This window comes from Rhamphochromis longiceps, linkage group LG6, assembly GCF_057381845.1.
Source record: "Rhamphochromis longiceps isolate RC_006_pf linkage group LG6, R_longiceps_female_GT1.1, whole genome shotgun sequence".
NCBI classification, from domain to species: domain Eukaryota; kingdom Metazoa; phylum Chordata; class Actinopteri; order Cichliformes; family Cichlidae; genus Rhamphochromis; species Rhamphochromis longiceps.
Window position 1 is genome coordinate 15287975 of NC_140562.1, and position 144179 is coordinate 15432153.

At 41.5% G+C, this 144179-nt stretch overlaps 1 protein-coding gene across 1 annotated transcript; it reads right to left on the reverse strand.

Moving 5' to 3' along the window:
- Positions 1–7779: 7779 nt before the first annotated feature.
- Positions 7780–76354, reverse strand: mad1l1 (mitotic arrest deficient 1 like 1). The gene is made up of 18 exons (XM_085409384.1): positions 76228–76354; positions 75599–75743; positions 75357–75497; positions 75103–75282; positions 74882–75006; positions 74684–74765; positions 73537–73667; positions 71601–71715; positions 70784–70845; positions 62327–62413; positions 61427–61571; positions 56994–57134; positions 55959–56015; positions 53794–53885; positions 53507–53597; positions 42356–42581; positions 37250–37443; positions 7780–8314 (listed from the first exon to the last, which is right to left on the reverse strand). Exons 2-18 carry the CDS (start codon positions 75740–75742, stop codon positions 8165–8167), a joined length of 2163 nt encoding a protein of 720 aa, XP_085265510.1. The 5' UTR covers position 75743; positions 76228–76354; the 3' UTR covers positions 7780–8164.
- Positions 76355–144179: the final 67825 nt, after the last annotated feature.

Consider the following 144179-nt stretch of genomic DNA (forward strand, 5'->3'; position numbering starts at 1 on the left):
AAGAACATCAATTACGTTTGACCAGCTTGTGATTCAATTTTCAGACTTCTGATTAGAATAAATTATACTCTCTCCTCTACATCACCTTACTTTTGTCTCATCAAAGGAGACAGAAGAAAAGAATCACAAGTCATTTCCACATTAAGGGCTGTAATTGTGGCGAAGCTTCACAAAGCAGATATTCCTTCACTAAAGTGTTCCTTGCCCTGAAAGTTTGGGAAAACCAGTGAAAACCAGTGCGTAAGGTGATGTTTGAAAGATCATTTCTGTTAAATGAAAATTCAGCTAAATCAGTTTTAGTCATGACCATGTAATTTTGAACATGATACAGTCTCTTCAGTTGTATGTCTATCTGTCAAAAGGCTGAATTGTCAGCTGCTGAGATCTAATGTTAAGGCAATGTTGATATGTTAACAGCCAGATAATCAGGAAAACTGCTTTACATGCAGCAAATACACTCACCAGAAATTTTATCAGAGTACACCTGTTTAATCGCCCAATTATATGGCAGTAGCCCAGCACATTTAGGCTGAAGACATGGTCAAGGTGAGCTCAGAGATGGGGAAGACACCTGACTCAAGTGACTTCCAGCGTGGAGTGAAAATATTTGTGAAAGACAAGAGTAACTTAAATAACCACTCGGATCAACCAAGATATGGAGAAGAGCATCTCTGCGCATAAAACACACTGAACTTTGAAGCAGGTGACCAACAGCAGAGGATCACACTCAGTGCCACTTCTGCCAGCTAAAAACAGGAAACTCAGGCTAAACATTGCTACATTTAGCCTGCCCATCCCTGAGCCTGGTTCTGCTGGAGGTTTCTTCCTGTTGAAAGGGAGTTTTTCCTTCCCACTGTTGCCAAATGCTTCCTCATAGGTTGCCATCTGATTGTTTTAAAAGGTTTTCTGTATTAACGTAAGGTCTCTAGCTTACAATATAAAGCTCCATGAGGCGAGTGATGTTGTGAACTGATGCCATGTTTAGGATACTGGTGGTGTAATGATGTAATGGTGTGGGGGATATTTTCCTGGCACACCTTGGACCCCTTAGCACCAACGGGAGCTTTACATCCTGGACAAATCTGCGGCTACTGTGTGATACTATCATGTCAATATGGAGTAAAATCCCTGAGGAATGTTTCTTTGTTGCATCACCAATCTGTATGCAGCACCAGCTGCAGTATTTCGATCAATAAACCCCCTGCCAGAGCTCTGCGATGATAATATAATAGCATCTTTAAAAACAGGGCTTAGAAAGTGCTTTGGCAACAGTGCAAAAGCGAAGTCCAGTGGAGTCCTGGCATTCATGTGGATTTTTCCTCAACACTTTCCACCCAATTAATCAGTGTTGCAGATGAGCTGAAACATCCCCAACACCCTGCAAATTCCACAAGTCTCCTGAAGGCTCAAAGAACGTGAGAGAGAACCCAAGAGAGATTCCAAATCATCCCAACTCCCCATATCTCAACTGGATTAAGCATCCAGAATACATCTGATTCATAGGGACCCCACAAGACAACCCACAGGACCCAGTGGATCTACTGCTAACATTTCAAAGCTGACAGGACACCAACAGAGATCCTGCATTCACGCCACAATGGGTAAGAAGAGCATAATAAACAATATAAGACAGGTGGTATTAATGTTGTGCTGTAGCTGTATAGTGCAGCTTGTGGAAAATCCCTTTATTTACACCAGCATCAAAGCATGTAACACAGCCCGTGTGTATTTTCTATCTTGGTGGGTCAATAATCTTGTTCAGGAGGTGAAGGATGAGAAATTCTTCATTGTCAAAGCAAAGCTTGGTGTTGATGAGCTACCTTTCAGTGTCACTGAGTTCTAGAGTTGTAATGTTAAGACAGCAACATGTTGTTTTGTGTAGATAATAGCTCACATCTCCACTCCTTTTCATTACTTACACCTTCCTAGTAGCAGGTTGGACCCCCTTTGTCAGGATGGATCCATGCTTTCGCGTTGTTTACACCAAATGCTGATGCTGCCATCAGAATGTCACAGCATAGATCGAGACGCATCAGGCCAGGCAACTTTTTTCAAACCGTCTGTTATCCAGTTTTGGTGAGTCCGTGCAAATTGAAGCCTCAGTTTGTTCTTGGCTCACTGGAGTGACACCCGGTGTGATCTTCTGCTGCTCTAACACATCTTACTGTACTTCAAAGTTTGACGTGTTGCGCATTCAGAGACACTCTTCTGCATACCTTGGTTGAAATGAGTGGTTATTTTAGTTTCAGCTGCCTTATTACCTCGAAGGTCTAACATCAACAAAATACTATCACCCGGCAACCAGGGAACTGTTTCAAATTGGAGATTTTCTTCTTTCAGATCAGTCTTTGTAAACCCTTGGGATGGCTGTGTGAGAGAATCCCAGCAGATCAGCCCAACAAACCACGCCATGTTCACAGTCACTTAAATCACCTCTCTTCCTCATTCATATGCTCAGTTTGAACTTTAGCAAGTTGACTTGATCATGTTTACAAGCTGCTGCCATGTCTTAAAGAGCTAAGACCTATTTCAAGGGTGAGCTTAAATCATGCAACAGTACCCAATAAAGCCTTGTTTTGTCTTCCAGGTAGGCATTCCCATTACAATAATCTCAGCATTTATAATTTCAAAAGAAAATCTGGCACGCGCCTACTGCTGGCAGTAGGTCAGAGTTGAATTCTCTTTTACTTTCTCTGCTGAGGTTTTCTTTCGATTTTAAACCTTAAGCCTGTACGATAAACCTCACGCCTCCTGCTGTGTTGAACGTTCACGTTTGCGGGATCTCTAAATCCAAGTCGGTACCAAGAATTTCATTTCAGCTGGAAAAGGCACCGCATTACAATAACTGTAAAAGTTCAGCATCTGTTACGACCAGTTAAATATTGGACTGGGTTCCTTCACATAAAACAGTTACATAGCAAAGAGCTTTTTACTGCTGTTCTGGGGCACAATACTGTAAGAATACATGAATGCCCTCGCACAAACACACACACACACACACATACACACATACACACACACACACACACACACCTTATTCAGTGAATACAGTATCCTGCTGTTTCTACTCTAGGGGGGAACCCGAGGAGAAGAAGCTCAGATCTGAACTAAAGCATGACAGCTGCACTGTCTCTCTCTCTCTCTCTGCTGGGACTACAGTGAAGGAGAGAGCTGGAGACTGGAGGAAGCACTGGGAGAAAGACTCACTTCAGAGAAAATGATGCAGAGCTTCCTGTGCGAGTGGAAGCCGGCAGATGGAGAGTTTAGTGAGGAAGGTATAGACAGAGAGACAGAGAGAGGGAATAGGGATGAGATGAAAGAACAAAGTGGCAGCTTCTTTCTCTCTCTCCTCTTTTACTGTCCCACAAGCCTCCCTCTAGTTTCCAGCTGAGACTCCCCTCTGTAGCGGGCATGTCTCTCCTCAGCGGGTCTCATCAATATTTCTCTGTGGTTTACAAAAAATAAAGCTGAAAAGATGAAGTTGAAGTACCACTCCTTTACTTTAAAAAAAAAAAAATTAAAGATAAATTAATCATGCACAAGAATTGCTTTTAAAGATTTAATGCTGCCTTGAGATGATTTCCGCTGCGTATTTTCTTTTAAAAATACACCTTTCAAACGGATTGTTTACTGTCTGATGAGGTTTGGCACGCCAGTGCAATCTGATGCACGGCGCACAGCTCAGCTATGGAACTTTTAACCTCACTCCACCATCTCATTTATAGTTAATGAGATATCAAGGGTTGTGCTAATTGTTTTTCGACTCTGAGATGATGGGCTGATGAAATAAAGATAAAGGAATGAATAAAAGAGCGTAGGGGAGCAGGAAGATGAAAGAGTGTGAGGGGGTTGTAGTTTAGCAGGTAGCGAAGGATTATAATAATAATGGAAATAATGTGGTCGATTGAGATGTTCACTGCTTTTGCTGTTTTTCTTTTATTCTGATGTACACTTAAGGTTGTAGCGATGCACTAAGGATTAGGAAGCAATCATTCTTTTATTAGCTGTGTTTCAGGTAATTCTCTGTGGTAAACTAGAGCTAACCATGGTTCCAGCTGATTACAAGCAAACAAAACCTAAAAAAAAGGACAGTCTTAAACATATCTTCTCTTTTTTGCCTGGAGCAAAAAGCCATTGTTTAAGCACAACAACACTCTGAAGGCTACTAATGACATCGTGACTGAAAAAACAACAGAAATTAAAATTCAAAGACAGAAACGAAACTGTTCTTTGCCCACAGTGGCTGTGTCGGAGAAAAAAATATCCCTCCTATTTGATTCATTCAAACGTACATGCAGAGTCAACAGGTGTGTGCCGGTGGCGTGCCCAGGAAAGCTGAAAAAGAGAGACCCATGTAAGGAAAACGGTGATTAGGGGAGTCTGAACACTTAGATTTGGACTAAAATTATCTGAAACTTTGGACAGGTTTCATATAAGTGTCCCCCAATGCAACAGTGGACCTACTGGGACAAACACAAGTTTTTGAAAAATGACAAGTTTGGTAGTTTTACTTCTGTGCACTACCGCAGTGCATTCCAAATCAATTGTATAGGATTGAAGTGCAGGCTTTCAGCTTTAATTCAAGGCATTTAATAAGTAACATTACTTTTTTGCATAGTCCCCCATTTCTATAGGCTCAAAGGGAATTGGACTTATAATTGAAAAACAGGCGAGGTGAAGCCTGCTCCCCATTATTTCAGACAAAAGATCTGTGAAGTCAATCAACTGAAAATGAGTTTTGTGCTTTTGCTTGATTTTATTGTGTAAATCTGTCCCACGAGGTTGAAATCTGGTGAATTAACACAGCTTATCTATGCCAAAGTATTTAAATAAGACTAAATGCATGTGGAGTCAACTTGATTTTTCTAATTGATTTTCTACACAAATCTATATTTTATTGTAACAAAATTCAAAGGTATTGTGTACTAAGTACAAAAATACAATGATAAAAGATCTGTCGGTGATTCCAAGTGCTGAACTTGTATTTGGTATCAAGATGAGACCCAAGGAGATGCCATCATTAGGCTGAAAAAGAACACACTGCAGGAGGCATGTTGCTGTCTACAACCAAGAGATGGCTTCAGGAACTGAAATCTGGAGTGTGCACAGTTCAGTCTTAGAAACACAAATACAAAATCGGAGGCAGAGACTCATCATCATCATCAGATCAAAAACAACTAGCGAAATTAAAAATACAATAAAATAATTAATAATACAATAAAATTAATAAGAAAGGTGTCCGTTTCCTACAGAGTTTAAAGCCAGGGAATAAAAATAGGTTTTCAATCTGGACTTAAAGACCTGCACTGATGACGCTTGTCTAATATGGAGGGGAAGGTCTACAGGACTCAAACAAGCAGCTACTGAAGCTGCAGTAAAGGCCTGACAGAGCATCTCAAGACAGGAAACAGCATTTGGTGATGAAGGTAATAGCAAAAAAGAAAAAGTCACTGTTCAAAAATGAACTAGAAATGAGCTAGAAATGGCAAGAGAACCATAACGTGCCAGACATTTTTCCTCTATTGCAAAATGGAAACGTACAGCGTATAGGTTAACTCTCATTTAATAACCCCGTAGACTGTTCTACAGTAGCACTAGCAGGCTCTCTTTTTTCCTCACCTGTTTTATTTGTCAGCTAAGCCCAGAAATCCTTGTACTTTGGTTTGACAGATTCCTTCGGCATCCAGCACCATGTTATTGGGTTGTCGGACAGGAGCGCTGGCAGCAACTTTGACTCAGAGCAACTCCAGCCCTGGTGGGAGTTTGACTCCAGAAAGAGAGCCGTGCTTAGACGTAGTCTTAACTATATCCACTTGGTAATGCTCGGCCCTCTAAGCACACAACCTGCTGCTATAGTAATAAGGAGTTTGAACACCCCAAAATATAAATAAATAAAATAAATATTAAGTTAATACAGTGTCGTGCAAGAAGCAATACACCCGAGCTGTCCACTAGTACATATTCAGTGGCTACTACTCGTTACCTCTTTGGTTGAGCTTGCACATTTATAGACACTGTTCAGTAGAGACTAATTTACATGTAATCAGCATTCAGAAAGAAAAAAAACACACACAAAACAAAAACGTTTCTTCAATTATCCATGACAAAAAATGTGATCCAGGAAGTGCAGTTTGGGTAACAGTTCCATTAGTGTGAAGGCTTATTAAACACCAAAACACTTAGAGTGCTTTATAATAACACAAGGATGGATCCCCCCCCTTCCTAACTCTGGAAAGGGGCAGAGCGGCTGTTGCTGCTCCACTGACATGCTGCTCACACTACACCTTCTGTGTAGCCAATCTGTCAATCTGGACATAGTCTGAGGCAAATTAGACCCATGGGTGCGAGCCCGGACACCAGTCATTCGGGTGCTAGCTCCAAATCCAAGTGTCTCCTAATGCCTGCGGTCTGGGTATTTATTAACGCAGTGACTCATTAAATCTCACTCGATCGACAGTCCAATGTGTTTTATTAACATTTTCATTTCAAATTTAAGACAAAAACAACAAAGGTACAGCAGATCGCAGCGTGTGCTGCACAGCTTACGCAAAACCCTCAAACACATGACCTCATCGGGGCGGTGGGTGTTCAGATGTGCTGCGCTGTGAAAAAGAATGTGTGTAAAAAAACAGAAACAAAACAAGGACAGTATGTGGCATGTACTGTGCAGAATATGTTGCCTCATGAGGCATATGGCTGGGCCAGCTGGAGTCCTTATATCGTTGCTGTGATGAGTGGCTTCATCCTCAGTTTGCTTCCTTTTGTTTCTCGGTTTTATTGGACGGCTTCCTCATTTCCCCTCTTCAGCGTGTTTATTTCTGCCATTTTCACGTTATTGTTACCAAGAAATTCCACTTGTGTTGTGTTCACACACACAAAGATGCAATCGCTAACTGAAGCCATAAAGGGGATAAATCGCAATTCATCAAACTCAAGGACAATGACTGTGTTACAGGCACTAAACATTACAGCTTCCCTGCACATGGCACACCACACACTGTAATTCTTCTGTAAAGCTGGTGCACAGGAACAAGTAAGAGAGAGCAAATACATAATTTCTCAATTGAAATTCAGAGTCCTGAACTAATATTATACTGTATGACACTGTTCCTTTCATTCGCGCCTGCTCCGTTTCTCCTGGGTGACAGGCTGATAGGTGACACAAATTTTTAAATTACCCATATCCATGATTTTTCCATCTATTACATCTAAAATGACTGCACACGGTTACTCCTTCAGTGTTTCAGTGTCAGTCAAGCTTAGTGATCCTGCTGACAGTGGAAACGCACAAATACTCCCCGTGTGATTACCCTGCACCGCCTCCTGACTTCCAACCTTTAAAAATCTTGTGAGGGGAAAAACAAATCTGAATTACAAACTGAACTAAGCAGGATTCAGTGATTGCTTTGACACCGGCTCAGATTGGCTCGGACAGAGTGGAACTACAACTGCTTCTTTTCTCTTGTATAAGGCCCCTAGAGCAGCGGTCCACAACCGTTTTTGTGCCATGGACCGGTTTTAAGGTGTCGTGGATAAATACAACAAAATAAAACTAGTACCAGTACCGAAAAAAAAGAAGATTTATTCATAACACACGTGAAAAGACCCAGGAAAACAGAGTTAACGATAAAAATGATAACAAAATAACGCTAAAACCATACATTTCACACCCGAGCCTCAGCTCTCACGGACCGGTACCGGTCTGAGGCCCGTGGGTTGGGGACCGCTGCCCTAGAGAAAGGAACAAACTTAGAGGAAGTGTGTTTCCAACATCCAGTATTTTTATTTTTTTAAAGAAGGCTCTAAATACAAATATAAGTGATTTTTATGGATCATTTTCATGATGACTAGGAAAAAAAAATGGTTTCCTCGAGACTTTATTGATGAAATATTCATTGTACAAATAGGCGCACCAAGCTGCTTTTCAATGAAAGAAATTCTATCAAAGCAGGATTCTGATCCGCCACAAAAACAGCACTCGCTGATCTATTCATACAACAGAGCTGCTGAAACATACCGGCACAATCAAAACAATTTATGAATATTGTATGAGGCGAGGGGAAAAGTGAAGTATATAGAGGGCGATGGGGGGGGGGAAAGTCAAAATAAAAGTTAAGCTCATCTCGAATTTTTACACGAGTGTGTGAGATGGTGTGCAGTTCTGTCAGACTGTGGTCTGTCGGCTGAAGAGGTCGAGGGTCACGGCGGAGAGGAACGCTGGGATGCTCTTCTGGTGATGCAGATGAAGAGCCACCATCTCTCCCAGAGTTTTGGAGAACTCTGTTTCCATAAGCTGCATGCTTCCGTTGGAGCCCTGAACCAAAACACAACACACAATAACAAGCAATCAGACCCACTGCATTTGTTTCCACACAAAAAAAAAAAACTTTCAAAGTGAAGCAAGCTCACTTAAAAGTTGTTATTCTCTACTAGGAATTAGTGTGTGTGCGTGTGTGTGCATTCACAGCAGGGTGAAGGTGTCTAAATCTGTGTGGATTAATTAAAAGGAATGAGGAGCAGCTCGGGGCGATGAAGTGAAGGAGAAAGGGATGAGTGAAACAAGGGATAAAGTAATTAAAGCATCGCAGGGAGGGGGAAAGCAGTGAGCAGCAGAGTCCCATGACATACAGAGAAGATATTGAGACATCTTAGAAATGCCCCGTGTCAATGTGTGTCAGACACACAAATCTCTGATTTGACAAGTGTCACGAGAAGGCTCATAAAACGAAGGGCAAAGGGAAAATACTGAAGAATGGCATTTAATCAGAAACAGAAGTCCAGAAGTCGAGAAAAGAATAAATCAAAGGGTATTAACAGACACGGTTTTTTTAGTGCACTCTCTGAACACCTTGATTGCACACTCATTCTTGGCGGTGACCTCAACCTTGGACTAAATGAAGAAATGGATAGGCTCAACACAACAGGAACTCAGCGTAATTGGCAGTCCACAAATATAATCAAACAGTATATGAACGACTTTGGTCTTTGCGATGCATGGCGCTCTCTTCACCCCACCAGTAAGGAATATACTTTTTTCTCGCATGTTCATCACTCTTACTCTCGTCTGGATTATTTTTTGGTCAGCAGCTCACTGCTGTGTGATATTTCAGACACTGAGATTCATCCTATAGCTGTCAGCGATCATGCTCCTGTATCTTTAACACTAATGCACAAGAATAATACTACGCCAAGTAAAAACTGGAGAGTTAATATATCACTACTTAAAGATGAAGACTTTATTAAATACTTTAAAAAGGAATGGACTTCATATTTAGACTTTAATGACACTCCCGGAATATCTGCTTCTGTTCTATGGGAAGCAGGGAAAGCTGTGATGAGAGGTAAAATAATTTCTTTCTCATAACACAAAAAGAAAGAAGAAAACAAAAATATTCAGGAATTAGAAAAAACCATCAAATCACTAGAAGAAGCCTACGCGTCCCACCAAGATCAGGAAACATTGAACAAAATATGCAAAACAAAACTAGAATTAAATGAAACTATTAATAAAAAAACACAATTCCTTATACAAAGACTTCGCTTGCAGAATTTTGAACACAGTAACAAATCAGGTCGATTTCTAGCTAACCAGCTAAAAATAAATAAAGAAAAAATAACTATATGTGCTGCTAAAGATTTATCGGGGAACACAATATATGACCCTGGAAGAATAAACAACATTTTTAGGGATTTCTATGAAACTTTATACTCACCACAAATAAACCCATCTAAAAATGAAATTGATCTGTTTCTTGACAACGTAACTCTTCCAAAATTACTAGACAGTCAAGCAATGGAACTGGATTCGCCACTGACGCCAAGTGAACTCCAGGAAGCCCTGATAAGTATGCCCAATAATAAGGCTCCAGGTCCAGACGGCTTCCCTGCAGAATTCTACAAAGAATTCTGGACAATTTTGGCACCAGTATTCCACAGCATGTTGCAGGAAATCGAGGAAAAGGGCAGACTACCACCAAATATGAATTCTGCCAACATTAGTCTCCTGCTAAAACCAGGCAAAGACCCTTTATTTCCCTCAAGCTATCGTCCAATTTCTCTTTTAAATGTAGACCTTAAAATAATCTGCAAAGCTCTCTCAAAGAGATTAGAGAAAATGACCCCCCTCTTAATTCATCCTGACCAAACTGGTTTCATAAAAGGTCGGCACTCCTCAGCAAACACTCGTAGAATACTTAATTTAATAGACTACTCATACGATAAAAACATCGAAACCATAATATTATCTCTAGATGCAGAAAAAGCATTTGACAGAGTTAATTGGAAATTTTTATTCGCAACTTTACACAAATTTGGTTTTGGAAACTCTTTCATAAACTGGATAAGAATATTATACAATTCCCCAACAGCTCGTATCAGAACAAATGACCAGACATCCTCCAGCTTCTGTCTCCTGAGGGGCACCAGACAGGGATGCCCACTCTCCCCTTCACTTTTTGCAATTTTTATCGAACCTCTAGCAGCAGCATTTAGACAGGCTACAACAATTAAGGGCATAAAATGTAAGAACATAGAACATAAAATCAGTCTCTATGCGGATGATGTGTTGCTTTTTCTGCAAAACACACAAACCAACCTCTCTGAGGTAATTACTTTAATAAACTGGTTTTCAAGATTATTCAATTAACTGGCCAAAATCTACAGTTCTCCCCATTAACTGCTCCTTCCATAATTCTTCCTCTGCCCCACTGCAATCCGGAAATATTAAATATTTAGGTATTAATGTCTCTCCTAAGCTTTCAGACTTAACTAAACTAAACCACATCCCACTTCTAAAGAAAGTAGAAGGCGATCTGACTAGATGGAAATCTTTACCCATATCACTCATGGGAAGGGTCGCCACTATAAAAATGATGATCTTGCCAAAAATAAATTACTTATTTTTGATGATCCCTAACAAACCATCACAAGATTGGTTCAGATCTCTGGATTCATATATTTCCAAATTCCTTTGGAAAGATAAACCCCCGCGTATTAGCTTAAAAACGCTACAAAGAACCAAGGATAGAGGAGGATTAGATCTGCCTAATTTTCACCAATACTTCTTAGCCAACAGGCTTCAGTTCATCTCAGAATGGTTAAAACATACCTTCTTAGTTGAGCCCTGGCTAGATGTTGAACAGGCACTATGCAAGGATCTAGAGATTTCAGACCTACCATTTATTAGCTCAAACATCAAAAGACATGAATGCTTTAAAAGTATCAACATCAGCTTTTCTCTAACAGCATGGTGGGAGTTTCTAAAAATAACGGAGTCTTCATTAATCCCATGCAAACGTACACCTATCTGGAATAACCCTGACATATTACAAAACAATAATATGATTAATTTTCCAGAATGGAGTTGTAAAGGAATTAAATACTTAGAACATATATTAGAGGGAACAGAATTTATTCCATTTGACAGACTAGTTGAACAATATGGGATCAACAAGACAAGGTTTTTAGAATATCAACAAATTAAATCCATAGTAAAAAAGAAATTTAACCTCAGTCAAGTTGAATTACAAACACCACTAAGTGCGGCACATTTTCTTACTCTTAAATCCCCCAAATTATTATCTAAAATATACAGAACACTTTCTAAATTAGATGAATCAATATCCCTTCCTACTGCAAAGTGGGAAGCAGATTTATCAGTCAACCTAGACCAAAACTTCTGGTCTCAGATTTGCTTAAAAACTTTTAAATTAATTAAAAATCCCAGTCTGCAATTAATACAATACAAAATACTACATAGAGTGCACTATACAGGTCATCGGATGTTCAAGATGGGCTTTACATCTTCCAACAACTGCTCACACTGTCAAGGCAATACACCAGACAATTACATCCACGCTCTTTGGTTCTGTCCACCAGTGCAAAAGTTTTGGCGCGAGATATGTGAAGATTTATCAAAGTGTCTGAAATGTAACATTCCAACTTCCCCCTTAGTGTGTCTACTGGGCAGCTTAGATAATGTCACTTCAGAAAAGAATATAGCCCATATGATCTTCACTGCCCTATGCATAGCCAAGAAAACAGTCCTCATGAACTGGAAAAATAAAAATAATCTTAATTCTAACCAATATAGAAATTATCTATTAGATTACATTAGTCTTGACACAGCCTCTGCCACCACATTAGATCAATTGCTCTGGGCCCCTTTTATCAGCTCCATCACCTAGTGGGGGTGGGGGGTCATAGTTTGGTCCCGCCTTCACTGTTGTGATTGGTGAGGGGGTAGGGACAGGCTTAGGGCGTCGGGGGGTTCCCCGGAGGCATCTTCCTTGGGGGGCTCAACCCGGGGTAGCGGTCACGTCCGGTTGGGGGCTCTGTTGGCTCTCAGGTGACTGTTTCCTCGCGGCTGCGTGCAGCGGGGCTAGGGGAGGGTCTGTGCTGACGGATGTGGGTTACTGACCTGGCAACCTGGCTGCCCCTGGGTGGGTCCGGGATGGGCGTGAGGTTCTGGGGGCGCTCCGTCTCTGGGCTGGGGCCCGGGCCGGGCCTCGGGGGCTTGGGTCCTGGTTGGTGTGTTGCCGGGGTTGTGGGTGGGTGGGTGCATGGGGGCCCGGCCCTGGAGCAGGGTGCCGCTGGTGCGTCGAGCCGCCTGGGGGGCTCTTCAACTGGTGGGGGGGATGGTCACATCTTGCGGGAGATACAGGAGAGGTGGAGGAAGATCTCAGCCTGGGCGTTTACCGTCTTATGTAGTCTGGAAGATGTGTGGATGGTGGGGTGGGTGCAGTTTTCTCTGTGGTGGGGTTGGGTGGACTGTCCAGGGCTCTGTGGAGCCGGGGGGCGCTACTGCACTGGGCCCCGGTCTGATGGGCCTGGGCCCCCCTTCCCTGGCGGGTCGCGGAGGGTGGGAGTGCCTACTGGGGTCAGCGGGGGAGCTGGCCCCAGGGAGGGGTTACCTGCCCCTCCCTTCCTTCCCTCCCCATCTCCAGCTGCCTCCCTCTTCCCGCTCCTCCACAACCACCCACACATGCAGGGCCTTGGAGTGGGGGTATGTCACCAGGGTGCAGAGGAGGCTACCCCCCCTGTCCCCTTCTGGCTGCCTCTGCCTCAATTTTATCCCACAACTTAGACATTCACATTATTCACACTCTCATTACACATACATATAGGATCTTGGGGGTGGGCACAATCACGGAGTCCAAATTACCATCAGGGTGTATACCTCACCCCTGACGTCGTTGCCCACCTCTCAATTTTAAATACACTTAGTCATTGAGGGCTAGCAGGAGGGACTATGCGCTTACCTGCTGCTCCTTGGCAGGTAGCTCCATGCCCTCCTGGGTTTTAATTGCACCTTAGAACACATATGCATCAACACTACAATGAGCGGGTGGAGGGAGGTTTGGAGTCTTCTCCCACCCCCATTCTCTGCGGCCTGCTGGAGCGGGAGGGCTAGTAGGAGGAGTTGGCCATCCGACTGCGGTCTGGGGTGTGGGGCCTCCCTGCTGCTGCGGAGTCGGGGTGGTCTGCCTCTCCCCACCGCAGGGAAAAGGGTAACACCACCTGGGTCTGGGTGCAATTCCCCCCTCCAGGGGCAAGGGTACCTAGACCCGGTTTGTAGAGTACGCTTGGGGAGTGTGATTGTGTGTACAGCGTCTCTTTATGTCTGCCTCCACGTTGGTTGAGTGTGGAGTGAGTGCATATGAGAGCATGAGGGTGGGAATGGATGTTTGTATCTGTGTGTGCCTGTATGTCTGTGTCTATATGTCAGGTTGGGTATCAGACGCCACCTCTCTGGGGACACCTCAGGCCCTCCAAGGTTTGGAGGCCTATCTCCACCCACCACCACTTCCCCTGCCGGTGGCGGACTCCCTCAGGTGTCGGTGTGTTGGTGGTTCTTTGTGTCTGGGGGTGGGCGTCCGGGTACACACCGGCTCACTCCTTGGCGGCCGCTTGTCGGGGCCTGGGGCCTGGGGCTCGCTCGGGCCCCTTTGGAGGTGGGGTGCCCCCGGCCTCTCGGCCTGGGGCTCGGTCACTCAGGCACAGCTGGGGGCCGGCGGAGCTCACGGGCGCGTCACTGCAACTCCCCCTGACTTCTGCTCCGCGGCTGCTGGGCGAGCCCTCATCTGGGACTCTCCTCAGCTCTTACTGGAACAGTGGCGCGGCTGCCCCTCTGTTGGTCTTCCATGGTCTCTTGTGTTCTGAGAGCCTCTGGATGTCTGGAGTTTTGATCTCCTCCATACCCGCTTCACACCCTGGAGGACGGGGCTGTGGCCCCCCCACACTCCCTAGCAGATCATTACATGGAGAAACCTTTGGAATGCAAGCATGCTGATCCACACAGGTATGCACACATGGGTATTCACAGACGCGGACTAAAGCTTTCTTGGCTGCTGCCTCAAAGCACACTGCGCGCTGTCTATCTTGCGTGCTGCACAATATCGTTTATTATTTAGTAAATATTGATATCTATGACTAGCTAGTTTATTGTGATGGTGCTTTGTTTTCTCTATTATTATGTTGCTCTTTGTTGTTTGCTGTCGCCTCTGTTTGTTTTTTTTGTTTGTTTTTTTTTTTTTTCTCCATACAGGTGACCCAGGAGTTCTTTTTTTTTTTTTTTTTTTTCTCTCTCTTCCCCCCCCTTCTCACCGTCTCTTCTCCCCTTTGGTTTTCTTTCTTTCTCTCCCCCTCTTTCTCTCATTCATTCCCCCTGTCCTATTTATTAAAAAAAAAAAAAAAAAAAAAAAAAAAATGACAAAGGATGAACTGAAGCTCTGCCATCACGTAATGTCGCATACTGTTGTTTCTGATGTCATTAAAAAAAAAAAAAAAAAAAAAACAGACAAAGATTTAATCCCGCGCTAAATCATTTCCAACAGAGCACTTTTATTGAAGGAGCAACTCTGTAAATGTCCTCTCACTGTGTGAGACCTGGAGTTAAAAACACATTAGGAAAAAAAATGATAATTAATGATTTGACAAACTGATCCTGTTTGAGCATCATTATTTCTAAGACTGAACAAAACAGCTGGAAATTGCAAGGTAGTGCATGACTGTGTTGTAAAAAGTATTATTTGATAAACTAATTAGTGCGCTTCCTCTCACACAACAACCTGAAGTGAACTGTTCATTTCTGTGTGAAGAGTCACAAATCTCTAATGGCTGAGAGGAGTGGATACCTGAACTAATGGCATTTGCTAGCTGACTGCACAATGCCTAAGTGAGGCTTAATGCAGTATGGAGCGCGCTCAGGAAACGCAGATATACTGACCTGCTGTTTCAATGTCATTCTTTGGAAATATGAATGAAAAGTTTATAGTCAGAGCCGCAAAGTCTGTTAGGCTACGTTCACACCGCAGGTCTTGATGCTCAATTCAGATTTTTTGATCAAATCCGATTTTTTTTGTCTGCGTGTTCACACTACAAATAAAATGTGACAGCAAGACGTCACACACAACGCGCTCTGTTTAGGCCCAGAGCAAACAGTATTGCTTGACTGATGGCTCTTAATATAAAGACTTCGGACTTTACGTTTCCCAATTTTTGCTTTAAGTTATTTTGTTATTTACATAATAATGTAGATAACCTAATAATAATGTATGTGTAATAATGTGTATGTGTTAGTCCCCATAGGGAAATAGTTCCTCTGCATTTAACCCATTCACCCAGTGAAGCAGTGGGCAGCCACCAATGCAGCACCCGGGGAGCAGTGTGTAGGGATGGTACCTTGCTCAGGGGTACCTCAGGGTAGCTGTTCAGTGGAGTCGAACCCCTGACCTTCTGATCATGGGGCCACCACTCTACCTACTGAGCTATCCCTGCCTAATGATCCTTATTGCTGTTTTAGAGAGGAGCGGTGCTTCAAAGGATAGCTGCAGATTTCTGTCAGAATCTGCAGATTATACAGTACAAATAAAATGTTCACGTTTCTCCAACGTTGTCTTCCCAACAGTTTCACTGACATCTACACTGGATGGCCAGGAAGCATTCGCGATGTCTTCTCCGGCGCTGATAATTGGCGTCTGTCTTGTGTCGGTGACGTAAAAGACGGATTTAATGCGACATGACCGTTCAAACAGCAGTCGCTTTCTAAAACATTGGATATGTATCTGATTCAGTACCACATACGAAAGTGACCCAGACCGGATTTGAAAATATCGGATTTGTGCCGTTCACACTGTCATAGCATGATCAGATATGGGTCGCATAGGGTCAAAAAAAATCGGATTTGATGCGCTTTCGCCTGCAGTGTGAACGTAGCCTTAGAGACGTTCTGCTTCAAAAGACAAGCTAAACTAAATCAAGTCATAGGTGTGCTTCTGTTTTTTCAAAGACACTTGTAACATGTATGTAATAAGTCCAATTCTAATGTAAGAGTAATTTTACTCCCACCGTGTCATTAGGATTGGGTGGTGGTGTATTTTTTATTTTGTTTAATTTTTATGGTGATTTAGTCTCTGTACAGCGCCAGAGTGGATATTAAATCAAACAATCACGAAGTGCAGATTGTATTAATTGTTTAGAAATTACATCAAATTTTATACACACACAGTATGTGTGTGTGTGTGGGGGGGGGAGGGGGGGGGGGCACTGGCAGGTCGTTTGAAACTAAGATGAGTATTGCACATTTGATGTGTCACATGACCCTCTTCCTATTGAAAAAACAAAAGTTGTATCCAAGATGGCCGACTTCTAAATGGCTACCATGGTCACCACCCATCTTGAGGAGTTTGCCCCCTCACATATACTAATGTGCCACAAACAGGACTTTAAGATCACCAACCATTCCAATGTAATTACGGTGTATCCATATAAATGGCCCACCCTGTACAATGCTGTTAAAAGCGCAATCTTGATATGTAGAATCAAGCAGGATGAACAGCTAAATTTTAACCTTTGTTTAAACTGTCCCAAAATACTCTTGGCGTTCATAAAAAGGTGAAATACCTCGGGCACGTTATTACTGAGCAAATGAACGATGATGATGACATATACAGATAACGATGTAAGCTCTATGTGCAGGCAAATACTATTGCATGAAAATTCAGCTTTTGTTCACTTCCAGTTACAGTGGCTTTATTTAAAGTGTATCGCACAGTGCTATATACTGCACCCTTGTGGTCATCTTACAAATAATGTAGCACGCAGAAGCTGCATGTTGCATATAATGATGCAATGAGAATCCTTCATAGGATATCTATGCCCAGTCAGATGTTTGTAGCTGTGGGTGTTTAAACTTTTAAAGCACTTTTAAGAAAGTACTCACTGATCCGACAGTGAGTGTTCCCGTTACTCATCCAGTCTGAGGAAGCATTGGCTGAAGTGTTTGTGTATTCATTGATTTCTTCTAAGTAATTTTGTATTTTATGTATATTATGGTTTTATATTTTTACAAATATTTAACATTTTTTATTGGAGGTTTATATGTTGTGTTTTGTCTTGTTTCTTTTTTGTTCATTGAATACAATATGGCCAGGCCAAGATATTTTGATACTATGCTGCGTTGATCCTCTCTTCCCACTCAATTAAATAGCGATGCCAGCAGGATATACTACTTTACAAGTAGTGAACAAGTTTAACTCTGAAAACCAGCTTAGCTGATCCTGATCATAGTTGTGTGTAATTAGGACACCTGAAAGAAATGTGGCTTTGGTCACTTCTTCAAAAAAAATGTAGTCTTGATTTCCCTCTAAAATAATCTGTGCATCACCGCAACACAGCAGTTCAAAGGCTTTTCTAATCGCACCATCTTTTCTCTGACTACTTCCCATCACTTCATCCAACTGCCTGACAATCCCTGGTGAGATTTTTTTTCCCTCTGCGCTGCAGTCTCAAAGCTACACCATATCCTCAAGCTGCGACTCAAATCACAGACACGCGCATACAAACACGTGTGCACGCACGCGTTTTTAAAAAACGCCGTGGCTTGGAGAACATGAAACGCATAGATCAAAGAGAAAACACTGGGACTAGTTACCATGGAGATCTGTGTGTTTGTCTTTGGCAGTCTGTGTGTGAGAGACACGTAAGAGTGGACAAGCTGATGGAGGCCTCTGGGGTCCGAAGACTGCGAGGACGCTCACGGTCGTCTAGAAAGGAAAACTGAGATACCAGCCTCAACGTGAGGCGAAACAGTACAGCACTGAACAAAACAATTGTTTTAAGTGGCCAAACGTGGAATCAGACACACACACACACACACCTGAACTAAGGTTACAGAGATTTACAAAGATTACTAAAGGTTATAGATACAAAAAGCAGCAGTGCTCTGGGACTGAGGCAGAGCAACATGGAGACACGGTAAGAGGGCACAATGAATAAGGCGGTGAAGAGCCAGACTCCAGCAATGTTTGCACACAAACTGCCTTGCTTCAGCACCGCTCCCATTATGTAATTTATAACTTTACAGTCTGAAAACTTTCAACTCTACAGTTCCTTTTTGAGGCTATATTAAGCTCACCATTTTCGATTTCAGTTCGGCCATTTGCAGCACCCATGCTACAAGCTCTGTGAGGCTGCACAGTGGTGGTGCCTGGAGCCGACTGCTGACATCACCCTGCTAACATGCTCACACTGACAATGTCACGACACTACCTCTGTAACACTAACATTTGCTAATTAGGGCTAAACACACAGTACAGCTCGGGCTGATGTGAGGGTCATTAGTTAAGCAAATATTTGACCATAAACCAAATTACCGGACGACCTGCACTTGCGTCCAGATGATTGAGCCAGCAGACGTGTAACTATTTCAGCAAGGTCGTCAGGGGTCATCTTTTAAGACCCCGAATTTCTGTCCACATATTTGTTAAAGTCTAGATAAGTGCAATGGACTCACTGGCTGACAGATATGGCAGCATCACATCACTGGCTAAATTTTGACCAGGAATCTTAGGGCTCGCCGAAGATATTCACATCAATCCTCTGGGCATGTTGGACACTGGAAAGTTCTGAGCGATCTACATGGGATTTTGCTCTGCAATAGTGGTGGTTTTAATCTTCAAGTTGGTAACTTTCAATTCGTTTTTTTTTTTGTTTTTTTTTTAAATAGTCCTGCGTTTTTTCTTGTGTTACTTAACAAGATGTACATCTTCTCTGTATTCAGTTATTACCTTTTCACACTGATGTTGACCATCAACTTTTCCAGGTATGTTTCCCTCCACCTCTCAAGTGCCAATACGTCTAACAGTAAATGGGGCTGTCATAACCTTGTTGCGTTTATGTTTCTAGTAGAAAGAAAAATATCACCTGAAGTAAAAAGACTGAATGCTGCCATTTGTCAGGTTTACAGTCCCTCCAGTGCTCCGTATGAGGATCATTGACATAACATGAACTCTTGTTTTCAGGGGAAACTAATCTTAACACACTAATAGACATCGTTTAGTTGATATGATTGTGAATCAGATCAAGGGTTTATTCATGATGTTTGTTATGATGCTGTCATTTTCTTTGTGTATTTACTCTCCAGCTGCTACACCCAGCTAGTTATGCATTAGTGGCCGTCAAGCAAGGGATGTTGGAGCAAGCTGAAAGAATATTTCTCCTGCCAAAACAGCGAGTACTGACCCTCAGCCAATTATTCATAAAAAGAAATGCAGTGACACAGAAATGGGCCATCAAAAACAGCTTTTCCCCTCAATCACAGCTAAATGTGCTGCGTCTGTGTAACAGTGTGTTATAATGCATTAGCTTTGACGTTTTTGAGGCAAACTGAAGGTTTAAGAAAAAGGGGGAAAAAAGCTGAAGTGAAAGTGAACTGTGGCTCAACCTCTGCACATAGTCTGATAACATAAAACTCTGATAAAGGCTGAAAAAGACCAAAGCACTGTTGAACAAACTGTTACTATATGAAGAACTGTTTAAATTAATAAATGAATGAATGAAAGACGCTTTTTGGTTCTTTTAATGTCCAAGAAGGTCACATATCTGCCTGAGTAAATCAACAGGTCTCCAAATGGACTTGTACTGAGTAGGTTGCAAACTGATATCGGATGCACTCATAAACAATTCTGTTTAAGTACAGATGAAGGGGACGAGTCATTTTTGCTTGTTAACACAGGCTAACCTGTGATTACAGATTTTAATTACACATCAAAGCTGTGCTATAAAATTAGAGCTGGGCGATAGAACGATAACGATATGTATCGCGATATAACTTTTACTCGATAGAGAAATTAAGCTATCGCGATAGACCTCGCCGCTCTTGTCCTCTTAAAATAAAAAAAATAAAAAATAAAAAAAAGGTCAGCCAATCCAAACTAAGTAGCGCAGAGCCGAACCAATCACAGCCGCAGCGTCACGTCGCGTGACTTGTTACGTACAGCACAAGTGCCAAGCCGCACGTGTGTTTGTTTGGGAAGCAGCCAGCGGGTAATGGAGGAAATGAGTGTGCCGACTAGAAAAATCAACCGAGCGTGACCGAAGAGAAAACAGATGATGGTTCCAATGCCGGAGAGATTGTCGAACGGAAGAGCCATAGAAGTTCCGTAGTGTGAAGGTATTTCGGCTATTTCAAGTCTGACAAAAACAGAGTAGCGTGCACTGTAAATTGTGCCGAAAGCAAGTCTGGAAATACAATGAACTGGTGCATGCGTCACACTGTGCGCCACGTTATTGTTTCGGTGAAATGAATTTCTACAATACTGTTAATTCTACTCTCTGCAGTGTTTAAATGCTTACATATACACACAGTTACTGTCCGTCCACACATACGACTCGGTTCTGCTTCTATGCCCCAGCTTTGTTTACTTTTTCCCACCGAGGCTTCTAGACTTCTGATTGGCCAACATTTCTGCACGGTTAGGAATCTAGCGCCACCTGCTGCTTTGGCATGTTCATAGCAGCGTTTTCCTTCATTTCTGCCTTTATGTGTGGACGGGATTATTTTTTAAAACGAAAACGGAAAATCTCCGTTTTCAAAAATACCCGTGTACGTAGCCTCAGTCTCTGACTGGAAGCGCTAATTCGTCATTCGGCTTTTGTCAGACTAAAGTAACTGTTAAAACTGTTTGAAAAGCTCAGCTATACAACAAGGAGAGATTGAGAATTTCCTTTTAGTTCTCAGTTTATTTGATATTGACAAAAGTTAGTCAGTTTTGTCTGTTCTTCTGTAAAACAAACTAAGATTTATTTTTAGAATTAATATTTTGTTTCTAAGTGGAATTGACAATTTAGTCTGTTTCGTTTGTTCTGTTTTGAAACTTAAACGCTTTAGCGGCTGCCTTTTGTGTAGTTTGCAATATTTGCCTTTATTTATCTGAAAAAGTCTCATGTTCCTTAAGTACATCTACCCTGTTGAACTTATTATGGGAAATAAATATTTAAATCAAAACAAGCTGCTGATTATTTCACATTTTACTTGTGAGCAACGGCACATTTAAATCTTACAAATATAGTTATTTGGCTTATATCGTGATAGATATCGTTATCGCCTGAAATGAAAAAAACATATCGTGATATGAAAAAATCTCATATCGCCCAGCTCTATATAAAATTATTTTTTTTAATGGTTAAAAGAGACTCATATTTTAAATGAACATGACCCAACGGGCCATAGGCTTAGTGCCACTTGTTACATTTATTTTCACATTTCTCTTTCCACGTGCACAGAAAATTCAAACCAAGTTAATCAAAGGTCAGGGGAGATTTTTTTCCTTTAAATCAGCTTTATTCAAATACTGACCATATCAATCCCTATTTGCATATTCACGCGTCGCTAAGAAGTGTTTTTAACTATATCTGACCTTTATGAAAACAACAAGGTTCTGTTTACGTTTGAAAACGTGTAGGAAACAACCAAGGTGACATCAACGTGCCGTAAACACAAATATCACAGGTTCCTCCAACAAGGTGACTTCGACCTCACCCAGCATGAAAGCAGGCAGAAATGAAGGAAAACTTCTGTTTGTTTCCTCAAGATCAGGGCTAAGAATCTAAAAAGACAAACTTGTGCACAAAAACTAAGGACAACTCAACAATGGAGAGGAGAAGTGCTATCCCATTCATCTTTTCATTTGTCTATCCAATTAAAGGAAATCGATGCTTCCTGGCTTGAGATGCAGGGTGGGGCTTTATAGTGACCTCATCCAAGCAAGGAGCTGCATACTTCCTGAATGACAATAATGCTCCTCTCTGAATGCAGAATGGGCCAGAGTAAAAGGTTTACACCTACGCCATCAGACACATGAAAGACAACAAGGCAAAAACAAAACCCTGGGCCCTCTGTTGTCATGCCAATAAAAAGATCAGCAGCACAATAATCAATGCTATTATTTTTCTGACCTTGAAAAGGTTTCTCTCGATAGAGATTTTGGGATTTTTCAAACATTTCCAACCCCAACTTCAAAAAACTTGGGAAAGTGTAAAATGTAAAGAAAACAGAAAGCAATAATTTGAAAATCTCAAATTCATATTTAATTCAAAATGACTTTGGTGTCAGAAAAATGCCTCAAAAATTGGGATGGGATAACAAAAAGCTGGAAAATTAAGTGGAGGAACATTTAACAGCCAGCTAGGTTAGCAACATGACTGGATAGAAAAAGTTCATTCATAAATTGTTGGAAATTTTCACAATAATGTTTTTCAATGTCAAAATGCAAAGACTTCAAATATCTCCTGATCTAGTAAACATATAATGAAAGGGTCCTGATAATTTGGAATTTGTACAATCAAGAAGGCTGAAAATCAGTATTGGCTGCTTGTGATCGAGCTTTTTTCTTTTCATGCCACATCTTTGTGAAACAACCTCCTGCAAGATATTAGGCAGGCCTGCTCTGTGGGGGCTTTCAAAGCCAAGTTAAAGACCCACTTGTTCATCCTGTCTTGCGTGTCTTAGCTCTGTGCCTAGAGTTTTTACTCATTCTTATTGCTGTTCCCTTTAATTTATCTGTTTTTTAAAATTTGTTTTTATTCCTTTATCCTTTTTTTTTTAAAAAGTGATTTATATAATAAGTTATTATCACCATCATCTTTGAACCAGAAATGGCCGTCTACTCTTGACCCAAGCTTCAAAAGCTGCACAATAGTAAACATGGCTCTTGTAATGCCCTCTTCGCCAATTTAAGGTTTTCTTTTCTGTTGTATTGTGACATGACGTGAGGGTGAATTTGGGTGAAAATGGTTCTTTTAATGATTTTAAAAAGTATTGAGAAAATAAGCTCTCTCTCTTTACAACGAAAAGAAAACAAAAAACAAAACTCAATTGTAGAGGTTTATTTTTTTTAGTCATATTGGAAACTTTCTGAATGAAGCCCATTAAATGACTTTATTAAAGTATTCACGGGGTAATATTAATGTTGCATGTAATTGTTACCATTTCCAAGCTCTCATTTAGTGCAGCTATCACCAATACCATTAGGTGGCTTATTGTGCTACAAAAATAAAAAACACGGCAACTCCACGTGCTTAAATTCACCTTTAAAAAGGGCAACACTTGGGATTTTGGAATCACCGTTTCACGCCACAATACAACAAATGTTATTTCTTTAGCAGAAGTGAAGCTCTCTGGCTTCTCATTTCCATTTGATGAGCTGTTTGTGTTATTACAACTGATTGGCACAGCTGTTTGGAAGTTTAGATTGTGGAGGGGAAAGATGATGATTAATCAGTGCTCTTCAGCAAATCATTTTCCACTTCCCTAAATCTGTAACGCCTGAAATACTTACAGAAAATTTCACTGTTCTTGGACAAGGCATGCCGCTTTGCACTGGTCTTTTTCAACTGCACATTAAACTCAGAGTCCTGATCTGGCTGCACATGTGTGGATGTGATAGATGGCTCTATATTGAGGTGGTGACATGCAGTTCACAAATCAGCTGACCTCTGCCTCTACTCTCCACCGCTAATGAGTAGACTTTTCTTCTCTATCCTTCTCTGTGTAGTTCTTTCCTCCCTCTGTTTCACTGCATCTTTGTCACCGCGATTAGATCATTCGAATAGAAATCAGTGCATTTGAAAACATTTCATTATCATTTATACCTTTGCCTCTTTACACACACACGAGAAATTCCAAAGGATGTCATAGCTGTTGATGGGTGCGGGTGAAAAACAGAAGGCAAATTAATTGAATATGCAGATTAATAGCTTGCAATTTAAATGCAGATTTTGGCATTTTTCCAGAGTCGGGAAGAGGATGAAAAGGAGAGAGGGAAAGAAACACTGTGTGGAGTTCCCACCAAAACTGAATCAGCAACAATTCAATACATATTTATATTCTAATCAGCTTTTTGTTTACACATTTAAAAAAAACGCTACTAATGTGACTGAGCGCTGAACAACTAATGGCAACATACATCTGACGAAATGATTTAGTGAGTGCTATGAGAAAGACCTCAGCTTAATAAATGTGATTAACCTGAATCTCAGGAGCACAAATACATAAAACATGGAGTAAGTTACAGCTGTTAGTAGAAGACACCTAAGATGAACATTCATAATGACAGGCGTGTTCGTCTGTATTAGATTTCTCTCATCGTTGCCTTTGCTCCCATCAATCTGTAATCAGAGATACAAAACACCGCTCTGCCTCAGTCACCAGCTTTAATGTGTGATTAGCTGGCCACTAATCACCAACTTAGAGTTCTCATGATTCATGACTTAAATATATAAACTGAAAGAAAGTATGAACTGGCCAGTTGTTTTTTAGCATTAAAATACCAAGTAATGAATGCCAAGTGAGGAAGAGCAAGGGTATTTATATGCAGTGACAATGAGCTAATCCCAATGCAAAACATTATATGTAGCAAGCATTCCCGATAAGACGCAAAGAAAACAAACTGGGTAAACAAGATTTTGCTGTTGGAATTCTGAGCAGTTCCGAGCTTTTCTCTGCATTATAATATAGAAACTGGCAGTGATGCTGGGTTTGTCACGTGGATACACTTACGGCTGGGTGGACACTGTACTAATGCAGCTTGTTGGAATCGTTAAAGCGTCTCTCTTTGCCTCACGTGCACACACGGTTAATTCTGCCCAGACGTTATCTTCCCATTTACTTGTGAATTTTATGTAACACACGTAACACTGTATTTGTGTATACAGACATTGTATCAACTCAAAAATGTTTGGCTCAGTCCAGGTTCAGTAACACTGTCTTGATGTAAAATCAGTTAAGAGTGGAGTGATGTACGCTGTTTATAAAATGTAGTCATTTATTTTGAAAATGAAATTTGACAGTGCAATTTTTAAAATTGTGATAGAACAATAAAAACCAGGGCTCGCAAAATCGCTAGCGCAAAGTCCCGGGGCTAGCGATTTTTCCAGTCGGGCTACCAAAATCCATCTCAGCACTGCCCGTCGGGCTATCATAGGAAGGAAAGATATGTCAATGTTTTTGCATTCTTTCGCAAATGTAGCTGAGTAATTAAGTCATCGGCATCGATGAGCCACTGTCAATATGTGACACATTGAAATCGCGTTTGAATTTGCGCTTGTTTTTTGCTTTCACTTTCACTTTGCGATCGCGCGAACTGTGTATAGAGAGCGGCAGGGCTACCAGGGATTTTGAAATTTTGCGAGCCCTGAAAACATATTACATTATTAGAAAATGTCTTAATATGACTGTATTGGGAGCACTCATCATCTATTTGAGTTTTTAATCATTTTTAAACTCAGGCTTGCAGAGTGGGCGGAGACTATCCTAGCACTCATTATAAGCAAACAGTGGGGCACACCCTGGACAGGTCACCAGTTTGACTGGCCAATTCAGAGTCACCAGTTAATCTAACATGTCTTTGGAATGTGTGAGGAAGATGGAGTACCAGGAACGTGCAAACCCCACACAGAAAGACTCGAGCCAGCAGGTTTAAACCATGAACTTTCTTGAATGGCGCTCACCACTGCACCAGTTTGCTGACCATATTCAGACAAAATCTGTTTATAGTATACTATATGAGCTCACAAAATTAATGCCAATAAATGTCAGACACACACACAGACTCACTCTCAGACACATTGGCATAGTTTACGAATAATCATAGTCTAATTTACAAATGGAGACAGATTGCAAACACATTGCAATCAGTTGAAGTCAGTCTGTGACCAGTTGCAAACTCATAACACCACTACTGCTAACCAAACAAATTGGATTCAGAGTGTAAGATTTTACATGGCACTATTTCCACAAAATATTTAGTAAATATTAATACTGAGTGTTAAAAACAGACCTGATTATCAGAATTCCCTATGAAGGTGAGATTTACAGCCTATTTCAACTTAATTTGCTGTAATGCACCAAAGTTGCTGTGTGTTACAATTCAGTTAGAAAGCTAATATTATGAAATATTATGTGCACGGTTTGTTGGCTTTGCATCTGATTCTCAGTAGAAGGGTTTCACAGTTTACATGTAATTAAACTTTTCTCTAACTGAACCCTTGTTCTTAAATATGCAGAGATCTATTAGTCATTTCTTAACATTTATACATTTTCCGTAAATTCATTTAGCCCTGAAACACAGGTTCCCATAGGACTCCTCAGCCTCAGGGATTTGTGATGTGGAATCTCAAGATTGTTAGCATAATGAACATGCTTCTCCTGATTTAATTTGCAAATAAGGATAGGAAAAAATAAAAAAATTTGGAAATAAGAAAAGGATGGCTTATAAACTGACTTGGCAATAAAAACAATTCTAGATTGAGCGTCTAAATCACATTTACAAACATTACTTCGACAAAGCTATCTGTCTCTTAAGTGGATTTCTCTTCCGTGTAGGTGGCTAATTACAGGTTCTATAAAGCAAAAATAGTAAGAGTCACAGATACATAAGAGAAAGCAGAAAAGATAGGTAACCTTTTATTGCCAAACAGCAGCATGGAGAATATTTACAGCACAAACCTCAAAGCTTACATTAGCCTACATTTCTCACATTGCAACTTGACTGATGATAGCTCAGTTAGAAATTCTAGAGTGTTCTGCTAGCAGTGGCTAATTCAGCAGCTATACTATACGATGGGTGACCCACTTAGTCCTGTAAGCTACACCATAACTGCAAACGGACATCAATGGGGCCGATGTGTACGTAGCTTTCTCAATCCATGAGTTTGTGCGCACACGTAAACTACTTCTGAGACTCAGCAGCCCTATTGATCAGAAGTGGATAAATAATTGATGTTATTTTTCCCCAAAAAATGTTTTTTATTAATACAAATGTGATTAACTGATGACCACTTAGCACCGGCATTAATGGGTCATCTTTCCTCGAGTCCGTGGCAGAGACGAAGCAGCCTTCTCCGGCTCGGGAATATTCATGACCTCAGGTGGACTTATGTGTGGGTGTGATGTATCATGTTACCATGGAGACAGCAGACATATGTTCCGAACATCGACCAGAGGAGGCAGTGACGCCGACAAGAGCAGGCACGCGAAAGTGCACGCACAGACACACGCGTGCCCGCATATTCACATACACACCCCGAGGGCAAGCGGGACAGGAAACTGTCAGGAGGAATCAGAGTCAACATTCTCCTCTTTCTCTGGGAGTTTTCACTCCGAGACCGCTCTCTGAAGGCTTAAGTACATACAGTCCTATCCACTGAAGAAGTATTCTCTCTTGTATTCCCACCAGCCTTTGTGTTTACTGTTTATTAGTGCTTTGCTCATGTTTATCTTTATTGCTATCAGCGATACATCATTGAGTGTTTTGTTTCAGTCAGTGAGCAAAGTGAAATTCAGTCCCAGTAAGCCTTCTTCTCCCAAAATATTTCAAACACCCACTCATCTCTTTTTCACTTTCATATTCATTTTTATGGCTCTCAACTCCATCTTGTACACATGAGCAAGAGGTTATTGTGTGTACATGCGCTCTGAGATTTTAATGAAAAAAAAAAGGAGAGTGGAATAAAACACACAATGTGCTGTTATTCCACTGTACAAAGGGAGTTATCTGACTGCACAGTACACACAAACAGTGGCTCAACAATATCCTGAAAGACTGTTTTTAATAAACTACATTAGCGGTTTGAAAAAAAAAAAAAAAAAAAAGACCTTGTTTGATCAGATTCAGCTAAAAATAGATATGCTACAATGCTATAGCAGCTACAGATGAATGAGTACTGATGGCGAAGTGTTCACTGAACAAATCGGAAAACCTAAAGGTGGCAAATTAAATTTGCAATAAGTTGGACATAACTCCTGGAATTTAGGCAGGACATTTATTGAAATTGTACTGCAGTCCCATTCTTCCAACTTTTCAGTATTTTTCGTAAGGCTGAATGGGTTTAAGCTGAATATTAATTAATATTAATAACCCACAAAGTTCCACACACAGCTTCAAATTAAAGGTATCAGTCTTTTAGGGTTTTGATTTAATTATGCATTGAATTATAAAACATTAATGTACTTTAGATTACTCTAGCATCAATGTGGAAATGGCATTAACTGCTATGTACAGCGCACTGTATATTATATTATTCCTCCTTTGGAAAGTGAGAGGATTGAGACCTACAACCTGATTGTTTTACAAAAATCAATGCGTTAAGCATCATTGGTTTGCTAGATCGCAAACTGTACATTCTACTTAAAACTAAAATTGGAAGCCACTGAGAAAATAAATAAATGTTACCAAACAAACAGCATATTGTAACCTCCTGAGGGTCTGTCAGTACTACTACCTGTAGAACGATCCATAATCATAATGAACTAAAACAAACAAATTAAAACAAGTTTAAAAACACTCGAAAACTACTAAAGTGTACTGCCAACTTCACTGACAAATGCAAGAAAGTTACAAACCACAACTAAAGAAAAACTACATCCACGTGACTTTAAATCTCTGCTGAATGACTCACCTGGCCTGCTTCACCCACATGTCAACTCAATCACTCCAGACAAGTCATGTCAGCCAAGCTGTCCGTGTCTCCAAACATACTTTTTTTTGAGGCCTAATAAATACTTAATCCCTCATCGTCATGGAGGTATACATATTAACTTGATTTACAACAAAGAAAAAAAAAAGGTGTCAGGTCCATAATCAACATCACAGTGGACTTCAGATTAAACAATCAATATGTGATTAAAGTGCAAACCTTCAGTGTCAATTCAAAGAAGTTTGTAGTAGTAGGGCTGTCATGAAACTAAAATTTCAAACTTTATACTGATACCTGGGAAAAGGCTCAATGCCATTTTTAATACTGCAGAGGAAAAATAATAAAGTAAAAATAAATAAATAAGCCTACATTTCCCAAATAATAATAAAGATTCGAGCAAGGTAAATTATAAATGGACTGGTTCTTACTTTGGGGTTAGTAACTTGGCGACTGCAGACTGGAGCAGGGATCGAACCACCAACCTTCCAATTAGCAGATGACCTGCTCGGCCACGATGTTCTTTCTATGAAATGTTTTGTCAGATGTGATCAGACCCAAACCTTCTAAAAGCTTTACTTTTGATTCATCGGTCCACAGAATCATTTCCCAAATGTTTTGGCAATCATGAGATGAGCCTTTGTGTTATTCTAGGTCAGCAGTCGTTTCTCCTTGAACTCTCCCATGGATGCCATTATTTGTATCTTTCTTATGGTTTAATCATGAACTCTGACCTTATCTGAGGCCAGTGAGTCTGCAGTTCTTTAGAAGTTTCTGGATTCTTTCATGACCTGCTGTCTCTTGGTTGTAGACTTTGAGAATGACAAGCCTGGCTCTTCGAAAAGGTTCTCTGTTTGGTTAATTGTTGTAGAGGATTCTTAACCATGGAAATGATTTTGTGATCTTTAAATTCAGTTTCCTTCTGTGGATCTTCAGGCCTTTTTATATTGCTGCGTTCATTGTTGATTTTTAATCTCATATTTAGTTCTAGTGAGCAGCTAGTTGAACACCGCCTCCAGATCTTTTATCAACTTAATTTGTCATAAAGTAACAAAGAAGCAGGCTTCGCCTGGCCATTAATCTGCTTATCAGTCAATTGTCCAATTAATTTTGATCCTCTGAAAACAGAGGGATGCGTATAGAAATGCCTTTCATTCCTAAATTGTTAATGCTATAGTGTTAAATCACTTGAATTAAAAGCTGACAGTCAGCATTTCAATAAAAAACGTGATTTCATGTAAAATTCACTGTGGTGATGTACAGAGGTAAAATTACAAAAGACAATCACCGTCCAAAAACGTGGAACGGCAAAGAACTGATACAGGAAAAGGACTAATGTAAGCATACATTATAAATAAGACTGTTCTATAACTGTCCTCCTTTTTAACATCAGCTGTGTCGATATTTTAATAGATATATTCAATAGCACTGTAGTAGAGGATGAATACATAAAACCTCCTTTCCCTTTGGGAGGGAGGCGATGTTGACACCAGTAACCTTTCGAGCTCCTTACAGCTGTTGCAACCAGCTTCCCTGGCAGTCAAGCTCTGCTTTAAGTTATTTCAAAATTAAGCTATAACAGACAAATGAATAAACTGTTCAAGCTGTGATGGCTTACAATCCGTCTTACACACCCTCACAGGCAAACACACATTTGTGTGGCGTTAATCATTCCCCGGTGGCTGATAAAACAGAGACAGGTCATTAAGTCTCGACAGTGTTCATAAACTGTACTTTATTAACTGTCCTCTTCTTTCGCCCACTGACACACACACAGACACAAATTATTTTGCTTTTTCAAAAGGCACTTTTTCCATTGCTTCTACTCTGTCTGCGTATCACCTATCCTCAACCGTTCCCTCATACGTTTTTCTTCCGCTCCATCTCTCTTTTGTGAGAGGGCTGACAGTTAATTGGGAGTGTGTTTTAATGAGCTGGCCCTGAGATTTTATCTTCTCCTTTCATTAGGAAGGGAAGACAGGGGAGAGTGTGTCAAGGAAGTGAAGGAAGAGGGAGAGAGAGTAAAGGAGGCAAGGAATGAAACGAGAGGAAAAAATGTCAGTGAATAGAGAACATCGAGAAGTTTTTAGTAAGTGCTGTGGAGAGCTCTGTGCGTGTTTGTTTATTTCTTAATGAGCTAATCAATAGCAGAGGTGTGTAAGCCCAGCAGTGGGTCTGCTTTGGGAGATTACTTACAAAGACGCACAACTTGGAAGACTTGTTTATCTACAATGTTCTTCTCTTATTTTTAAACTGGCCTGACTAGACTAAAAGTTGCTCATCTCAGGTTTCTCAGGCACAAGTCAGGACAATATAAACCTCAATCTCAATGTGAATCACATTGTGTCAAATCTACCATTTTATTTAAGCAACTGCACAGTTTGATTGTATAAAACAAAAATAAATAACAGTTTAAAAATAAAATTCTATTTCTAATACCATAGAGGAAATGAATACAGAAAAATCTACAGCAAGATTTGCAGCAAGGTCAAAAGTGTTTATGCATAAATAAACAACCTTTTCCAGTCATTTTTCAATATTTGGTTTTTTTTTTTGGTTTTTTTTAACCTATGGGCTTATGTGAACTCTTAAATTCACAAACGTTAATATAACACTCATTCTGCATCTTCTCCTTGAAGCTTCATGAAGAAAAATGCTAAAATAAGTCAATCACTCACATTCCTAAGGTGTCTATCTCTCTGATTAGCAGAGCCTCATAAATATCTAATCACTGATGCTAATCAGATTGCTCACCTAGGAGTGAGCTAAAAATATAAAGCACATGCACAAGCTACACTAAGCCCCCCCCCCCAAAAAAACCCTACCCTTTTCCTAGGTAAATAATGGCTTTAACAAATCTAATGTAACATTAACCCATTATTGATCAACCAACAACAGTTCTGCATAAACTCTGGGCAATGAAGATGATGATCACTGTTTCTTGTTGGCGGCACTAAAAGAATCACACAGTTACGGTCGGTTCTGATGCCTGCAGCTTTGATCTCCTTCCACTTTAAGGCTGGCTGTTACACAGTCAGGCTTCAGACTATTTGGTAAAACTGATCAAAAACAGCAGCATTTTGGTGCCAACATAATGACATTCCCTTTGACTTTGAAGTATATCGTGCAAACATATCAAAACAATTGACATCAAATGCTGTACAGGTCTATAACTATTATGGATGATAATATAACAATTGTACCACAGCACATCAAACCTATCATTTTATTAATGCAGAACTTTACCATGAAAACCACACAAGTAATTTCCTAATCTCAAAGTAGACTCCAAGTCGATAAACCTTTTATTTTCCTTTTTTAGGTAAATTGCAAAGTTCAGCTGATTATGGCTGGATAATTAGATTTATTCGAACATAAGAGTGTCCATAAGTGCACGTGGCACCAGGACGCTCTAGGCCGTAGGTCGATGATCGATTTTGTAATCGTATCAGCAGACCTGCGACCATATGTTCTGGACACTCGGGTAAAGAGAGGGGCTGAGCTGTCAACTGATCACCACCTGGTGGTGAGTTGGATCAGGTGGCGGGGGAGGACGCTGGACAGACCTGGTGCACCTAAACGCGTAGTGAGGGTGTGCTGGGAACGTCTAGCAGAGGCCCCAGTCCGCGAGATCTTCAACGCACACCTCCGGCAGAGCTTCGACAGCATTCCGAGGGAGACTGGGGACATTGAGTCCGAATGGACCATGTTCAGAGTCTCCATTGCCGAAGCTGCTGCATTGAGCTGCGGCCGCAAGGTGGTGGGTGCCTGCCGTGGTGGTAATCCCCGAACCAAATGGTGGACACCAGAGGTGAAGGGAGCCACCAGGCTGAAGAAGGAGTCCTATCGGGCTTGGTTAGCCTGTGGGACTCCGGAGGCAGCCGACAGGTATCGACAGGCCAAGCGGAATGCGGCTCGGGCAGTGGCTGAAGCAAAAACTCGGGTGTGGGAGGAGTTCGGAGAAGCCATGGAAAAAGACTTTCGGACTGCCTCGAAGAGATTCTGGCAAACCGTCAGACGTCTCAGGAGGGGAAAGCGGTGCTCTACCTGCACTGTGTATAGTGCTGGCGGAGCGCTGCTGACGTCGACTGAGAAAATTGTCAGGCGGTGGAAGGAATACTTCGAGGACCTCCTTAATCCCACTGACACGTCTTCCGAGGAGGAAGCAGAGTCTGGGGATGAGAGGAATGACCCGCCAATTTCCGGGGGCGAGGTCACTGAGGCAGTTAAACAACTCCTTGGTGGCAGAGCCCCTGGTGTTGATGAGGTCCGCCCCGAGTTCCTGAAGGCTCTGGACGTTGTAGGGCTGTCCTGGTTGACACGCCTCTGCAATGTTGCGTGGAGATCAGGGGCAGTACCTGTGGACTGGCAGACCGGGGTGGTGGTCCCCATCTTTAAGAAAGGGGACCGGAGGGTGTGTTCCAACTACAGGGGGAATCACACTCCTCAGCCTCCCTGGGAAAGTCTATGCCAGGGTGCTGGAAAGGAGAGTTCGTCCGTTAGTCGAACCTCGGATATAGGAGGAACAATGCGGTTTTCGTCCTGGTCGCGGAACACTGGACCAGCTCTTTATCCTCTCCAGGATACTTGAGGGTGCATGGGAGTTTGCCCAACCAGTCTACATGTGTTTTGTGGACTTGGAGAAGGCATTCGACCGTGTCCCTCGGGGTGTCCTGTGGGAGGTGTTGCGGGAATATGGGGTGTCTGGCCCATTGCTACGGGCCATTCGATCCCTATACAACCGTTGCAAGAGCTTGGTTCGCATTGCCGGCAATAAGTCGGACTCGTTCCCGGTGGGTGATGGGCTCCACCAGGGCTGCCCTTTGTCACCGGTTCTGTTCATAATTTTTATGGACAGGATTTCTAGGCGCAGCCAAGTGGCGGAGGGCTTTCGCTTTGGTGGCCTCAGAATCTCATCTCTGATTTTTGCAGATGATGTGGTTCTGTTGGCTTCATCGGGTGGGGGCCTCCAGCTCGCACTGGAACGGTTCGCAGCCGAGTGTGAAGCAGCGGGAATGAGGATCAGCACCTCCAAATCTGAGGCCATGGTTCTCAACCGGAAAAGGGTGGAGTGCCCACTCCGGGTCGGGGATGAGTTCCTGCCACAAGTGGAGGAGTTCAAGTATCTCGGGGTCTTGTTCGCGAGTGATGGGAGAAGGGAGCCGGAGATCGACAGACGGATTGGGGCTGCAGCTGCAGTAATGCGGACGCTGCACCGGTCCGTCGTGGTGAAGAGGGAGCTGAGTGTAAAAGCGAAGCCCTCAATTTACCGGTCGATCTACGTCCCTACCCTTTGCTTAGGCTGCTGCCCCCGCGACCCGGCCCCGGACAAAGCGGATGAAGATGGATGGATGGATGGATGGATAATTAGATTTATAGTCAATTTTTACATTTTGGTTTAAATGAAGTTTGTAAATTATTAAAGCAGACCCTATAAAACGTTTTGAAGGCTCTGCTCTGTATTTACCTGTTGCCATGGTGAAATGTGGTGAAACTAAGATTGAACATGCTCAAAGTTGATTGAACTTTCTCTGATCAGGAAACTCAGAGTGGTTTTTTATGGTTTTAGTTCTTATGTTAATGCATTTCCATGTTCTAAGTAAAATGAGTCGAAAGAAGCTTGATCTGAACAACAGTATATATGTTGTCCCTGTATCATCGAATCATTTTTCTGCTCCACATGATAGCCATACATCAGACATCAACCACGAACTGGAGCAAATATCTGAACTGCTGTGTTTAAAAGATTCAACTGACAAAATTCTTTTAGGGAAATCCAGAAAAAATAAGTTCTGAATATCAAAAACATGTAAGCATATTCTAGTAGAACCAAAACATAAAACTGTGACCCTGTAAATGAGCAACATGTAGCCTCATTAACCATTTAAAACACCAAACTACAGTAAGGTTACAGGGCTGACAAACAATGAAAATACATTTTAATGAGTGTGACATACAGTAATGAATGCATGAGACAAGAGCGAGGGCAGGGGAACGTGACTACTGCAGGTTAAACAGCTTACGCTATAGGAGGGGGATTTGGGTGCCTCTTCTAGAGGGGGATATTAGCAGGATTATCTGGCAACCCTGTTGCTGAGGTGAATAACATTAGAATCCTATTTGTAAAGACTTCTATGCTTCCTGTCCCAAATCCCCCCATTTTATCTCCCTTCTCTCTTGCTTCATAGTACAATCCACTTTACATTCTCATACCCCAGATTAAAGTCACACGCATGCTTAAAAAGCAGAATATATACACATACTGTATTTATGTGTCCTAGTGTGTATCCTCTTTAAAACATGAATGTCACTGTGTGTTTATGTGTGTTTATGTGTGTTACGGCCTCCGGCCTCAGGTGGCCCCGCCTTCCTCTAGGTAAATCAATGTGTTCCAGGACTCGTGTGTGATTGGTTACTGGGAGACCCGTGCCAACCCTCACTTATGCAGAATGAAGTGTGCCAGACCACACGGACGATTGGCTGCCCCGGGATCCCATGATGCTCCAAGAGGCAATCAGTGGCTGATCGTACCCACCTGTGGCTACAAAAGGCTGGAGGTCCTTCACTCAGTGGCGGCTGCTTAGGACTGAACATGCAGTTTGCCCTTCATGCCTCCCTCGTCAATCTTTGTTGAACTTATTCATATTGCTGACCTTTGTCGAACCTTGGTGCATGCTTTAAACCTAGCCTGATTAGAGTTTTGAGCTGCTAGCTGGCTGTGAGTAGGATTGCGTGAAGCTGGCTTGCCTTAGTTAAAAACCCTAGCTTTTATTTTGTGTGCGGCCAGCCTGCCTTAGTTACCCTTTAACTTTTACTCGTGACTGTTCTTTCTTTATGTAATAATTGTCTGCCCAGTGGTCTGTTGCACAGCCCTGTCGGTTTTCTGTTTAAAGTTTGGAATTAAAACCTTTTGCTTTACTCAGTTTTGTGTTGGGGGGCTCGTGTATGTTACTCCCTCCCTGACGCCTAGCAGAGGGGGTCGTAACAATGTGTGTATGCGCGGGTGTTGATTTTTGTATTCCAATAATAGTACAGGCCTTTCTGCTCCCATAAGCCACTAAGTGTTTGTCATACACGCTCGCAATGGTGCATACTTTGAATACTAATACAGAGGGTGTTAGCATTCGTTTTGGGTATGCATGTGTGGCTTTGTACATCTGTATGCACGTGCAGCCAGCAGTGGGAGGGTGAGGTGGTAGCAAGTGCTGTGCGGTGTGAGTGTTGAGATTGGAACGAGTATGTGTGCATTTGAGTGTGACAGTGCGCACCATGAGGGCATTATGACTGTGTGTGAGTCTGTATATGTGTGTGTTTTATGGACACACTCTGAGGTTAATAAATATTGACAGTGAATTATCTCTTCTGGCAGAGTCGCAGGTGGTTTCGATGGAGCAGACCGGACAGAAATCAAAAGAAAAAACAAAAAAAGTGCATGTGCACGTTTACACACCGCTCCTATTTTATATTTTTCCTTTTTCAGCTATTCTTAATTTCAGCAGAATTCTCGAGAGTCCTTGAGCAAGGCACTGATGACCAGTCGCAATAAATTAGCATGTGACAGCAATAATTACCTGCCAAGATAATAAAGCCGCCCCTCTGCCACCTTGCCATTACGGATTCTCCAGGGTTTCTGCTCTAGCTAGGGGCCGCCATCAGAACACGATAGCCGCAGCAACATGGAAATTAGCTAATGCTACACAATTGGGCTACAGAGAGAACGAGAGACAGACTGAGCAATAAGCAGAGGTAAAAACAAAACTCCAGGATGGAAAGATGAGAGGAAAGTAAAAGAGTAAAAAAAAAAAAAAAGCTGTGTTAAGCTTAAAAAAAAGTGCTTTCTAAAAAGCTAAGGGATAATGACAAATTCAGCTTTTATTTAGCCCATTCAATAAGTGAGTGGTGATCGATTAATGTAAAACCCACCCTGTGACACTGCCCAGTCATCACTCTCTTCTTCTCTTCCACACAGACGCTGCCAGTCTCCCACACATACAAATTTAAACCACAAAGCAAAGAGTCTCTGTTGGCATAGTGCTCGTCTCGCTGCATCGCTAAGCCGATGCACAATGTGGCAAAGTGATGCGGCACCTTGCAAGGTCAAATCTAAACTTCCCGAGGCGCTTTTTTTTTTTTAAAAGAGCTCCCTGGGACAGATATCAACACTTACACAGATGCCATAGCCTGTAGGAGTTTTGCTGACAGTGTGCCCATTTTAACTTCACGCTGCTGTTTAATGATGCACACAATCTGTGGCTAAAAGCTACATGTTTCCATATCTGATCAGTTCAGGTCTGTATATAAAGAAGGATGTAAAATAACACAAACCCCCCCCCCCCCCCAAAAAAAAAAAACGTGTTACTTGTACGCAAGGCTGGATTATCAGTGTACGTATAAATTTCAGGTCTTGTTTCAGCTTCTAATTATTGTTCTTATTTATTTAAATTTAAAATATTGTGGCATTTGACGGCATCCCCAACCTTAGATGAACTCTTCATACCTTTTTGAAGAGCAAGGAGTCATCCATGTGCTCCGCGTAGACAGACGTGAGCCGGTATTGGTTCTCAGTGGTTATATCGATCTGGTAGCCGGTCAGGACGTAGCACACTGTGCGAAACTCCTGTATTTTTCTCTGAAACACCTCTTTAAGTCTCTGGTTCCTCAGCTCTGAACTCTCCATTTGTTTACGCAAATCTGCAACACACAAATCAGTTATACAGCACAATTATTTTGATAGCATAGTTATATGCTATCAATATGTAGAGTTTCTGGAATAACTCCAGCAACTTAAATTAGCATCTCAAAGACTTGATATTATTAAATAGCAAAGCCATAAAAATAAAGATTTAGTCAATTTAAATAAACCTGGATTCTGAACGCACAGAAGAAAAAGACTACAAGTGGGAGACAAAAGCTCAAACCAGGGTGGAGAATCAGATAAAGAGACCAGTGGAGAGCCTAGCATGGAACTACTTAACATTTGAGGGCGATGACCAGGGGGTGATAACTGATTCCCAAAAGGCAATATTTAAATCATTTCCATTTTTGCTTTTCAGACCAAGAGAGGAAGATGTGCAATTAGATCTGCGAATGCTTTTCAATTTAACATCCATGAACATTCAGAGTATCAGAGTATTATCCTTCTCATGGTATAGAGCACAAATACGTTACTATTTAGCTTGAGATGGGTGGAATTAAATCATCGATGAACCATAGGCTGAAATATTAGCAATGCCTAATGTTGCATAAATATTTAATGTTACAGCAATAGTTACATTAATCATCAAAACACTGCTGCCTGTCTCCCATCAATGATATAATTTTACCATTTTAAAGTTTCCCAGTTAGTTAAAATAACTTTTTATTAAAGAGTTTATGGTGTTTATGTTTAGCAACATAAACTGGGTGTAGAGAATCATGTACTCATCTACTGTTTTTGGTACCAACTACTAAATATCGTGACACCCCTAGATACCAGCATCAAAAAGTTGTGAATGATATCAATCTCTACCCCACAGCAATCCCTCTGCTCACTCAGGGTCTACATACTACTATAAAGCAGAGCACGGTGGCGTCTGAAGCAGTCAGCTGCATCTCCTAGCTGGGAGCAGAGATAATCATGAAGGGGAGAAACAGAATGGGGCTTGACTTTAATTTGTTGAAAATCAATTTGGGATAATTACTTTAATTTGGAGACTTGATTTGAGAAGTCAGAGAAATTAGTTTGTCTGAGGAAAAAATGAGTCGTTGTGGAGGTAATTATTTACAATGTGATCACCACAGAAGAGAAAGTTAAAAGGATATAGATGCAAATGTGGAGCCATGAACATTTTGTAAGTACACAAGTGGTAAAAGGAGAGCTGGGAAAGGAACAACCACAAAGAGGCAAATATTTACTTTTTATAGATATTTGTGCCGATCTTCTCAACACTGTGATGTATGCAAATCTGAGAAAATGTAAAAAGAAAAAAAAGAAAAAAGAAAAAGAAAAAAACGAGTGCAGGCAGGAGCACCGTAAAGACTATTAACCAAAAAAACAAAAACACATGGAGGGAGATGATGTAACCAGGCAAAGAAATGCTTACCTAACACCTCTGAAAAGCTTGGTGTTTGCTACTGATTTTTTAAAAGGTTAAAAGCATTTCTGCTGCTCAAATGTGAACCTACATTGTTCAGGGTTATACCTTACTTAACAACCAGTCCTTTTCACTTTTTTCCTCTCTCTCTACAGTCAGCATCAGTCAGTCAAAACTCTCTATTCTCTTACAACATAATGCGTCGTTTCAAGAGCAGTCAGGGAGTTTTTATTCCCATAACTTCTAACCCTGCTGCGACTGATAATTATTTCTACTCATCATTCTCCTCTTCATAGCGTATAGCTTGGCCGATTACATTTTTATCTGTCATTATTAAACAAGTGAATGACTAGAAAGTATAAACTTAAGAGTCTGGGACTGAGTCTGCCAGTGAGTGTCTACGTGCCTGTCTGTCTCCTGGGTGACTGGGCTCCTCTCAAGTGTCAGTCACCGCGGTTAAATAGTGTTTCAAGACTTCAGAAATGTGACAAAACTGTCACTTTATGACAGCCATCAAAATGCCCTGAAAATGGTTGGGAATTCTCAGGCTGCAGCAACCAATACATTTCCTTCTCCGTGCAGACAAGTGGACACACAGGAATGTGGACATGTCGTTATCTGTGCAATCGCAAAGACAAACACGTACAAGTGGGCACACAAATGTGTCAACGTACGTGTTGAGTTACTAAATCCGAGTATTAGTTAGAATACTTTTCACACAAACTTTTACAGTTTTGGTGACTTCTGTATTTCAGTCTTGATTGGTGTCTACAGGTCTGTGTACATAATGGCTCAAAAGCTGCCAGCTGCATAGGGAGCGTCTTATTTATATATTTTCTTCTCTCGTTTTCAGTCTAAAATACTGCTAAAATTTGCACTCGTATCAGAAGCAAAAACAAACAAAAACTAAACTAAACTGTAGTGTCCCAAAACATCTGCAAACGTCTTGAGCCACCCCTCACATCATTATATAAGGGAAATGGGAAATAGGGGCAGCGATTTACTGAAAAGTGCAAACATGCATAATCAATATTTAGTACGACCATTTTTATTCTTACTCTTCAACACAGCCTGAACTCTCTTAGTCAAGCTTTCTTTTCATTTCTTTAAGTAGTCTTCAGGAACATTTCCCCAGGCTTCTTGAAGGACTGTTCTCTGTCAGGATGATCCCACACTGCTTCAATAATGTAGAGGTCTGGCCTCTGGGGAGGCCCATCCATGACTGATAGTGTTCCACTGTATGTTTTTCTATTCAGGATCATCATCATGGTGAAAAGTTGTCCAGTTGCCCACTTGTATAATTTGCCATATGTCAGGCTTTACTACCCATTAACTACCCTTTCTAAAGACGTGGCTTTCAGATAATGATACTTTTATGCCTGCCACTTCTTCTGGCCTCCACTTGTTTTTTGCTGAGATAAGTTTTCAGCTAATAATTTTTGAGAATCATAAAAAACTATATTTTAAAACCTCTCAAACTGTAATATTTAAAGTTTTCATAGATTTGAAATAAAATGTAAAAAAAAATCTCTGCACACATGAACCAAGAGAAAGGTTCCACAACAATTAAAATGCAACTCGTGCATACTGTCTCGATAACCACTACGACACTTATTAAATCACAATGTTTCAGTCTGACTGACTTGATAAAGGTACCTGATGGAGCTAAGTGAGACAGTGTGCGGAGGTTATATTTAAACTGTTATAGGTTTTCATTAAGAAATGGGTACAAATGGGTACAGGCTGCTAATAACTGCTTCTTTGCAAAGTTATCTGACTTACCCCTCGAGTTAGGTGCCTGTTTAATGCTTTAATGATTCACAGTTAGTGTTAAGTGGCTTAAGAAACCAAAAAGAAACAAACTAAAAAAAACATTCATCTGAAATTGTACGAGGACTGGACTGAAAATGAATGAAAAAGCATCCAAAGTCCAAAGAAAAACTTTGAAAGACCTATAAAGACCTAGAACTACTGCTCAAGACAACTTATAAAAAAGATGATGATTATTTATTATTATTATCATCATCATTAAAGTTCATTTCCCAGCTGTATTTAATGAAATAGTAATTTGTAACAGCAAGAGTAAAAAGTTAAAGCCCTGATTTTTTTCTAATTCTAAACTTACTTTTAAATTTTGTCATCACAATTGTCCAGTATTAATGTGTGAAAAATGCAAAAATGTGGAAACTCATCATCAACACCCAGGGCAGAACTAATAACCGCTGGTGTATAAAACTGGACAGTAAATTTTACTAATTAAATGTAATTAAAAATGGAAAACATTTTCTACCTGCTGCTAATTGCTACATGAAGTATTGTTCCTGTAATGTTGCTTAGGTAATTTCTTAACTGAACACACAAAGCCTATAGCCAAGTTAAACTACTACTGACAGCAGGGTAACACTACATGGGGTAAAATGTCATTAAATAATTTTATAGACATTAAAACGTTTCTGTTGATCTCTGATAAGTTTGTAGACTTTCTATTGCACTGACCCAGGTCTTGCAATAAGGACAGATATCACACACTAGGTCTGCTTTATCTATACAGAGTTTAAACTGAACTTACTTGTTACAAACTCAATTTTCATATCATAAGAAATTAAAAGCCAGAGAAGCGAACATGCCAGGAACAGGAGAAGATGACAGAAAAGACAAGAGTGAAAGATGAGAAAAAAATAAGAAGGCTGGGAGTTGGAAAAAAGAAGTGCCAAGAAAATTGAGACCGTGAGCGAGCAGCAGACAGACAGAGCGAGCACAGAGCGCTGTGCACAAATTGGCCAACAGACTTTTACCAGTGAACTGTCCTGAGCTCCAAATGCATATTTAACCCTGTCATAACTGCACGTCCTCCCTCTAACAGTCTGTCATATAGACACTTAAGAGGACAGAGACTTTCTGAGCCAAAATATCAATGAAGCAGTTCCCAAGAGCAACATGTTCCTTTAGAAAGCAACTGTTGGGTATGGCTTTTCTCTTTTTTTGCCATTTCATATTTTTTGGATCAGTCTACATGTAAAGAGGACCTTTAACAACCTTTAAAATCTGTACTTTATGTTGTCTAAATATCCACTTCCCCTCTAATGTTAACTATAACATTATATAACAATATAATTAAAAAGAGAAAATCTAGTCATCGGATCAGAAAAGCTTCATCCATGGATCAAACCCTCCCTTGGCCCCTTATCCATTCATCTAACATCAGCTATCCGAAACCTGGATCTGCAATTTCACCTTAAAATATATAAACGAGGTCACCCAGTCCTCCTCCTACCACCTAAGGAATATTGTGAGGATATGAATAATACTGACTTCTAGTGACACCCATGCTATCAGTCATGCTCTTATTTCCTCTCAGATTACTGTAATTGTCTTTTAACAGCCATCAATCATATTATTCCACTCTTAATGATGGTATACTGGCTGCCTTTGACTTCTAGACATTACCTATTACTTTTTAAGCCCTGTTTGCTGTTGAATGACATTATAGCTCACTCTTATTCTGATGTCACACTTCTGTGTCATCTTACCCAACACTTCCTTTGAAGGAGCCAAACTAAGGCTGAAGCTGGGGTTGTGCGTGTCATCCTGGGAATGCCCCACAGCACCTCCACTCTGCAAAGAGCGTACAAGATCCCTGAGCCGTGTCACTTCTTGTCGGAGAGCCTCCACTTCCTGCTGGCGCTCTTGTTTGGCAATGGCGGTGGGGTTCACTTTGAGGTGGAGAACACGGGTTTTGACTGGATCGTAGTCTCCCTGAGACACAGAGACATAGATCAAACAGCCATCAGTTATAGAGCAGAACATTTTTTATGCACCATCTCATCTTAGCATCCAGGGCGCCTCACATTCCTCACTCACAGCAGTGATCATCACGCTTCAGTTCACCTCGCTGTTGCCAACTCAACAACTCTGTCAGATTTAGTGACTTTTCATATTCTTTTACAGAGCGCTTTTCCCCCTGAAAAATAAGAATGCCTTGTGACAAATGCAGCAGTGTAATGACCAAAGAGTGGAAAGTTGCATTCCCCTGCCTGAGTCTCTTCTCTGTTCGATGAGTGCCCTAGATGAGCAGGCAGCAGCACCCATGAAAAATCTGATTCCTTCCAGTCATGATCAGCTTTGTAGCTTTGATAAACGAAAACTGGCAGCAATAGCTCTATTAATGCCAAAGAGTTACCACACCAAATATTGACTTAATTTAGCTGAGCCACAATATCAATGATTTCTATCATTAACTTCTTTGTGATAACAAAAATATTGACAGCAACAAGTAAATAACAATAAGAAATTAAAATAGACAAAGAGAATACAAAATATACATTGTGAGAATACAGAATACATTGTGTGCTGTCGGTCCTGCGTGCTGCACAACAACATTCAATATTTAGTATTTACTGCTGTTTACACTTAGCTAGATTAACGTGACGGTGTTGTGTTTAGTATGTTGCTCTGGTTTTTTGCTTGTTTTCTCTTCTCTTTCTCTCAACAGGTGATCCAGGAGATTTTTTTTCTCTCTTCTCTCTCTTTTTAAGAGCCCTTCCTCACTGTCCCTCTTCCCTTCTGATTTTCTTTTCCTTCATCTTTCTTTCTCCCTTTTCTATCCGTCAGTCATGTCTGTCCCGCCTGTAACAACTGAAGATAAAATAAAATAAATAATAACAACAAAGGTCGATCAAATGGACCAATACAGCAAGGCCGTGATGATCCATTTGGCAAAGTAAATCCGTTGGGTATCCTTGTTGGTCTTCAAACAACAATTCTGACGGCTAAAGAACCAAATGGGACAGGCAAAAAAAAAACAAAAAAGAGAGAGAATACAAAATATAACCAGGCCAAACAAAAGAGAAGACGAAAAGTCCGAAATATTTAATGTACAATAATGATCCTACCGTACTTTTAAATACTGATCATTTGAAAACTACATTAATTAAAAGACTTGTACTCTGCTCTCATCTTGGGATGTCAGATCAGGTCATTACAGTTTTACACTCATTGTAATTATAACGTTCCACACGTTCTAACACGCGGAAACACCCCAAAACACGTTCCTTTGGTGTGAGACCAACATATGCAAGAAAAACCCTGCAAACCTTTTATAACCAATTTCAGTTTGCTATACATGGAGAGAAATGGTTACAACTGATCTCACATTACAGATTGGGAGAGGAGGTTAGCATAAAAAAAATACTCGACAGTGTGATCGAAAGCTCTTGACGTTCACGTGAGCTTTCCCTATGAGGAAATAATGTTTTCAGTTATATCAAACAGACACATTAACGAGAAAGTATTCTTTCCCAGTGTTTTCTTCTCACTCTGCAAGGTCTGGCTAAATAAAAGTCGCTTAATGCCAATATAAGGAGAGACACACTCAAACAGGAACGCTCACAACATGTACACACCCCTATCTGAGCTCTTGATTACAGGCTAAATTAGATTCTATATGCCTCCAAGCGACGGTTGCCAAATGAACTACAGAGTAAAAGACAGAAAAGAAGAAAGAGTATATGAGGAAGAGAAACGGTGAAGGACAAATAAAAGAACATGGTAAAAAACAAACGGTGTCCGGGTACCACTGCCTTCAGCGTCGAGAAAGACCAGAGTGGATGAAGCGTACAGAAAAGCTCATAAATAACTCTTTCATGTACTTTATAAGAAACGATTACATTTCTCGAACTGAGTAACAGTAGATGTGTGTACTTAACATCAAGTATTTTTCCACAGCACACACACAGTCACAGCCAAACAAATTGCCCTTTCATTTTCTTCAACTTCAGTCTTTTGAAGTTCTACATCTGTTTACAGAGAGTTTATTTAAAGCTGCATCTGTATGTGCTTTATGATAACCAGAGAGAGAAAATGGAAGGAAGAGACAGATATGTAGATTAGAGTTCGAAAAACGCAGTCAAAAGCTACATGCTGTCAAAAAGCAAAAAAAATAAATTAAAAATCTTCGTCTTTAAAAATTTAGGTCAAGCTAAATTAAATTAGAAAGATTTTGCTGTGGATTCATATTTCACTTTCAGGATGTCTGGACTGAGCTGAAGGGCAACGTTTTAATTTACTGCTCAACAGAATAAAAACAAACTAAACTAAACAAAAAACAAAAGCAAAGTTACTTCTCTTTGCCTTTCAAGCACATTGCTTTCAAAGCAAGCCAAATGGCATAATTATTTTTAATTGGGTTGACTCTCCTCCTATATTGAACTGAAAGTAAAAAAAAAAAATGGAAGTCTTTAAAAAGGCATCCATTTGCTTGTCTGAATCTATTTGCCATTTTCACATTTCATAACAAAAGTAATACAGTGAATAAGTGTGATCCACTGATCAAAAAAAAAACCACACACACAAAGGACAATCATCTCCAAAATGAGCAAATGTAATATTACACTTTATTCTGCATCCATGTCTGCATTCAGTAGGAAAAAAGGTGCACCATTTCATTAAAAATTATAAATACGTTTATTGCTGCAAAAACAGAAAACAGCCAAATTGTCTGAGTTTTCAAAGCGAGCTTCTTAATATTACAGTTCTTCAGATTTTGTAAGTTGGTGTGTGTGTGTGTGTGTGTGTGTGTGTGTGTGTGTGTGTGTGTGTGTAGACGTATTTACATGCATATTATAGAGCCTGTTCTTCCACACATAATTTACAGTGCAGCAAGGTGGAATGCCATTCTAAGTGCTCGAGGCTACATATCTCTTATTCATAGAACAACAATAACAACACATCTAATACCAGAGTGCAGTCTGTTAAAAAAATAAAAAATAAAAAAAAGAGCAAAAGGCAGGGAGAGAGGGAGCATCGGAGCAAGATCAAATGTATGAGGAAGAAAGAATGAATAAGAGAACAAGACAAGAATACGAGTTTTGGGGGGAGGTTGAAGTCCAAAGAACAGTCTCTGTTCTTTAACAGATGCAGAACAAATTGCGCTGAAACATCCACTTATATACTCAACACAGCACCAACCACAGGGGACACATGAGTCACTGATGGAACAGGTGACACATTAATGATGAGTGTGCATGAATTTGAGAGTGGAGGGTACCATCAACCTTAAACCACACGAACCGATAAAGTTAGGTTGAATGGAAAGACAGCAGAGATGCTGGCGAGACGGGCTTCTTCCACTGAGTGACATTATCAGAAAACAGATTGAAGCTGCTGTCTAGATATTGGCAGGCTAAAGGCTCAGTCCTTTAAAAAAAAAAAAAAAATCTGTCCAGAAGATCAGATGCATTTTAAGGACCAGATCAAATTGAACTGTGATGTACACTCACCCCATCCGCCAAGAGTGGAACAAGACTTTATTTGAAATAATTTTAACATTTTTTGAACAAAAAGGGAACAGTTTTCACTTATCAATTTCTATTCTTTTTACTTTTATTTTAGTGTGATTTTAGTGAGAGGAAAATATTAATACTCATTACCCACCATTCACACCTAGAAGCTGCCTGGTACCATTCACTCTCACATCTGCTTGCCAATGGACAAGCACCAGTACACACGACTACTACCCACCCAGGATAGTTTGGAGATTTGACACAAGAATTGGTAACTTGTGTGTCCCATGTTTGCCTCTTTAATTCTTCAGTGACCACTGTTGGGACAATCCCTATTAAAAGATGCAAGTCACTTTGTCTGATAGCTGACATCTCAAAACTCCATCCATCCCTCCCTCCCTGCCTCCTGGGGGCAGGAGTCTAAGCAGAGATCTCTAACCACTTCCAAGAAGCTCTCAAGAGATCTCTTTAGTGTGTGTGTGTGCCCAGTGGGAGATGCCCTGAACAACTCCAGGTCATATGCCAAAACTACCTCAACCAGCCTCTTTCACGGTGCGAGTAATGACTCAACTCAGACACGTCAGCATTCTCATTTTTCCAATCACTACCAAGAGCTTTTGACCACACATGAGGGTAGGAAAGTAGACTGAACGGTCAACCAACAGCTTACCGGCCCATGTGGCTCATTCAGTCACATGGGCCACCACAAACTGAATTTCATTAACACGGCACTGACCTATGCCTAACATGTGGACAGCTTTGGTTTTAAGTAAAACAAAGTGCACAAGCACGTAACTTGAGAATAAACAAAAGAGACTTGCTGCTTCTATGGAACAACTGTGTGATGTCAACTGGCAAACAAACACAGCAAGCAGAAACCCTAGTGTGGCCTCCTGTGACACAGGCAGGCTATGAGAAACTCAGAGCAGTTGCTGAATAGGTACTATATCCCTGTCTCAAAGGCAATGAGGGAACTAGGGCTGTATCTTTGTGGAGGTTCCACTCCAATGGTTATTCCTGAATGGGTGAAATTTGTGGATGACGAGCTATCTGCAGCACAGATGTCCTGATAGTGACTTGAAATTGGCTCCCTGTTGTTAAGCAGACATGAAGTGGAGCCTGAAAGCTCAAGACAGAGTTAGGAGAAGTAAAGTCACAGTCTCCGCTAACAATGTTTTGACTGGTAATGGGCTTACCAGCGTAAGGCTTGGACAATCTGGTATTCTTTGATAAAATCCTATCTAAGTTACGGTTAGACACATGAAAAGAACAAACAGCAGATTCTACGTCGTTCTGAAGAGCCAGGAAGCTGCAGATCAAGGGCTCCAAGAACCACAGGTGTCCATGAGGTAACCACCGACAGTGTAGAATATGAAAGTAAATACTGTGACATCACCCATTGTTTTTTAAAGTCCTGTTCTGAAGCCCCAAGATGAGCGTTTACACCGCCCCATCTTGGTTGCAAAATAGCACAGGTTTAAGGCATGTCCTCTCTCCCCATCAGGGCCCTACATCCATATTTTATACTGATTCAGATTCCTTGGTTTCTGTGTCATAATACATTAAGTGTGTATCATTGAGAGCACCTTCACATCTATATCTTCAGCTGGATTTGAGCAGGTCTAAAAAAAACCACCAGGTCTGTGCACAGGCCCACAGCAGTTTTCTATGTAATATTAATATAGGAATGACTGTCAGGCAATGCCATAGGGACCCAGGCCTTAGGGATTCATGGATGAGCAAGAGGAGATGAGGGCCTTGCCTACAAAGCATGAAGGTCTGCAGAGCAGTACCATGTCACATGGAAGACCAAGTTTTACGGGCTCCTCCTTAGTATCAAACCTCCCACATGTAGACAGATCAGTAGAAATGATGCTGTCAGGAATAACTAGAATGCACAATGTCATCTTCTCTTCTGCCACATGTATAAACCAAGTCTTTGCATGACCACTCTTGTGTCTTGCAGCTCTTATTTATTTTGTTACTTAAAAAACTGAACATTGATGGCTTTTCTTGAATTTCTTGATCAAATCTGTTTAAGTTATTTATAACAGGAAATGGCTATAATTCATTTATGTAGCACTTTTCTCATCTTAGTGACCACTCAAAGCACTTTAGACTATAAGAACACACTTAAAAGACTGTTAGAATGTATGGTTATCCTAAATACTATTTATATCACATCAATGTCCAGTAAAGAATCACAATCTCAACAATGTCTTTGGACTATGGGAAGAAGCTGAAGTAGTTGGATGAAACCCATCTGGGCTTAGGGAAAACAGGGAAATGCAACAGAGAACAGATCCAAGCTGAGGTTTGAACCCAGAAACAACTTTTTATGAGATGAAAGTGTAGGCAAGACTGATGTTATATGTGGGAATAATCTGGTGCCAGAACCTTTTTTTAGCACCAGGTTATTGGTGCTTATATCATCAATGTGACCTTTAGTAGGGTTTGTAACAGCAAAGCTTAAACTGTTTTAGTAAATTCATGAAGAATATCAAGAAAATTAGTTGTGAAAGTCTTATAAATGGGCCAAAGGCATTTCTAAATAGATTTCCTGTCCATCTGTCAAAACATCACTGTAAGACCCTATATTCAGTTTAAATTAATAAATAAAAAGGCATTGTTAATGAAGCACCTCAATAAACCAACCCCGCCCACACACACACCAAAAAACAAACAAACAAAAAAAAAAAAATCAAAACAACAAAATACAACTAAACATGTTTCTGTGGCTGTGTATTGCACAACTACACTCGCAGATGTAAGCATATGCACAACACAGAGACTATGTTGATGCAACCTCATGCAATAGCAACAATTATTTCTGTTTAGACACTAGCATGAGAGCAAAGCATAAAGTACAACCCTTCAAATCTACCATTACGACTGCCATGATCTGTGATGTATCAATTAAAGAAAAGAAAAGAAAAAAAACAAAAAGAGAGAGATGAACAAATATTAGCGGACAAACAAGTGAGGGAAACTAAGGAACAGATTCATATTACAGACCACAGATCTTTTTGTTGTTGTCATTAACTAAATTAAAATTACATGGTAATAAACATCATTTTTCCCCATTAAGAATAAAGACCTGAAACCACAAAAGGGCCAACTCGACATGAGACAGAACACACAGGGTGAAACAGTCCTTCATGGATTCTCAGAGCTTCTCTGGAAAAACAATGTTAAAAATAAAACTGAACTGAACGCTGAAGGTTCTTGGAGATGGTTTTGTTAGAACATTTCAGAGCTACTACTGTTACTAAAATAAGGCTTAAGAAAGTCAATGAAATAACAACCAGCACATTCTTTTTAAATCTATACTGAAATATAAAATAGCAAACAAGTTTATGTTTTGCCCCTCTCCATTTCCAAATCAGATGGTCATCTAAAAATCATACAGCTTCTACAGTCACTGTTATGTACGATCCAGCATGTTTGGGGGAAAAACTGGTGCACATAACGTAATCAGTTTATATTTTTGCAGTCATTAATAATGAATGCAGTTCAAAAATAAAGAGATGAAAGCATAGCAGTTCTTATTCTCCCAGTGTGTTCTCTTAAAGGTGGCTCTTTTATCAGTGAGAGAAATCATTAGTTAGCAAGACCAGCAACCACAGAAGGCTGACGTCAGCCAAATTACACAAGAACTGACCTGAATGCAGAAAAGTACTGTCAGGTTTTGATAAAGCAAATTAATTGCAAATTAATCACTGCACCCATTTCTCCAAGCAAAATATGAAAAGAATTAAGGGTACCTGAAAACCGTCACACAGCACTATACTTAAGCAACCTCCGCCAAAGCACAATACTTGCAAAATATGCACAAAAACAAACAAAAAAACAAACTTCTTTTGCTAAAAGGTATAAACAACACATTTTACTTAAGTCAAAATGCATGTCAAGGACAACCAGGCTGTGATTGCACACCAGGAAGAGATATTAGCACCTGGGGATGTGTTATCCAAATGTAAACAAATGACTCAACTAACCATCGCTGAAGCATTTGCTAGTTGCACTCCATATGACAGAAACAGCAAACAGTGGGTGGAGGTTACTAATGCATTTTACTTTGTTTAGTCAATGATATGATGACAGTCCAAACTGTGGAAAAGAAGGGCTTTAAACAACTAATTAAAAAGCTCATCCCAAAATGCAACATCCCAGCTAGCAATTATTTTCTAATTTAAAGTTAATTCTGTAACAATATGGTGCAGCTCCCAAAAAGTTACAAGGTTAAGCCGTGCTATGCAGTTCTGTTACACTTTTACTTCGTTTTCAGAGAAAACATTACCTTGGCTACTTCTGTGCCTACATTTGACTGATGCTGTGTCACTGGATACAATACTGTGTCACTGCTATTGTACAATAATGCTGCTGCTCCTGGCACCTCGTGACAATAGATTCACACTTTGAAGTATGTAGTCTGTCATCAGTGACAGCAGCTCATTGGAAAAGAAGGCTGGAAAATACCCTTCATTTTGTTTGCACTAATGCTGCTGCCTGCAAGCTGCAATCACTGATAAAATGTTGCTCGGGACTTTTAGCTATATTGTCATAGATGTCATTATTGCAAATATTCTTGAAATATTATGGTTTAATTCAGAGGCTATAACATCCACCCTCATTGCCTAGTATGTATGTGTCCCTACAGAACACAAGGTGCTCGAGTTTGTTGAAAATGTGCCGAAAAATAAATAAATAAATACAATGTGATATCAGCAATTTTTCCTTTTTTCAGGCACACAAAACAAACAGATTTCCATAACATTTGTTCTCTGTTGTTTAAACAATTATGTAAGTTCTGCCTGACTCTGCTCTCTGCCACCAAAGATGCTGCAGAGTGCCCTCTGGTGGACAAACTATGCAGCATCAAGTCTGTGTAGCTTCTCAGTCATCCAGGTCATGGTAATCTTAGTAGGGGGAAGGAAAAAAAAAATATCGACTGGACTTCTTTAAGTTTCTATGCAACATCAACACTCCCGACATTCGCTGAAAAGTGTTTCTCCTATCTCGTTAACTGTTTGAATTTTCATTTATCGACCATTATAAATACCAGCATCAGCAAATGGCGAATCTTGGCCGTTATACTGAAAAAGTTATTAAAACCTAAATGATATGGAATGTACTACAGTCCTTGCAAAAACTGGATTTTGAGGGCCAATTACAGCTGTGCCATTGGGTGATGATCCTGCAAATTGATGCTAACAAGTAAACAACAAGTAACTGATCAATCAAACGTTTTTTAGCTTGTGCTCTCATAAATGCATGAAATCAATGTTTTTATTATAAAAATCTGTCCCACTTTAGATTGCTGTTGAGCATTTAACCAGCACTTGTGCAAGTACATGCACACCCTTCTGTACTTTTCTTTAAGTCCATCAATCAGCATGTCTAAAGAGAGAAAACAGAAGTGTTTTTAAGTGTTACACTTTAACTTTAGGTTTAATGAAAATGGGCTGGATGTATGTGTCATTTAAAGTCTCTGCTGTCTCCAGAGAGGACAGAATTTGATTCTATTTGCCTTTGTAATAGGCATCTATCGATATCAGCATTGATACTGACCAATATTTATCAACTCTCATCGATGCTTCTGTATTTTTGGTGTAATATAAAGCTTTAACTGGATGCAAAACTCCATCACGATCCCTGATGTTTGAATGCAAGTCTTCCAGTTTGTGCAAGTCCTCTGTCGCTAGGGCCTCTTGTCTGATCTGTGTGCAGCTTGGAGTGTTTGCCTAGCAACACTGACTTCACAGTCAAAAACACCCTCTAGTCTGAGCCCAACTGCCAACCACACAACACTGTGTCAAACACTTCCACCTGATTTTCTTTCCCATTTATTTAACTCTAGAAGAACATTTTTTTTGTTTTTTTCTTCTCCAGTTTGCATCATGTTTCTAAATTGAATAAGTAACTATGTTAAATGACTCTGATCTCAATCCTGACTGAAATAACCCAGTATCATTTAATCTTGATTATCAAAATAAAGAAAAAAAATACATGTTTTAAAAAAATAAGTACATAAATATGGTAGAGAGACCCTACAATAATACACAGAAAACCCCAACATTCAAACAACCTCCTATGAGCAAGCACTTGGTGACAGTGAGAAGGATGGTGACTGTAATAACTCCGTCGATAGCACTTCTAAAATCAGAATCTCTTTGTATGGCGTTTTTAGAAGGATTATATCTGCTCATACACTGTCATGTGATTCCTAGTTTAAAAAGTTGTTGCTTAGTTTTTAACTAACTGTAAGATAAAAAATTACATTCATTCACTTCTACTGATCTACTCAGAGTTAATTTTAGGTGTTCAATGATCACTATGCTGGTTTCAAGATTTTAAAGGTACAACCACTAGTTTTATAGCTAAATTGCTCAAAAGCAATCTCACTGCACTGGTCATCCAAGCGATCGACACCTGTGTATTTCAGTACGATTTAAATATAAAGGCACTAATAATGGGACTGGCTACGAAAATCTTATATGGAAGTTGATATAATACTAATAAAAAAAATGCAATGTCAGTTTATTTGAGCAATCAATTCTGTTAACTCATCCTTATTCAGCTATTCACTTCTTCTTTCAAATAGTTCTCCATTCAGTCACTCATCTCCTCAGTCAGTCTGATGTAGAGGTCTCTTGGTGTGCATTAGACCATGAAAGAGTCATAAAAATTAGCTCCTAAGAACTGACCTGATCCATTGACTGTGTAACCTTGAAACCCACACACACACACACACACACACACACACACACACACACACACGTCAATTGCCTTAAAGGTGGTGGTCATGCTTGAAAAAACATGGATTTCATTCAACCCACTGCTAAATGGAACCAACACGCTTGCCCACACACGTTTCATTAAAGTGCCCTGTTGGCTTAGTTTGGCACAGTACGAGTCAGGGGAGTTAGAGAAGCTGACTGAGATGAAACGCACGCACGCACGCACGCACACACACCATTTTAAAAGAAAAAAACAGGAAAAGACTTAAATAACTTTGGAAGATGAAACACACAGTCAAATGTGTGTGTCTGTGTTTATGTTTCACAAATGTTGTCTACCAATTTAATTTTAGCCAGTGTCATTCGCAGCTAACACTAGGGAGGTCCACGAAATGCTCTGTGTATTGTAATCCTTTCCACCAACAAAGGAAGGATTTCAAATCAGCCACAGGTTGTGCGATTTTTCCATTGGATGCTGCTCAAGTCACACCTGGGTCCAATTATGTTTGAAAAACTGTCAGATATGTGAAACGTTTGTGTGAATCAATCTGTAGTGTCATGCGGGCTCGTCTGCTGCCCTTGGGGTTATTAAATTGGTTCCTTTGTGCCAGACGAGTAAATCCATCACAGAAAACAGTTGGAGGGAACTTAAAGCGCCTACCTGTAGGCTGTGCCTCTCCAGTCTCATCTCCAGAATGTTATTCTGCTCCTCCAAACGTTGCCGCTCTCTCTCTAAATCTTCAATTTTCTGTCTGAGAAAAAAGATGCATGCACATACACTGTTTAATAACGCCTAACATGCAAAGATGTGACCATGTATGTCACAGAGTGAACAGCTTAATCTTAGGCGTATAGCTCTGCTCAGGCATGCATGTGAGGCATTAGTGATTTAATCCTTTATATGTATAGTCATGAATTTTTCATTGCAACAAGTTGAGGTCAACCCACCTGAGAATGGTGACCTCTTCTTTGGTCAGTAAAGAGTTGCTGTCAGTAGCAGAGGCCTGCTGCTTCTTTAAAGACTCCAGCTCCAGCTCCGCCTGGGACACAAAGAAAATGATCCTGGTGTACTATCATCAGACCACCTTTGGCCGTGTGCCTGGCAGAAACCTTCTGCCTGCAGATAAATCCTGAAGACTGTATTATAGTGGGCTGCTATCTTTTTGACACAGACATCAAGACAAACAGATATATCCTTTACACACCATTAGCCCATTAACTTATTTTCTGTTTCACAATGTCCTGATCTTTTTACCTCTTACTCGTTTCTATTCCATCTGTCTCATAGTTGTTTTTTTCCCCTCTGATCTTGCTCTCGTCTGTAAAATTATCCCTCATTTCCATTTGCACACCAATTTTCCTCCTTCTCTGACAGCATCTGCCCGTCTCTCGGTGCATCCCCACTCCCAGTCTTCCCAAGACAGATAAGTAATTACTGCTATACCAGACAGGTAGATTTCACGCGTCAATACTCATTGCTATGGCTATGTTGATGTCACCTCGGCAACAAGGAGCCAAGAAAAGAAGGAAGATCATAGAATGAGTAAAGAGGGTGCGTTTCAAGGTTTCAGGTCACACCTGCCAACTCGCTACGTTATCCGGGACTATATTTAAAAGCAGAATACTTCTGTCTGTAAGAGTTTTCGGTCATTTCTAAAATCTTCAATTGAGAAAAATGTACATGCCAAGATTGACAGATAAACCTGTTAAATGTACTGACACACTCAGGACTGAAAAAAGAACATGTGCTAAAGTTTACATCTGTTTTCATTTTTTTACACTGTCATTAAAAGATTACTATGTATAGATAGATGCATAGATTCTTTTGCATCCATATTTCATTTTATTCTTATATTTAGCTGGTTGGGTGGTTATATTCATCAATTTTCTACCACTTACATGAATCTGGGCTGTTTGAACCAGAGTCTAAACAAAGATAACAGGATTTCTCTCTCTCCCCAGCCATCTCCTCCAGCTCTTCCAGGGGCACAGTGAGGCAAGCCAGACATAAGACAGTATCTCTCCAGTGTGCCCCTGGGTGTCCTCCTGGTAGGACATGCCTGAAACACCTCAACTAAGAAGTATCCAGGAGGAGTCTTAGTCAGGATGTATAGACAGACTATTGTGAGCCTCTACTGAATGACTGAGCCCCTGACCTCACCTTTAAGTGGGATCCCAGAAAACTTTTGGATGAAGCTCATTTCCACTTGTACAGTGGCTTGCAAAAGTATTCGACCCCCTTGAACTTTTCACACACCCCACTTTGCAGTTATTTATTTGTAAAAAATGTTTGGAATCATGTATGATTTTCGTTCCACTTCTCACGTGTGCACCACTTTGTATTGGTCTTTCACGTGGAATTCCAATAAAATTGATTCATGTTTGTGGCTGTAATGTGACAAATTGTGGAAAAGTTCAAGGGGGCCGAATACTTTTGCAAGCCACTGTATCTGAGATTTTATTCTTTCAGTCACTGCCCAAATCTTGGGGTATTCAGTGACGGCAGAAAGGTAAATCAACCAGTAAATCGATGGCTACACACTGACGCTCAGCTGTCTCTTCACTGCAACGGACTGGAACAGAGTCACAAAGTCCTTTAATTAATTAAATGGAGTTATATATGCATGTTGTCTAGGTAACTTCAACAGATTGTACATAAAGATGCATGATTCCCACCTCCTGCTACTGAAGTCTGCCTTCCCTCTTGTTCTAATTATATCAATTATTAACCTGGAGCCTCCAGGACAGTGGGCACATGATACTGGTGGCCACCCAAAGGTGCACACACATGCTACTTTCCTTTAATTTCACATAGTGTACATGGCACAATCATAGATGCTGGTTATGCTCTTATCTTTTTGTAACTGCTATATGTGAAATTAGCTAGCTACATCTCAAACGCTTTTTGCAAAAATAGACTGATTGTGCTCTTGGATCCATGTCTCCAAACTGGTTGATACTGCTTATACTTTGGCTGCTAATTACTTGACTGGTGAAAAATGCCTGTGCCTTTTATAGAAACGGCATGTTGCAACAACAACAACAACAACAAAAAAAACAACAACCCAAAAAAAACAACAACAAAAAAAAAACGGGATTGCAGGTTCACTTACTGTTTGTAGCTGCAGTTTTAGTGTCCCTGTCTCCTCCTGCGCTTTGCTCAGCTGAGCCTGAATTAACAGGACAAAAGAAATGTAATGCAGAAGCAAAAAGAAAAATGACCCTAGCCTACTGATATGCAGTAATAGCCCTCCAAAAAACAAAGGAAAGAAGCCAGTTAGTACTTCAAAATAACATCCCTGTTGAGAAATGAGCTGCTATCAACCAAAATATTAGGTCTTTCATGGGTTATTATTTTGTATTGTAGTGTCCTAAGGCAGTGTGTTGTGGAGGCTTTTGTGTTTGTTCCATTTTCTTACAGATCAAGCTGCATTTTAGCTTTTGTAGCTTGCCATCACCAGTGTGTGAATGTGTGTGTGAATGGGTGGATGACTGGATATGTAAAGCGCTTTGGGGTCCTTAGGGACTAGTAAAGCGCTATATAAATCCAGGCCATTTACCATTTTATTAACCTTCATGTTAGATTAGCCAAGCTGTGACACTACGAGTGCAGGGGGTGCTAGGTTAGTGCTGATTCCCGTTTCAGCACAGCAACTGCCAAATTCACAGTGATTGTTGGCTGATTATTAAAATAAAAGATTTGTAGAGAAATTCAAGGTATTTCGCCCATCTCTTTCAAAAGTGAGTCACAGTGTAAACAGCATAATGCAGTAACTTTAAAAGGGCAAAACTGGAGAGAATCAAACTGGGGTTCTGCACTTAAACATGGCAATTCTGTCAAACTGAGGGAATTAAAAGAAAAGGGTGACAATCTCTGCAACGTAAGTCCAGTATTATCCATTTTTGTAGATGTGTTTCAGTCTGTCCGCTAAACAAGAGTATTGAGGATGTAAACAACAAGCAGCTGAAGCTAAGCAGCATGCAATTACTGTGCCCTCAGCTACGAGTCATGTGTCAAACAGCTACATGCATAATAATCTGGTCGGCAGCTTAGTGGAAGTCAGTACTTTCAAATTCAACTTTGAAAAACAAAACAAAGAGCAGAAGACAAAAAAAAAAAGTATATTTATGCACGCCTGCAGACACACCTCCATCTCTGCATTATGGCTCTGTGTCTTCTGCAGTATGTCCTCGGCCTCCCTGAGGCGTTTGCTCAGTTGAGGAGAGTACTCAGTAGGCGCCAGCTCGCTGTCATAGGACTCTAATATGGCACGCATTCCATCCCGCTCCTGCAACATAAAACGTTACACATTAACAGCACTATAACACGGTAAATCTGCTGATTAATAAACAAATTTCACCGTATCCAATAAAGTAAAAGAAAAAGTTGTGGGAATTTTAACATTTTGTAGCATCACATAGTAAATGTCTATCTGTGTCTGCATGAAAAAACAAAGTAAGAAAGCATCTTTCTTACTTTTTTTCCTCTAATTGTTACTATGTTTCTTTTTGTTTGCTTGCATAAGTCAGTAACACAGTATGAGGCAGCTACAGCTTTCTTATCCAAGCTGTGATAAGAGAAGCTTGCGTGTGCCCATGCTCATCTGTATTTCTAAAACTGAAAGAATCAAATCAAAGAAAAATGTCTTTGTAGACAAAGAATACCAGAATGAATAAAGAGCACGTGTTGCCTATATTATGCTTCCTCATCATCTCATCTTTAATGTGCTGAATAGTAAACGTTTTGTCCTCTGTAATGGAGTCAGAGGCATACCTGCTTCTCTTCAACAGGAAAAATATTTCTTTTAAAGCGTCAACAGGACTGACATAGTTTCCAAATAGCTATCAAAGTTGTCGGTCTGTGTGCTTCATGTCTGAGTGGTTCATTTTATATTTCACTGTCACAGGAATCTCATGGAGTCCCAAAAAAAAAATCCATATAAAAAGAGATTTTTACATTTATTGTTCATATAAGAAATTGAAGTCATAAGCAAAGAGAAAATAAACTGCAATGGCCTGTTGTGGTGTGTGAATGGAACCTAATAAATGCACGATCATTGTATAGAGGATCAAAAAGGCAATAATAATAGGATTAGATATAAATGAAATCACTCAAAAACAGGTATTAAATGTTCAAAATTATAACGGTATAATATATAGATACAATAATATAATATAATATATTGTGGAGGTATGTAATAACGACAGGAGAGGTCTCTGTGTCTCACTCCAACTTTATTAACTGACTCTCAGAACTTCACATATATATTGAGCGCCAAAATCTCCACCCCAACACTTCCGTTCAACTTGGGTGTGAGTGGAGCCACCTGGTGGTCCGCCACAATATAATATAAATTGTAAAAGACTATTGACTGTCCCATAGTTTAGAGAAGACAAAAGGTTAACGTTGTTAATTTATAGTAATTTAATACACAAGCTAATCTAAATAACACTTCATAATAATTGGTAATCATCGTCTACATTTTTGTGAGACCTGTAACCACTCCAGTCAAGAATACTTGTGAGAGAAAGGAAAAGCACAATGCTCTGAGGTCAGCTGTCAGTTCACTTTGCTATCTTAGAAGTGAACTGTCAGTCAGCACTGTTCATATGATGCAACTCCTCCCCTCCTGACTCTGTCAGTGTACACTGTGCACTATAAAGCAAAGCAGGTGGCATTTTATGATAATCAAGTTAAGAACCAAACATTACGTAGCAAAATTTCTGTGAGAAGTCACTAATGGCTGACTCTGTGAATCAGGAGGTGCAAATACATGAAATCTGTTCTAGAGTGGCCACTGACACTGCAGCAGAAATTACATATTAAAAGGCAGAGACAGAATCCTGAACTCTGTGACCTTTGTGTGGGCCACTTCATACCAGGAACATCCCATAAGACCAGCCATTATGGAGATGCTTTGACCCAGTCAAACTGACTTTACACTTGTGTAACACATTTCATCACTTGAAAGCTGCTAATGTAACACGGCAATAAATGTCATAAGTTTTAAAGTACACTGTGTAATGTAATCAAACTGTTTACCAGAAGGAAAGTGTGATTTTTTTAGCCGAAGATTAGCTGGCATAATGCTAGCTTATAACCAGCTGTTGATTAGCTGACTTGTTGTCAGCTGTCCAGAGACAAGAGGGTCGCATGTCAAATCTGCTGACAATGAGCACTGTGACAATATCGAGAATAAATGAGTGTTTATGGATGTGACTGACTCCAGTCCAGTTGAGAAGAAGAGGAAGAGAATGAGGTGGAAGAAAAACGTTTCTCAACTTCCAGACGGCGGCTGAAGCAACTACAAATAAGAGTGAAGGATACCGTTGATTGGCATATGACCTGCTACGTAACACATTAGAGGGTCACCTAGGGAACCAGCTTCAAAGTGACGTGCGTGTGGACGCATCTTAACCCTCGCCTGTGACCATAACCCTAACCCCAAATTTTGCCCAAATCCCAACAGTGGGCAGCAATAATAATCCTTGTACAATAGCATACTGGTTACTACCTGCAAACAAACCATGGCAAAACTAACCAGTCAGATCAAAATCAAGATAGTCTGCTAAGAAATGAGTCCGTCAAATGCATTACAGCAGTTTAGTTTGCCAAGCATTGACACACAACCATTGACTTCATACATCCTACAAGATTCTCTTTAGAGGAGAAAAGAAGATAAATAGGAAGACAGAATGAACAGAAGTAAATACAAAAAAGGCACACATGAGTACGTTTAGAGGTCAATGTGCATGTGTTCACTCCCAGTACTAACCAGCAGGCCCTTTGGCTGTTTACTCTCCATTAATGTGCCAAGAAATTCACTCAATCTTAATCAAAATCTGTCACCTCTTCTCTGATAAAAACTCTCAATTTAAAAACACACAAACAAACAGGGAATGGGTGGACAGAATGATAAAACTATCATTACTGTTTTCATCATCTTTTTTTTTTTTTTTTTTGAAATTGCTTTTGTGTCAACTGTTTTATCCAGTGCGTGAAGCTCTGGCCATGCCTCTAATGGGTCACGAAGTCTGTCCCACTAAAGTATGTGAAGGTAAAAGAAGTAACCAGACCAATGGTGGCTTAAAGGAGATGCCGCCTTGTGGCAAAGACAAAATGTTGCATTTCATAGTAAAGAGTAGAAGAACCTCAAGGGTTTGTGGGGTAATTAGTTAATTAACCAGTTCTCTTCTCTTCTCCAAAGAATTCTTCAAAGGTCAAACATTTACTTGATGAACTGGTTAGCTGATCAATATACAAACTACTGACGACAATCAAAACCGAATAACAATTTAGTTATTTTGTCAGTCACTTTGTTGGTTCCACATACACAAATAGGAGGACCTGCTGCTTCTCTTGAGTTTTATTTCTTAGTTGGGCAGGGTGACATTTCAAATCCATCTAAGACACCTGGAGGAAAGTTCAAAAGTGGATAAACATGCTCTGATTAATCTTTTTTTTCCCTTTATAAAAACTTAAAAACAACTGCTCAGATATTCTTCATATTCCTCAGATAGCTTGTATTCTTCCCTGAATCAAAACTCAATGAGCTATTATTTTTCATTTTAAAAGTATTGAATACATAAATGAAAGACCATTCACATTGTTTTTGCAATGCAGACTTCAGGCTATATGACGCATACCCTAATTGTAGGTGAGCAAAAAGATCCTTTCAATTTTCAGTAAAGTTCAAAAACTAAAAACCATTTGAGTAAAAAAGGCATTTTCAGTTGTTTGTCATTAAAGTATATAAAATGCCTTAAACCTTAAAATTAAGCTTAAAAAAAAGGAGAAAGAAAGAAGGAAACTGAATAACATCAGTGGTTGCTGGCTACATTACAAGCCATAGAAAAATTATTTTAAAAAAAAAACATAATAAAGAAAAAATTATGAATAAAAATAAACTTGGGCAGTTGGAGATATGGTTGAAGTCACGTCATTAATATACTTCACTACAATCATTAAGGTAATTCGAGTGTTCGGCATATTTGCATTGTTGAAAACAAATTGTTCTGCGACTGCGCCTGAATAAATAAACAGCTTAAACAGTTCACGTTTAAAAGCTCAGAACTTAACACCAACTATAATGGATTTTTTTTTCTAAATAGGCTGTGACTGGCTGGGAAATAACAATTACTTATTTCGCTTTTGTGAAAACTTGATGCAAAAAAATTCTTTCACCGAGCTATAATGTTAGCACCCCTTCAATCCTGCCTAGTTATGGTGGTGGTGTGTGCATGTGTGTGATTTGTGTGGTGAGAGACTAAGCATGATAACGTCGGGAATTACACACATCAAGAAATCAATATTACAGGGAGGTCTTCTCAAGAACTGCAGAGCAAGGGGGGGAGCAAGACAGACAGATGGAGGAGTCATGTGACACCCGGTGGCCAATTAGCAGGACAGAGGCGTAAAGGCGAGATTAAGAATTCAATGCTGGCCTTGCAAGTCTACCTGGCTACTGTGTTCACTGAGTGTTTAGAGTCAAATTACCGCATTGGGTGATGTTTGAAAGGTCATGTTTGAAGGCATGAATACTTCTCTGTGTTTGAGAGTGCGTGGCTGATCGCCAGGTACCTTGGTTAACAGCAGCACCCGCTTCTGCAGTCGACGGACAAGAGCGTCCTGTGCCTCTCTCTTCTTTTGCTCCTCCAGAGTCTTGCTGTGCTGCTGGGTCAGCTCTGCACGAAGCTCAGACTGTGAACGCTCCACACTCCTCACACTGACAGAGCAGAATAAATGAATTGGTGGGAAGCAATTTTTATGTGTGCGCGTTCGTACGTATGTGTGTGTTTGTTAATAACAGGGGAGAGAGAGGGGAGAGAAAGAAGGAAAGAGGTTGATTAATGCAGAACAGTCTGACAATTTGAGAAAGGCAATTTATAGTCAATTTATAATAAGACTCACAGACGACTTACCTGACTGACACCAAAAAATCCCAGACAAGGGTCCAGAAATTATTTTCAGCAGAGATTTGTGCCAGGTCTGATCAATAGGACAATAATTACGCCGAAGGGCAATAATTACACCGCAAGCTCCCATCACCATCCCCTCCCACGACTCTCCCATTCTGCTGTTTCTAATACTTCATAATGAGCCCAATACGCTCAGCAGAAGAGGAACGCTTGTTAGCTAATGAAAGCTTTCTTAGCTGGACTGAGTTGCAGCACGAATATACCAGAGCACGCGTGTGCGGCCCTCCCTATAGACATCACCGCTGTCTAAACAGGACAAGTTTAATTAGTGAATTCCTTCTCTCGCACACGTACACACACTCACACACCAGTGGTTACTGTCAGGAGTGCTATCAGAATCAGGACCAGTTTAATTAACTTTGTGACAATTAAGGACTTCTCAGAGATATGCTCTAATAGATACATGAGGGGAAGAGAGGCATGCAAGCAGACAGAATGAGAGAAATAGGTCTGAAGAGAGAGAAAGGGATTTTGTGTGCGAGCGAGTGTGTGTGTGTATTACCGGCTGTTGAGTGTGTAGTTCTGCTCTTTCAGAGCAATTTCTCTCTGCTGGATCTGAATCACCTCCCTGGACAGATCCTCGGGTTTCCTACAGACAAGACACAGCACAGAACAGTTAGCATACAGATGTGTACATACACTTACTCCCGCAATGAAAAATTGATACGACTGAGAAAGCAGAAAGGGCAGAATAGATGAACACGACGGCACTGCCACAGTCTTTTGTTTGCCGGTCAGTAGGGAGCTCAGAAATAAAATGACACGAGGAGCAGGGGGGGAGATGAGAGGAGGACAGTGGGGTAAATACTGGTCACTGCTCTACAAAACAAACTCACTCGGTGGAAGAGACTGACGGGTTACAAAACAGACGGTGAAAAGGCAGCAATGCATGTGCCACATATGTGTTTAAAAGCCAACATCTCACCTCTTGTGAAATGGGTTTAAGATTGGGCAATTTAGCTCCACAGCACTTTTAGTGCAAAACTAGAGACTTTCAGAGGATGTAGCTTACTCTTCAGAGCAACTGAAAATTACCAGGTTAAGCAATTCAACCAACAAACCTGGAAATATCAACAGATGAAGGCTAGTTGCTTTTCCTCGATGAAATCAATCTGCTTTACATGTTTCACATACTAGCACCAAGAGACCTAACCTGGGCTTGTGTGCCATGATTAGGCAATCTACTGACAAATTAGGGATATGAACAGAAAAGGCTGAGCAGGCAGATTAAGGGTGTACTCACACAATTGCTTTGTACCATGCCCAAGCTTGACTGTCCGCCCTCTCCCCTCGCCTGCTGGCCTGCGCTAACACTTAACGATCCGGGGCCAGAGTACACTTCAGTTTCTCAGCATCTTATCCCCTGCTTACTCTCTCTCCCTCTTTCAGGCAGACACTTGCTTTTGAAACGCATTCTTGCACAACAAATGAGGTTCATGATTTTATGTGCTTTAATTGTAACCTTTTTTTTTTAAGCAATAACACGTTGTCCTCACGTACCTTATAGATTTGTTAATTAGTTAGCACGGTGATTTTCACGAGAGAGGGTGTTAGTGAGGAAGTGTTACACGGTTAGTGATTACACTACAACGTGTACCCTGTATGAGTCCAACTGAACCGTGCCTGGGCTCACCTCCTAAAAAGTGGGCCAAGGCTTGATGTGCTTAACTGAAACGGTCACACTAGTTAAACATAATGGACTTTGGGGGTCAAATGTGCTTTGACGCACTACGGATTCCCTACTGTGAGTACACATCAACTTCAAGGCAGACAAGAGTATTCCATGTGAAAACTGGATGGTGAGGATTTATTACAAACAGCATTTCAAGCCCAAAAAACTTCAGACAAATATAAAATGTACATGAAAACTGGAGGCAATGACAACGATCATTTAGAGCCTATAATGTCTTAAATGTAAGTATGATGAAAATAACACAAAGACTACCTGCATACACATTCACATACACACGCATATCCATTTTCTTCCGCTTATCCATGTTAGGGTCCCGGCTGTTGAGGGACAAGACTCGTGTGCACCCTGGGCATGTTGCCACTCTGTCACAGGACTAGCACTGAGAGACAGTCAACCATTCACAACTATGCTCAATTTAGAATCACCAATTAACCTAACATGCACGTCTTTGGACTATGGGAGGAAGCCAGAGCCCAGAGGGGAAGGCACAGGGAGAACATGCACGCTGCACACAGAAGGGCCCAGCTGGCCGAAGGGGATCTGAATCCAAGATCTCTTTGCTGTGAGGCAACATTGCTCACCACCACACCAAATTTATACTCACGTGTTCATATTGACCTCAGCAACATTACAGCTGCTGGAACAGGAGCCAGAGAAAGAATTAATCTTTTTTTCAAGGTCATGATGTGAACACAAATAAGTCACAGCCTCGAGCAGTCATCTCGTCTCTCATCCACAGGTACTGTGTGTGTTGTTTTATATATTTTACATATGAAGCTGGTGCTGGATTATCCACTCAGCACCTGATTCATACTACTGCATTAAGTCCATTTAAGAAAAACAAACAAACAAAAAAAAACATATACGGTAGCGTGCTAACGTTGCCTCTGTTACTGCAGTTGTGAGATTTAGGTGGCCTATGCTAGAACTTGTTTCTAATGAAAAATTATCATTACTTACTGTTGGAGAGATGTTAAGAAAAAACTGCATTTGACCATCCTTTGCAAACTACCCATGTCTGAAGACAAATACTGTCAATTCTGGGAGATCTAATAAACTGACATCACCTCCCATCTAAGTTTTTAGTTTCTTACTCTTTTAATCTCATGGAGCAGCGTTAACTGATATTACACTGTGTAATGATGGTTAGTAATAAATGCATAGATTTGTACCAATTGAAGCAACACTGACTCTTGAAGATAGGATGCGAGCCTTTTCATTCTGAGGGTTTCAGAGTACAGCTGCTTCTCCTCTACATTGAAAGGAGCCAGGTGATGTGGTTGATAAGGACGCCTCGTGGGCGCCTTCTAGGTGAAGTATTTTGGGAATGTCCTGCAAAGAGGATGCAGACCCAGGACATATTGGAGAGATTATATCTCTCACCTGGCTTGGATGACACCAGAGAAGAGCTGGAAGTGGGCAGGGAGAAGGAGGTCTGGGCATGTTTGCTTGGACTGCTGACCTCACAACTCAGACATGGTTAAGCAGCGCAAAATGATTGAATGGCGCTTATGACAACCACTGTAAGTGATCGGTGATTACTGCATCCCCAAACGCTAGCTATAGTGCTTATTATATGAATAAACTAGCTGCTTTATTCAGACCATGGTAAACTCATTTTCCATGGTCTGAACTCAAATCTGAAATTCTTTTGCAAATCCTGAATGCCTTCAGGCCAAAGAGGAGATACAGTATCTTCCTTGTTATCAGCACACAATTCAAAAGCAAGCGTCCATGATGGAATGCATTATTGTACAAGGCATGCGAAACGGTCTCATCTCAAGGGACCTTTAATGCTGAGCACATTTTCACAATTGAACTGTTATAACTAGAGCTGGGCGATAGAACGATAACGATATGTATCGCGATATAACTTTTACTCGATAGAGAAATTAAGCTATCGCGATAGACCTCGCCGCTCTTGTCCTCTTAAAAAAAAAAAAAAAAAAAAAGGTCAGCCAATCCAAATTAAGCAGCGCAGAGCCGAACCAATCACAGCCGCAGCGTCACGTCGCGTGACTTGTTACATACAGCACAAGTGCCAAGCCGCACGTGTGTTTGTTTGGGAAACAGCCAGCGGGTAATGGAGGAAATGAGTGTGCCGACTAGAAAAATCAACCGAGCGTGACCGAAGAGAAAACAGATGATGGTTCCAACGCCGGAGAGATTGTCGAACGGAAGAGCCGTAGAAGTTCCGTAGTGTGAAGGTATTTCGGCTATTTCAAGTCTGACAAAAACAGAGTAGCGTGCACTGTAAATTGTGCCGAAAGCAAGTCTGGAAATACAATAAACTGGTGCATGCGTCACACTGTGCGCCACGTTATTGTTTCGGTGAAATGAATTTCTACAATACTGTTACTGTTAATTCTACTCTCTGCAGTGTTTAAATGCTTACATATACACACAGTTACTGTCCCTCCACACATACGACTCGGTTCTGCTTCTATGCCCCAGCTTTGTTTACTTTTTCCCACCGAGGCTTCTAGACTTCTGATTGGCCAACATTTCTGCACGGTTAGGAATCTAGCGCCACCTGCTGCTTTGGCATGTTCATAGCAGCGTTTTCCTTCATTTCTGCCTTTATGTGTGGACGGGATTATTTTTTAAAACGAAAACAGAAAATCTCTGTTTTCAAAAATACCCGTGTACGTGTGGACGTAGCCTCAGTCTCTGACTGGAAGCGCTAATTCGTCATTCGGCTTTTGTCAGACTAAAGTAACTGTTAAAACTGTTTGAAAAGCTAAGCTATACAACAAGGAGAGATTGAGAATTTCCTTTTAGTTCTCAGTTTCTTTGATATTGACAAAGGTTAGTCAGTTTTGTCTGTTCTTCTGTAAAACAAACTAAGATTTATTTTTAGAATTAATATTTTGTTTCTAAGTGGAATTGACAATTTAGTCTGTTTCGTTTGTTCTATTTTGAAACTTAAACGCTTTAGCGGCTGCCTTTTGTGTAGTTTGCAATATTTGCCTTTATTTATCTGAAAAAGTCTCATGTTCCTTAAGTACATCTACCCTGTTGAACTTATTATGGGAAATAAATATTTAAATAAAAACAAGCTGCTGATTATTTCACATTTTACTTGTGAGCAACGGCACATTTAAATCTTACAAATATAGTTATTTGGCTTATATCGTGATAGATATCGTTATCGCCTGAAATGAAAAAAACATATCGTGATATGAAAAAGTCTCATATCGCCCAGCTCTAGTTATAACTGAATGTAACTCCTGCACATTGTCTACCTTAAAACATAAATTACAATGTTTGAGTCTAATCAACATTTATCAGGTACAAAAGTAATGTCCACACACACACACAATTTTAATTATCCATTTGATGTCTTTTTTTGTCATATTTCTGCTATATTAATCATTTATGGGATATGTTAATCATCCCTTTTGGTATTGCAGCTATAGTTAACAATTTTTGAAGTGATATCCATGCAAGTTGGATATCACTTCATGGTTATCACAACTATTATACATGTACATGCGAGTATATACATAACATATCCATACATAGACGTTCCCTTTGCACCTGGTGAAAGGCAGTCAGACTGAAACTTCATCATTTAATAAAGGCATAATCTGTAAGCGAGACACTGTGTGGGGGTTATGTTCAGCCGTTATGTGGAACTTTTTCTAGGAAAGTGGGTTGTACCACTTAACATTTATCTAGGCGTGACTTCAGGTATGGAAATAAACTCATGACTAAAATATGACTTTGTGAATTATAAGCTGGAATGGCCTTGGTATCCCAAGTAGATAATTCAACATTGCCCTGAGCACAGAGGGATGAGCCTTTTCCTGAACTCACACAAGCAGATATTTCTCTGTCCTCTGCCTTTTGTTTGTTTTGTTTTGCAGGTCATGAGTCAGTCATCTTGGATGCTGTTGCAAATAACGTGATGGTTGCATATTATTGGGTGCAATGTTGTGAACAACTGGGGTGTAACCTGGTCTACAAAATGAACTGTCAGATTAGCGAGTCTTGCTTACAAAACGCACATAAGTGAATCGGGAAACGTGGCCAAAAGTAAAATTTAGTCCAAAGCCCAGATATCAAACATAGCTATAGTAGCAAATAGTCCAATTTGTCCCACTGGATAGATGCGAATGAGCCTTAGTGATTTTATTCACCATAGCCATTTGCTTTCCAATTGTTAAGTAAGAACTGGGAGTAAGAAATGCTAAAATCATAATAAATATAAATAACTGAGAACACTGACTTTCTGTGTTTGGAAACTTGACCTCTGACCTCGACAAAATTCACTCCAGAACTCATACAAGATTTGTAGTAAACGCACCCATGGTATTAATTTGAAAATCTTACGCTGTGTCGTTCTTGAGTTATATAAAGTCGGTCCCCCTCTTTGCTGGGTGATGACAATCCCCAAACCTTTCATGCATGAAATTTAGCTTGTTGGCACATAGAACAGTATCACCATGCTAATTTTAACTCCTCTATAACCAGCGTAGATGGAATCAACTGGCCGATTTTGATGTACTTGATGAACTTCTCTCTCTTTCAGTATGATTATGTATTCCTGAAATGGATCTGTACACATGTTTAGCCCATCTAAACCAACAACAACAACAACAACAACAACAACAACGTAAAGTGAAACAGTGTACAGGAGTTGTACTGTAATTTCTCCAGAAATTGCACAAAGTTATCAAAACTCTTATTGGTTTTATTTAATTGCGAGTAATATTTAGCATAAAAATCCAGCAATTTATGAACACTGGGTAGCATTCCAACTAAACTTGTTTCACTGGTGGATCATGGACACATACGAGCTAAAAGAAAGTCTTAATCCACAGGGAACAGCATCAAGTTTGTATGGCCTTCAATGTGGCATCAAGATTCAGCATACACACAAACACTACCATGAAGTAGTTAAATCAATTTAATACACCATCTATCACACAAAAACCAGTCTGTGACTTACATGCACAAAATAGCTGCAGTTCTTTCTGTAGCTTGTGAAAGTTTCAATAATAAGGGGGGGAAAACATTTTCTGGAAGACCTTTCAATGTATTTTAATCATTCAGCTCTCCTTCAATGGCAAGACCAGAAGCACTTCCAGCAACCAGTCAAGTTGCACGAATTCAGTATCCAACTAGATATGACTAGACGATCACAATTTCCTGTTGAATTGTTGTCAGAAAAGTGATTTTGTGGCACATTATGATCTCACAGCGATGAGAACATGTGACCTTTTGGTGTAAAAATGTCATTATCTGATCATTTTTATCATATATGTCATTTTCCAGATATTTAGAGATTCTTGAATTAGGGCCAAATCAAGTCTTGAACTTTAAACACACAAAATTCTAATCACTTCATCCTCCAGTCAAAGTGAAACTTTCGAGCAATATCATGTAAAGAAAGCGACGGACAAATCCAAAACTTAAATGCCTCCAGCCCCAGCTGTCGCCAGCGTGGAGGCATAAAGATATTTTCATCTTCTATTTCTTCCAATTTTATTTTCAATTGTCATCCCCACTGGCACGCACATAACCAAGCACAATGTTATCATCTCACATAACAGAAGGAAAGAAAATAACTTCTAGCAACCAGCCAGCTGCTAGCAAATCCAGGCTGCAGCTTTAAGGCTTGCGTCTACTTCTCAACACATTTATTGTTCTTAGGAGTTTTCTCTTTTCCCTTTAAGTTATTTCTTCCTGGCAAAAGACCAACATTGTTGGTAAGAATTAAATCTCAGGGTGATGGAGGTCAACTCTTCAAGTACAGTAAATTACATTTATTCAATCCTCAGTCGCAACTCAGCTACATACTCTTCATATCCTGATATATCTTGTGAGAGAAAATGTTTATCATGTATAAATATAAATTATATTTAGCTTTAAGTAACGCAAGATGACAAAACAAACCATAGAAAAATCAACAATGAAAATCCAAACTTTAGTGTCAAAGCACAGCAGCCCTTATGAGCCATTTCATATTTAATGACAGAACAACAACCGCCCTAAACAAGCATCTTCGACTTCATGTCAGCATTAATTCAGGCACTGTTACATTAGTGACGGCCCTGAGATATGATCATTATTCTGTCACTGCAGTGCCATCAATTCTTTCTTCTGAAAGCTCCTGATCATTCTTAACCGCAAAAAGAATATGACATATATCCAATTCACTTTCACTTACTTTGTGATTCTTAAACTTCTTCATAAAAACTTTGACAATTATATACCTGACAAGACTCCAAGCAGTAAAATGCTGAAATAATGACTGTTTAATAGCCTACAAGGCAATCACAATATCCCACTTATGCACAAATCCACATCAATAGTAATTTTCGCACAGCACTGATGCACCGAGTGCAGTAAAGGTGAACAAATTGCTGAATGAAACACACTTACTTCCACCTGCCTCTACGTCGCACACACTGTGACAAGAAAATAACATCTTGACCGCATTGACATTTTATTTCGGGCTTTTATTAAACACCAGAATAACAGCTTTAAGGAGTTTCTAAAGGTGACTGTGATGCTATTTTGATCATCAGGAGCTAAACATGTGTGCAACATTAATATTTTGCACTTTTACATCAGCATCACACATGAAGCCAATAACAGAACTATGAGATTCCCCTTATCCAGTGGATTTTGAGGAAGAAAATTACAACAATTTACTTTAAATATCTCACTTTTTAAGGATTCAAAATGTTACATAACAAATTACATATGACTAAAATTAAGCCTTACGGAAATATTGATTTCACTTAATTTCATAGTTTATTAGATCGCAGTTTTTACTTTTTCCTCCCACACTTTAAAAAAAAAAAAAAAAACCACACACATCCTCACACACTTTTCATTAAGCGCTGTGTTTACCTCACAGTCAACGTTAATCACAAAAGAAAGAAAAACACGGTGCGCATGTGTGCGTGCATGCATGCCATCGGCAGGTCTGCAGTGTTTATGTGTCAGATCAGCTTCATTGCTCACGAGGAAACATGCAATCATTCTCTCATTACCAGCTTTGAGTGAATGCATTGAGACTCATTTGGTGCACTCACAAGCAGGTACCAAACAGACATCTATACACAATGGTGGACTCAATCCACAATGATGAGGCACATTTGTATGGAGTGACCACAGCTCCACCTAGTGGCACTTTATACATGATTAAAAACAGGAAAAAAAAGAAAAAAGAAAAAGAAAGAAATACACAAATGTCTATTTAAATATTTTTCTTTGTGATTCAAACGTACACACTTTGAAATAGTGTCTGACCTTATGTTGAGTCCAGTAGATTGCCCAAGGTTCTCCCAGGCGTGGAGCTTCTCTGTGAGCCTCTAAGTTTTAATGACACCAAAGCAAATAACTGTTTTTGAGTACAGGAAAAGTTGATGCTGATATAATACAGTCAACAGCAGAAGAAAAAGAATACTTTTATGCAGTATGAAGTCTTGCAAATATGGCATCTTTACATCCCACAGCAGTATAAATACATTATTTTCTTCTCTTATTATTGTACATATTTTATAATTCACCAATTATCTCTGACAATAGCTTTTTAAAAAGTAATGACTGAAATGTTTACTCAAGTTGCCTACACACAGGAAGTCAGTCTTTTGTCAAGCATCAGCTTGAAGCTGACACTGAATGCTAGTGGACATTCCCATATTTGCTACCAGCTTATATGTTAATCAACTGTATTCTTCACTCTCATTGGTAGCCACCTCAGTTGCTCACGTGAAGCTGAGAATAGTTTATCGCAAGTCCCGCCCACTTCAGCAGCACTTTTTTCACCTGTAGTTGTTTTCTATGGTCTGTTGCCACCATATCACTACGAACTGCTCCCAGTGTGTATAGGGCTTTTTGGAGGACATTCTAAGCTTAGATTATTAATTAAAAAATATATTTGATAGTAAATTCTAAAAGTTAAACTTCAAAGTTTGCAAAAACAAACATAGAGGACAGGGAGTCACAAAAACCTTCACGAGGATGCAGCCAGAGTCATTGATCTATCTAAAAATGTCTCATTGAAGCTTTGCTTATTCCTTAATTCTCTTAATATTTATATATTTCTAACTGCCCACACCTTTACCTCTTTTTCCAGTTCCATGTTGATCAGCTCTTCTTTGGTTTTCTCCATCCTCTCCAGCTTCTTCCGCAGACCCTCCACCTCCTCTTTCAACAGGCTGCAATTTTCTCTGCTCTCCCTGGACAGAACAGAGACAAAAAAGGTAAATTAAACTGATAGCTCAGTGTCTAATGCAAGACATGGAGAAACTTTCAATCCCTGGCTACAGTCACACTCGGATGCAATTTTGAAAACAGTTTTCAAATATATTAAGATTACAGTGACTGACGACAAATGCACGTAACAATGTACCAACTGTGCATTATAGCTATAATACATTGCTCTCACTAGTTTTCAAGTTTTCTTTACTTTAGTCACACTTGTTGGATTAGGGTGACTTTTCTGTGAACTCTACTTGAGAAACGTCTGATATGTTTTGGCCATGTTATTTCCCACTTCAATCAACAACACTATTTTTGCCCAGCTCACATTGTTTACACCAGGGAGCTGATTATGCTGACACAAGCCGGTAGAAATTAGGGGGGGGGGGGAAATGCAAAGGTTGCAGAGGAGGAAAGAATAAGGGAAAAGAGCTCGGTCCAGACAACAGAGACTGATTAGGAGATAAAAGAAGAATTTTCCTTCTATTGTTTCAGGCAATGTGAAACAAGAATCTCCCCACAGTTTGAGGACTTCCCAACCATCGGAGACCAGACAATGGACTCGCCTTGGAAGATCAGACAAAATGCTGATTGATCCACCTGGTCTTTCTTTTCAGTCACATTTCCCAGACTAAACCTGCAATACTTGCTCCTCTTGCTATCCAGCACCAGAAATACTCAGTAATATGAACAAGTACTTATTGAGATTACATTCATGTATGCCAGTTGACTGTTGGCCCTGAGATGTTAAGCAGGATTTCTCAGTAAATGGCAGCCCCTTGCCCCCCAGTCACCCTCTGTCTCAGAACATGTAAACAAGGAGTGCAGTGCAGCTCTGCAGTATTCCATTTACGTCTGGCCAGAGTAATCTTAGTGTGATGACCCATTCCATTATGCACATCCCTTCCTTGCTTTCCTTACTGATTTTTTATGAGAGATGGGGAGAGTGTGAGGAGCATGTCCCCCACCACACACACCCTCCCCACACTACTGATATAACATTCCACTTAAAAAAATAAAAATAAACAAATAAAAATTATTTAAAAAAAATAAAATAATTGGCTAATTAGCTTTGTTCCTGTTTAGGACAGTTACACACACACACAAACACTCGACCAGAAAATACTGCTTTCTGCATAAGTGTGTAAAGGTTTATCTGTAAGGACAGATGGCTGCAAAACACTGGCACACTTTGCAAGCTAATGTGAATGTGTATGCACAGCACAAAGTGTCACAAATTTCAGCAGCATTTAAAATGCAACTTGATTGTCTGAGTACTTTTAGAAGGGTCAGTCTTTTTTTCCCCTCCCATTTAATCGACTTATGAATAAGGAACATTCCTAGTTACAGTTATGGTATCTTCAGCAAAATTCTTAATCTGTTATCTTGAGAAAGTATGAAGAGTTTCATGCTTTAAATTGAGATTTCTGTAATACAACAGAAAGGATAAGTGGATAAACACACCAACTGCTAAATTTCTCCACTTAGTCTGACAAGCTGTTTGGCTGTTACTTGACAAATGGATCTTCTGTTATCCAACTTAATCTTTCAAAATGCTTGTATGCTCATTAATGCCCGATAGCATCCAAACTACGTGGTACAAACAGAATCAACCTAAACATATAGTGTAAGGTTTTAGAGACAACACAGGCACAAACACATATTACAAATACCAAAAACACTTGTTAAAGAAAAGAGAGCTTGTGGTATATGTGTGTGTGAAACTTGTGGATTGAAAGGTCCCTCCACTACAGTGTAAAGAGTTTACATGTTAAGGAAACTTCAAAAATGTATTTAACCTGAGGTAGGCATTATCATCTCTGAGGCGCTTCAGCTCCTTTTCCAGATCTGGAACTCTGGCCACCTCTGACTTTACAGTCTTCACAATGGCAAAGTCCTGCTCCTGGAACACAAGCCGCCTTTCCAACTCCTGCCAAATTAGAAAGTGAGAAATTCACCAGTAATACAGTTTTCAGATTAATGACACACTTTATGGAAACAAATACCTGTAACAAACAAGCAAACACACACACACACACACACACACACACACACACACACACACACACACACCTGTATTAATGTAAATATCTAACCACCAATCATGTGGCAACGACTCAGCAATCTTTTATTGTCCAAAAGTGGACAACAGAAGATTAGTAAAAATTGTTGCCTGATCGATGTCGAGCTGATCAGAGTGGGTACTAATGGAAAAAGGGCTTTAGTACCAACTAAGCATCATTTAAACCTACACCCTACCTGACGATTGTAGCTGACCATGTCCATCTCTTTATGAACACAGTGTACCCAACTTCTGATGGCTGCTTCCGGCAAGATCACGTGACATGTCACAAGACTCCAAATCACCTCAAACTGGTTTCTTGAACATGACAGTGAACTCACTGTACTCCACAGTCCCCAGATCTCAGTCCAACAGACAGACAAATCTGCAGCAACTGTGTAATGCCATCATGTCAATATGAACCAAAATCTGTGAGGCATGTTTCCAACACCTTGTTGAATCTATGCTCTGAAAATTAAGGCTGTTCTGAAGGCAAAATGGTATGTTCGATAAGTTTATGTTATGAGGGGAAAAAATACATTTAAACTCATTTTATGCAATTTGAAGGAGAAAGGTAGTTTGAACAAAAAAGCTGATATGTAGAAAATTGAACTGATATACTGCACATGCATTGGTTATACGTCTAAATCGTAATCATATTTAGTAGGTTTACATTCGCTGTAGAGTGAGCTACATAACACTGTGTAACCACACCGTCTACATCAGTGCAAAGACGTACAAACTGCTATGTTTAACTATTTCAACTAGTTTCTCTCCATGAACTGTGGACACTGGAATGTTCTGAACTACAGACAAATCCGTACACCATTTAAACTCTGAAGTGAAACCATAAGGAGCCCAATAGAAGCGACAGCATTTCGTACCTTAATCTTGATTATGTGATCAGAGCATGAGGACTGCGCAGCTTGGAGACTTTGGCAAAGTTGAGAGACTTCCTGATACTTCCTGATCATAACAGCAATCAAAGAAAACTGCATGGTCAGCATTTATATTAAGCAGTACAGCTCAATATTTATTAGCATGAAAAAGAGCAAAGTGTCAGTCCTTGTTTGTGTGTGTACCTTTGTTGCAAATCTAGCTTTTCCTGTAACTCCTGGTTTTCGAGCGTTTGAGCAGACATTTTTGAGTCTTGGTTTTGAATCTTCTGCCTGAGCTCTCTGATCTCATCCTTCAAAGAGCTGATGGTCTGCAAACAGATAACAGAGGTAATCCAGTATAAGATAAGAGGCACTACCAGACTGGCAAAATAACTGTGCGTGCAAATCTACAAGCATGCGTGCACCTGGTTAGCTGTGCCAAGCTTATCATCTCTTTCCTCCAGTGTCTTGTTTAGACCCTCCAGGTTCTTCTGGAGAGCATCATTTGCTTCCTTCTGCTCTGTTAGCTTCTTATTCACCTCTTCCGCTCTCTCCTCCAGCTTCTTTATTTGTCCCAAAAGCTCCTGGTTCCGATCCACCTCATGCTGCAACATAACAAGGTGGTGAGCTATCTGATGCCTTGGTCATGTGGTATTAAAGGAGTATGTATGGCATGTACCTCCAAGTCTCGTGCGCTGTCTGAGGCTGCCTTCTCCAGTTCAAAACGAGCCCGTTTGTGACTCAGCTCCATCTGTTTCTTTTCCTGGTCCAACTGCAGGTAGCGATTCTTGGAGTGAACCCTCTCTGCTGCTTCTAAAAGCTAAAAGAAGGATATGCTAGTAAGTGCGGAGGCTGAATGCTGGTGCTATTTTTGTTCAGCTTTTTTGCCCCCCTGTTGATGCAAACAGTTTCTGTATGTACCTCCATGCTGCGCTTGTACTGACTCTGCAGGATTCCACTCCCTGCTGAGTGTTCTGACAGCCGCTGTGGATGTTCGGGGCGGCTGATGAAGGAATTGAAGGACTTCAGGGTTGTTAAAATGGTCGTGTCGTCTTCTAAATCCATCCTGGAAGATGCAGCACACAAACGAAAGGCTCACAGTACGAGTAAAAAAAAGACTACACTACGGCCATGTAAAGTTTAGCTAAGCAATTCTAAAGTGCACCATTTTCATGCTTTATAACTTTACGATAAAAGTGTTAACACGTTAATGTTATATGCAGACAGGTTCCTAGCATTAACTACGTAAAAGTGTGAAGTAAGATAAAAGTGGCATTAGCTTCTTTGCTCAGCTGCACAAACACGAAACCAACTTTAGTAGCTTAACCAAAAGCTAATGTTTACGTTAGTTGCCATATTTGACAATTATCAAGAATTATCTCAAGAAGGTATTCACTGGTTTGTTAAGAACGGTATAAACTGCTTCACTCCTGTATCACCACAGGCTACACAAGAGTTCAGTTTACCATGACTGTTTTCTACAGCTATTCTCTCTAAGCTACGTTTAAGTAGCTAACAAATGGGCGTCGCTTGTAAGAATACGTCCTCACCTCTGAGCCGGCTTGGTTTCCTTTTTTAAGGAGCGAGTTATTTGCAAATAGATTATCTCAGTGTTGCTAACGTGTTAGCTGCTCGCTCAATACTACAGAAATCCCTCCAGTTTAGCTCGAATGGGATGTACGTAGTATCGCGAGATTTGGTAACATATCGCGAGTATCAAAAGCAAACTTTTTTGTTTGTTTTGGTTTTAATCAATGACTGTAGAAAGGTTTTCTACAGTCATTGGTTTTAATAGGAAAAACGAATAAATCGTGCACTGTTATCAGTTTGATTCAACGTTTCTTTGTTAGTTTGTTTTTTCCCCCCTCTGATTTCTGGTTTTCTAATAATAAATACAATGACGCTTGGAAAAGCCTGGTAACTCCGGCACTATTCAGGTAGAGCTGTTTTCTTACAATTGGTATTAGACAGAATTTTACCATTTGCACAACCTCTGTCATACCACTCCTACCCTTAGAGGTCAACCACCTCCACTTTACCATATAACCCAGGTTTAATAATAATCTTAGCGCAAATTGCATTAATAAATATGTATACTATACACTGTGTAATATGTTTGGGACTAGCGTGATTCAGCTATCACATAAACAAAAGTTATTTTGCAGTTTTACAGAGATTGGTAGGAATAATTTCATGAAGCATTCTTATCTGGCGGCAGGGTTTTGGATCAGTCTGATCAATCTTGCTGGAAAAACTCAGGGAACGTGCCAGCTTCAGTGCATAAAGAGGGAAACACATCATCATGTAGCAATTTCAAATATCCAGTGGCCTTGAGGTTTCCATTGATGAAGAATGGACCCACTATCGTTGGACCCCATATACCACACCAAACCATCACTTTTGTTGGTCCAACAGACTTGGAGGGATCCATCCAATGTGGGTTAGTGTCAGACCAATAGCGGTGGTTTTGTTGGTTAACGTCACCATTCACATAAAAGTTTGCCTCATCACTGAACAAAATCTTCTGCATGAACTGAGGGTCCTGTTCCAATTTTTGTTTTGCCCATTCTGCAAATTCTGTGCGCCGATCTGGGCAGGGCCGTGCAGAGAGGGGCGGGTGCTCAAAGTTAAAAAGGGGCACATTGAACCAGGCTGAATAACAACAACACACATTCATCAAGAATCTAATATGGGCAACAAGGCAAAGCAAACGTAGCCGATGGGTACAATGTTGCTGTTGAGGGGTTGCTGCTGATAGTGCTGGAGGGCAGGGCTGTGTTGATCTGAGACTGTAGACATTAAAAAGTCCACAGGAGAGATGGTAGCTGATTAAACAAGTGTCATGAGATAATAACAAAATGCAAAGATTGGTGACAGCGCTTGGAACCATAAGGCAACAAAAAACTGTGAGAAATAATTTAGGCTCTGCCTGTGATTCACTCTTTGCTTCTCTTCTTCCTTCCATCATTTCATATATCACTCTCCACTTGCTGTCTATCTGAGAACAAGGCACAACTTGCTATTGCAATAAACTATAATCTAATTATCCACACCTAACAACTCTTGCACTTAATCTATAATAAAATGATGACAGAAAAATGTTATAGCCCTGCCTTTAGTAGCCTCATACAGCTCCTACTGTTTCCTCCTCATGTCCTTACCAGGCTTGTCTGGACAATGTTATATCATGAGTAATTTTTTTTTTTAAAATCCATCTAAATAAAACAAACACACGCACACACAGTGACATTTTACACCTTCTTCAGAATACTGTATATACTATGGGCATCATGGTGCTGATCCAGAATCCTTACATATTTATTACTAGAGCTACAATAATAAAGCAATGAGGAGGGGGAAGTAATAAATATGAAATAATGTATTTATGATGATTCCATTTGTTTCACTATCCACTCTGTGCAGGGCAAAGCTTATTACATTTTTAAACTGCAGAGATACAATCATTTTACTGCTGTAAAATCCAAATTTTGTCTTATTTAAAATAGAAATCTAATATAATCTGCTTCTTAATGTATGTTCTTTAAAATACAGCGTGTGTTTTTTAATATATTATAATTATAATAATGCATAATTATGTGGAAGTGCATATTAGATCGTTTTTTAGTGAAATATAATTGATTGATTGAATCTTTATTTTGAACATGTTGAAAAAGTATAAAAAAAGAATTAAAAGAGACAAATGAACAAAGCAAACAAAAGGAAAACGAGCAACCACAACTCCAAATAACGTCCATGTTCAAAAAGGAGCAGGAAGAAGCATAAGCTTATTTAATCCCACCCCTTTTCCACTATCTAGTATCTACAGACTACAGAAATACCTCCTTGCAATTACATTATATGTTATGTGTAATTAATCCCTCCAGAAAGGCAGGAAAAGCCCTGTAACTTGCTTTAAAACTAAATATGTTCCCTAAAACGGTGACAGAGCTACAGACCCATGACAGCCTTACACAGGTAGCCAGCAGCTGTGACCAGCACTACTTGTGCAGTTAATAAAAGGACAGGTAATGTTTGTCGCGCTGTTGCACACACAGCACGCTCCAGGGACGTGCAGAGGGGGGGGCTAGAGGGGCTTGAGCACCCGCCCCTTTCCTGATGAGTGCCCAAAGTGCCCTTTTGTTGAGGCAACTTTTAAATTTTTTAAATTTATTTATTATTTTTTTTATGTGTGTGTGCGTGCGGAGTCCTGTCTGTGCCCCTCAACAATAATATTTAACTATTAATCATAGTTTTGCTAAATAAAAGGATCTGGCTTGCATCAGTCACATGATCACATTTAACCAATGATCGCCCTCGACGGCAGAACGCGCTGGTTACGAGCCGGGAACGAGCTCACAAAGAGCACGCGCATTTTTTGCGGTCCGGAGCTGTAGGAGAAACACAAGTTAACTCAGAGACACAGACTGATGCGACAAACCCAGTAAGTAGGTGTACAGCATACACTGTAGTGTGTAGCACACAGGAGTATTAGCTTATTACGTACACGTTGGTAAGCTGTCTTGTTGCAACTGACGAACTGAAACAAACGAGCGTGCTGTGTGTGCAACAGCGCGACAAACATTACCTGTCCTTTTATTAACTGCACAAGTAGTGCTGGTCACAGCTGTTGGCTACCTGTGTAAGGCTGTCATGGGTCTGTAGCTCTGTCACCGTTTTAGGGAACATATTTAGTTTTAAAGTAAGTTTCTGGGCATTTCCTGCCTTTCTGGAGGGATTATATTTTACTAAAAAACGATCTAATATGCATGTCCACATAATAATAATTATAATATATTAAAAAACACACGCTGTATTTTAAAGAACATACATTAAGAAGCAGATTATATTAGATTTATATTTTAAATAAGACAAAAGATTGTATCTCTACAGTTTAAAAATGTAATAAGCTTTGCCCTGCACAGAGTGGATAGTGAAACAAATGGAATCATCATAAATACATTATTTCATATTTATTACTTCCCCCTCCTCATTGCTTTATTATTGTAGCTCTAGTAATAAATAATAATGTAAGGATGCCCATAGTATATACAGTATTCTGAAGAAGGTCTAAAATGTCACTGTGCGTGCATGTGTGTGTTTTATGTATATAGATTTTTTTAAATTATTACTCATGATATAACATTGTGCAGACATGGCTGGTAAGGACATGAGGAGGAAACAGTAGGAGCTGTATGAGGCTACTAAAGGCAGGGCTATAACATTTTTCTGTCATCATTTTATTATAGATTAAGTGCAAGAGTTGTTAGGTGTGGATAATTAGATTATAGTTTATTGCAATAGCAAGTTGTGCCTTGTTCTCAGATAGACAGCAAGTGGAGAGTGATATATGAAATGATGGGAAGGAAGGAAGAAGAGAAGCAAAGAGTGATTCACAGGCAGAGCCGAGTTTATGTCACAGTTTTTTGTTGCCTTATGGTTCCAAGCGCTGTCACCAATCTTTGCATTTTGTTATTATCTCATGACACTTGTTTAATCAGCTACCATCTCTCCTGTGGACTTTTTAATGTCTACAGTCTCAGATCAACACAGCCCTGCCCTTCCCATATTAGATTCTTGATGAATGTGTGTTGTTGTTATTCAGCATGGTTCAATGTGCCCCTTTTTAACTTTGAGCACCCGCCCCTTTAAACCTCTCTGCACGTCCCTGGCACGCTCGTTTGTTTCAGTTCGTCAGTTGCAACAAGACAGCTTACCAACGTGTACGTAATAAGCTAATACTCCTGTGTGCTACACACTACAGTGTACGCTGTACACCTACTTACTGGTTTTGTCGCATCAGTCTGTGTCTCTGAGTTAACTTGTGTTTCTCCTACAGCTCCGGACCGCAAAAAATGCGCGTGCTCTTTGTGACCTCGTTCCCGGCTCGTAACCAGCGCGTTCTGCCGACAAGGGCGATCATTGGTTAAATGTGATCATGTGACTGATGCAAGCCAGATTTTATTTAGCAAAACTATGATTAATAGTTAAATATTATTGTTGAGGGGCACAGACAGGACTCCGCACTCACACACACATTAAAAAATAATAATGATAATTTTTTTTTTTTTAAAGTTGCCTCAACAAAAGGGCACTTTGGGCACCCATCAGGAAAGGGGCGGGTGCTCAAGCCCCTCTAGCCTCCCCCCTCTGCACGTCCCTGGATCTGGGTCATCCTCGTTGAGATGCTGCAGTAGCTGGAGTTTGTAAGGGTGCTATTTGTGAGTAGCTAATATCCGCCAAAGGGATGTTCGACTAATGCCACTCTCCAGTGACATGCGGCGAGTGCTACGCTGTGGGCTCTTGCTGAATGAAGCTAGGACAGCCACTGATGTTTCTTCATTAGTGACAGTTTTCTTGCGTCCACATTTTGGCAAATCCAACACTGAACCAGTTTCACGAAACTTAGCAAGCAGTTTGCTAACTGTAGCATGGGAGATGGGTGGTCTCGTAGGGTGTCTTGCATTGAAATCTGCTGCAATGACCCGGTTACTTTGCCCCCTCACATATACTAAGTCACTTTTTAAAAGGCAGTAATCCTCCTCATCCTTATCATCAGTCCAGAAAATAGCTGATAAATATTGCATGTGTTACTCTTTTACATTTACCTAATTAATCAGTGGGTAAATAACAGACCTGAAACAATGAATCAGTGCAACTCATGCTATTTCATGCCTCAAAATTAAAGCACAGTATTGCATTATGGGGGTTTTGTAGATTCGGCCTAATTTATAGACTAAATAATTTGGCTAGAAGGAGCAAACCATTGACCAGTTAACCAGGTTTATAAATATGCTTGTGATGATCTACATGGCACTACTGTGCTTTTGTTAGAAATGACCAAAAATGATATAGTGTATTTACTTTTGTATCCCATTAGCCCAGCACCTGTATGTGCTTGGATTTGTGGGGCCTTACTGGCATAGTTGTTCCAACAGAGGGCAGCACTGCTATATTTATCAGTTTATATTTTACAAAGCATGGTCTTTTGGTGGACACAGAGGTCTGCCTCGGCGTAAAGCCTCGTCTTTGTACAAATAATAAGCTGTGATTGGCTTCGCATTACTAGAACTCACACAAATGTGGATAGATCTTGATATTGTACTTACATAGCACACTGGTATGGAAATGATGCTTTTTTTTCCTCTAGCATAAGGCGTATCACTCACAGGGAGGCACTAATGGCACAGCTTTACAGATGGCAGCAGTGCCACGGACGATGTGAATTACAACCATTTGTGCCACAATGTCACGTCCAAAAGCATTTTAATTCATGTTTAATTAAATCGCCATAAGTCGCCTTGAACGATCCTCCTGATCCAAACAACGGTGATGCTCATTCTTGTGCATCCGGTTTGCATCTTCATTAATACTTCATTTATTCCCATGTGGAAAAAACCTCTGCACTTGACAGTCACGGCATAGCAGCTGAGAATCAACTCCAGTTCTCCTTGTGCCGTCTGAGGTCACGGCCAAGGAATTCTTTACGACTGTCCTGCATTCATGCCCTTCCTGAGTGAAGTAAAGGAAGTGAGACCTTGGGGCATTTATGTAAGAATATCTACAGCAAAATACAGGCAAGACCTTGAGAGTGCTGATCTCTGTAGTTTCAGAATACATGGATGAAAAAGACGCAGACAAGCAGCTCATAGATGGTTGGAACAAGCTGCAACGGACGCACAAGAGAATAATGACTATGCTGTCATCATCTGACAAAAGAAAAGGCTGTAATTACAAAATCACCTCTCTATGACTTGGCTGAGAGCAGAGTAGGTGCACAAGAGGTGAGGCCCGGTGCCCAGTCCATATTTATGTGAGAAAAGAGCTGGAAAACATGAAATAAAAGAGAGGAGGGTCCACGGAGGGATTTTTATGATTTTCTTTTTTTGTATGTGGGTGAGATTCAAGAGGGATTGAATGAAAGGGTGTGAATTTGTCTGAAAAGGTCAAACAGAAGACAATTCCTCTTCAGAGTGACATAAGAGCTCCCCTTTCTCTCTGTCACTGTCTCTTCCCTTTTCATCCTTTCACCCCCGAGAGAATTCAGCCTGTTTTGGTCCACTGTCTCTCCTAGCTCCCTCCTTCTCTTCCTCCCTCATCCCTTCCTTTCATGGTCCTACAATCTCCCCTCTCTCACCGGGTGAGAACACCTTTTTTTCTCCCCCTCCCCTCCCTCCTCACTGTCTTTTTTTATCTGTCATACTCTGACTCAGTCCCTCCCTGTCTCTCTTGGGTATTCAGTCGCCGTCCTCAGCATCTCCACCTGCGTCGGTCCTCCAGCAGTCGACCCGTGGATGCAGCCTTCCCTGCGAGGTGACGCAAATGCTCAAATTCAGACTCCTGCACGTGCACACGGACACACACACACGGCGTACGATGTAAATCAGCAGAAGTGCCCGCAGATGTGCCCTTCATTGCCATCTGTTGAGAGAAATGTGATAGGAGTTCACAGGAAGCCGTTTCACATTCAGTGGGGTGTTTTTTCCACCCACAGCTGTAAACATCAAAACATACACAATGTCATGCGAACTGCAAAAGGTTAGGAAGCTGACACCGAGAAAAATCTCTTTATTGCGTCGTTACCCGATTGGCAGCAATATCAGCTTTTACAGCTTTGCAGTTAATGACAATGAAAGATATGAACGAGTGTAATTCAGGCTTTCAGTGTCCATTAAACACATTATTTAAGACATCACTGTAACCATCATCATCGTCCTTTTGAATTAATTCACATAATTGAAAACATAACTGTATTTAGTCACACCACAGTAGGCAAAAATAGGTCACCTCAAGGTCATCCAGACATAGTGTGTTACCTCAGTGTCTATTGTGGGTTTTATGAGTGGGTGAAAGATAAAGTGAAATAGCTCAGAAAGAGCAGGCATGAGGAAATGCAGAAGGAAATTTGTGGTCATGGCAGGTTCATAAAGTGCAAAGAAGAGTGTGATGGGGGGGAAAACGTAGGCATGGGAGGCGAAATGAGGAAAGCTGCAGAGAAAAGGCTCAGAGAGGGACAGAAAACAACATTACAGATCAGATGAGAGAAAGGTTAATGAGAAGAATCAATAAGATAGTGATTTCATACCCTTCTAATGAAGGAGGACAGAGCCAATAGCTGATTCAGGCTTTCAGTGCTCTGGAGCCCCGGGGAATATTTGAACAATATTAGTTTACAGGCGTGCATGCTTGTGCACACAAAGGGAGGAGGGGGGACAAAGAAGATGCAGAGGCACCCAGTTATGCATAAAGAAGCCACAATCAGAGGAGAAATTAAAAATAAATTGTGCTTACTAATTAATGAAATAAGCAGTCTCTGTGGGATAAGCCTGATGGGGAGGAGATGCGTGTGTCACATCATTTTCTGAATTCTCTCCCCCGAGGTTTCAAAACATTCAAAACCGTCTGCAGGGCAGAGAGCAGCAATATCATCAGCAGAGAAAAAACTAAGTTATTAATGTGGAACCCAAAATAGATGCTAACTGTGCGTATAACACATCGTCATTTCACAAAAGTGTGGTGCCTGTTTGGATATAATCCATACGTGCATTCATTTTCTTCACTACTTGCTCAGGGTTGCTGGAGCCTATCGCACTAGACACAGAGTAAGAGTTGGGATACACCCCACACACAATGGACGCATACAAGAAATGTATTTTTAAAAAGTCTAGTTTACATGTCTTCAATCCATAAAGCACCACAGTATTCCACTTGCTGTGATATGAAAGAGAGTGTGTGTGTGTGTCCATGGAGCTGTCTGCCCACTTATGTGAGGCATCAGGTGGGATATGACCAGTCACAGAGGCGTTCTATCCGCAGGGTGGTTTGATTGACACACAAACATAAAGCGTCAAGAAACTGCTTTGGGAGATCCAAGTGAATAGACAGGGAGTAGGAATAAAAACAATAAACAAAATGAAACACGCTCTGTGGGAGGAGGGAGAGAAAGCGTGACAGTGGTGTCAGGCAGGTGGGATGAAGGGAGAGGAAGGGAACAAATAAAAGGTGGAGAATCTCAGAGGACTGTGGAAACAAAGAAAGAGGCCATAAGTATTGTTGCCTTGTATCTGCATATTAATGTGGTTGTTTATTATTTCAGTGTGTTCAGTCCCAGAACAGCAGATATCTATGTAATATTAATGAATAAAAATGTAACAAATTAGTCGCTATAATAAATGTATTACTGCAGTCTGTCCATGCTAAGTTAGTGCTTTCCCCCCTGTTATTATCACAAAGAACTAAAGCAGACACTTTTGGATTTAACTATTTTTTATTTTAGGAGCAAAGAGATTACCAGTTGTCAGGGTCTTTGGAACTAACTCACCATTGTGGAAACTAAGGCTCACCTATCGTTTACCTGCCTGCCCATGAACACACCTCAAGTCTCCTAGAAGTCTGCCGGCCCACCTGTAACTCTTCAAACTCTGTCATCATCCAGTCTAGCAAGTAAGGCCTCAGAGGCTTTTAACTATTCTCCTTCACAAATTGCCATAATCAGCCAGCTCTCATCTGTCTCCCTGTCCTCCTGAGTTTAGCTGATGGAAAAGGGCTCAGCGCCATAGCCTGCCTGCCCTTTGTTAATTCCCTGAATTCTATAAATAAACCGTTTGAAACCCTTAGCCACGGTCTGAGTCTGCTCTTTGGGTCTGGTCACTGCAAAAACATGACAGCAGTGCTATTCAGTATCTTACACCATTTATTTCTGTTCCATAAAGATGAGTGAATTTCCTGTTTATATACTGCACTTCAGTAACAATTGGGGAAAAAAATCATGCCAGATATCTAAACTGATATGGATGTGTTAGGAATTAAAAGACACCCCGAAAATCATAGAGAAAAAATGATGTTACAGGCTAGTACAGGGGTCGGCAACTTGCGGCTCCGGAGCCCCATGCGGCTCTTTAGTCGTTATACTGCGGCTCTGCATGGTTTAGGAAAATAAATTACAAGTATTTAGCTGAAGTGTATTTTTTGTATTAGTTCTTTTTAAACTTGTACTTCTAAATTGAAAGATTATTGTGATATTGAAATATAAAAATAAAATTATATTTTATTATTTTTCGTTGCTCAAAATAAGCGTCACACTCGCTTTGGAGTTGACGTCACGCCGCAGTGCATTGTGGGATCGTGGCGCCATGTCAGTAGGCCAGAAAGCAAAACGAGCGCACAGTGCTGGAGTGTTGGAATCGGGACTGCCAGAACCATGCTCAAAATCAGCGCAAAAGACAAAGGGCTGTATCGCGACCGATTGCGCCCAGACGCCAAGAGACGGTACTTTGAAAAAATTGCGTGCATCGGTAATGTGGACCCGTATGAAATAAGGAAGTGGAGTGGAAACCCAGACGACCTACCGCCGTTGTCCTATCCCGATATCTTCGCATACCTTGTCTGTGGAGTCAGCGCATACACAGCGAACCAGTTTAAGAATTATAAATCCCTGGAGGCCCACATCCAATTCACAAACGGCTGGGTGCAAGATTTGTCCATCTTTAAGCCTCCACGCTGCGAGTACGTTGTCGTTAAGACAAAGGTAAGTCGGTTTGAACTTGATAACTTTCTAAACAACTTCCTTGTTACCGTTTTTGCTTTGCACGTACACTCGTACAGCCAACCCATCTATATTAGCCTTGGTTAATTAAAGACCTTTTATTAAAAGTGGCTTTTGTGTGTTTCAGGTACTGCACTCACAACGACTGAATGAAACTGCATTACAGCCATGGGTCATTGTGAGCACCAATGGGAGGGTTGAGGCTGCTCACTGCACATGCATGGCCGGAGTTGCAGAGGCCTGCACCCATGTCGCTGCTCTTTTGTTTAAAGTCGAGGCTACAGTGTGTATCAGAGGCACCAGAACTGTAACAGATGAGTCTGCATATTGGGTATTGCCCGGAAATATGACCAAGATACAGCCCGGGGTTGCACATAACATCGACTTCTCCTCAGCAGCTGCCCAAAAACGTGGTCTTGATGAAATCATAAACACACCCTCTGCATCGAGAGGCAAAAGGAGGCGATCGCACAAAAGGCGGATTCCTATTGCAACGCTGGAGGATTTGTCACCATTACTGGATACACTGCAGGACCACAGCAAAGCAGTGAGTTTGTGTGGAATAGAAAACTATTACACCAACTACACTACACAGTCACCCACATTGCCCCAATCCCCGGCGTGTTTACACAACAAAGACGCTGAGTCCCTTGGCCTTCCTGATCTTCAGGTGGACTGTCTAAAGTTTCTTAAATAGCCTGTAACGTTTCATTTTGTGGTTCAAGATTGATGCCAGCTGTGTGTTGCCATGTAAATAGTTTGCATTTCATTTTTATGTACTTGCTAAGTACATGTGAACAGATCAAGAATAAAAAACAAACAAATATACTATTCTTTTCTGTTTTATTGAAACTGCTTCACACAAAGTACAATTATTTACAATGAACTACACATGCAACACAACAGCTTTATGAATACTCAACAAGAGCAAGTTTCATTTGGCCCTGGTTTGACAACCACACTGGGGCACATATTCACCAAAACACAGCAAACCTTAACAATCTTATCAAGCAGCGTTGTGTTTATTTCTGCTCTGCCCTGTTCACTGCACACACAATGCCCTTTAGCTTCCGTGACGCTGTCTGTCCGATCACCACTGTCCACATTTGCAGCTGGTACCTCAACCTCCACTTGTCCAACACAACTGCTGTCCACTGCCTCCATGACATTGTGATTTTGTTGTTGGTCTTCTGTCAGATCTTCATCGATCACTTCTGCACGGGGCACACCTTCAGACTCTGCAGCTGCATAATGAAAGCCTGTAAGTTAAAATTAGTGGATACACATAAGGTAAATGTACACCAATATTCCAATGACAGGTGTGTGACTCATATGGAAGTTATGTGAGGATTAGTGTACAATGATAGCAATTTAGTATGTTTTTAGAGGCCCATGTGCAGTGTTGGTGCCCAGTCTGGATTTGTTACATGCATTTCATATGCTGGTTTGCCTGCAATAATGCCAAATCATAAGCTACTCAGTCGACATGACGACATGACGTGGTTCTGCAGCATCACACATTAGCATGTTTTATCTCATTATCTATGACCTCAGCGCATTGCAAATAACACTAAAAGCCTTTTAATAGTGATATGAATTCATTTGGAACTAACCGGAAAGAAAATGCGGCGAGCAAACCAACAAAAAGCTGGGGATTGCAGAGAATTCGATATCCGCTCGTCTCACCGCTGCAATCCAAGCCTGACGTCTTTGTTTAGTAATATCGGATACATGGGATCTCTCACGTTGCCTCCAGGATGGAAAACGATGAAAAGAGAGCCCGTTATCCAGTTTCTTGCCTTCACGATCCTGTGATCTAACGTTGCAACCGACAACACAACACGTATGAACCATAGCTGAAGCTGTATCCTGTGTCTGGTCTACTGTCATGGCGGAAGGGGGCGTTGGCCACTTCCCGTGACATCATGCTCCAAAGCCCTATACTCGCCGAAACGCCGTGCATTTACCGAGACTTTCAACCCCAGGTAGGCCAATTATGGATCTTCGGATCCACATTATGCGAGCAGCTATTCTCCACCGCGAACTATGTTAAAAACAAACACGGCTCCCGCGTCACAGATGACAGCTTACAGTCCTGCGTAAAGATGAAAGTGATTTCACTGTGCGCAGAGGTTCAGGAGCAGAAGTCCCATTGTAAACATATCACGGCAGACCTGACGATGTTTCCATGAACACGCTTTTCGGCATCTCTTTATTGACCACTTTTCACACACGGTTGCTGTGCGCATACAGTCGGCTGTAGCTTTTCAGCTCACAGCCCGACAACACAACAGCAAAGAGAGCACAGACTTTAAGGCGGCGAGGCGTGATTGCGGGTGCAGCTCAGGTGCGTACGCCTCCCCTGCAGCGGCGCTGCAGACCAAGCCCCGCCACACACATTTACCATGTAAAATAAATAAAAGTAATTAAACAAATATTTATGCAGAATTTTGCAAATATTTATTTTTCATTTTTTTAGCAGCATAGTGCTTTTTTCCAATTATTTTTTAAAATTCAGGTCAAGGCTCCAAAAGTCCAAAGGCGACATAAGGCTGGCGGCTCTCAACGGTTTTTCTTTGCTACATGGATCATTTTAGTTCAGCTGGGTGTCTTTTCTTTTGTTATATTTCTTTAAGAGTTCAAAATGTGTTCATTACATAAATAAAATGTAATTTTCTCTGTAGCACTTCATGGATTTCATGAGCAACACACTTTAGTTGTTCACACAAAGCATAAAGGTAGAAAAAACAATATATACAGTGTTATCTTCAAGTATTTGCAGCTCCCAGTGTTTTCTTTTGCGTAGAAACTGGGTCCAAATGGTTCTTTGGTTGATAAAGGTTGCTGACCACTGAGCTAGTACATTTTGGATTTAGTTCAGGGAAAATGGGGGTCAATGGTATCAGCTCCTTCATCCTCCAGGAATTGACTGGATATTCTTGCCATATAAAGCCGGGCACTGTACCGCACCAGGAGGAACCCAGGACCCACTGCACCAGTGTACAGTCTGATAGTGGGTCCAAGAATTTCACCTTGAAACCTAATGGCAGTCAGGCTGCTGTTCCTCACTCTGTAGAGGTCTGTGTATATAACTCCTATCACTGACCCACCACCAAACCAGTCATGCTGATCGATGTTACAGGCAGCATAACTTCCTCCATGGCTTCTCCAGACCCTTTCACACCTGTCACATGTGCTCAGGGTGAACCTGTTCTCATCTGTGAAAAGCACAGTGTGTCAGTGATGAACCTGCCAGTTCTGGTATTCTATGGCAAATGTCAATTGAGCTCTACAGTGTCAGGTTGTGATTAAAGTGTCCACTAGAGAACGTCGGGCCCTCAGACCACTCTCATGAAGTCTGTTTCTGATTGTTTGGTTCGAAACATTCACACCAGTGTCCTGCTGGAGGTCATTTTGTAGCTCTGGCAGTGCTCATCCTGTTCCTAAGTTGAACAAAGGAGCAGACACCGGGCCTGGTGATGTCTAGCGCTCCTAAAGCAACCGTGTGTCTTTTGCAATCTGCTCCCTGCTCTTGAGACTGTGCAGGAGACACAGCAAACATTCTGGAAATTGCACGTATCAAATGCAAAATTAGTAAAAAAATAAATAAATAAAAAAGAACAGTCAGAAAAGATGGAAAAGCAATTCCTGTTTTGGTGCTTGCCTCATTGTTGCCCCTCTTATGCCCTTGTTGTTAATTTCTTTAACAACAAAGCAGCTGAAACTGATTAACAACTCCAGAAGTGTAAATGACTTGAAGCTGTACTCTCATTAAAAAGTCTTCCTTTAATCCGTCCACAGCCAAAACCTGGGTTGGCTTGTTTCTTTGACCTGTCTGTCATGGTTTTTTGAGTTTGTTTTAAATCATTCTATTTTTATTTTGTAATCCCCACTCAGTCTCTACCCCACTCTCCTGTAATAATCTATGCTGCTCTCATTAGGATTTGCTTGTATTCAATCACTTGTGTTCAATTATCCAATCAGATCTTTCTCCACTGTGGGTATATAAATATGGCACGATCTGATATCGTGGTGTTGGTGTTGTTCCCAGATCATCATACTAAATGTTGTTCCAGGATCAACATTGCAAGTGACCAATCAGAATGTTGTAACGTCATACTTTTGTGACTTCGGGAAAAACCGCCGTAAAACAAAAAACTGTACTTAAGCTGCGAGAAACCGCCTCTGTCCGCCGATCAACGGACCCTGACCCTAACCGTAACCCTTTAATAAACGGTAGGCAGAACTGATATTGTCCTTGCAACATTGGAATTTCATAAATGCACGAATGGCTTGGCGCGCAAAAGAATAACGTCACAACAATGTGATTGGTCACTTGCAATGTTGAACCTGGAACAACATTTTCACGATGATCTGGGAACAACACCAACACGAGGATATCAGATCATCCATAAATATGCTGTTTCCTTCTGTCACTTCCTGGATTCTCTTTTCACAAGTCAAACTTCCAGGCATTTCCAAGTGTTCTACGTTTATTTTCTCCTCATTTTTCTTGATAGTTGACCTTTTCCTGCATGACTTCTGGACTCGTCTATGTGTTCTGCCTTCTGCCAGCTCCTTCGCTGCTTTGTCTGCCTGGTTGACTGCCTACTCGTGCATGCTTTTGGCCTGGATGAACTTTTACACTGTCTCCTGTGTTTTACTTTCCTCCTTTGACCATTACAGATTTCCTCCTCATCCACTGCAGCTAAGTGACCTAAGGAGGTCATGAGCATCAAACTATCCCACATCACCTGCATGTCATCACTGCCCTCCACAGCCCATTACCCGCCTAACCCAGCGGTGCAAGTGTAACAGCTGCTGCCAGTCAGGGGGAAGACATGCAAGCATTAAACTTTACCATTTTTGTGTTTTTCCTTTTTCACCTCGGCCTTCAGGCCTGGTTTATTTTGAAACCTCACATACATTAGTACATGTGTGCCATCATTTCAGACATATTTATTTTTTAATTATTGTTGTTACTATTTGTTCTGTGGCAGCTGTTTGAAAACAGTCTATAAATCAGTTTGTTTAACCATGTGTACAGTTCTCGTAATTTTAATTTGGCCTCCGTTTTTATAGCTGTAGATTCATATTTGGATTTTTTAATGGTTTAAGACACGTCTAATCACAACTACTGCAAATCAGCTTGATGGAAACGACCAATTGATTCTGAAATTTTAAAGCTGGATTCCCTCCGAGTGTAGCCACTTTGTAAGCATGAATTTATCCATTGAAAGTGATCCTGACAGAAATCAACTCCTATTCTTTCAATATTAGACCAACAAGACTTGCTTTTGCACTGCGAGTATGTTTCAGAGCTGAATTTGGATTTTGCTTGTCACTTTTAAGACTCCTATATCAGAGCTCTTGTCTCTCAGGAGACTGCATGTAACCTGAGAGCCTCCAGCAGAAAAACTGCATCTAAAAGTGCAACTAAATCAACACCACAAACCACTTGGGAAAATCAAATGAAATAAGTTCTTGACCTCTTGTACAAGACACACACTTACCAGAGATCCTTTGCTGATTTTATTTAATAGTTATTGATCCCCTTATATTCTCTTTAAATGCTTCCCTGTCGGAGTGTTATGTTGTCTAAAATCATTTTATACTAAATTGGTTTTATGTCTTGTATGGTGGTTCATTTTCTACTTGCTGTTAAAGGGTTTGAGTGTCTTGTTCCTTGCGTGACGCACTTCAAAATTTAAGTGCTTTATAAACTGAGACCAGATTTTTTTTAGGTGATAAAAAATGTGAGGCTCAAAGTTGAGATTACTTGAGACTTTGTCCTTGTAGTTTCTATTCGTGTGATGAATAACTACAAACATCGGTGCAGTGGTTAGCAACATCGGCTCACAGCAAAATGTTTCTGGGTTTGAAACATCCCCAGAAACAACATTTGTTTTTTTTATAGAGGAACAAATGTTAACTCTACCTGCACTGGTACTCTGCATGGCTTCATCCCATAGTCTGCAAACATGCACGCTAAGCTAACTGATTGTAGGCATGAATAGTTGTCTATTTCTGTGTTACCCTGTAATAGACTGGGGACCTGTACAGGATGTACCCTGCGTCTCACTCTATGACAGCTGGGATAGGTTTTAACCTTAAGTGGAAGAAAATCGATGGATGGATGAGACTGCATCATCTAAAGCATATTGGCCTTTTTTCAATCAAAAACCACACACACTCATCTTTACTAAAAAAAGAAAAGAAAAAAGAACTTGTTTTGGGTTATTTTACATAATCACAAACATTTAATTAAAACTACAACGCAGATGTCTGGTACTGTCCCACTTCTACATCTAAAAATATCAAACATCAAGATTATTTTCTATTTTTTCTATTTTCTGTCAAACTATACGGGATGCAAAGAAACCTCTGCACTCACACAGACCTATTGCTCTGTTCTTCAAGATGCCTGCATCAGCTAGATTGCAATACAGACAGTGCAGGAGGTGGGTGGGGGGGGGGGGGGGCATTTTAGTGTGTGTGTGTGTAGAAGGAGACGGGTAGGTGGGTGGGAATACTGCAGAGTTGGCAGCTGGAGCCAATAAAAGACCGCCCTGTGGAAATTGGATGTAAAGGATTTTTGGCAACTTCCACAGTCACACTGTTAAGACACTGGAGGCACCTGAGACTTGAACTTATCACATGCTATGAAGGCTCCTTCAGAGGTAACCAAACAGTGCAGTTCTATCATGAATTACATCCTCAGTCCACCACATCCATCTGCAGTAAAATAAGTCTCTAAGTCCTCAGAAAAATAATAATAAGGACTACTGCAGTTTTTACTCCATATGTTCCCTGTAATATGTCACACGAGCATATTTGTTATTGTGTAAAATGAGGTCTGCATATAAATTAGACCAGAATTATTGTTCCCTGTTCACTCAGCTCAAAAGGAAAGAATGTTGTTTTCAGAGACTGTAGACAAAGATACATAACATTTGGTCCCTGGAGTCCCACAGAGGTTTCCTGTGGGGAGCTTTATCTGCCGTGTTCGGCCCTAAGTAATTTTGGGGGAAATGTACATTCAACACAAACTGTTGACATGATACAAGAATCTGAGAATCAGCAGAGAAATCTCCAAAAAAAAATGGCAAACACATTTGATAAATATTCAGTGATCTTATTTGTAATCCCTTTTCGGGCTTTGTTTCCGTTCAGTCACCTTGACTGGACAGCTTCGGCTGGGATGGAACAAGCTAAGTACAACCGGCTGGATGGAGGAAGAGACTGAAAAAAAAACTGCAACGGTAAAATAAATCTGGCAAGCTTTAGCGGAGGTTGTTTTTACAGCTGTGATCATAAACAGCACAATTAAGCTTCATGCACGTAAATCATGTTAAAATCTTTGATTTGTGAGTATACATTTGTATGTGTGCGGACATGTATATTGAAAAGGGGGGGAAAAGGATAACTAGTCTGAAAATGATGGCGAATACAGCCATCAGGCAGAAGTACGCTAAAGAAATATTCTCGGAGGGTCTTTGCAGTGTTTTACATCCACTCACAGAGACAACCCGAAGTTGAGCTCCATTTTAATGAAACAAATCCTGCTTTTAAACACAGCACATCTACATGGCCTATGGCCACGTTTGGTTTAATGTTATTTCCCAGATGTTGATGTTCATATGTAGCGTATACATGACAGGAAATTCAATTGCTCTCCACGTGCAGAGTACTCACAGTTTGCAGACCGTATGTTGGCTGGATCATTGTCAATTTGTAGCCTTTACTTTTTCACAGTGTTCCCCCCAGTATGTTTGTTCTAACACTAGTGGTGAACACTTTAGTATGACACATAAAGATGTGTCAGTGCTTATCTGCAGCAATCTAAATAGCATTAAAACCATTCCTCAGTGCTTTAGTGTGATCCTGCAGTGGTCTAGAACATATGGTGAACTAGACAAGCAAGTTTACTCAATGGATGTTGCTTTGCAGCGCTCCATGATCTGTTTATGTAGAGAAGGACTCATCCATGAACCGCGCAGATTCAATGCCTTTGACTGAATTTGGTGGATGGAAGATAGAGGCTGAAGAGCAATGTGCTCTTACTCGTAGACATGTCAGAGCACAACACAATGAGGTGTAAGGGAATGTTGAAGGACCAACTTCAAATACAGATCACTGAAAAGACTTTTACGCTACTCCTTCTCTGCTTAAAATGTTTTCTTCTACACCAAAGAAGGCCTTCGTTGCATTGCTTAAATGTTTATATGTGGGTGTTGCATGCAGATGAAACAGTAGCTGTGGTCACAGGCCCTACAAAGGCAATGAATAACCTTGAATGAATAATGGTGATGATGTTAGTTCATGGAGCATTTTGGAGTTAGTTGCACATCAACTGCTAAACATCAGGCAGTCGTCTCACTATAGTTCTTATCCATTTTTCACAAACCCGGAAAGTTTTTTGGAGATTTTAGTTGGAGGCGCAGCAGCTCTCTGTGGCTCCTGGAGAAGACGTAGATGGGGGAGTCGCGCTGGTGCGCTGGTGAAACTACGTCGGCGAGGATTCCGCACGGCACTCCCCTCCATTCACCTCGTGAATCTCCGCTCTCTTCCAAACAAAGTCGACGAATTACTGCTCTTAAACCGGACTAATAAGGACTTTGCACGCTCTGCTGCCCTCTGCTTCACTGAAACCTGGCTCAGTGAGCGAGTCTCAGACACTGTCTTAAATCTGCCGGGCTTCCAACTTCACTGGGCGGACCGCAAAACAGAGCTCTCAGGGAAAACAAAGGGTGGTGGAGTCTGCTTCTACATTAATGAAGGTTGGTGTACTGATGTCACAGTGTTACAGAAACACTGCAGCCCAAGCTTGGAAAGTTTTTTCATCAATTGTGAACCGTTTTATTCACTGCGGGAGTTTTCTTCCTTCATGCTGGTTGGAGTTTACATCCCTCCACAGGCCAACGCGAACAACGCACTGTGCGAGCTTGCTGACCAGATTACTACCCTGGAGAGGAAATTCCCAGACTCCTTTACAATTATTCTTGGGGATTTTAACAGAGCAAACCTAAACCACGAACTCCCTAAATACAGACAGCATATAGTCTGCCCCACCAGGGACAACATCATACTGGATCACTGCTACACCACTCTAAAAGATGCCTATCGCTCTGTGCCCCGGGCAGCTTTGGGACATTCTGATCACTGCATGGTCCATCTTATTCCAGTTTATAGGCAAAAACTCAAACGTGCCAAGCCTGTAGTCAAAACTGTGAAGAAGTGGACTAACGCAGCAAAGCAGGAACTGCAGGACTGTTTTGACTCCATTGATTGGACTGTTTTTGAAGCTGCATCTGAGAACCTAGATGAGCTCACAGACACTGTGACATCATACATCAGTTTTTGTGAAGACGGGTGTGTGCCAACAAAGACCTTTTGCAGATACAACAACAATAAACCATGGTTCAATTCTAAACTCCAACATCTTCGTAAGGCCAAGGAGGACGCCTACAGAAGTGGTGACAGGGCCCTGTACAAGCAAGCCAGGAACACACTGACCAAGGAGATCAAGGCAGCTAAAAGGATCTACTCCCAGAAGCTGGAAGAACGGCTTTCAGCCAATGACCCAGCGTCAGTGTGGAGGGGCCTGCAGGAAATCACCAGCTACAGACGCCCCCCACCCACTATTGAAGCAAACAAAGACCTGGCCAACGAGTTAAACACTTTCTACTGCAGGTTTGAGACGGACAGACTCCCACGCCTCACCCTCCCCTCCCCAGAGACATTGCTTCAGACATTGACCCCCAACACACCTTCCACCTTTCTCCCCTTCACCCTCCCCCTCCCCAATCCAGTCTCAACGACCACCCCCACCCTCCCCAATCCAGACCCAACGACCACCACCACCCTCCCCAATCAAGACTCAACGACCACCACCGCCCTCTCCAATCCAGACTCAACAACCTCCACCACACCTCTCACCCCCCTTTCCTCCTCCCTGAAACTCAGAATACACACTGAGAATGTGAGCCAACTATTTCAGAAACAGAAGCCCAGGAAAGCCCCCGGACCAGACGGTGTCTCACCCTCCTGCCTCACAACCTGTGCTGAACAGCTGGCTCCCATCTTTACTCGCATCTTCAACAGATCCCTGGAGCTGTGTGAAGTTCCCTCCTGCTTCAAACGCTCCACCATCATCCCTTTTCCCAAGAAACCCACCATCACAGGACTGAATGACTACAGACCTGTCGCCTTGACGTCTGTGGTCATGAAATCCTTCGAACTACTGGTGTTAGCCCATCTGAAAGACATTACAGGCCACCAGCTGGACCCTCTGCAGTTTGCCTACCGGGCAAACAGGTCAGTGGATGATGCAGTGAACATGGGGCTGCATTACATCCTGCAACACCTCGAACTTATGCCAGGGTCCTGGTTGTGGAATTTAGTTCGGCTTTTAACACCATTGTTCCTGAACTTCTCTCCTCCAAACTCTCCCAGCTCAGCGTATCACCAGCTACCTGTCAATGGATCACCAGCTTCCTGACAGATAGAAAGCAACAAGTGAGGCTGGGGGAGATCACCTCTGAAACTCGGTCCCTCAGTATTGGTGCCCCTCAAGGATGTGTCCTCTCACCACTGCTGTTCTCCCTTTACACTAACGACTGCACCTCCAAGAACTCGGCTGTTAAACTCCTAAAGTTTGCAGATGACACCACTGTCATTGGCCTCATTCAGCATGGTGATGAGTCTGCATACCGGCAGGAAGTTGAGCAGCTGGTACTCTGGTGCAGTCAGCACAATCTGGAGCTGAACACTCTTAAAACTGTAGAGATGACAGTGGACTTCAGGAGACATCCCTCAACTCTGCTCCCCCTCACCATATCAGACAGCCCTGTGTCAACTGTGAAGTTCCTGGGTACCACCATCTCCCAGGCCCTGAAGTGGGAGACCAACATCAACTCCATCCTCAAAAAGACCCAGCAGAGGATGTACTTCCTGAGACAACTGGGGAAGTACAGTCTTCCACAGGAGCTGCTGATCCAGTTCTACACTGCGGTCATTGAGTCTGTCCTGTGCTCCTCCATCACAGTCTGGTATGGTGCAGCCACTAAACAGGACAGGAACAGACTGCAGCGGACTGTAAGGGCAGCAGAAAGGATCATCGGCACCCCCCTGCCCTCCATCCAGGATCTGTACCTCTCAAGAACCAGGAAACGGGCAGGGAAAATCATCGCAGACCCCTCACACCCTGGTCACAGACTTTTTGATCTGCTGCCCTCTGGCAGACGGTACAGAAGCCTGCACACCAGGACCACCCGACAGGAACAGTTTCTTTCCCCTCGCCATCTCCCTTCTAAACAGTTGACCTGTCACATTGCTCCCACTGCCAGACTGCAACTGCACCTTATTTACATTCTGTAGTATTCATTTCATTTCTGTATTTTATGTATATAAGTTTAGATTAGTTATTTATAGTTGGTTTACACAGCGTTGTGTATGTATGTGTAATGTGTATATATAGACACGTGTGTGTGTGTGTGTGTGTGTGTGTGTGTGTGTGTGTGTGTGTGTGTGTGTGTGTGTGTGTGTGTGTGTGTGTGTGTGTGTGTGTGATTTACATTGCTGTGCTGGAGAGCCACCATCTACCGGAACCAAATTCCTTGTATGTGTCTGCACATATACTTGGCACATAAACATGATTCTGATTCTGATTAAATGTGGGACCAAAATGAAGGTAAATGGTTATCGTCTAGGAAAACTCACAGCATGCAGATGAAAACAGGCAATTTAATTAAAAAGTGATAATCTAATATTCACTAAATGCATGTAAGTAATTTGTTTATATTTAGGTCCTAACTTTCTTCTAGATATTTAATATAAATTCAGTCTTGTCAATAACCAAAAAAGGTTCAAATGACATCTGATGTATTTTTAGGAACCATATAGGAATTTCATCTTGTCTAAATAACTGTAAATATCTCTGTTGGAGATCACTTATCTTTCTGTTCTTTAACCACCCTCCCTTAATCAATTCATTTAATTCTCATTTGTACACGGGGATCTGCCCTGCCCGGGAGCCACCACCAGTCCCCTCAGAGGCCTTCCCCAAACCGCAGCTTCAATTCATGCCCAACCTATCTGCCATATCTACTAGAAACACTGGATGTGGTCCCAGCTAATGAATTTGTTATTTTAGTAGCTAGAGCAGCTGCTAATATCTAATGTTATCATTTTTGACTTTGCCATGCTATCCAGAAAGTGAACGTTATAAAATGCAGGTCAATGTATCACCCAGCTGCTGAAAATAGTGCCGAACAGAGTGGTGAAAGTGAATCAAAACATCAATGTTGTTTGCAGTGAATTCAATCAGCTGAAATATGCTGACAGGCTCTGCACATCTGGGGACATTCTGTCATTTCTTGCATTGCTTTCTTTTGCAGTACACTCGCTCACATTTTATAATCTTTTCAAGTGCTGCTCACACATTTTCTATGTGGCTAACCTTTTGTTTCCATGTAAGTAGCTTTGGTTTTCAGTAATACACCACTTTTACTAGTCAGCAGTGGGTCCATTCATCATCACTCCACCTCCAGCTTCGGTGGAGGACATTTTTCCTTCACACACACACACACACACACACACACACACACACACACACACACACACACACACACACACACACACACACACACACACACACACACACACACACAGCTTAAAAAAAAGTTTAAAGACAAAAACCAATAAAAACAAAAAGAGGAAGCAATGAAAAATGGATATAGTTTAGCATAATCACAAAATCTAATATGAGGCTGACTTTCAGAAACAGCTGTGCTCTTAAGTTAAAATAGGGCCGCTCTATATGTCCAATGCAGTCCCATGTCTTCATGGTCTCACATGAAGTTGGTTCTGAGTGTTGCACTCATGTCATTGAAAGCATGTGGCCAAAGAAAGGCTGAATACAAGTTAAAACAGGCTATCTTTAGACTGCAAGAACAAAATAAAAGAGAAATAACGAGACTGAAGGAAACCCAAATCAAATGCTTGATACTTTCAGTTAATAGCAAACAGAATGATGAGCTTAGCAACATAACAAGGTCAGGATGTCCATACAAGACGACAATGGGGTATACTTACAGGATCCTTTCTGTGTTAAATAAAAACAGCTCGACAAGTACTCTCCAGTAGGTACGTTCATCATTAATTATAATATGCTTACCTAAAATGGGGGGTTCAACGCAAGTTGCAAACCACTGAGCAGTTTCAATAACAGCAGGTTTTTTTAAACTGAGTCCAGCTCTTTAAGCACAACCTGTAGCAGACTGATTGGAAGAAAAAGGTTTGTAAATGACGCATAACGAGGCATTCAATATCATCTGATGAAGCTGTAAAGCACAGGAATGCGTGGCTTCACAGAACATTGCTGGTGTTCATTTATGATACAACAGAATACAGAAGATGAAGTGGAGCATGGAGCGTGTAGAGCTTTCTGTTCATTTTCAGCCAAAGTTGATCGGGCGGCACTTCAATACCCACATGGACCCGGGCCCAAAACATTCTGAGGAAAGCCAGCCTGGAGTTTTTTGAAGGAAAAGCCTTAAAATATGCCAAGTCGGCTGTGACTTCATCTTAACTGAATCAGGCTGTAATTTAATTGCTATATATAAAACAAAATGATCCACAAACAAACAACAAGCAAAGTCAGCTGTAGAAAACACATGGCAAAAAACAAAAGAGGAAATGCTTCTTTGGGTTTTGGTTCCAGACTTTGGGCAGCCATTGTCTTCAAATGATTTAGTAATAATTTAGGTTTTATTTACAGTTATGTGCACATAAGGCCTATAGAACAGGGCAAAGTGTAATTGTTCACAGATCATATTAGATTAAATATTATATTGAATCATATTTCACCTCATCGGATTAAAGCAGTCCACGATACCATTGTGCATAACCTTCCAGATCTTCCAGTTCTTTAGTCATCTGTGAAAAGTTGGCTAAGATTATCTAATAATTTCAAAGCTAAACCAGTTCATTTATCATGTTTCCTCTTCTTGAAATGATCGCACAGCACAGCCATATTTGTTATAATCATGCTCTTATTTTACAGTCATTTAGTCACTTTTCAAAAAAGATCCATCTTCTCCAGTAAATGCTAGTGGGGATAAAAAGACTTAATAATGTTTGTTCATGTTTTAAGTCCAGCTTTGATTTCTTTGTTCTTTCTGCCCTTTTTTTTTTACTTCTCTGTCCGCCTCCAGCATAATGAATGCATACACAGTAGCCATGTCTGATGAGAATTAATTATTACCATCAGAACATCACAATACGACTGCACATCATGGAGGTCAGTGGCCCGTGACTGCACATTCAAGTGTGTACACAATGGGGTTTTGTAATAATAAGATCATATATTAGAGAATTCATAACAAAACAAATGCAAATAATTATATAGAAAAAAAAATGAAAAAAAAAAATCTATCCAAGTCACATGGTTTATATATATATATATATATATATATATATAAAAACACCCAGCACGCCCCTGCGGGCGGTTTATCCTTCAAGCTCGGGTCCTCTACCAGAGGCCTGGGAGCTTGAGGGTCCTGCGCAGTATCTTAGCTGTTCCCAGGACTGCGCTCTTCTGGACAGAGATTTCCGATGTTATTCCCGGGATCTGCTGGAGCCACTCGCCTAGCTTGGGAGTCACCGCACCTAGTGCTCCGATTACCACGGGGACCAACGTTACCTTCACCCTCCACATCCTCTCGAGCTCTTCTCTGAGCCCTTGGTATTTCTCCAGCTTCTCGTGTTCCTTCTTCCTGATATTGCTGTCATTCGGAACCGCTACATCGATCACTACGGCCGTCTTCTTCTGTTTGTCTACCACCACTATGTCCGGTTGGTTAGCCACCACCATTTTGTCCGTCTGTATCTGGAAGTCCCACAGGATCTTAGCTCGGTCATTCTCCACCACCCTTGGGGGCATCTCCCATTTTGACCTCGGGACTTCCAGGTTATACTCGGCACAGATGTTCCTGTACACTATGCTGGCCACTTGGTTATGGCGTTCCATGTATGCCTTGCCTGCTAGCATCTTGCACCCTGCTGTTATGTGCTGGATTGTCTCTGGGGCATCTTTACACAGCCTGCACCTGGGGTCTTGCCTGGTGTGATAGACCCCAGCCTCTATGGATCTTGTGCTCAGAGCTTGTTCTTGTGCTGCCATGATTAGTGCCTCTGTGCTGTCTTTCAGTCCAGCTTTGTCCAGCCACTGGTAGGATTTCTGGATATCAGCCACCTCCTCTATCTGCCGGTGGTACATACCGTGCAGGGGCCTGTCCTTCCATGATGGTTCCTCGTCTCCCTCCTCTTTCTTGGGTTTCTGCTGCCTGAGGTATTCACTGAGCACTCGGTCAGTTGGGGCCATCTTCCCAATGTATTCTTGGATGTTCCTTGTCTCATCCTGGACTGTGGTGCTGACACTCACCAGTCCCCGGCCCCCTTCCTTCCGCTTAGCGTACAGCCTCAGGGTGCTGGACTTGGGGTGAAACCCTCCATGCATGGTAAGGAGCTTTCTTGTCTTTATGTCAGTGGCTTCTATCTCCTCCTTTGGCCAGCCTATTACCCCAGCAGGGTACCTGATCACGGGCAGGGCGTACGTGTTGATGGCCCGGATCTTGTTCTTACCATTCAGCTGACTCCTCAGGACTTGCCTGACCCTCTGCAGGTACTTGGTGGTTGCAGCTTTTCTAGCGGCCTCTTCATGGTTCCCATTCGCCTGCGGGATCCCCAAGTACTTGTAACTGTCCTCTATGTCTGCAATGTTGCCTTCTGGTAGTTCAATCCCCTCAGTTCTGACTACCTTCCCTCTCTTTGTTACCATCCGACTACACTTCTCCAGTCCGAACGACATTCCAATGTCATTGCTGTATAGCCTGGTAGTGTGGATCAGTGAATCGATGTCTCGTTCACTCTTGGCATACAGCTTGATGTCATCCATGTACAGGAGGTGGCTGACAACTGCTCCGTTCTGTAGTCGGTATCCGTAGCCAGTCTTGTTAATGATCTCACTGAGGGGGTTCAGGCCTATGCAGAACAGCAGTGGGGACAGAGCATCTCCTTGGTAGATCCCGCACTTGATGGTGACTTGTGCTATGGGCTTGGAGTTGGCCTCTAGTGTTGTACGCCACATCCCCATTGAGTTCCTGATGAAGGCTCTTAGGGTCCCATTGATCTTGTACAATTCTAGGCATTCCAGTATCCAGCTGTGGGGCATTGAGTCATAGGCCTTCTTGTAATCAATCCAGGCAGTGCACAGGTTGGTCAGTCTGGTCTTGCAGTCTCGGCTGATTGTTCTGTCTACCAGTAGCTGGTGTTTTGCGCCTCTGGTATTCTTGCCAATTCCTTTCTGTGTCCCGCTCATGTATTGACCCATGTGCCTGTTCATCTTAGCCGATATGATGCCTGACAGGAGCTTCCATGTAGTACTGAGGCAGGTTATTGGTCGGTAGTTGGAGGGGACCGGTCCCTTCTTGGGGTCCTTGGGGATCAGGACCGTCCGGCCTTCAGTTAGCCATTCCGGGTGTCTCTCGTTAACTAGCAGCTGGTTCATTTGTGCTGCCAGACGCTCGTGGAGTGCAGTCAGCTTCTTCAGCCAGTAGGCGTGAACCATGTCGGGCCCTGGTGCTGTCCAACTCTTCATACTGGAGACCCTTTCTTGGATATCTGCCACTGTGATGGTTACTGGACCCTGTTCAGGGAGGTCGCTGTGGTCTGCCCTCAGATCCTCTAGCCACTGAGCATTGCCGTTATGGGTTGCATCCTTCTCCCATATACTCTTCCAGTATTGCTCCGTCTCCAGCCTTGGTGGTGCTGTTCTCTTATTGTTCCCTTGCCACTGAGAGTACACCTTTGCTGGTTCTGTGGAGAACAGCTGGTTTATTCTCCTGCCTTCTATCTCTCTGGTGTACCTCCTCAAGCGGCTGGCCAAGGCTGTGAGTCTTTGCTTGGCAGTTTCCAAGGCCTCAGGTATGGACAGCTTGCTGTATTTCTTATGCACCTTATTTGTCGCACCTTTCTGCAACTCCGTTAGTTGGCTAACCTCCCTCCGTGCTACTTTGATCTTGCCCTCTAGCCTCCTTCTCCATGGAGGGTACTGCCCCTTGTCGCTGTTCAACTTGTAGCCAAGCATCTCACTGATCACTGCTGCCGTATTGTAGATCAGCTTGTTAGTGTCGATAATCGTGGTTGTAGGTATTGCCCGTAGTGCTGCATTAACATCATCTAGCAGACCTTCTGAGGGTACTTCACGTAATCTAGGTAACCGGCTACGGGGGATCCAGGTTTCAAGCTTGGCCATATATATATATATATATATATATATATATATATATATATATATATATATATATATATATATATATATATATATATATATATATATATATGTATTATATAACTGTAAGTGTATTGTGCTGTGCTGTGCATGACACACCTTGGAAATGGTTGTGATTACATATTTATACCACAATTTCTAACTAACTGTGGATGACAACAGATTTATTTGCTTCTATATTTACAACTCATGTTTCTATTGTATTGCTATATTTACTCCATAAGACTGGAAATACATCGCATCTGTAGTCTAACATCAAACTGTTTGCTGATGTTTTGTGTTGCTATAAATTCCCCCAGCATGTCTCTGAGAGTCAAAGAAAAGAACAAAATAAATCAGAGTAATATAAAATGCCTTGCATTGCAGATTGGACTATCTTGCATAGCACAGCCGTGTGTGCGTTTGATTGTTTGTGTGTAACAGAGTGTTTCGCAAATGAGGATTTTATCTCTTGCAAATGTCTCGATTAAAATTGTATAAGCACATTTTTATCAAACAAGGACGGTTTCATACCTGAGCCTGTAGTTTCAGTTCTCTGAAGCTGAAAGGCTGTTTATCATTTTCTCGCCAGAAAATGTGACCTCTCTGTGCCTGTCATCAGAGGCTACCTGTGCATCAAAAAGGATCTGCTCAAAGCAGGATGGTCAAACACACAAAACCCTCTGATGGAGGTGTGAAAGACGAGCTGTAACCTCAGCTTTCACATTTTTTTTCTGTAAAGGGAGTCATTTTTGGTATGATATTTATGTAATATTTTTGGGGCGAGTCGTTCAGAACTATCTTTAAGCTATTTATTGAGACTACCAGGCCTGGGAGCTTGAGGGTCCTGTGCAGTATCTTTGTGGTTCTGGACAGTGTGTCGCAGTTCTTAAACACCTGACCGGACCTTGTTAATCTGAGCAAGACTTCATTAGCACAGCTATCTTGGGGACCCTTCCTAGATAGGAGCCAAACCCCCGACCTGAAGTCAGGCATGTAGTGTTACCACTATACTATGCATATATAGCATCTAGATGCACAGCATAGTACAGGGTGGGCCATTTATATGGATACACCGTAATAACATGGGAATGGTTGGTCATCTTAAAGTCCTGTTTGTGGCACATTAGTATATGTGAGGGGGCAAACTCCTCAGGATGGGTGGTGACCATGGTGGCCATTTGGAAGTCGGCCATCTTGGATACAACTTTTGTTTTTTCAATAGGAAGAGGGCCATGTGACACATCAAACTTATTGGTAATGTCACAAGAAAAACAATAGTGTACTAGGTTTCAACATAACCTTATTCTTTCATGAGTTATTTACAAGTTTCTGACCACTTATAAAATGTGTTCAATGTGCTGCCCATTGTGTTGGATTGTCAATGCAACCCTCTTCTCCCACTCTTCACACACTGATAGCAACACTGCAGGAGAAATGCCAGCACAGGCATCCAGTATCCGTAGTTTCAGGTAGAGCAGGGCGATATGGCCAAAAATATTTATCACGATATATATTTGAAAATTTGCGATAATGATATAACCGACGATATAATTGATGCGAGACAAAATACAACTCCACAACATTACTAGCGCAAAAAGACAACCTTCCATTTATTTTCACTTAAACAAGAAGCTGGTTTTTATGTACATTAAAGCTTTATAAAAATGTAACAGTGCAAATGCAAATTCCTTGCTGAAAGTTTAACCAAAAGGCATTTCCAGTAGAAATGGGATGACATATCCTGAGCATAACCATGTATAATATCCACTGAAGTTAAAAAGAGGTGCTTTGCAACATTAAACTGCAGTGTGCAGTACGCATTTTTCGGACCATAAGGTGCACGGGATTATAAGGCACATTAAGCGAAACAAAGCAGTCAGATAAATCAAACTTGATTAAACTCATTCTTCTTGCTTCCTCCACTTCTGTACCATTGATTCATTAATGTTGAATTCTCTGGCAGCTGCTCTATTCCCATGTTGCAGTATATTAATGACTAACCTCGTATTGTGGATGGATTATCTCAGTTGTTCTCCTGACTGAAGTTTGGTCCGTTTACAGCATCCTGCCATGCGATTGCATTTGTCTCTAACCATGAAGAACCTTAACGTTAACTTTTATAAGTGGAAAAGTGTTAGTGTTGGTCCTCCAGCTTCACTGTTTATGTTATGCTAACATAGCTGTGTCGCTAGCGATCACGTAGCACATCATTATATACCAGCTAGCCCAACTTCAGTAACCCTACAAACGTCACTGCTGTTTATTTTCCTGTCTTCATTTATGTTGGAAGTGATAGCAGAGCTGTACGTTTGATTTTTTTCAGAAATCTCTCAGTCAGATCATGCTATATCATGCTTAGGTAACTAGCAAAACTAGCGAGCTAACTTCCGCTAGCTTCCTGCTAACTTCTAACTCCGTTAAATGTAATAACTTTTGTTTTCATGGATGCCTGGAAGTTAAACTTTATAGTTACACCTGGTAAAGCAGCAATGCTGATCGTTTTATTAAAGATGAAAGAATTTAGACAGTTTTTAACGCTCAGTGATGCTGCAGTGTTGTTTGACCTGAAGCATACGGAGTTTAGGACCCAGATTACTCCCAGATTTAAGAGCATCTTAGTCCGACAAATACGACAATAACGACGGCCGCTTGCATGTTCTGCAAAAAAATGTGCTTTGTCGTGTATCTGACGGACAAACACCCAATCAGTTCCACATCACTGAAGTTGCACCATTTTTACAAACCAATTCTGGTTCATCTGTTTCACTCAACAATCGGCCATGTGCATATGAAAACAAAGGCACTGCGCATGCGCGTTTTACTCCCATTCTATCGCGATATTTCATTTTCCTATCGTTGCCTAACATTATACCGGTATTACCGTGAACGGTATAATATGGCCCAGCCCTAGTTTCAGGTGCTGCACATCTCGTATCTTCACACCATAGACAATTGCCTTCAGATGACCCCAAAGATAAAAGTCTAAGGGGGTCAAATCGGGAGACCTTGGGGGCCATTCAACTGTCCCACGATGACCAGTCCACTTTCCAGGAAACTGTTCATCTAGGAATGCTCGGACCTGGCACCCATAATGTGGTGGTGCACCATCCTGCTGGAAAAACTCAGGGAACGTGCCAGCTTCAGTGCATAAAGAGGGAAACACATCATCATGTAGCAATTTAGAATATCCAGTGGCCTTGAGGTTTCCATTGATGAAGAATGGACCCACTATCGTTGTACCCCATATACCACAGCAAACCATCACTTCTGTTGTTCTAACAGTCTTGGAGGGATCCATCCAATGTAGCTTAGTGTCAGACCAATAGCGGTGGTTTTGTTTGTTAACTTCACCATTCACATAAAAGTTTGCCTCATCACTGAACAAAATCTTCTGCATGAACTGAGGGTCCTGTTCCAATTTTTGTTTTGCCCATTCTGCAAATTCTGTGCGCCGATCTGGGTCATCCTCGCTGAGATGCTGCAGTAGCCACTTCGGAGGCGGGGTGCCCCCGGCCTCTCGGCCTGGGGCTCGGTCACTCAGGCACGGCTGGCTGCCGGCGGAGCTCACGGGCGCGTCACTGCAACTCCCCCTGGCTTCTGCTCCGCGGCTGCTGAGTGAGCCCTCATCTGGGACTCTCCTCAGGTCTTTCCGGGACAGTGGCGCGGCTGCCCCTCTTTTGGTCTTCCTTGGTCTCTTGTGTTCTGAGAGCCTCTGGATGTCTGGAGTTTTGATCTCCTCCATACCTGCTTCATGCCCTGGAGGACGGGGCTGTGGCCCCCCCACACCCTCTAGCAGATCATTACATGAAGGAACCTTTTTAAAAAAAAAACAAGCGCGTCCATGCTCACAGGTGTACACACGGGTGATCACACCCACAAACTACACCCTTTTTGGCTCCTACCTCAAAGCACACTGTGTTCTGTTGATCTTATGTGCTGCACAATAATGTTTAATATTTAGTATTTACTGTCATATTCCCATATATCATTGTGATATTGTTTATTCTATTACTCTTGTTCTCTTCTGCTTGTTTTCTTTTTTCTTTCTCAGTAGGTGATCCAGGTGATTGATATATGCATTTTTTTTTCTGCCTATTCTGTTGGTTTTTGTGTTTTGCCCTTCTCCCCCGTCCCTCTTCTCAGCTGTTTCTCTTTCCCTCTTTCTTTCTCCCCTTCTTTCCCCCAGTCAAGTCTGTCCCGTATTCAGTAAGTGAAAATAAAATAAACAATAAAAGGTGAATCAAATGGACCATTACGGCAAGGCTGGGATGGTCAATTTGGTAAAGTAAATCCGTTGGGCATCTTTCTTTGCCTTTAGACAACAATTCTGATGGCAAAAGAGCCAAACGGGACAGGCAAAAAAAAAAAGAGATGCTGCAGTAGCTGGAGTTTGTAAGGGTGCCATTTGTGAGTAGCTAATATCCGCTGAAGGGATGTTCGACTAATCCCACTCTCCAGTGACATGCGGCGAGTGCTACGCTGTGGGCTTTTGCTGAATGAAGCTAGGACAGCAACTGATGTTTCTTCATTAGTGACAGTTTTCTTGCTTCCACATTTTGGCAAATCCAACACTGACCCAGTTTCACGAAACTTAGCAAGCAGTTTGCTAACTGTAGCATGGGAGATGGGTGGTCTCGTAGGGTGTCTTGCATTGAAATCTGCTGCAATGACCCGGTTACTGCGTTCACCAGATATCAACACAATTTCGATCCGCTCCTCACGTGTTAACCTGTTCGACATGTCAATGGCTGTGAACAAAGAGAAACTTGTAAATAACTCATAAAAGAATAAAGTTACATTGAAACCAAGCACACCATTGTTTTTCTTGTGACATTACCAATAAGTTTGATGTGTCACATGGCCCTCTTCCTATTGAAAAAACAAAAGTTGTATCCAAGATGGCCGACTCCTAAATGGCCACCATGGTCACCACCCATCCTGAGGAGTTTGCCCCCCCTCACATATACTAATGTGCCACAAACAGGACTTTAAGATCACCAACCATTCCCATGCTATTACGGTGTATCCATATAAATGGCCCACCCTGTATATGTCACGGTTCGGGGCAGCGGCCGTGTGAAGAGTGGAAGGAGGACTCAAATGCAGCACTTATTCAGATGTGAAGGGTGATTTATTAACAATACCAGACATAAAGTGGAGATGGTAAACAGAACTAAGGACGAACTAAACTGGGATAAACTACACAAAGGAGTGGCAAACCTGAACATGAAGGGAGAACAGCAGGGAGAGCACGCAGGGGATTTCACAAGGTATGAATACAGACGACGCGACGAGGAGCAGAGGAAAACACACACTATAAGTACACAAAGAGACACTGGGAAATCACACACAGGTGGGGGAAACAGCTGGACCTGATTAACCTGACGAGACAGGGGAACACTAACACCAGGGACCAATAGAGGGAGCACAAACCCAGAACCCAGTGTCTAAAATCCCAAACACAAACCATCCCAAAACAGCCCAAGAATAATAATGAAAGTAATAACAATAAAGAACATAACCACAAAGTCACTGAGTCATGGCCGCAGGACCATGACAGTATATATACTGTTTTGTTTAAAAGAAACAGTTTAAAGAAACTTTATGATTCTTCTTCTTCTTTAGATTCCAGCTTTAATATTTCTGCTTTAAATGAAAGACTCGTTCTGCTTTGCTCTGCTTTCTGATTCTTTTACTCATATATGCAAATCTCTATACATGGATGGCGGAAACCATGTTCATTTACTGCAATCAACAGCAGATTTTGGCATTTAACATTTAATAAATATGTGAAAATGAAAAAACGGCTCGTGTTTTACAGCATCATGCACCACAGGTTCTAACTGTAAACAATGTGTATTCAGTGTATGATATTCAGTTAGGGATTATTTTTTCACTCAGTGTTTCTGTTCCTCATCACAGCACCATCACTTGCAAAGGAAACACACAGGCTCTGAGATACCCTTCATAGTAAGGCTATGATCTCACTTTTGTAGGGAATCCTGATGTAGACCATCAGGCATGTGGGTGACACTCGGGAATATTGCTAGGACTTTTGTGAACCGCTTTTAAAATCTGAATCCTTTTGATTTCTCTTTTATTTAATTAGTGGTAGTTTTCACATGGAAACAACAGTGATATAACGGTGGCTTAATGTAATATTGAAATGGAAGATCCTCACATACCTACATTTATCATTTCTACTGTCACAAGATCACAAGCGTTAGAGAGGGTGGGATAAACTTTGATCCGCACCGGGCATAAAAAAATAATTGCCAATACCACTTGGCAAATTGCACCTTGTATGCAATTTAAGGAATCACATTCTCCAACATGTGCCATGTTGTCTGTATGTTAAACTACACAGCATTGTCAGGTGAATTACACTGTCAGACTGAAGGTCAGTGACAGCACTGAAACATGTGCTCTGTTGTACTTAAACAAGAAAATCCATTTTGAAAGGTAAAGGATGTACGTCTCCTAATTGTTTCCAGCTTGCTTTTGTCATGTTCACCTGAACTTAAAAGCAATGCCTCCAAGTAATTCTAGTGCAATGATCACGATGAATAAATGTGGTTGATGCCCTTATTTCCTGTTATTTGCCTATGAACTTCCATCTGGGCTTTGTTTAATTGTAGATTCATCTTCATCTTTGTCAGTGTGATGATATTACTTTTAAAAATAACAACAAATTCTTGTCTCTGTACTGATAAATAGTCAATAGTATGGCTACACTGGTACTAACTGGTGAATAACTGTGTTTCTGCTGTGCTAAGACAAAGGCAATAACCATTATTAACACCGTGTTGCACGCACACCAAAGCAATACTTATATTTGAGGAGTTTTTTTAAATTATTTTTTTAATTCTATATAATTTTTAAATAGAAACTAGTGATTTTGGTTCGTTACAGTTGCTGAGCACATTAACAAGTTCTGGGGAAATGTAAAAAGAACAGCTGGACACTAAATACTACATTTCTCTAGAGGGCTCGTAGAAAATGCAGACCTCATTCAAGATGAAGAGTCCACTCTTCTATGTTGTGCAAACTGGCAACCAAACACATTGTAAATAACCGGATATTTCCAGAAACCAGCTTCTCCATGCTTCTCCCCTGCTTATAAGATTTGACAAACTAATCCACCCAGTGTCAGCTCCAGTGATTCTTCGGGATGTTTTAAATTGCAGCGCACAGCACAATCGATCTAGCCTTGTAGAGTAATCGTCTGTATGGTGTAACAGCACAGTACACATCAATAAATATATGTAATTGTACTCGAGAATTAAATAAAAAATAACCGTTTTGCTCCATTTCTGTGTCATATTTCTTGCAACATTTTCAGATGATGAGGTTTCCAAAATAACTCTGTGAAAAATTATACTGAACCTGCAACAGGCTCAAACTCACTAGAACGTCTTGTTCATAAGTCAAAATGAGGTTTTGCGTTAATGAACAAGTAACTGCCACAAAAATGACAAATTCCTTCGACATTTTATCAACCAAGTTGGTCAAAGTGTTCAGATATTTTTTCAGAATGGTAGAACTGGTCAAAATCTACAGTTCTACCGATTAATTGCTCCCCCCATAATTCCTCTTCTACACCACTGCAATCGGGAAATATAAAATATTTAGGTATTAATGTTTCTCCCAAGCTTGCAGATCTAACTAAATTAAACCATATCCCACTTTTAAAGAAGGTAGAAGATGATCTGGCTAGATGGAAATGTCTACCCATATCACTCATGGGAAGGGTTGCCGCTATAAAAATGATGGTCTTACCAAAAATAAATTATTTATTCTCAATGATCCCAACTAAACCGCCACAAGATTGGTTCAGATCTCTAGATTCATGTATGTCCAAATTCCTTTGGAAAAATAAACCCCCACGTATAAGCTTAAAAACACTACAAAAGACCAAGGATAAAGGAGGACTAGAACTGCCTAACTTTCAGCACTACTTCTTAGCCAACAGGCTCTTAGATGAACCTTGGCTAGATGTAGAACAAGCACTTTGCAATAATCTAGAGATCTCAGACCTACCATTTATCAGCTCAAACATCCAACGACATGAATGCTTTAAAAGCATCAACATCAGCTCTTCTCTGACAGCATGGTGGGAGTTTCTAAAATTGACGGCGTCTTCATTAATCCCATGCAAACGTACACCTATCTGGAACAACCCTGACATATTACAAAACAATAATATGATAAACTTTTCAGATTGGAGTGGTAAAGGAATCAAATATTTAGAACATATACTAGAAGGAACAGAATTTATCTCATTTGACGGACTAGTTACACAATATGGGATCAACAAGAAAAGATTTTTAGAATATCAACAAATTAAATCCATAGTAAAAAAGAAATTTAAACCAGGTCAAGTTGAACTACAAACACCACCAAGTGTGGTTCAATTTCTTACTCTTAAAACCCTCAAATTACTATCCAAAGTATACAGAATGCTTTCTAAAACAGATGAATCAATATCACTTCCTATTGCAAAATGGGAAGCGGATTTATCAGTTAACTTAGACCTAAACTTCTGGTCTCAGATTTGCTTAAAAACCTTTCATCTAATTAGAAATCCCAGTCTTCAATTAATTCAATACAAAATATTACATAGAGTGCACTATACAGGTCATCGGATGTTCAAGATGGGCTTTACGTCTACCAACAACTGCTCACACTGCCAAACCAATTCACCGGACAATTATATCCACGCTCTTTGGTTCTGTCCACCAGTGCAGAAGTTTTGGCGCGAGATATGTGAAGACTTATCAAAGTGTCTGAAATGTAACATTCCAACTTCCCCCTTAGTGTGTTTGTTGGGCAGCTTAGATAATGTCACTTCAGAAAAGAATATCGCCCATATGGTTTCCACTGCCCTATGCATAGCCAAGAAAACAGTCCTCATGAACTGGAAAAATAAAAATAATCTTAATTCTAACCAATATAGAAATGATCTATTAGATTACATTAGTCTTGATACAGCCTCTGCCACCACATCAGATCAATTGCTCTGGGCTCCTTTGATCAGCTCCATCACCTAGTGGGGGTGGGGGGTCACACTTTGGTCCCGCCTTCACTGTTGTGATTGGTGTGGGGGTAGGGACAGGCTTAGGGCGTCGGGGGGTTCCCCGGAGGCATATTCCTTGGGGGGCTCAACCCGGGGTAGCGGTCATGTCCGGTTAGGGGCTCTGTTGGCTCTCAGGTGACTGTTTCCTCGCGGCTGCGTGCAGCGGGGCTAGGGGAGGGTCTGTGCTGACGGACGTGGGTTACTGACCTGGTAGCCTGGCTGCCCCTGGGTGGGTCCGGGATGGGCGTGAGGTTCTGGGGGCGCTCCGTCTCTGGGCTGGGGCCCGGGCCGGGCCTCGGGGGCTTGGGTCCTGGTTGGTGTGTTGCCGGGGTTGTGGGCGGGTGGGTGCATGGGGGCCCACCCCTGGAGCAGGGTGCCGCCGGTGCATCGAGCCACCTGGGGGGCTCTTCAACTGGTGGGGGAGATTGTCACATCTTGCAGGAGCTTTGATCTCCTCGGGAGCTCTCTCTGCAGGAGGGGGAGATACAGGAGAGGTGGAGGAAGATCTCAGCCTGGGTGTTTATTGTCTTATGTAGTCTGGAAGATGAGTGGATGGTGGGGTGGGTGCAGTTTTCTCTGTGGTGGGGTTGGGTGGACTGTCCCGGGCTCTGTGGGGCCGGGAGGCGCTGCTGCACTGGGCCACGGTCTGGATGGGCATGGGCCCCCTTTCCCTGGCGGGTCGCGGAGTATGGGGGTGCCTACTGGGGTCAGCGGGGGAGCTGGCCCCAGGGAGGGGTCACCTGCCCCTCCCTTCCTTCCCTCCCCATCTCCAGCTGCCTCCCTCTTCCCGCTCCACCACAACCACCCACACATGCAGGACCTTGGAGTAGGGGTATGTCACCAGGGTGCAGAGGAGGCTACCCCCCCCCCCCCCCCGGTCCCCTTCTGGCTTCCTCTGCCTCAATTTTATCCCACAACTTAGACATTCACATTACTCACACTCTCACTACACATACATATAGGATCTTGGGGGTGGGCACAATACACAGAATCCAAAGTACCATCAGGGTGTACACCCCACCCCTGGCGTCGTTGCCCACCTCTCAAGGTTAAATACACGTAGACATTAAGGGCTAGCAGGAGGGACCATGCGCTTACCTGCTGCTCTCTGGCAGGTAGCTCCATGCCCTCCTGGGTTTTAAATGCACCTTAGAACACACATGCATCAACACTACAATGAGCGGGTGGAGGGAGGTTTGGAGTCTTCTCTCACCCCCGTTCTCTGCGACCTGCTGGAGCAGGGGGGCTAGGACTAGGAGGAGGAGTTGGCCGTCCGACTGCGGTCTGGAGTGTGGGGCCTCCCTGCTGCTGTGGAGTCGGGGCGGTCTGCCTCCCCCCACCGCAGGGAAAAGGGTAACACCACCTGGGTCTGGGTGCAGTTCCCCCTCCAGGGGCAAGGGTACCTAGACCCGGTTTGTAGAGTACGCTTGGGGAGTGTGATCGTGTGTACAGCGTCTCTTTATGTCTGTCTCCACGTTGGTTGAGTGTGGAGTAAGTGCATATGAGAGCATGAGGGTGGGAATGGATGTTTGTATATGTGTGTGCCTGTATGTCTGTGTCTATATGTCAGGTTGGGTGTCAGGCGCCACCTCTCTGGGGACATCTCAGGCCCTCCAAGGTTTGGAGGCCTATCTCCCCCCACCACCACTTCCCCTGCCAGTGGCGGACTCCCTCAGGTGTCGGTGCGTTGGTGGTTCTTTGTGTCCGGGGGTGGGCGTCCGGGTACACACCGGCTCACTCCTTGGCGGCCGCTTATCGGGGCCTGGAGCCTGGGGCTCGCTCGGGCCACTTCGGAGGCGGGGTGCCCCCGGCCTCTCGGCCTGGGGCTCGGTCACTCAGGCACGGCTGGCTGCCGGCGGAGCTCACGGGCACGTCACTGCAACTCCCCCTGGCTTCTGCTCCGCGGCTGCTGAGTGAGCCCTCATCTGGGACTCTCCTCAGCTCTTTCTGGGACAGTGGCGCGGCTGCTCCTCTGTTGGTCTTCCTTGGTCTCTTGTGTTCTGGGGGCCTCTGGATGTCTGGAGTTTTGATCTCCTCCATACCTGCTTCATGCCCTGGAGGACGGGGCTGTGGCCCCCCAACACCCTCTAGCAGATCATTACATGAAGGAACCTTTAAAAAAAAAAACAAGCGCGTCCATGCTCACAGGTGTACACACGGGTGCTCACACACACAAACTACACCCTTTTTGGCTCCTACCTCAAAGCACACTGTGTTCTGTTGATCTTATGTGCTGCACAATAATGTTTAATATTTAGTATTTACTGTCATATTCCCATATATCATTGTGATGCTGTTTATTCTATTACTCTTGTTCTCTTCTGCTTGTTTTCTTTTTTCTTTCTCAGCAGGTGATCCAGGTGATTGATATATGCTTTTTTTTTTCTTTTTTCTGCTCGTTCTGTTGGTTTTTGTCTTTTGTCCTTCTCCCCCGTCCCTCTTCTCAGCTGTTTCTCTTTCCCTCTTTCTTTCTCCCCTTCTTTCCCCCAGTCAAGTCTGTCCCGTATTCAGTAAGTGAAAATAAAATAAACAATAAAAGGTGAATCAAATGGACCATTACGGCAAGGCTGGGATGGTCAATTTGGTAAAGTAAATCCGTTGGGCATCTTTCTTTGCCTTTAGACAACAATTCTGATGGCAAAAGAGCCAAACGGGACAGGCAAAAAAAAAAAAAAAAAAAAGAAAAAAAAGAATGGAGCTGGAATTTCCTTACATCCTTGTAGTACTTGTTTCCACTGACCTTTAGTGCCTGCTGTACCAGGCTGCTGATTTTCTGTGAATGCCTGAATGCTATTATGAGTCAAAGTGAGTATTCCAAGACACTGATTCCATGAGCACAAGGTTCTACTTTCTAAAGAAAAATAGCAGTTATATTTGCATGCCTTGTGTGAGGAAAAATGGGTTTTTCTTTCACAATACAGTAAGATATGTAGTGCTACTATGTGCAGTAGTAAGTTGCTGTAATGCAGTAATGAATGAATTGCTTGGATTTAGTGGAAAACATGTTTTTTAAGATCATCAAACTGAAGGATGGCTCGCTAATCTGTGCATCGGTTAACTCAACAGTCACACAGGCCAAAAGATTGCCCAGTAACCTCCTGGCAACTACCAGCTGCTATGAAAGAAATGCGGTTGCTGGGGGTTGGTGGCAGTCACTAAGTGAAACTGGCTAGAAAAAGATGCTTCGTGTGGTTGCAATCTTTGATGGCAGATTGCTATTTAGTCTGCAACTAGTCTGCAAACACTTGCCAACTACTCACAGAGTGGTAGTGAAAAAGAAAAGTATTGCCTTCAAAGTAAAAGTTGCACCTGTTGAAATGGTATTAAGGATGATGGCCAACTATTTGATGAGTGTTTGCAGGTAAGTCTTTGTCTTCTGTGCAAAACACAGGCAATCAAAGCAATCTGCTAGTGAAAGAAAACAATCACAAGGAGGTTTTTACTACAGCACTCTCTCTGAGATCGATTTCGCCATTCATCTAGGAATACATATTTTTCACCAGTGATCCAAGTTTGTTATGATAAAGACATTTCAAGTGATAACCTGATGTTCTTATAACAGGAAAACTAAATAATTCCATTTAAGGTTGCTTAAAATAACTACAGCGTTTAATTTGGATCGAAGGGTCCAGTGCATTATTATAGACACTCCTGCCTCTTAATCTTAATTGTCATTTACCTCACCAGCAGAGTGACTTCAGCAGACATTATTCACCAAAAGCTGTTAAAATGTTTACTCTTTTTCTTGGTAATTGTGTCTAAGCAGCATTACAGCTAATCAGCGTGGAAACAAATCTTATTTAGCAGCACACAGCCTTCTTTCATTCCTGGAAATAAATACAAATTAAATGGTAAACAAATTAGAGCAAGAAACAGAAACTTCAGATAACATAATGCATATTGTTATATCTCATTTGACAGAAACCTGTGCAATAAATTAGGTCTTTCCTTCTAAGCATTAAGGCACATAAAAATCAAAGTCATGCTTAACCACCCTGAGGCTGAAACAATGCTAAGACCAGGGGTGGTACATGTAAAAATAAATAACATCAACAGGACCCAAGTTTCTTAGCAAACTGCAGCACTGTAATGCAGTTTTTCTCTGTTTATGTCACGGCGAGTGAGGTGAGCCGTGTGGAGGCAATGAAGGAGGATCCAAACGCAGGCAGTCGTGAAGGTGTGAAGGTGGTTTATTGAGCATGAAAGTAAATACAAACGGCAAAGGGAGCTATGACTAACTAGACTGGGAACAAACTAACTACAGAACACGAACCTGAACATGAGCAGAAACACTTAGCGGTTGACAGCAGGGAAACACACAGATGACGCAGGGTGGAATACACAGACGGACCAGCAACTACAATGACGGCAGACATGACTTAAATACACGGAGAATCACAGGGGAATTACACACAGGTGGTGGACACAGCTGGGAATGATCACAAGACGAGACAAAGGTAAAACTGAACACACTCACATGAGACGCAGACCATCACAATAAAACAGGAACAAGAAACCATCACACTAAGACACAAACTCGACAGAGAGACAGACAGACAATGGCACATGGAGCTAGACAAATACTAAGCAGACACAACCGAAGAACAAATCCTAAACACCACAGAAACATGAAACTCAAATAATAAACATCATCATCATCAACACTACAAGAGAACAAGAAAACAATCCCTGATGCAAACTAAAACATAATAAAACTCAAACTACTGGGTCCAACGGACCCAGAACCGTGACAGTTTATCTTTGTACACTTTTTCTTTTTCTCTGGCTCAACCTTAAATGACAGATAAAGTTTCTGAAACAACATGTGAAAACATTTTGTTCCTACCTCTCACCAGAAACAGCGTTCCCCAGTCTTCGTTAGCGTTTGCAAATGCTCTGTGACATTTAGGGAAGTGACTAAGAACACAGATGTCTCCAATTTGTCTCTGTGATCACAACAGATAATGTTTTTTAACAGCTGAATAACTTTCTCTCTGCCATTATTTTTACCGTGTAAGTCATGCTTGTCAAAATAGTAGCATTGTAAAGCATACAGAGAAAACATTGATGATCAGAAAACACTTTACAGCCTGTCTATGGAAGAGAAAGAGGAGTAAAGACGTGTGGAGGTGTTACAAGGGAAAAAACAGAAGATGCAGAAGAGCATAGAAAATGGATATGAACATGTCCTCCTCCCCCATCAGGATGAAAGGGAGACCATTAGGTGTGAGATCAAAGCGAACCAATGTGGACCAGTGATTCTGTTACTATAGTATAGTAATGCACATATTTTGTTTCCACAGTATTTTTTGGTACGTATAGTCATGTTTTTTTACATGTTTTTCATCTTTGCAGTGCTGTGTAGAAGTTCTTTCCCCCTCCGTTACTGTAAATGTGGTTGAGTTTGTTGTGGGAGCATAGGAGAATGTTTTTTTCACTTACGCACATGCAAATGAGTCTCATTTTCTTTATGGAAATATAATGAAATAGCTTGTGCTTTTCAACTCAGCATCTGAAAAGCATTCACGATGATGAACTATAGCAGTCAGGAGTGGTGACAGTCTGGTCCAGCAGGCTGTAACAGCTGCCAGCGATTGCTGGGGTCCCAGTCAGAATTCAGTGTCTATGAACACAGTCAGGACAAGCATGTTAGGAAACTAGAAGATGAATACTCTTTTATACTGTATTGTCAATGTGATACAAAATCCAAATATTTTCACTTCTGTTGTTTACACAATATCAAAGAAACGTCTGATTTTAATAGTGATGACTTTATTATTGACAGAGAAAACTTCATTTTGGCTCATGGATTAAAGGTTTTGAGCTGCTAAGTATAGTGGGTGCCACAGTACCATTTGTCAGAAATGTGTCAAACAAACTGCAGAAACCACTTGTAAGCCCTTTAGATGTTGTGACTGATCAGAAAATCTGTAAATGAAACTGTTGGATGATCGCTGATTAAAAGGCTAATCTAATGTTTGCTTTAATAAATGAAGTAACAAAAGAACAAACACATTATTCTCAGAATTTTGAAAAACTAAGTACACCCTATGATTCAGCAGCAGTAGTTTTTGTATCACCTCATCATCTCCCACATTGCTGTAAAAGACTTTTGGCGCACCTTACAGTGTTGCTTCAGATCACTAAAGTTTGCAGCCAATCATTTATGTACAGCTCTCTTAAGGTCCCGTTACAGCACTTCAATCAGGTTCAGGTCTGGACTTTGACTGGATCATTGCAGCACTTTTTGCAATGACTGAAAAATATTTGCAATTCTGTCCTTTTCCAGGATTTCTGCTGACGATTTGCTGCTGTACCTGGGATCATTACCTTGCTGCAATACCCATTTAGCCTTTGGATAAATGACCTCACATCTGATTTTGGTACAGAGGAGTTCATGGTGAAGTCAGTGACTGGAAGGTGCCCAGGGGCTGTGACTGCAAAGCAAGACCAAATCTTCACCACCCTGCCACTGTGCTTGATAGTATGAGGTGTCTGTGCTGATATCCTGTGTTTGGTTTTTTCAAAGCGTCCTGTTGTGCAGTTTGGCCAGACATCTCCACTTTGCTCACATCTGTCAAAGGACATTGTTCCAGAAGTCTTGTGGTTTGTGCAGATGTAAATTTGCTAACCTAAGCCGTGCTATTTTTGGAGAAAAGAGGCTTCCTCCTGGCAACCTTTCCAAATGAGCCATACTTGTTTAATCTTTTTCTAATTGAATTGTTATAAACTTGCTAAGCGAGGTCTGTAGAGCCTGAGATGAAGCTCCTGGCATTTTTACAGTTGCTTTGATGTTTGCATGATTTGAACTGGAGGAATATTTTCTTCTACACTCCTGAAACGAGCATGTCATTGCATTAACACACATGTGAATGCTCCAGACCAGTAAATGGCCAAAACTTCAGCTGTTATTGAGTTGGTCACACTTGATGATGATGATTAATTAACCCAGTGCATTTGATTAGCAGCACCCAGCTGCTACTTACCCTCTTTTTACCTATGAAGGCAGTAAGGATGTAGCGAGGACTGCAGAGTCCTGTAAAAACTTTCACGTGACTTTATGTCCTTCTTAACATCCTTAAGTTTATGACAAACAAAGAACAGAAACCACATTTTTAAAAAAACCACAATTTAATTTAAACATTACAAAAGCTTTTTTGTTTAGACAGTACAAATATTTAAATGTTGAAATCCAATAATCCTGTCACTGAAAATAAAACATTCAATACAGTGGTGTCTTATTATTATGAATTATTTTAATTAACATGTTATATAATTCTCTTTTAATAGGATGAATAATTGTTCAGTTCAGCTTCTGCTGTATACATATACATATATATCATATGCACACACACACATAAAAAAAACACCCAGCACGCCCCTGCGGGAGGTTTATCCTTCAAGCTCGGGTCCTCTACCAGAGGCCTGGGAGCTTGAGGGTCCTGCGCAGTATCTTAGCTGTTCCCAGGACTGCGCTCTTCTGGACAGAGATCTCCGATGTTGTTCCCGGGATCTGCTGGAGCCACTCGCCTAGCTTGGGAGTCACCGCACCTAGTGCTCCGATTACCACGGGGACCACCGTTACCTTCACCCTCCACATCCTCTCGAGCTCTTCTCTGAGCCCTTGGTATTTCTCCAGCTTCTCGTGTTCCTTCTTCCTGATATTGCTGTCATTCGGAACCGCTACATCGATCACTACGGCCGTCTTCTTCTCTTTGTCTACCACCACTATGTCCGGTTGGTTAGCCACCACCATTTTGTCCGTCTGTATCTGGAAGTCCCACAGGATCTTAGCTCGGTCATTCTCCACCACCCTTGGGGGCATCTCCCATTTTGACCTCGGGACTTCCAGGTTATACTCGGCACAGATGTTCCTGTACACTATGCCGGCCACTTGGTTATGGCGTTCCATGTATGCCTTGCCTGCTAGCATCTTGCACCCTGCTGTTATGTGCTGGATTGTCTCTGGGGCATCTTTACACAGCCTGCACCTGGGGTCTTGCCTGGTGTGATAGACCCCAGCCTCTATGGATCTTGTGCTCAGAGCTTGTTCTTGTGCTGCCATGATTAGTGCCTCTGTGCTGTCTTTCAGTCCAGCTTTGTCCAGCCACTGGTAGGATTTCTGGATATCAGCCACCTCCTCTATCTGCCGGTGGTACATACCGTGCAGGGCCCTGTCCTTCCATGATGGTTCCTCGTCTCCCTCCTCTTTCTTGGGTTTCTGCTGCCTGAGGTATTCACTGAGCACTCGGTCAGTTGGGGCCATCTTCCCAATGTATTCTTGGATGTTCCTTGTCTCATCCTGGACTGTGGTGCTGACACTCACCAGTCCCCGGCCCCCTTCCTTCCGCTTAGCGTACAGCCTCAGGGTGCTGGACTTGGGGTGAAACCCTCCATGCATGGTAAGGAGCTTTCTTGTCTTTATGTCAGTGGCTTCTATCTCCTCCTTTGGCCAGCCTATTACCCCAGCAGGGTACCTGATCACGGGCAGGGCGTACGTGTTGATGGCTCGGATCTTGTTCTTGTTCAGGGTGTTGTTGGAATGCTACTACGCAAGTAACCCCGGCGGAAGGGGCTACATGAATAGGATGAGGGACCTATGGATTCTTCGATACCCAACATCCACAATGACGGCGAAACAACTAGTAGCTCAGTGTTCCAACATTCGAAAACATATATATATATATATGTATATATATATATACTCACCGGGGACTGGTGAGTGTCAGCACCACAGTCCAGGATGAGACAAGGAACATCCAAGAATACATTGGGAAGATGGCCCCAACTGACCGAGTGCTCAGTGAATACCTCAGGCAGCAGAAACCCAAGAAAGAGGAGGGAGACGAGGAACCATCATGGAAGGACAGGCCCCTGCACGGTATGTACCACCGGCAGATAGAGGAGGTGGCTGATATCCAGAAATCCTACCAGTGGCTGGACAAAGCTGGACTGAAAGACAGCACAGAGGCACTAATCATGGCAGCACAAGAACAAGCTCTGAGTACAAGATCCATAGAGGCTGGGGTCTATCACACCAGGCAAGACCCCAGGTGCAGGCTGTGTAAAGATGCCCCAGAGACAATCCAGCACATAACAGCAGGGTGCAAGATGCTAGCAGGCAAGGCATACATGGAACGCCATAACCAAGTGGCCGGCATAGTGTACAGGAACATCTGTGCCGAGTATAACCTGGAAGTCCCGAGGTCAAAATGGGAGATGCCCCCAAGGGTGGTGGAGAATGACCGAGCTAAGATCCTGTGGGACTTCCAGATACAGACGGACAAAATGGTGGTGGCTAACCAACCGGACATAGTGGTGGTAGACAAACAGAAGAAGACGGCCGTAGTGATCGATGTAGCGGTTCCGAATGACAGCAACATCAGGAAGAAGGAACACGAGAAGCTGGAGAAATACCAAGGGCTCAGAGAAGAGCTCGAGAGGATGTGGAGGGTGAAGGTAACGGTGGTCCCCGTGGTAATCGGAGCACTAGGTGCGGTGACTCCTAAGCTAGGCGAGTGGCTCCAGCAGATCCTGGGAATAACATCGGAGATCTCTGTCCAGAAGAGCGCAGTCCTGGGAACAGCTAAGATACTGCGCAGGACCCTCAAGCTCCCAGGCCTCTGGTAGAGGACCCGAGCTTGAAGGATAAACCGCCCGCAGGGGCGTGCTGGGTGTTTTATATATATATATATATATATATATATATATATATATATATATATATATATATATATATATATATATATATATATATATACACTGGGTCAACCTGCACTCATTCAGCTCTTTAATGAATGGAACTGAAGTAAACTCAGATCAAAGCTTTCATTGTACAAAAGTAACCTTGACACTGAGTGAGACTACAGTCGTTGGGTATAACAGTGGGGGGGGGGGGGGGGGGGGGATTGTATTCAGCTAATTACAGCTTTCATTTGTATCCATTCTCCATCCACACTGCCACAGTACACTCTATTAATAACAGCATCCTTTCACTTTTAGTCTCTGTCTGTGGATAGCTACATGTTGAAGTCATTTTCCAGAGCCACATCAAGCACATAGTTGGAACCACTTTTTATCATTTAAGAAAGATTACACAGTGAGGAGCTTGTCAGGCCAGATGAAGCGATCCTTACCTTAGGACAATGCTGGTGCAGCAATGCTGGTGACGATTTATATTCTCCCACTAATTCATTTATTTCTGTCAGGATCACTGATTAGCTTTATACATTACCAAAACTGCTGCACAGCCCACACACAAACTATTTCACAGAAGCTACAATCGCTTCTTCACCACCAGCAGTCAGTTAAAATCTGCTATTCTGCTTTTGGATCCCTAATAGTCTTTAGGGGTGGCTGTAGCTCAGGTGGCAGAGCAGGTCAGCCACTAATCAGAAGGTCGGTGGTTCGATCCTGGGCTACCTCCTGGCTGCATGCCAAATATCCTTGGGCAAGATACTAACCTCATGTTTGCCTACTGGTGGTGGTCAGAGGGCCCGGTGGCGCCTGTGTCCGGCAGCCTCGCCTCTGTCAGTGCGCCCCAGGGCAGCTGTGGCTACAATGTAGCTTGCTATCGCCTGTGTGTGAATGACTGAATGTAGTGTAAAGCGCTTTGGGGTCCTTAAGGACTAGAAAAGCGCTATACAAATGCAGGCCATTTATTCATCAAGATTTTCACATGAGCAGTAATGCTTCTTTTGTTTGTTATCATCAAACTCCTGCATTCATTCCAAACCCTCACCTTGTCAGCCAATCCCATCCAGAAATGAAAAGTGTTTCATTTACTTTATGATAATAAATAGTGACCTTTCAAAGTGAGGTTCCCCTGAAAGCCAATTTTTGTTCCCCCTAATTCACCTTATTAGTTTCACCTGAGTTCGAGTACTGCATCAGACCCCCTTTTGCTGTCAAAACATCCTTATTTCTTCAGCAAGGTTCTAGAAACATTTCTCAAATATTTCAGTCCATACTGACATGATAGCAATCCTCGCTGCACATTTGCTTGCTGCACATTTGCTTGCTGCACATTCATGATGTGAATCTCTTGTTCTGCCACATTCCTCTATTGCTCTTAGATCTGGTGACTGTGGAGGCCATTTGAGTACAGTAAACCCATCATCATGTTAAAGAAACCAGTTTAAGATGATATGAGTTTTGTGACATGGTGCGTTATCCTGCTGGACACGACCAACAGAAGATGTGTACATTGTGGTCAGGTGTACCTAAAAAAGTGGACAAGTAATATACACGTTACGACAGTGAGATTCAGCCTACGTTCTGGTGTAGCAGGGCAGCGTGGGTAATGAGTCACATCAGTTACAGTAGATCTTCTGTGTCCAGACTGTGATCAGCTAATTTGTGCTGATTCTGAGGTTTTCTGTTCTTTTTAGCTTTTGTTAATTACATTATGCAGTAAATATATATATAGATATTGCATGAGCCATCATGGTCCCTGTCCAACCACTAACCAATATAAAGTTAGTATCAAGATGGAATTTGGCAAGTGTTACTAAAGAACCTCATCAGCTTTAATTTAAAGTTACGAGTCTTTCTTTACTCAGCAGCCATGGTGCCAGCCTCTTGGCAACAATCCTATTTTGAAGCATTGTTCGAACTAACTTTCATTTCAATAATCAGCAGGCCAGAAAAACTGCATGTACAGGATGTATAATCAAATCTGACTACAATAACTTAAAGGTTTGCTGATTTTACTCACAAATGATTATTTAAAAAAAAAACCTTTACCGCTCAAATTTTACTGAATTCCACTGAATTCTTTCAGTGTTCCTTTCACTCTCTTCTGTCTAACCTCGTAGTGACTATGGATCTCAGATTCAGCCCTGCATCGGTACAACATAGTCCATCACTGTACCACAGTATTACAAACTGCCCAGTTCAGCTAACACCTGGTAAAATAATGACAAATGGCACAGCTACAACCACAAGACTAATGATCTGTGGTTGTTTTGCAGCCACCTTGAGGCCAGCTGCCTGACAGCTAAAGCTTGGCTGAAACTGGTTGATGCATAAGGAGCACAGCAGCAAATCTACAACAGAAGGGGTGAAAAAGAAAAACATCAATGTGATGCAGTGTCAGTCTCAGAAATTGAGTCTATTGATGCTGCTATGATGTCTACTGACAAATCAAAAGAAATACAACATTCTTTATCATGGAAACAGGGGTGGCTCCTTTAGAAACAAAATAAAGTCTTACTTTATAGAGGCTGATGGCAAAACTACATCCACCATCTTGACAGAGCCTTTCTGTTTGGAGTTTGCTCTACCCATGTCTTTGTGGGTTAACTCCCCTTCTAGTTAGTTCAGGTATTTTACTGATATTTTATCAGAGCTGCTGTTTTTCCTCCTCGAGTTAAACTTGGCTCAAATGTGTTGATCTGAAAATGCTGTTGGAGCACCAGCACCTGTTCAGCCTGCCTGTTGTATTAAACCAGACACAGCAGGAAATGATGTCCCCAAGTGTATAAGTTGAGTAAGTTATCTCAGAGTACTGAAAGCAGAGGCAGGGGCACCATGGTCTGCTTTCTGTTGATCTTGTTTTAAATGATCTGTGTGCTGTCTGTTGGATTTCTCGAGGTAAGCTGTTTGCCCTGATTAAACATGTATAGGGCTATTATTTGTTTTCAGAATATAGGTTTCTTGCTATTGTTAATATTATTATTAGTAGTAGCAGTATCTTTTTATTTAAAGAATTGGGTGTCCATCAATCCACAATAACAAGTAGTAGACGAAATTCTCTCTCAAAGTGAGGATCACACCAGCATCACAACCTGAAGGAGGTGGGGAAAAAAACATGTAAAGGTGACAATACAACACATGCAAAATTCTCCACAACTTGCTAAAATGTGTGTTAATGTGAAAAACACCAAATAAAAGATCTCAGGTTTGGAAGAGACCCGTTTGATGTTCTGCAGCACTTCCAAGACAGAGTGTTGGGGTGTCGACAGACTTTCAATCAAAATGCACGGCGCTTTCTTTGGAGATAAAAGAAAAAAAGCTGCGAACGTCAAGATGTATCTCATCCCGGCTCCAAAACAGGGGGAGAAGCATCATGATATGCAACGACCCGTAGCACTAGATGTTCTGGGAGCACCTGAAGAGGGCTAATCCATCTAAGACATCCAAGAAATATAGCTGACCTGAAAAAGGATTTCAAAGCAGAAAGGGTCCCAAATTCATCCTCATCACTGCGTCTGATATGACTCATACGTGGGAGGGAAGAAGTCTGATGGGATTTGTTGCTGTTAATGGAGGTTTTATGAGATGCTAATTTCAAGATGCCACTATTTTCCAGCTTGCCAGCTAGCTATGATATGAAGACTATAACTGCTTTATTGTGTCTGCATGTGTAACCAAATGCCTGGAGAGACTGGTCATTAAACACATCAGAGCTGCTTTTCCACCATCCCTGGACTCGCACCAGTTTGCATACAGGGAGAACCGGTCAACCGAGGATGCGATCGCCACAGTGCTGCACACATTACTGAAGCACTTGGAACACAGGAACACCTATGCACGGCTCCTCTTTGTAGACTACAGCTCGGCTTTTAATACCATCCGGCCATACAAACTCCGTCCCAAACTCCACCAACTGGGACTTAACTCTTCTCTGTGCAACTGGATTGTGGACTTCCTCACTAACCGTAGACAGAGTGTCAGAGTGGGTAAGAACACCTCTTCCACCCTTGTGGTCAACACCGGTGCCCCTCAGGGGTGTGTTCTGAGCCCTCTGCTATACACTCTCTTCACCCATGACTGTATTTCCTCCTGCGCGTCCAATCTCATTGTTAAGTTTGCAGATGACACTACAGTGCTCGGACTTATATCCAACAATGATGAGACAAACTATAGGACAGAGGTGCAACAACTAGAGTCATGGTGCCACGACAATAACTTGGTCTTAAACACCAAAAAGACCAAGGAGATCATTGTAGATTTCCGGAAGAGGGGTCATAACAACCATCTGCCTCTCTTCATTGGCAGTGAGGCGGTGGAGAGGGTGAGCAGTTTTAAATTCTTGGGGGTAACTGTGACCGAGGACCTGTCCTGGGGCAACCATATCACCTCAGTTGTACGGAAGGCCCAACAGCGCCTCTACTACCTGAGGAGACTGCGGAGCGCACACATTCCCAGATCTCTGATGTTGAACTTCTACAACTGTGCCATCAGCAGCGTTCTGACGTATGGATTTCTAGTGTGGTTCCCCAGCTGCACCAAGGCCGATCAGCAAGCACTCCAGCGGGTGGTGAAAGAAGCTGGCAGAATTATTGGAACAAGTCTGCCAGAGATCAGTAATATCTTCCCCACTCGCTGTCTGAGGAGGGTGCACAGTATCCTGCGGGACCAACATCACCCTGCGCGCCACCTTTTCCATCTGCTGCCCTCAGGGAGAAGGTACAGGTCTATACAGGCCAGAACATCCAGACTGGCCAACAGCCTGTATCCACAGGCTGTGAGGCTCCTGAACTCTCTGCCCCCCTCTCACGGACAATAACCATATCCAACTTCTTAATAGCAATGAACTGGTCTGCATTGGTGCATCATATCTTTATTCTCTTCCCCCTCCTGCCCCCCCCCCCCCCCCCCCCCTTTCTTAAATAGATAACTATCATATCTGATATCATATCTCACAGTACAATAATATTGAATGGGTTGCATTGTTGTATTTTGTCATGTTTCTCAGGTCTTTGTCTGAATTTCTACGAACATTATTGCTAAGGATTGTCTTATTGCATTGGAGTCACACTGGGTTAAATATGTACACTTGGGTTTTAAGGGGTATTTATTATTTTCTTCTTTTTTTTGGGTTGTATGGAAGCCCCAAACGCAATTTCATTGTTCTTGACAATGACAATAAATAAATAAATACTAAATACTAAATCAAAACGTGACCTCACCAGCACCATGGCAAGTGCAAAACCTCACAAAGTGCTGGAGACCAAAATGTATGAACATTTGATCATTCAAAATTATATTATTTAAGCTGATTTGCAGATTCAGTCCACTTGTATCAATGAGAGAAACAAAAGTTATAAATGAATAAATAGATTGTTGAGGATGAGTTCAGTGGAAGTGGCGCTCTATTATTAATACACCTGCTTTATTGATGTGTGTCCTTACCCTATTTTTTCCACTTAAATTAGCAACCACCTAGAAAATTTTGTTGACACTGGGCAGTTCTCTGTGCACACTGAAAGACTGATTTCCTGATATGAATGGGCGTCATTGTTTGCTATCCAAGTGAACTCAGGCTCAGCAGGATTCTTCTCACATCTGCTATGAATAGCGGCAGTCGCGGGTCCTCCAGCGGCCGGGTCGACCCAAGAGCTGACAGTTTATTGAGCATAAAATGCATCAAAGCTCATTTAGCAAAGTGCCCTCACACACAGAGGGGGGAGCGCCTGCTTTCCAGCTGAATCGCCTACCTCATGTCCACAGAGCTGTGTGTGATGAAATCTCTCTTCGCCAATGTCTTTGCTTTTCCTCCTTAATGCCAGCGTTCAGTCATCCTCTCTGTTTTTGTGATTATAACATCATTAACCCTCTCAGGCTCAAATTAAGTTTTTTGTTGCTAATGCACAACCAAGTCCTGCAGTGGTACTTCTGAGCAAAAAAACCCCACATAAAATATGTATGTGGGGTAATCAGGTTGTTAGTCCTTAACTGTTGCAAATCTGCAACGTCTGCCTGGAGAGGGTTAATGTCACGATCCTGGGTCAGTGACCCAGTGTTTTGAGTTTCTTGTGCCTCTGAGTTTTCTGTATTATGTTCTTAGTTCTCGTTGTTGTCCTAGCTTGTTCTTTAGTGTAGTGTCTTAGTTTGGTGTTGTTGTATTCTGTTTAGTTCTCTGAGTATTTAGTAGCTGCCCTCTGTGTTTCTTAGTTGCTCTGTCTCCCTTAGTCTAGTTTGCATCTGTGCTAATTCCTGTTTTACTTTGAAGGTCTGTGTCTCATGTGAGTGTATCCTACTTTGCTCCCTTGTCTTGTCAGTCCTGATTTCTCCCAGCTGTGCTCTCCTTCTGTGTCTCATTCCCCTCGTTACTTCCCATTGTATTTAAACCCTGTGTTTCTCTGAGTCAGTGTCGTGTCGTCCCTCATGCTGTGTGTGAGTCTCCCCGTGTCTTCTGGTATGTGTTATAAATTAGCTTTTCCCAGTGTAGTTTTGTATTGCTTGTGTTCTGTTTTCCAGCAATAAAGCTGTGCTTTTGAGTTCAAGTTCTGTCCCCGTGAGTTTGCGTTTGGGTCCAATCCCTGCCTGCCACACAGCGTTTCATGACAGTTAATGCATTTGATGATGGATAATGCCCAAGATTTATGTGTTTGTAATAGAGTTGCATCTCTGAACATGTTTTAGTCTGGGCACTTGAAACAGATGCTTTAACACTTTAAAAAAATAAAATACAATAGACTCGAAAGTTGATATGTTGATGTTTTTACAGTTATGACTAGAGATGAAATTAATAGATTTCTCATGCAAATATGGAATATGTACAGGATTATTGGCGTTTGAAACACTAGTGGAAGCATCGGCAGCAGCCGCAGCATTGGTTTCCAAAGAGTAGCATGTCCACTCATGCGCACGTGTCATGCATGAGCAGAGGCCACTGATGGTCCAAATGCTATAATTAAAAGGATGTGTTCCAGTGGGTGGTCGGTGCAGACTTGAGTTTGGGTGCTTTGAATGATTTAGTTACTGTCGATATTGTTGAAGCTTTAACATTAAGTAATAATTCACGGCTCTCCTCATTCAGTATTATGTTATGGGAAGCAAATTGGCAGCGGATTTGCATTTAATGCAATTTCCGCGGCCAAGTGACGCACAGCAAACTGGGCACTTGGCCGGGTTGGTAGTTCAGCCTTGTCAAACAGCATTGAGTATGCAGTACTCAATGCTGACAAATAAAAGCCTTTGTCAGAAGTCACACAGGTCAACAGCCATTATGAGTTTGGGGTTTTGGTGTTGGTAGAAGCTTGTGCAGGAAACAGCAAACTTATTTATAGGAAATCCTCAGATAGAAAGGTTCAGAGTTCCTTATATGGGTCTAGATAGTCAGCTATTCCTCACCTCCTACCCCTGAGCTTTCAATTTTTCAGGCCTCAAGCCCCCAAAGAAAGCAGGGAAGTTAAGCACGCTACATCATCTTATCTCGTGCAAGGCTCAAGAGGGGACAAGCAGCATGGGCTGTTCTTTCTCACGGTAACTCAGTGGTGATGGTTTTCTGTAGTTTATTTTATATATTTACTTTTTTTACTGAGCAAAAGCAGAATTGGGAACTTTTGAATGCTTTTCCATTCAGAGCGTCATTCAGAGGTATTACATAAACTGAGGTTTTCACAAGTCCTTTAAAGAAATACGACCGGCTGCAGATACAAGCTGTATGTAATATAGGGAATTTACGAAGCTGCCCACCAGATCAAGCCTGCGGCAAGGTACACAATTTTATTTAACAGACAGAAGGCAGTCACAGCAGGATTTAGCCTCGTAATTCAGATGTGTCTTGCGGTAAAATGCCTGAGCAGAGAAGGGTTTCTTAAATTAGATATAAGCTAAACAAAAAAGGCCACATCAGCAGGCAGCGGAAGCACCGTGATCGCGATAATCTTCATGGTCTTATGCAAACACCCCCTCTGTGAATTTTTGGATCAACATTTTCCTAGAAATAAACCACTCATGGAGGAAAAAACGCTATGTTGGCAGCATGAGGTCTGATGCATAAACCGGTCTCTGTTTTACTTCAGTCGGCCAGCGCAGAAGTAAAGGTTCAGCATCAAGCTTTTGGATTAACACTCCATCAAATGACAACATGTAATGTTAAAGGAGGTGTTGGCGCTGACAAACCTACAGAGATTCCTAATCCAACAATGCAGTTACTTCAGCTGGAACAGTTTTGCTTCTTTGAACTTATTCTCATAGGTATGAAACCAGCAGCTGCTTTGGCTCAGTGTCAGCGCTCCCATCAGTGTCTTCTTTCAGGGGTAACAGGCAGTTCAGTAAACAAGCTCTAAAAAAACAATCCTTGTACACCTCACACCCGGGATTAACAAGCTAAATTAGGCTGCAGCTGATTAGAGATAGTGATCCATGTGGCCTTTAAAAAAGATGGACATTGCACTTAAAATGCAACAGCTGGCCAGATGCAAAACTCCCTTTTGGATGTATAAAAGGTTTTTGTTTGGTAGCACATTAGCCATGTTCACTTTATCAGAGACTAAAATGTCAGCGTTTATGTGCTGTCAGTATTATTAGCTGCTTACTGATGACTTGTTTGTAATATTCCAGTAAATGATTTATTAGACTTGTAATAAATTAAAACTGATATTTTATTATGTTTGATCATTAGCAGAAGGGGTATTTAAAAATGCTTTGGGTTTTGAACAACTGATGTACTCAGTGCAGTTCAACCTTTAACCTTGTGTTTTCCTGACATAGTCCTTTCTAATTATGGGCCTGTTGACAAGCTTTGGAAGATTGTAGGCTTGAAAGAAAACCAATTTAGTCTAAAACAACCTCAGAAAACCAATGAATAAGGACATTAAAAACATGGAAGAAATTGCAATTGCCAACAGATGGAATGATTAATACAGATGCACACCATAGTGTGAAATTAACTCTGTTATTAATTTAAAATGCAAATAAAAACACACACACAAAAAAAAAGATGATTAGCTTGTCTACAAAACTACAGCTTTACTCATGCATGTTTCTTTCCTTATTCGCTATTGTTTAGAACAACCTGGTGAGTCCATGAGTGAAGGATCGCACCGTGTGTTCCTGGTTTCCAAAGCTGAAAGTTTAATTATTTCCTACTCTTACAGCGGTGGTACTTATCTGGCCTTGGGCGCTCACTTTGCTCTTTGTAATAAGGTAAGCTGGCACAATGCTCTTGGATTTAAACAGTCATGCTAAAAGAAAAGTACACCCTCCTTCAATTCTAAGGTTTTGTGTATCCTTAGAATTTCTAATGCATGACATAACACACTGCCACTATTTAAGGAACAAAAACTAAGATAAAAATGTAGAAACACTTTGTGAAAAACTACTTTATTAGTTGTAAGTACCTTTATACTACTTACTTACTTGACTAACTTGCTGCTTCTGTAAGAATAGAGAAGATGGGGTCAGGTGCTGCTGTTCAAATGCACTTGTTTAACTGATCGTCAGCTCATGCAACCACCTCTATGAAACCAGGAGTTTTGGCAGTTTGCTGGTTTGGAGCAGTCACACAGTGCCAGGAAATACAGACATCAGCAATGATCTTAGAGAAGCAATTGTAGCTGTCCATCAATCTAGGGAGTGTTACAGTGAGAAAGCTTATCCAGAAGTGACAACGTTTTAAGACAGCTGTCAATCTTCCCATGACTGGATGTCCCAAATTCACCCCAAGGTGCAATTCACTCCGAGCAATGCTAAGAGAAACAGCAACAAAACCAAGAGCTACATCTCAGACTCCACAGGCCTCAGTTAGGATATTAAATGTTAAAGTTAATGACAGTACAATTAGGAAAACTTTAGGTTTTGTAAGAAAAAAATCACACACAGTAATATGTTATGTGTATGACATGACGGTATATAATTACTCAGCAATTTCAAAAATATATATGATAATAAATATGAATAGATTTTAATTTATTAGCTATAAAAAGAGTCCTTTGACTTCTTAGTTTTAAATTTTTAGTTTAAAAATATACACTAAAGATTATTTAACTGATAACTACTTCTGGTGAAGAGAATTGAAATCTCCACTGCCTCTCATGGACTCCTTTACTTATGCTATCATCCCTGTGATTTCTTTTCTCACCTTATTAACAGTTTCTTATCTGGTAGACAAAACGTAATAAGCCTCCAAGGCTGTGACAGTTTATATGCAAATACACAGCAAATAGGCAGCCTCAGGGTTTCACAAGTAAAAGGAACTAATTTGTAACTAACTTACATAACTTGTCAAAACTGGAAATCCGGAACAAGGCGAACATCTAACATTAGCAACGCATTATTGCCTGTTTGATAACTGACATGAGTTGTGCACTGTCCATTAATACTGGATTCAATTTAGCTTGATGAGTTCTTGAGAGTTTATTCTCTGTGTGTGTGTGTGTGTGTGTGTGTGTGTGTGTGTGTGTGTGTGTGTGTGTGTGTGTGTGTGTGTGTGTGTGTGTGTGTGTGTGTGTGTGTGTGTTCATTGATTCTTTCTCTTCCTCTAGCCTCTCTCCGAAAAGCACTTGCTGTTCCTGCTGTTTCAGGAACTCCTAATTTCTAAATCGAGTGCTGGGTTTGTCTTCACATTCCTAAGAAAACACACATCAGTAGCTTTGCTTGTGTGTGTTTGGCATGTTTCTACAGTATAACTGCAGTGGTGATTGCTTCAAAGTGCTGTTTGGTTTGGTTGTTACCGGTAGCTTTGCTATCAGCTCTGTGCACATGCTGAAACACTAAAAGACAGCTGTATGGGTATGTCCTCATTAGGATAGGGATTTATATGTGAGCCTGTGGGACTGTAGGTAACCCATATGGAAAAGAAATAGTAAAACCATATATGATTTACTCATGAAAGTGGCCACTTTCTCATTACTTTCATATATTTGTTTAGTAAGTATACAAAACATGCAAGTTTCATTATATAATTTTTCAAGGGATCTTATATGTGTTTTCACTCTTGTATGCTTTTCATACAAGTTTCGTAGAAGACAGATACAAACTTTATAAGATTTATATATATCTTTTCCATATGGGAAAACACGTGTTATATTTAAATAATATGTCTTAAATAAAAAAGTAGTAAGGAAAGTGTAACACATTACTTTTGAGCAATGGCCACAACACTGGTCAACAGAAATGGGCAGTAACGCGTTACTTGTAATGAGTAAAGTAAGGGATTGCAAAAACGTTCATTAGATTGCCGTTACTTTCCCGTAGGAACACTGCGTTACTGCGTTACTTACGAGTTTTTTGCGAGAATGTCTCATGACGGTGACGTAAGCGAGTGCGACGTTCGTGACAACAGCTGTGTGCAGATCAACAATGGATCATATATCGAATGCGGAAGAGAGTATGAGCGTGCAGCGTGTAAAGTGTGGAAGTACTGACCTTACTTTGAGTTTGATTCCATAAAAAGTGACAAAAACATTAATGTCCGTTGTGCGTGGGAAGAAAACTTCTTTTTACAGTGAACAAAAACGTCCGAGCAAGCACCGAGTGCGCTACGACGTAATGGGAAACTCACAGAGAAACTTGCGGATTCTTCCACTGACCGCTGCGGCACACCTGCACCAGGACAAACCTCCGCCTACCCCACTCCTGCTTTACAAAGGTAAAATAGAGCAACAGGACCGCTGAGTCTTTGACTTTATTTATTTTCTGCTGTGTTTTACTTGCATCTATTTGAGTGTAAACACAAAAAAATTATTTTATTTTATGTGCTGGAATGTGCAGAAAATAGGTTTAAATGTTAAACAAATTTCTTCCAGTCAGAGAATGTTGCATATAATTAAATTTTTGCTTGATGCATAAAGTTAAAAGGTTAAAACTAATAAAACAAGTTTTAAAAAGAAACTTTTCCATTTGATTACATTTTGTATGATGGATTATGTAGAAAAAGTAGACTTGGGCCAAAAGATCTATTGCTTTATCACCTATTCAGGTTGTAAATCGTGTTTTTAAAAAGTAACTAAGTAATTAATTACTTTTGAAAATAAGTAATCAGTAAAGTAACGGGATTACTTTTGGGGGAAGTAATCAGTAATTATTTACTGATTACTTTTTTTCAAGTAACTTGATCATCACTGCTGGTCAACTTTCCATTATGTACATAATTACATATGTCCAGTTGTTCGTGGTAGCTGCAGCTTTGAATAAATAAACATACATCAAACACTTTAAATAACCTTTTATAAAGCATCATGTAGCCTAACATAAAATGATGAAACGCATACATATGCAGCAGGTGTTTCTGTGCTGAAGTGGTTGCAGGTATCCCTCATGATTCATTAAAGCTACAACAGAAAGACAGGGTTTAAAATCTAAAGTGGTGTCGCTACAAAGGGAAGTGAAATTAGCCCTCTCCTTTTGTATGCTTCCTCCAGGTGAAGTCTTTGCATAAATGTGCTGTCATGTCCAAGTAAAGCACATTAACATAAAAGTCACGCATGTCTGAAAGAGAAACAGGACTTTAGATGACCGATCTCAGGTCACGACCTAAGTATGGAGCCAGGAGACAAGTACATGAGCTTAGCAAAAGAGACTGCAGGCAAAGGAAAATAGCTCGCCTGATTTAAAAAAGTACATTTCTTAAGATTACCATTTGAGAGATATATGATCTGTCCAAACAGATCATATACTTCAGGCAGGCAGTCTACTCCAACATATTTTCCATTTCATCTACTTCTCAGTGTGACTGGCCAGCTGGGGAGAAAGGGCCAAGCGTTGTGCTTTCCATTGTAATTGTACATTTTCATTTGTTAAAAAGCTATTTGTGAGCAAAAGTGGCTTGTCATGATAGATTACTAAACAGGCCTACTGGGCACAGGCGCAGGCCTTTGACTCCTAGTCCAGATAATCTGTTTGAAATGTCAACCCGTCTTATTGGCCAATCTAACAGCAGCAGTCACAGCTGTCAACAAAAAGAATCAAAAAGACCAGAAAGAGATGGAAAGCAGTTAAAAGCAGATTCAAAATAAAGCATAGACAACAGCTACACAATGAACACAATTAAATGCACAGAGATACTGAAGCAAAATGCAAACCGACAGCAAGGGGACGCAAAAAGGACAAATAGTTTAAAACACTTGCAAACAGAAATAGACAACATGAACAAGGAACCTTGAACTACCCCTCATTTATTTTATTAGGAAAACCAAACATAGCTCCAGCGATTTATTGAAGCATGGAATTTATTTCAGTAGTCTTTAGGAATAGTTCCCTGGGCTTCTTGAAGGACATTCAAAGCTCTTCTCTGAATGTTGGCTGACTTTTGTTCTGTTTGTAAATTGGATCTGACACTGCTTAAGAAAATGTTGAGGTCCAGGCTCTGGAGAGGCCAGTAGTTCCATTGTGTGTTTTTCTATCCACGTATAAATTTACTGGACTGGCAGTCTTATTGGGATCATTGGTACCGAATAGTAATGCATTCTGGATCAAATTCAGCCAACTTCCATCCCCAACATCATTATCATAAAAGAGCCTCTACTATTTGTTGCAGATGGCTGTGGACACCCACTGTGTTTCTCTTCTGACCTCCTCCATACATATTCCATAATTAACACATGAATGGTGACTTTCACCAATAAAACCAAATTTATGTAGTGCTAGACTGCAAGAGTTCACTGATCACATTATCACATCTATGCATGTTATTTTATCACATGCATGAAGGTTGAGTAAACCCATGGAAAGAAGCTTGATTAAAGCACCACAGTAATGCCAACTGCATCAGGCTGATAATGAAACATACTGACTTGTGTTACTGACTGTTAAGGCTGATTAAGCTAAATGCAAAACCAATAAATATAACAGATTAGGACAACAGAGGCCAGGAAAGACGAGGTTTAATCTGGGATACATGTTAAATTCTCAGAGAAGCAGGGAGCTTTAAATGTGCAACAGAAGGAGTGATGACTGATTAGTTTCGTGAGAGCCGGTGTACCGGGGCGCTGGTGAAGACTACGGTAGATTGCCCAATACACTGCTGCATTGTTTTGCCTGTCTCATTGCCTGCAAGGAGATTTGCAGTTTCAGTGGCGCTGAGTAGTTTTTTACAAGCTCGGATATGAGCTGACCTAGAAAATATATATCTGTTGGAGAGAATTACAGTCTTTCCATTAGGAGGAGGTAGGCTAGTAACAAAATTGAGTGCAATATGGGACCAAGGTCTGTCAAGGATTGAAAGGGATTGTAAACCAGAAGACTAGATGGGGGCTGAGACCTGCTTTTACTGTGGGCTGAAATATATTCCCTTAAATTTTTTTCCAAAGTTAACTACCAAAAATAAAGTTTTAGAAATGTAATGATTCTACTTATGCTGGGTTGATAGAAGCCAGATGAATCTGTCCTTCAGCAGCTCAAATACCAGGTTTGCTTCTGTGGACCAAACAAAAGGGATGTTCAAAGAGATTAACTACTCTTGGTTGCCGTTCCTGATGAAATGCTGGAAGAATCTGTGGAGGCACTTAAGCTGTTTGGTTAATGTTGGCCATTCTGGGATGGCTTTGATCATCTTGGGCTCAGTCTTCACCTGCATGCCCTCCAAGGCAAAACCCTGAAATGTTACCGAAGGCATGTGAAACTCTGCTTTTACCTTCTCCAGCAGCCTCTGCAAGTGTCGTGGACATGCTATTCATCATGCTCTTATCCAACACTAGAGCTGGATGTCTCGAGACCACTTTTACGTGGTCTTGGTCTTGTCTTGGTCTCGACGGACTTTGGTCTTGGTCTTGTCTTGGTCTCGGATCCCTCGGTCTTGCTGTCTCAGATCGACATAGTGGAGATTTGGAGTCAACAGTATCCACGACACACACAAAAGCATCAGCTCTAAGAGCCGTGCTTAGAGAGTGCTTTGTAGTGAATCAGAAGAGTCGACTCCCATTGAGCAAGAGCCGGCTCCTCACTTAATTTCCTTTTGCTGCTCAGCTCTCACACAGTGGCTCAGCTATGCTCCAATCCCTCCATGTTGTGGCCAGTCACATGCGAGGCTATAGGATAATATCATTATGTGAAAAACAGAGAGGGTAAGAGACGCGACAGTCAAGTGGAGCATGCGTCTGTCCTCTCAGTGAGTGAGACAGTAGACAGCGGTGAGGAGGGCTGTGCGAGTGCATCGCAAAAACACATAAATATGCCTGACACCCATAAACGAAGCAGCATCTTGCTGCAGTTTAAAGACTTTTTTGTCTCGGTCTTGACTCGGTCTGTAAATGGTAAATGGCCTGCATTTGTATAGCGCTTTTCTAGTCCCTAAGGACCCCAAAGCGCTTCACACTACATTCAGTCATTCACCCATTCACACACACACATTCACACAGGGCAGCTGCAAGCTACATTGTAGCCACAGCTGCCCTGGGGCGCACTGACAGAGGCGAGGCTGCCGGACACTGGCGCCACCGGGCCCTTTGACCACCACCAGTAGGCAAACACGGGGTTAGTATCTTGCCCAAGGATATTTGGCATGCAGCCAGGAGGCAGCCTGGGATCGAACCACCGACCTTCTGATTAGTGGCTGACCTGCTCTGCCACCTGAGCTACAGCCACCCCACCCTGTCTTGGTCTTGGTCTTGTCTTGGTCTCGATACCCTCTGGTCTCAGTCTTGGCCATGGTTTAGGCGATCATGACTACAAGTCTATCCAACACTTCAGCAGGCTGCGGGCTGGGAGCTGGAATTGCAGACACCATCGCATCTTCCATGAACCTCTGGAGGCCATGTTTTCTGTGGAGGAAACGGAGAACATTGTTGCATGAAACTGACAAATCCTCAAACTGCTGATGGGTAATCTGTTATTGTACGGTTACAGCATGTTCCCTGGGAATTGCCCCCTGCTTGGAGATTGCGATCTTTAATGGGTCGGAGTCCATGTTTAGGCCATATTGTTCCATCAAGACTGTTTAAGCCCAATGATCCATGTGGATGAATATGACAATCCTCCACCACTGTGATTAAGTTTTACAGTCTTTATTTAAAAGCAAGGAATGGTTGAGCAGTTGCAGGGGTACAAGAAGATCACAGATGAACATTCCAGGTCTCAGCGGAGATCACTAGCTCAACAGGAATGGGTTGGATATGGCTTTGGATAAGTGACGCACTCTATACCCAACATCGAGGCATACACTTAGGAGCCAGACACTCTGACAGAGACTGAACACAGATCCTGGAACTCCAGCTCAAAACAGGTGGAGAATGTCTTCTCAGCCATCCCACACTGGTGGAGAAATCAAAACCAAAAACAAACCAGTGCCAGAGTACGACACAAAGTGTTTTTATAATGCTGATACGGCAGATCTTACATGCCCACCAGCAGTAACAAACAGCCAGATAAATGGAGAAATAATTGAAAGCATTATTGTAAGTGCTTATAAGATCTTACCAATAAAAAGCGTCTACATTAAAAGCAAGGTGAATTGCTCTAACAGATGAGGAGGAATATTAGAAGGCGAGGACAATGAAAAAGTGAAGTGTGCAGAAAGCATTATGGAGAGAATAAAATGTCTTTCGGAAACAGACTAGTCAGGAACACATGAACACATGACACAGTCTTACACAGTCACAGGCTATATTGGGAAGAAGCGCCGAGTACTGGCTACCCAAACAAGCTCCATCAACAGTCATCTGCTAGGCCACATATTCCCAGCTCTCATTTCCTGTCTCGTGAATATGAAATAAAATAAAGGAAACAGTTATTAGGACTGTATTCAGACCAACATTAGTAAACTGCTGTCTGGAAAAAACAAGTGAACTGGCCTTACAGTGCAGTAGCAGGTTTAAGATTTAATTTAACCATTAAAATAAATAGAATAGAAATAGAAAAATAAATAAATAATGTGAAATAAATAAAAAAGCCACTTAAAGGGTTAAAAAAAACACATGCTTCCACTGAATCTCATCTTTGCTCCCCCTCCTCAAGCATCATAGCCTGTTTATACCTTATTGATTGGCTGCAGTCTTCTCCTTTATTATACATGGCCGTTAAAATAAACACACCCCATCTATGGAGTTTTATTACATTTCTTCTCCAAAGTATTCTGCAGAAAGTCACATTAGTTTCAGTAATATCCAGCCACGAGCAGCGTGTCATCTGGAAATGCTACGCTCCTGCACTGATGAATTGTAGAAACAAACCTACAACCAGACTTGTGTCTCCAGCTCATCCATTTTCCATATGCTTTCAGGCAAATGGCAGAAAAAAGAACTCAATTTTTATGTATTCACATATTCATATGAATGTTTTAATTCATTCATTTTTGGTAGGGGAACAGAGTAAATGTGAGATTATTTTTGATTATTTTCCTCTCACTCTTATCCTAATGCATAGTATGTATGTGTGTGATGTGATGCTGGGATGAAACAAACAAACTGAGACAGTAGGGCTATAACATTACCAAAAACTGATGGTAAATAATATTAGAAAAGGTTTAAAAGTACGATTGCAAAAAATGCCTATTAGTAAATAATAAATCTTTTGTGTACCACACTGTTCATTCATATATCTTCAACTGTTTTAACTTTACTTGAAGAAGTTTTGCTTTATTTTTATTAATAGAATAAAGTAGAATAGAATAGAATAAAACAGTAGCACCCCTTTTATAAAATTAAATAATGATGAATTGGAGTTGTTTGTTTACAAGTCACGCTCACACTGAAAAATCTGCGATTGTTTGTACCTACCATTGCACAGGCAGCCTGTCTAAGGGTAGCATTTATTTTATGCTCCCAAAAAAACAAACCAAAACAACCGAGGATGACAGTCACAGACTGGAACAGAGAGAGATGCTTTGGTCATGGGTCATAGCCATTTGTAAAGACGTGGATTTCACTGCCCTATGCATAGCCAAGAAAACAGTCCTCATGAACTGGAAAAATAAAAATAATCTTAGTTCTAACCAATATAGAAATTATCTATTAGATTACATTAGTCTTGATACAGCCTCTGCCACCACATCTGATCAATTGCTCTGGGCTCTTTTGATCAGCTCCATCACCTAGTGGGGGTGGGGGGTCATAGTTTAGTCCCACCTTCGCTGTTGTGATTGGTGTGGGGGTAGGGACAGGCTTAGGGCGTCGGGGGGTTCCCCAGGAGCATCTTCCTTGGAGGACTCAACCCGAGGTAGCGGTCATGGCCTATTATGGGGGCCCAGTCCTGGCACAGGGTGCCGCCGATGCATCGAGCCACCTGGGGGCTCTTCAACTGGTGGGGGAGGTTGTTGCATCTTGCAGGAGCTCTCCTCTCTTCAGGAACTCACTCTGCAGGAGGGGGAGATACAGGCAGGGGCAGATCTAGAAGGGTGGCATGGGGTGGCAAGTGCCACCCAAAAATGATCCCTTGCCACCCCAAGTGCCACCCCAGTTTTGCATATGACAGTGTTGTTTATTAAAATAAGATAGCATTAACAGTTTGAGCGTAGTTACAGTCAACAGTGAATATAAATGCTAAAACTGAATATATTGCAGTGTTCCCCCCCTCCACCATTAACAAATGGTTCAGCCCATAGCAAGACCTGCTTTTTTCTTGCTTTCAGTAGCAAGCCATGCTTATGATTGTGCCAGAGCACATTTTGAACAACACCATGGGAATTTCGGATTTTACACAGGTGGTTGGATGTTACACTCTGTAAATGGAAGGAAGGTGAGTGTTATTAACCCTCTGTGGGACACGCTGCACCTCCAGATCACATGACTGACGTGATTTTGGTGGACAAACTTTTTTTTACTGGCACACATCATTTGTGGGGCATCTTATTGCAAAACCAGATTGTTCTCTCATTTTAGTTTTAGTAATATTTTTAAATGGTTGTGCAAAATTTAGAAACTCGGCAGGTGTATGGCTGCATTTTTAGACAAATAGTTGTATATGTTTACAAAATGTACAATTACATTATATTTGCATTTCAAGTTATAAAAATTTACTCAACATGTCTATGTTTTTTTTTTTTTTTACAGTAAAAAAAATACTACTAGGATTTTAAGTTCTTTGTGTGATTTCAGATCAGTAATAGTACTATTAATAGTAATAGTAGTACTAATGCAGTATGTCAGTGAAAAAAACAACTAAATTCAGTTGAGCTGAAAAGAATGATACCAAACAAGGCAAGGGGGGAAAATAAAATGAAACAATCTGAGGGTGAAATCCAAACGTAAACTCAAAAGTCAAAAATGGCCGGTTGTATTTCAGACCTCAGTGGGTTAATCCAACAAATCATGAAAAATTAGGTTTAAATTTTTGTTCATGACAGATTTCTGACATTTTGTGTAATTTAAGCTGTAACAATGTGATTGTTTTCTAACAAAAAACAGTGTGAAACTTAATTTAGACTTGTGTTTGTAAATGAACCGCCCCATATTGTGTAGCTTTCTGGATTTTATACTTGTTGGGCTACATATTTATTTATTATACAGGCTATACAGTACATAGAGTCAAAACTCACATGTTTTATGTAACTAAAGTGTGTAGTTATGTGGGCTACAGACAATAATTAAGTTATAGACTATATTTATATGAAAAACGTGTATACTTACTGCATTTGAATCATTTTAACCATATGTAACCACCTGCATATGTGTTTGGAAAAAAAAAATGCTTTGATTTTGCCACCCCATTTGATTTCTTTGCCACCCTCATGCCACCCTAAGAAAATTTCTCTAGATCCGCCCCTGGATACAGGAGAGGTGGAGGAAGATCTCAGCCTGGGCGTCTATTGTCTTGTGTAGTCTGGAAGGTGAGTGGATGACGGGGTGGGTGCAGTTTTCTCTGAGGTGGGGCCGGGCGGTGCTGCTGTACTGGGCCCCGGTCTGGATGGGCCTGGGCCCCCCTTCCCTGGCTGGTTGCAGAGTATGGGGGTGCCTACTGGGGTCAGCGGGGGAGCTGACCCAACTCGCTGACCCCTTCCTTCCCTCCCCATCTCCAGCTGCCTCCCTCTTCCCGCTCCACCACAACCACCCACACATGCAGGTCCTTGGGGTAAAGGTGTGTCACCAGGGTGCAGGGGAGGCATCCCCCTCTGTCCCCTTCTGGCTTCTTGTGCCTCAATTTTATCTCACAACTTAGACATTCACATTACTCACACTCTCAAAACACATACATATAGGATCTAGGGGGTGGGCATGCTACACGGAATCCAAAAGACCATCAGGGTGTACACCTCACCCCTGGCGTCGTTGCCCATCTCTCAATTTTAAATACACGTAGACATTGAGGGCTATCAGGAGGGGCTATGCACTTACCTGCTGCTCTCTGGCAGGTAGCTCCATGCCCTCCTGGGTTTTAAATGCACCTTAGAACACACATGCATCAACACTACAAAGAGCGGGTGGAGGGAGGTTTGGAGTCTTCACACACCCCCGTTATCTGCGACCTGCTGGAGCGGGGGTGGCTAGGTGGAGGGTCTGGGGTCTGGAATGTGGGGGCCTTCCTGCTGCTGCGGAGTCGAGGCGATCTGCTTCTCCTCACCCCAGGGAAAAGGGTAACACCACCTGGGTCTGGGTGCAGTTTCCCCCTCCATGGGCAAGGGTACCTAGACCCGGGGCTTAGAGTACGCTTGGGGAGTGTGATCGTGTGTACAGCGTCTCTTCATGTCTGTCTCCACGTTGGTTGAGTGTGGAGTAAGTGCATATGAGAGCATGAGGGTGGGAATGGATGTTTGTATCTGTGTGTGCCTGTATGTCTGTGTCTATATGTCAGGTTGGGTATCAGACACCACCTCTCTGGGGACATCTCAGGCCCTCCATGGTATGGAGGCCTATCTCCCCTTACCACCACTTCCCCTGCCAGTGGCGGACTCCCTCAGACATCAGTGCGTTGGTGGTTCTTTGTGTCCAGGGATGGGCATCCAGGTACACACCGGCTCACTCCTTGGCGGCCGCTTATCGGGGCCTGGAGCCTGGGGCTTGCTCGGGCCACTTCGGGGGTGGGGTGCCCTCGCCCTCTCGGCCTGGGGCTCGGTCACTCAGGCACAGCTGGCTGCCGGCGGAGCTCACGGGCACGTCACTGCAACCCCCCCCCTGCCTTCTGCTCCGTGGCTGCTGAGTGAGCCCTCATCTGGGAATCTCGTCAGCTCTTTCTGGGACAGTGGCGCGGCTGCCCCTCTGTTAGTCTTCCGTGGTCTCTTGTGTTCTGGGGGCCTCTGGATGTGTGGAGTTTTGATCTCCTCCATACCTGCTTCATGCCCTGGAGGACGGGGCTGTGGCCCCCCCACACCCTCTAGCAGATCATTACGTGAAGGAACCTTTTAAAAACAAGCGCGTTCATGCTCACAGGTGTACACACGGGTGATCACACACCTTTTTGGCTCCTACCTAAAAGCACACTGTGCGCTGTCGATCTTACGTGCTGCACAATAATGTTTAATATTGTATCCCCATGTAATGTTTGTGCTATATGTGTAAGGTCCCATTTCACTGCAGGGCAACCTGCATGTGACGAATAAAGCTTTGATTGATTGATTGATTGATTGCTTGATTGATAATATTTAGTATTTACTGTTATATTCCCATATATCATCGTGATGTTGTTTATTCTATTGGTCACACTTTCTTCTGCTTTTTCTTTTTTCATTCTCAACAGGTGAAATTAAAAAAGAAAAAAATCCAAAACTGAAAATAATGGCATGATTGCTCTAAGAGGGCAATTTAACTGTAAAGTGATATAGGCCCTCTGTCACCTTTTATTCATATTTATATATTTTTTTAAATATTTTTTAAGCTTTTGCACAGTTGTGTGGAGCACCCATAAATTCATTGTACATGTAAAATGACAATAAAAAGCTATTGTATTCTAATCTATTCTAACCAGACTACAACCAATTGGCAACCAGTTGCCACAGCTTGTGCTCACT

Excerpts from the sequence above, each read along its gene's own strand:
- mad1l1 (XM_085409384.1), bottom strand. The coding sequence starts at position 75,742 with ATGGATTTAGAAGACGACACGACCATTTTAACAACCCTGAAGTCCTTC. Across the intron at positions 75,283-75,356 it reads ACAGCGCACGAGACTTGGAG|CATGAGGTGGATCGGAACCA; the intron begins GTACATGCCATA and ends GTTATGTTGCAG. Across the intron at positions 74,766-74,881 it reads AAGCTAGATTTGCAACAAAG|GAAGTATCAGGAAGTCTCTC; the intron begins GTACACACACAA and ends TGTTATGATCAG.